Source organism: Grampus griseus, assembly GCF_964374135.1.
Source record: "Grampus griseus genome assembly, chromosome: 6".
NCBI lineage: Eukaryota > Metazoa > Chordata > Mammalia > Artiodactyla > Delphinidae > Grampus > Grampus griseus.
In genome coordinates, this window is record NC_139000.1 from 43,288,080 (window position 1) to 43,432,258 (window position 144,179).

The following is a 144,179-nucleotide window of genomic DNA, read 5'->3' on the forward strand; positions in this document are numbered from 1 at the left end:
TCGTGTTTTACATCTTCAAATATTTGTTTCCATTTTGTCCTTTTCTTATCTCCAAGACCTCCAGCTATGTGTATGTTTCCTCTCCTTATCTCTCTGTGCTTCCTTCTGCGTGAATTCCTGAGTCAGATTATGCGCCTCGTGAGATTCACGATATTAGTAACCATAGTCACCTTCTTCTCCATCACCCCCATTATGAAAACTTACCAAGCACTTGCTATGGGCCAGGCACCATGCACGTCACTCTATATGCTCTATCTTATTTCATCTTCATAAAAACTCCATGAGATAAGTTCCAGTATGACCCCCATTTTAAAGATAAGGATACCAAAAAGCGGAGACAGTTACCTACTCAAAGATACGTGGCTACTAAGTGACACAGCTGGCATTCAAACCTTGTTTCTCTAACCCCAGAGTCTGAGATTAAACCCCTACAGCCCAACGCTCTCCTATGCGTTATTTCACTATATTTGATTTACGTCCCTTGAAGCTTTGAACAATAAGGAAAAGCTGAAGTGACTTCATTCAGTTTCTGTTAGTTAAATCATTCCTTTGGCCCCTTTACTGAATGCTTACTACATGTTGACTATTATGCCATGTGTTAGACATACAAAAGACATATAAAATAGGGTCAGGGCCCTCAAGGCAATTTTAGTTTGGTGCGGTGGGGAAAAAAAAGACAGACTTCTAAACAGATGAACTGCCATCTTCCTTGGTAGGCGGCACAACAGAAGAGTGAACCGATTGCCTTGGGAGCCCAGGGGCTGGAGACGCATGCGAGCTGTCTGGAAGGATGAGAGGAGGTACTCAGATGCGGAAGCAAGTGTCAGGGGAGGGGGGACACGCGAGGCAGAAGCAGGGACACGTGCTGCTGAGCTGAAAGAGGGTATATTCTTATACTCAGGGAATAATGAAAACTTTGAGGCAGATGGAGCATAAGATACAGGGAATAACGTGTAAGACATGAAACTAGAGGGGCAAGTGAGAGTCAAACTACTGCCATTCTGTTCTTAATGATCACTTTAACCCTACAAAAGGGATGATGATGAGTTTCAAAGTTCTTGGAAGACTCATACATACTCAAATCAAACTTTCTAGATATCACTCTCTATCTTATGTCAGTAATTGGTTTTTTTCTGGTTCATCCTTGATATTTCCAGCGGATTATAAGAACATTCTTTGGGACTTCCCTGGTGCTGCAGTGGTTAAGAATCCACCTGCCAATGCAGGGGACACGGGTTCAAGCCCCGGTCCGGGAAGATCCTACATGCCGCAGAGCAACTAAGCCCATGCGCCACAACTACTGAGCCTGCGCTCTAGAGCCCGTGAGCCACAACTACTGAGCCCACGTGCCACAACTACTGAAGCCCGTGCGCCTACAGCCCATGCTCCACAACAAGAGAAGCCACTGCAATGAGAAGCCCACGCACCGCAACGAAGAGTAGCCCCCGCTTGCCACAACTAGAAAAAGCCCGCGCACAGCAACGAAGACCCAACGCAGCCAAAAATAAATGAAATAAAATAATTTTTTAAAAAAAAGAACATTCTTCTACTTTTGGTTTTCTACATTCAACCTGCCTCAGAACTGTGGGTGGGCTAATGTTACCCCTCTCCTAAAGAAACCAATCTTATCCATTTAACCTTTGCCAGTATAACATAAGAAATGCAGAGAGAACAAATACAGAAATCTAAGGAAATAGTTCTTTTCTGAGAGCATCATGGGTTTTTATTTTGTTTCGGTTTTCATCTGAGAGTCAACTTTTTGTTTTTTTTGCGGTACGCGGGCCTCTCACTGTTGTGACCTCTCCCGTTGCGGAGCACAGGCTCCGGATGCGCAGGCTCAGCGGCCATGGCTCACGGGCCCAGCCGCTCGGTGGCATGTGGGATCTTCCCGGACCGGGGCACAAACCCGTGTCCCCTGCATCGGCAGGCGGACTCTCAACCACTGCGCCACCAGGGAAGCCCAAGAGTCAACTTTTTGACAGCACCTTCCCGTCAAGGAGTAGCTAGGACAAGGGGTGGCTCAAGGGCAGGTTGGCGGGAAGGTTAAGTACGTTGACTTGGTTGACTCCGGTGTTTCCTGGATGTCAGAGCCCAAAGAACTGCACTCCCTGGTTCCTGAACCTACGCAAACAACCTGGGTTTGGAATTTAGGAAAAAAAAAAAAAAAAAACTAAAAGTTTTTAGGGCTGATGCACAGGTACCCCATAGAAGACTACAGCTCTCTGCTTTTAAGAAAAACCATTTGGAGTGAATAGTTGGCATATTTTTTCCAAAATAGCAAATCCATTTTAGAAAACAACAAGTTGATAACTTAATGAGTGTGTGTGTTCTTTTTAAACTGAAATAGCTGGCAAATGATTAAACATAGCCAGCTTACAGACAGCTTTCCAGTGTCAGTGAAAAGGCCGATTTGGATAGAGATCAATGAAGTAGTCAGAAGGGGCCATAAGTGAGAGAAGAGGAGAAAGTTGCTGGGAAAAAAAAAAAAAAAACAGAGGAAAGCGGTTACCAGGGACAACGCATCCATTAGTCACAGCCGGCAAAGCGCCTGGGGCACATGATGATTTAGAGACCCACAAAAATGATTTAATTTTTATTTCTTTCAAAATCAAAAGAAAAAAAAGTGACCATATTATAATGAACCCGGTCTGGATTATATTCATCTTTACACTCATGCAGTTGTAAAATGCGATTGTTAATATTTTTTTTATGGAGGAAGGAACCCACGAAGGCATAAGTGCTGAGGGGCCATGAAAGTCTTAATGCAGCACTGGCGGTTACTAATATGTTGGCTCAAAGACCTAAGAAAACATAACCCTAATGTCTTGCATTGCATTAACATGATCGTGCTCACATTTCGCCGGCTGGGTGGGCCCCATCCACAGAGTCATGGGATCGCAGCACACTTACCAAAGTTTCCCCAGCTATTTCTGGACACCCCTTCCACTTGCTCAGGAACAAGGCTAGAGCCCTTTGTGCTGCCCCTTTATTTTTAAATTTTTATTGGAGTATAGTTTCAGGTGTACGGCAAAGTGAATCAGTTATGCATATACATATATCCATTCTTTTTTAGATTCTTTTCCCACATAGGCCATTACATGTACTGAGTAGAGTTGCCTGTGCTACACAGTAGGTCCTTATTAGTTACCTATTTTATACATAGGATATATAGTAGTGTGTATATGTCAATCCCAATCTCCCAATTTATCCCTCATAACCATAAGTTTGTTTTCTACATAAGTTTGTTTCCACATATAAGTGATATCATATGGTATTAGTCTTTCTCTGTCTGAGCTACTTCACTCAGTATGACAATCTCCATCTACATCTCTGCAAATGGCACTATTTTGTTCCTTTTTATGGCTGAGTAATATTCCATTGTATATATGCACCACATCTTTATCCATTCCTCTGTCCATGGACATTTAGGTTGCTTCCATGTCCTGGTTACTATAAATAGTGCTTGTGCTACCCCTCTATTAACTTCCACTGACAGGAAGCCACCCAGGAGATGCCCCACCAATGTTCCTTTAACGGCATCTACTTCAGCTTTTCCGTCTAGGTGCTGTTCCCAAAATCTCAACCCCTCCTGGTGTCCAACAGCACTGTAGTGCCTTCCACCCTAATCCTGCGTTACAGCTGTGCTGCGTCCGCCCAGGATGGGGAGAATCATGAGTCCATAAATCTTTTAGGTTGTTTCTGCTGGAAAATACTAGCCATTAAAGAAGTCTGAGGAAGTGAGATTTACCTACATGCTCATCACCTATCAGGGTACAGGGAAAGCAGCCGCAGGCCAAATTCTGCCACCCATACAGATGTTTGTTACACACATATTCATCAGTGGTCATTGAAGAGTTGGCACTCTCCTGTTAGCTCGACGAGATTTTAGCTCTTCTCAACCCTTCAGGTGATCCAACCACACTGTGGGAAATGTTCACAGGTGGCAGACTCTTCAGAAGCAGGAGTCTATGCTTCCTCATTGGCATCATTCAGAAATCCTCCTACACCAATAGCTGGACAAAGGACCACTCAGGGATCAAGCCAGATCTTAGGTTTCCCTGAAGGCTCACCCACTGTTCACACAAGAGGAAGGAGTCTCTTTAAGGTATTTTTAGCCAGTCCGCATATTTTGAATACCTTTAGCATCACCAATGAGACCTCATCTCTATGAATCATCAATGTTAAGTAATTAAGTTTACTAATAAACTAAGTTACTGGTTTCTCCAATAAAATCCCCTTTCTGACATGCACTGTGCTGATTAACCAACTATCGCTTTGACAAAGCCACCTTCTCTGATTTAATCCTAGCTAATCACTCTTTTGCTTTGACAAAGCCACCTTCTCCGATTTAATCCTAGCTAATCGCTCTTTGACTACACGTTCTGGATTACTTCATAGGTTTTGGCTTAACCTAATAAGCAGATACAAAATATCACAAAATTTATGCTGAGTATTCTTAAATAAATTATAGTCACCGTAAGGCAGTGGCATCTGCGTGGGTCCCAACGCTATAATCCACACATGCAGATCTGCCATGACTTACAACACCCTGGGTATCGCACGAATGCCAAGGAAACACTGGGAGCCAAAGGCCAACAGAGGCCCAAGAGAGAGAAAGACCCAGAAGCAAGGTGATTCCTTCCTCACTCTCAATTACTGGCAATGGCGTAAGAATCCAGGAATTTAGAACCAATTGAGAGGGAAGGAGCTGAGGAAGGAAAACCCTGGAAAAAGGCATCCCCCTAATGGGATAGCTGTTTTTTAACTCTGAAGAATCCAAAAAGTCAAGAGCTTGGGCTCTTCCTCAAGAACGAAGAAATTTATTCACAGAAATGACAAATTTAAATGTTTCTTTCAGATAGAAATGGGAGCCACGATCTTGTACGTAAAACTGACTTATTTCAAATTAAAGTTATATTTTTGTACTCCTGACTTTTGTGGAAGGATGTGACTAGGAGGTTATATCTGTTACAAAGCGATTGCATATTCATGCATATAGAGTCCACGCAAGGTCAAACGCCCAAAATAAAAGTCAGGGTCGTGCATGAAGCATGGGCTCATCAATCATGCCTAACGTGAGTCCTGCCAATCACTTAGGAGGAAATGCAGCCTTCAGATGTGAAGCTGGGACTGTAGCTTCAGAAGAACTCTGGATGAGGAAGTGTTTACGGAGATATCCTGCTCTGACAGCCACAATATAGAAACATCTCGTGCCAAATATGAAATGGAAAAAGGAGCAGGTAGCTGTGCTAGGATCTGAAATTTATGTTTCTCGTATTTCCTGGCTTATTCATCTTCAGTTATCTTTTAGTATGTTTGGCAAGATGTTTTTTAAAATTCCAGCCATATTAAGGAAGTCAGAGCAATTTTGTTTCTGTCTGCTTGAGAGATCTAGAAGAAAATGCTGCTCTCCACATACCAGTCTGCTGATGGCCGCAGAAATAAAGACGCTCCCCAAGTGGAAAGTGAAACTCAGGGGCACAGATGGGTCCCTCTCGTCTGCCAAACCTTTCCACATGGAGAATATTTATTTTGCTCTATCTTAATATTACATAAGTAATTTGTATTCACCGTAAAAATGCTTGAAAGTACAAATAAAATGTTTTAAAAAATGAAATCACTTGTAACCTCCCCACCCAGTGATTACCATTGTCAACATTTTAATGTTCATATCTGTTTCTGTACATTTCATATATACGTATGAATATTTCAAAAGTAGGATCATGCTGTATATACTTTTTGTAATCTGCTTTTATTTAACTCATTCTATGGCGGCCCTCTTTTCATGTCAGTAAATTTCTGTCTACTACAGTGGTTCTCACACTGGATCGTGCACGTGAAGAGCTCCATACAGCACAAGGTGCTTGGTCTTCACCCACCCAGTTGCCCAGTCTCCCCTTTAGCAGTTGGTGGGAGGGGCAAGAATTTGCACTTCTAACAAGTGGATGCTGACGCAACTGATCTGGGGAGCACAATTTGAAGACTGTGGTCTATACCATCACATGAATGACTGCTGAACATTTCATGATACAGATGAATGAATTTATTTAGCTGTTCCCCTTTATTTGAATATTTGGATTATTTCAAACCCAAATGATGCTGGGAGAAACATCGTTACAGCTAAACCTGCACTTGTTTTTATGAAAGACCAGTTTCCTTGCTCTGAAATCCAAGAAAGGTAAAAAACTGGAAAGAATTCTCACTACCAGGAAATGAGAGAGGAAGAATGATTCAAATCCGCCTGGTTTAGGGTTATTTAGAGCCCACGACGGAAGGTGAAGTTCATGGGGGTTAATGGAATTGCAGATAGAGACACCTGCCCAAAGAACACTTCTGGCTAACTTCATTCCATTTCTGATAGTCCCATGACAAGTAGAACATTGGTACATGAGAGGAAACGCTTTATGTATTACTTAATGTTAAATGTGGCATCAATGAGTTGATGAATGAAAAATTTTAAAAGCCAGAAAAGAGAAGAAAGAAAAGATGAAAAGTGATTTGGACAGTGATTATAGAAAAATGAGTGTCAAAAAATTTAGATGACCTTCATGTGACCAAGAGATTTCTATTACATTCAACTTTTTTTTTTAAAAAAAGGGCAAGTGGCTCAAAGTGCATTGTTTTGAGACTTTCAGGTTTTGAACAAGTTTCCATTCTATACCAAATTTAATGAATAGAAATTTAAGTACATCTCAAAGCTAGATCTCATAAATAAAAAAACTGAGTATGAAGCAACCTAATTTTAAAAGGGTCAGAATTTATAACAGTAGAGTTTACAGAAGTAATATAAAGTAAAAGAAACCTAAGTCACACTCATAAAGAAATACAAATCAGGGACTTCCCTGGTGGTGCAGTGGGTAAGACTCCGTGCTCCCAATGCAGGGGACCCGGGTTTGATACCTGGTCAGGGAACTAGATTCCACACGCCGCAACTAAGATCCTACATGCCCAACTAAAGATCACGCATGCTGCAACGAAGATCAAAGATCTCGCAAGCTGCAACTAAGACCCAGTGCAGCCAAATAAATACTAAAAAAAAAAAAAAAAAGAAATCAACACGAGGTTAGCTTCTGACGTACAGCATAGTGATTTGATATTTCCATATATTACAAAATGCTCACCATGATAAGTTTAGTTACCATCTGTCACCATACAAAGGTATTATACTATTATTGACTATATTCCCCATGCTGTATATTTCATCCCCATGACTCATTTATTTCGTAACTGAAAGTGTGTACCTCTTAATGTCTCTCACTTATGTGGCTCATTCCCCCACCTCCTCCCCTCTGGCAACCTCCTGTTTGTTCTCTGTATCTATGATTCTGTTTTATTATCTTTATTTGTTTTGTTTCTTAGATTTCACATATAAATGAAATCATTTAGTATTTGTTTTTCTCTGACTTACTTCACTTAGCATAATACCCTCTAGGTTCATCCATCTTGTTGCAAATGGTAAGATTTCTTTCTTTTTTATGGCTGAGTAATATTCCATTGTATGTGTATGAGTGTGTGTGTATCATACTTTTCTTTTATTTTGTACCTATATAAGATGATGGATGTTCACTAAACTTATTATGGTAATTGCTCCATGAGGTATGTAATTCAAAATCACTATGCTGTACATCTGACACTTGTACGGTGCTGTTTATCAATTATATCTCAATAAAACTGGAAGAAAAAGAATTTTAACTATTATCCTCCAAAAATGCAAATTAAGGCATCATTATGTTTTCCTCTAGCAGACAGCAAATATTTTAAAGTTTGATGATGCTCAGGGTTGGCTAGAATACGAGAAATAGGTACTTTCATATTCTTTTGTTAAGAGGTCCATACAGTACAAATCTTTGGAAAATAATTGGCAATTTTATCAACATTTAAAAAGTAAATATTATTAAACCTATAATAGTATTGCTAGGAATCCTATGGATATGTTTTAAACTGTTTCCCAAAATATACAAAGATATTCCCTGAAAAATTATCTATTACAGAAAAAGACTGGAAACAACCTAAATGTCCTTTAACTGGAGAGTCTCCTTAAATAAACTATAATTCATCCATGTTATATAGCCCTTAAAAACAACAATGCTTTATACTGATATCCAAATACATACAAATTTATCAATAAGTGAAAGGAACAAGGTACAGAAAACTTTGTAGAGTATAATTCCTTTGTATAAACAAACATAAGCACATATATGTTTACAGAGAAGTATATGCAAAAGTTTTTTCTCAAAGGGAACCCCCCAAATTGTTCACTGTCATTTTCTTTTCTTTTCCAGGTGAGGACATGGAGGGATGCCGTACATGGACATGGGAGAGGAGAGGCCCAAATTCCTGATACTCACTGGGGTGGAAGAAGACTTCTTGGTCCAGGGGAGCATATTTGATCCCAATCTTAACAGATGAACCAAATTTCAAAGTCTTCCACAGTGCCTGAGGACATGGTTTCTTTTTTTAACCATCTATTTAAAACTTTTAATGTGTACAAATATGTTCACAGCAGGTTTATTCATAATGGCGCCCAAATGGAAACAAGCCAGATGTCCATCAAAGGGAGAACGGATAAAAGGTTGGGTATTCATTCAATGGATACAAAAATACTATGGTATTCATAGTAATTAAAAAAAAGGAGAAACTACTGCTACCTGCATCCACATGCATATATTCCAGAGATATTGTATTGAGCAAAAGGAAGCAAATACAGAAGAGTTCATACGTCTGTATGTTGAAGAACAGGTGAAGACAAAGCTGTAGTGGCTGCCGTTGGAACAGAGGCTACTAAAGTGGGAGGTTACCGACTGGCAAGGGCGTGAGGGAGACCTCAGAGGTGCTAGGCTGGTTTTGGTATACCGATGTGGGTGTGGCTTTACAAATACACACACGTATGCGAAAATTAACCCAGCTGTACTGAAGGTAGGTGTACTTTATTGTACACTGCACTTCAAAGAAATTTTTAGCTCTTTAGTGTGGTCTTTTTCCAGGCAACAAAATTTTAACAGAAAAACTGTGGAGCTCAACGAGGAGCACCTGACGGGTTATAGGTTTTCAGTGATTTTTCACTAATCTAAAATAAATATCGCTTGATTCATCAATTCTCCTTGATTTATATTGTTAATTTAGTAAAAGGGTGTACTAGGACGAATCAAGAATAACAACCCTCAAAGATATCCTCATCCTAACCCCCAGAATCTGCGAATATGTTACCTTCATGGCAAATGACATTGCAGATGTGATTAAATTAAAGGCCTTGGCGTGGAGGATTGTCTCAGATTACCCAGGGTGGGCCTGATGTGCTCAAAGGGCCCTTAAGGAGGGACACAGGGGAAATCAGTCAGAGAGAAGCAGATCTGACGATGCTACTCTGCTGGTTTTGAAGATGGCCGGGAGCCAATGAATGCAGGGAATACAGCCCAGGCAGAAAAGGGAAGGAAACAAATTCTCCTTTAAGACACTGAAGGAAACAGCCCTGTGGACACCTTGACCTTAGCTAAGTGAAACAGATTTCAGAATTCTAGCTTCCAGAACCATAAGGGAATACACTTGTGTTATTTTAAGCCACTAAGTTTGCAGTAATTTGTTACAACAGCAATACAATACAAAGGGGAAGCTAATATAGAGGGGAAAAAAGGTGAGGTGCAAATATTCTTACTCTTTTGAATTCTTTGGTTTGCTCTTCATTGAGAGAGACAGAAAAGCCTTTTGCTGTTGTCACTTTTTATGTCAAAGATGATCTCCACATCAACAGAGGTATTATTCCCTCCTACGAAAAATTTCAGTGAAGGAAAAGCCAATACTAACATACCTTACTTTAAATTAATACTAAGCATTTTTTCCAACTATAAAATTTATACATGATTCTTGCATAAAGTAGGTAAAGAAACCCAAACTGTCCTTTAAGAACTCAAGATCGAAATTGTCTCTGGCTGTTCTGAGCAATGGCTGGCCGAGATTCTCGCGTCATTATCTGGGCTGATAGATCCACGTGGAAACTGGACTACGCACTTTGTTTCCAGCATGTCACTATTCACCGTATTATTTACTAGTCTGTGAACAAGGAAAGGAAAGTAGGATGGCTTCCTCCCTTCCTTGGCTCTCCTGCATTTGGCACGAGGCCAGGTGAGCTGGGAGATCAGTGTTCCCTGGGATTTTATCACGTTCAGCCTGTGTCCCCAGGGCATCCAAGTTCCTCAGTGATTACTGCCCCCTCTCTTGTTTCCCATGCTGGAGACTGAACAGGCTTGAATGTGCTGTGAGGAAAGGTTGGGGGCTAAATGGTTCAAAAGTGAGAATCCTCAATCCCAAAGCAGGCAGGCAAAGGCATGTTACTGGCGCCGAGGCTGCGTGCTGTCGAGCAGGTTGACATGCGGCATTTGGTACTGTGGAGTTTTCTCCCTGCTACATTCCTTCTGGGGACCCGGGATGGGGGGTGGGCGCGGGGGGTAAAATCCGTGCTATCTGGCAATCATCAAGATCACCATCAAGGGCTGGGAGTAAAAAGTTCCCAACTCTAAAATGTGGGTACAGAAGCTCTTCCCATAGTGTCTGCATGGAGTTCTGAAACTGGGAAAGAGCTTATAAGGGTGCACTCTGTATGTGTGTGTATATGTGTGTTCATTTGTCACCAGTGAGAGACAAGTTTGTGTTCACAAGCTCCCTAGGTATTTATAGTGACTACTATTTACCCAATGCTAACCTAGGAGCCTGGAAGGAAGCCCTGGGAGGATGGGGTAGCTCTTTTCCTTTCTGTCCAGAATTCCTCCCTTTAAGACATCCACCCCTCTGAACACAGGAGTGGACACAGAGCCCAGGGTGAGCCAATGTGACTGGCCCTAGCCACAGTGACTGGCCCAGGAAGGGCCATGGGACATAAGCCCAACCAATCGGGAGGCTTCTCCAGGATGCTTCTGTAGAAGCTGAAGTAGAGTCTTGCCTTTCTCGCGTGTCAGGAGCTGTTTGACTGTGATGTGGAAATGGCCTTACTTGGTTCTCCACCAAGTAAGGAAACGTGAAGGCATAAAGTTCCAGGGAAAACCTTGTGAGCTGCTGAACCCTGATTTGTGTAGAAGTCACAAGCCATCCCTGGGTTCATTCATGCATGAGGCCAGCTCCACCCTTCTTGAGGTTTGGAGCTAGAACTTCATCCTTCACTGTTTGAGTTAATTCACTTTTGTGTTTCTATCCGTTAGAATGAAAAAAGAAACTGACAGACAGAGATTTATGGAAAAACAAGGCATGTGTGCTGCCCTCAGAGAATTCAGGATTCATATGGAAAGACAGGGACAATTACAGAAGAAAATACAAGTTAAAATATACTTAAGCATCACGTTGGACTTACTTCACATGTATCTGTACAGCGAATAATTCTGTCAAGTGTATGAAGAATGTGTTAGAGTGCACAGCTGAATGGTTTAGAACAATGCCCATTATGCAGTTCCCCTTGGGACTCAGAAGTTTCTGGCCCTTGTTTTGAATGATTTCACTTTCTGAAAGATAGTGGAGTAGAGTGGAAAGCACACAGACTACAGAGCCAGATGTAGGAAAAAATCTGGGCTTGCCACTCCCAGGTACCTGATTATGTCAGCTTGGATGTCTTCATCTGGAAATACCACCCTGACTCAAAATGCCTGAAAAAATATAGAAATTTATTTTCTAATCTGACAAGTCCAGGGGTGGGGTAACTTTGAGGTTAGTTAACTCAGAGGCTTACTCATGTCATCACAAACCCTGGTTCTTCAGCTTCTCCACTTTGCTATTTCAGGTCACAAGATGACTGTATTTATTCCAGGCATCATATCCAGGAAACACCAAATCCAGAGATTCTGCCTTTTTCAATGTCCCCTTAGGAATTCTAAATCTTTTTCAGGATATCCAACCCCCAGCATTAGTTAGAACTGAGTCACATGCCAACCCCCAAATTAATCACTTACAAAGGGAACAACTTTACCCCGATTGTCTTAAATTCATCAGGACTTACACTTGGAATGTGGGCTAAGAATGCCTTCCTTTTAAAGCATGGAAGGGTTAGGGGTAAGGGGATGTGCTATATACTCAGCACAATTGAGGCTCTACCAGCAAGGAAGAAGGGGAGATGGAAGGTAAGCTGGCAACTAGTAATGTCTGATGGAGTGACACAGGTTTCCTACAAAGCGTCTCTGAGCCTTGGTTTTTCTCACCTATTGAACAGGAGTCAAAATATCTATCATACAGGCTTGTGAGGAATAAATGGAATAGTAACTTGCTTAGCATAAAGTAAGTGTTCAACAAGTATTTATTCACTTTCCCCTTTCCCTTCTCGTTCAGAAACATGTGTTCAACCACATTTTTTTTGAACATTTACTATGCACCTGGCCCTGTACCAGGTATCAGGGACATGGTGGTGAATTAGAAAAACACAATCCCTAATGTGTTTACATTCTGCAGGAGAGACAAATAATACACGATAATTGGCATTGAAAGTAACTGTGATCATGGTAGTGCTGAAAGGAAGTAAAGGGAGATGTCATATTCAAGGAATCTTTTGATCCTGTTTTCAATTTAGGGAGGAAAAAAATGACGATAGTATCTCATTTCTCCTGATCATCAACTATAAAGAGAAATATTGACCATACACTGATCTTTGCTCCTTTAGTATCAGTTGATTTTCCTAAAGTGAAAGATTATTCCAGTTGTGCTTCCTTTCCTATCTTAATTCTGCAGTGGTAACCTAATTTTTGTACACTTCCATCACAAAAAAGATTCTTTTTAATCTCTCTGTTTACTTAAGGTCGATAGAATAAAAATTATTTCCTCAACAGAAGCTCAACCCATGGTAACAGCCACAGTTGCAGCACAAGGCGTAGGCATAGCTTTAAACTTTTTTTTTTTAATTGGGGCAGGACAGTAAACCTAAATGTCTTTAGAAAATTTTATAATTTTTGCACTGTCACAAATAGAAGCACTACCTCACATTCACAAATTATGTAATTCAGAGTTTCCTCAACTTGGCTGTGTATCACAATACCATAGGGAACTTGTTAAAAATATAGATACCATCAATCCTCATTATTCGTGGATTCTGTATTTGCAAATTCACATACTCACTAAAATGTATTCGTGATCCCAAAAGCATTACTTGTGGCACTTTTACGATCACTCATCAACATGTACAGAGAGGCGAAAAATCTCAGTCATCCAACATGCACATTCCTAGCTGAGGTGGAAAAAAGGTGAGGCTCTGTTTTCTCCTTTCGGCTTTAACACTGTAAACAAGTGTCCTTTTTGTGGTCTAATAGTGCCATGCTTTTTGCATTTTTGTGCGTTTTTCTTCGCCACCACTTCTCCACCCCCCCAGCCCAGGCCATCCCCCCAGCACTGCTGAAGTGCTATCTAATGTCCCTGAGGTGCCAGAAGGCCGGGATGTGCCTTATAGAGAAAACAAGTTAGAGAAGCTTGGTTCAGGCACAAGTTAACAGTGCTGTTGGCCGCGAGTCCACTGTTAATGAATCAACATCCAGGAAAGGAAGAGAAAATCTGCTGATCTCTGGGCGAGGCCACTCGGGAAAGTGCTAAAGTAACACCTGTAGTGCGTGATGAAGCTATGGAAAAGATGGGAAAGCAGCTAAATTTGGGGATTCATGAGACGATGACAGATTTTTTTTTTAAAAGCAGAGTGGGTAGCATTATTGTGAGTGTGAAAGCCAAAGAAATTTGTGGTCACTTTATCCAGAGTCAAGAAATGCTAAGCCCTGTATAAAATAAATCAGCTACGAGGATATACTGTACAACACAGGAAATGTAGCCAATATTTTATAATTACTATAAATAGAGTATAATCTTTAAATAACGTGAATCACTAAGCTGTATACCTGAAGCTTATATGATAGACTCTACCTCAATTTTTTTAAAAAGATAACTTTTTTTTCCCAGGTCATCAGGCTCTGGTTGTCAACTACTTGATCTCCCTTCACACAAGGGTTGCTTTTACCTCCCATGATTGGCTAGAAAGGTAGTAGCCTGGATGACTCTTTTTTTTAAACACTGGATGATTACTAAGAGAAATCACATCTACTTATTGAGTCACCCTACATCCATCCACCCATCTTCTCATCCATCAGATTTAAGCATCACATGGGCAGAAACCATGAATATTTGGTCCACCAGAGTGAATCTAATACCTTAGTCAGTGATTTTTCACATACAAGACACTCTTCCCAGGCACTGTGATGGGAACTGAATTCTTCCTATAAATCGGTGGTTCTCAAGCAACAGCGATTTTGCCTCCTGGGGGACATTTGGCAATACCTAGAGCCATCTTTGGTTGTCACAACCAGGGAGGGGGACTGCTACTGGCATCTAGTGCATAGGGGCCAGGGATGTTGCTAAACATCCTACAATGCACAGAACAGACCCCACCCCCATAACAAAGAATTCTCTGGCCCAAAATGTCAATCATGCCCAGGTTGAGGCAAACCTGCTTACATGGATGGATATAACAATCACAGTAGGCAATTTCTCACCCTCAGACGCTGCACTCCTGCCATATTCCACTGTTGAAATGACACAGCAGTACCGAATCATGTCACCCCCACACACAGTCGGCCTACTGTGCAGGAGGTGTGTGGAAAGATCCCTGGGGAAGGCTTTTCTCTCTCCTGTCCCACTGGTTTGTTGTTACTCATCCGAAGCCAAGAAAGCATGTATTTTTTTCTCCCCAAGTTTTTAGACACCTATTTTTCCTATTTGCATTACCCATCCCTATTTCCTTCTTTGCATCTCATACAAAGTACAGTCCAGCTTCATAGGAAACAGGTGTACCCTGACCCCCTTTGTGAATTTCTATAAAGGGCTTGGGAAAAAATGCATCCCAGGGCCCATGAACATGCACTGCGCCCTCCGCCTCCCTTCTTTTCTCTGGGGAACGAAGGGAAACTTGACCTGCCCAAGACCCCAACTCTGTGACAGCACACGCAGGATTGGTTGGATCTGCTCTCCAGTTTCCTCGGTCACGTGCTCAGCCAGTGAGCAAAGAACACCAGATTCCTAAAAATCGTATTTCCTGAACAAATATTTGTGGGCAGGGACAAAATGACAGAATACTTGAATTCAGGTGCAGCATTTCATTTTCAGTAAGGTTTCATTTCACAGTGAATATAAAGACAAGCCAAATTAAACCAAAGGTGAGATGTTGTGAGTTTTTTCCCCTTCTACTGTTACGGTTTCTATTTGAGAGGAAAAAATATATCTAAAAGAAGATTTTTTTCCTTTAAGAGAGGTTATTCAAGATTAAGCAAATTAGAGACTTCCCCGGTGGTCCAGTGGTTAAGACCCCACACCCCCAATGCAGGAAGCATGGTTTCAATCCCTGGTCAGGGAACTAAGATCTCACAAGCTGCACGGTACGGCCAAAAAAAAAAAAAAAAAATTAAGCAAATTAACTGTCTTTGTTCATTTACCACATATTTAGTGAGAACCAACTGTATGTCACACTCTGCGCTAGGCCTGGAAATACAAAAATGAAGGTACACTGTCCCTGCCCCCGAAAAGCAATATCGGCTATTAATTTAGCATTTTAATATGCATTTTTATGTTAAAAAATGTAGTCACAGACCGAGAGGAAATATTTGCAATAGACACAACTGATAAAGGATTGTCATCCCAAATATACCAAGAAGTCTTAAAGGTCAACAGTAAGAAAATCAACAATCCAATTGTTTAAATGTGCTAAAGACCTGAACAGACACCTCACCAAAGAAGACCTACACATGGCAAACGAGCGTGTGAAAAGGTGCTCCGCACCATACATCATTACGGGGTTGCAAATTGAGAACAATGAAAAATATTACATACCTTTAAGAACGGCCAAAATCCAGACCACTGATAACACCAAATGCTGGTGAGGATGTGGAGCAACAGGAACTCTCAGTCAGTGCTGGTGGGAGTGCAAAAATGGTACAGCCACTTCAGAAAACAGTTTGGAGGCTTCTTGCAAAACTAAACATAGTCTTACCATACAATCCAGCGATCACGCTCCTTGGTGTTTACCCAAAGGAACTGAAAACTTATGTCCACAGAAAACCTGAACACTGATGTTTATAGCAGTTTTATTCAGAATTAACCAAAACTTGGAAGCAACCAAGACATCCTTCAGTAGGCGAATGGATAAATCAACTGTGGTACACCAGACAATGGAATATGATTCAATGCTAAAAAGAAAAGTTTATCAAGCTATAAAAAGACATGGAGGAAACTTAAATGCATATGACTAAATGAAAGAAACCAATCTGAAAAGGCTATATCCTGTACGATTCTAACTATAGGATGTTCTGGAAAAGGCAAAACTCTGGAGACAGTAAAAAGATTAGTGGTTGCTAGGGATGGAGGGGAGGGATGAACAGGCAGAGCACAGAGGACTTTTAGAGCAGTGAAACCATTCTGCATGATACTGAAATGGTGGACACATGTCATTATACACTAGTCAAAACCCAAAGAATATACAACACTGAGAGGGAATCCAAATACAAACTATGGATTTGGGGTGATGGTGATATGTCAATGCAGGTTCATTTGTTATAACAAATGAACCACTCTGGTTCGGGAAGTTGATAGTGGGGAAGGATGGGGGCGGGGGCGGGGGATAAAGGGAAACTCTGTCCTTTCCACTCAGTTTTGCTGTAAACCTAAAATTGCTCTAAAAAATAAAGTCTATTTTTTTTAAATATATGAAACTACACATACAGTTATATGAGTGAGTTCAATAGTTTATTTTAGATGGTGGCGATAAACTCTGTACAGGGTAATATGGAAGCCAGAGATCACAGCGATCATGTACATAAGCGAGAAGGAAAACAGTGACGGTCAGGAAGGACCTTATCATAGGGGAGATGATGCCTGAGTTGAGTGTTAAGAGGTGAGGACGTTCTGGTCTGAAAGCCTGGAGAAACGTGTTCTAGGAGAGTGCACAGTGTGAAAGGACCTTTTCTGAAGTAACTGCTTTCAAAAACCCAGCTCGATCTCTCTCAAGCAATAAAAGTCAGAATCTACTGGGTCCTATGAGTGAACAAGCCTGGGCTCAGGTTGCTCCAGGGCTCAAAGGGCAGCCCTACGACAAAATCTGCAACTCTCCCTTTCTCCACTTGCTTTCTCAACATTGGTGAACCCTCTTGCTTCCTGTAAGGTGGATGTAGAAACCCCAGCACCCTCTTACTCTCAGTCCATTGTAAGTGTGGACAGAGCACACGGGCTGAAAGTGAGAGAAGAGATGGTTCCTTCAGACCACTGTTTAGCAGATGCTTACTGAGATGACACCAGGGGCAAAGACCCCAGAGGAGTCCTATTCAAGGAGACATGAAATAGCATCATGTGTTCAGAAAATCACATGTGGTCCAAATGGATAGAGCATCATGTGCAAAACAGAAGGTATGGAGAGGTGGGCAGAGGCCAGATCAGGGAGGGCCTCAGGCGCCATTTGAAGAAATCAGGATTTTATCTTTGAGGCAATAGGGAGTCATTGAAAGGGCTATGCAAGGGTGTGAAATTAGCAAATTTTCATTTCTGATACATCACTCTGACAGTGCCTCCACTGTCAGAGTGTGTGACTTGGCCAAGTAACTTGCCCGCTCTGAACTGCTTTATTCCTGCATTAGTAGCATGTGAACAACAGTTGTACACGCCATAAGATTACGGTGACGATTAAACGTGCTAATATTTGTAAAATGCTTAGGACAGCGCTTGGCACATAGAGTTAAGTATTTGCTGCTACTGTTATTGCTGTTGTTGTCGTTGCTGTTATCAGAAGAGTGAGAGACCTGAGGGAAGGAGGTGAGAAGCAAATTCATCTGAACCCACATGGTCTTCATCCACACCACTTTACTATTTCAGAAAACTCTTGCCCTGGAAGGTAAAAGTTGCAAATAACTTCATTTTTCACTCCAGGAACATTGTCTAAGGCCCAAGAATGTTGCAATAAGTAAAAAGCATCAAATGTCAGTTTATACCCCAGGACTGTTTGAACCCTTTGCCTCAAAATCCTCACCTTTGCTGTTTCCTCCAATCCTACACCATTTTATACTGTCATTATCCAAGATCCCACACTATCACACCCAACTCAAGCAGAATTGAAAACCTCAGCAATAGCCCGACTTGACCCTCCTCCCTCTGAGATGCTATCAGGAGCCCGGAGATGGAGCTCTCCATCGCTGCCGTCAGCAGTAGACTCTGCTCTTACGACCAGATTGTTTTGGTGACATTTTCAGGAAGCCAGCCTGTGGCTTGGCAAGTGGCAATGCTCCAAGTGAGAGAGGAGGGACTAAACAGGGCTTGATGACAAGAGAGGAGGGTATGAGTAGAAGCACCGTTAAGAAGAGAGACCTTAGGGACTGGCTGTGGGGAGAGAGGACACTCCGGCATGAACACTAGAGTAACCGGGTAGGACGTGGAAGGGTTTTCCAAAGTAGAACCTGCAGAGTTAGGTGGGTGTCATTTGGTGGAACTGGAACCAGCTTTGTCTGCCTTATTCTGATTTCTATCCATCCACAAGCCCTGCCTACAAAGAGCCCCTCAGAAGTGGGAAGGCCTGGATGCAGTCTGGGTGAGGCTTTCCAGGTTCCGTAAGTGGATACCTTCTCCAAGCCTTGCTTATCATTCTCTCCTTAGTGAGGAACTCCGCCTGTATGTGGCTGGGCCTACTTGTGGGCCCCCTGTTCTTTCTTGTGCTTGCCTACAGGTCAATTTCTGAATTGCTAGTGGCCAGAAAGCATAAAATCCACTGTCAAAAGCACTGACGTAGATTTTCCTGAAGATCTGGGGGGAAAGACAAAGGAAGGGAGACCAACTCCTCCTGGCGTTGGCACTCAAGGTCCAGTGTCCCAGGAACCTCCTCCTCAGGGCTGGGCAGATCAGGATGGTGGGTCACCTGACGTCAAGGAGAAGGTTAAGACTCCCTTCGCAATCTCCCCTTGCCCTCAAATTCTCCTCCATAGACTGCAGGCCCACCCACCGCCCTGCCCCAAACAGTCCTTTCTGGTCTTTCCAGCTGGTATCTCCTCCCCTCACATTCCTTAGCAAAACCCATCCATTTGCATAATTCCCTCAGCAACACAAAAAGCAAGCAAATAGGGCTCAGTCAAAGAAAAATTACCTCACATTTCCAGGGCCGCCCTTCTTTGTATGTGTGAAAGTATATTTATTACATTAGTTAGAGAAACAATGCTTGACTACGGGAAAGTAGCACTCAAAGGGAGACTTGTCCCTGGAAATCGGAGGTTGGCACTTGTCATATATTTTATGCCCAAACATTTCCCTGTCAAACCTCCTATGCTTTCAAGTATTTTAAGACTGATGTTGAAACTATTCCCCTTTGTGGCTTCCAGACTCCTCTCTCCTGCACTTAAGACTATTATGGCTAAGGATTTCTGGCCATCTCTCCTTTTCAGTGGCCCTCATCAAATTGATGTTCACCACACTTCCAGGTTTTTATCTCCTCTCCCTCCACACACTCTTTTGGGGAAGATTTCAGCAAGACGCAAGGGTTCATTCTTTTTGTTTCCACCCTTTTTATTTCTCAATACATCTGCTTATTTTTTAAAAAGTGCTACACTCAGAGCAGAGCAGGGTCTGGGGAAAGAGATGGGATGGTTGAAATGGTAGAAAGGAGGTGAACAGATGAGAAGAAAACTTGTCTTTTATTTAATATGTGCCATTTGTTACAGATTCATGTACTTCTTTGCCCCCTTTGTAAATTGGGCCAATAGTAGCCTCTGCTCCTAAGGTTGTTGTGAAGTGAGAGGTGATAAGTGCGAAGTGCTTAGAACATACAGAAAGGAAACACTCAACAAATATTAGCTGTTGTCATTATTCCCTCAATGAGCTTTAAGGAATATATTTGGAGGGGCATTTTTCTTTGGAAAGAGAGGTAGGGAAAGCTTCCCGGAGAGAAAACATGTCTCCTTTGAATTAAGTTAAACGAAGGAACTCTGATTGGGCCAGGAATAGTTTACTAATAAGTCTGACAAAGAAAGTAAATTATAAATATCCTGTAAGTCATGTTTAAGCTAATGATTAGCTCTATAGAAGTAAATCCTTTCCAAAACAAAAAATATTTTTATTTATTTTTTAAAGAAAGCATTGGTTTCACAACTTCCCTGGTGGCGCAGTGGTTAAGACTCCGCTGTCCAATGCAGGGGGGTGCCTGGGTTCAATCTCTGGTCAGGGAACTAGATCCCACATGCGTGCCACAACTAAGAGGTCACATGCCTCAACTAAGACACGGCGCAACCAAATAAATAAATAGATATTTTTCAAAAAGAAAGCATCGGTTTCTGTTTCTTAGCTCATCTTGAAGGTAGTGAAGCCTTCCCATGGAATGCATAAAACTCTTGAGTTAAACAAGATCCTCCTCCTGCACCAGGATTGCTCATCCAAGTGACTCCGCGCCACCCATCTGAATAGCTTCCTGTCCTCTTGCTGAAGAACATCTGTTTTGTACTGGCACGCAGCTGAAAGAACCAGACCATCCTCACCTAGTTAGCAATTAACACTTATCTGGGATCAGAAAATGAAGTTCCATCTGTAGATTCTAAGGAGCTACAAGCCAAATAGCTGTCGATCTGAGCACCCTAGGATCTTGAAGCCGGGTTGACAGTGACCTTTAGGATTGGTTCAGTGATTCTTCTGGCTAGTGCTGCAAAAAGTTCTCTCCAGCCACGGTATACAACTAGAGTATCTTAGAGGGTTACCCAGAGTATAAGGCCTCGGGACACACTGCAAAGCACCAAAGCTTAAATCTAAAAACATTTCTGTGGGTAAAAGAGGAGTGCTCCAGGAAAGCAGGGCTCCTTCCCGCTACAACCCACCAAGTGAAGACTAGGGGTAAGGAGTCTCAGTAATACTCCCTACGGCAAACCATATGTGGAAAATGCTCCAAATAAATATTTGGCAAGCAGCATTTTTTAATTTTTTTTTTGCGGTACGCGGGCCTCTCACCGTTGTGGCCTCTCCCGTTGCGGAGCACAAGCTCCGGATGAGCAGGCTCAGCGGCCACGGCTCACGGGCCCAGCCGCTCTGCGGCATGTGGGATCCTCCCAGACCAGGGCACGAACCCGTGTCCGCTGCATCGGCAGGCGGACTCCCAACCACTGCGCCACCAGGGAAGCCTGCAAGCAGCAATGTTATAGAGCTGGAAGGAATAGTTCTCAAAATACCAAGATGTGATATTTCAGGGAAATTCTGAATGCTCCTTTCTGTTCAGTAGCATTTTTTTAAACATAATTGAGAGCACATTATATATTCTGTTCCAGTCTGTTTACTTCATTTAACCTACAGTGATTTTCCATGGCATTAGGCATACTATAGGAATATTCTGTAATACCCCATCATATATTTTTTAAAGTACATAGTTATTCCTCTATTACTGGAGATTTATGTATTTTTACATTTCACCACAAATAAGCTGACAAACACTGGGTTTAAATGTGGATTCAAATCTCTGGTTATTACCCTAGGATATTTTCCAAGAAGTGAATTATTGATCAAAGAATTTGAGTGTTTTTAAAGACTCTACCTGATAGGTTTTAACACTCCTCCCTGCAGTATGAGCATGCATTCCTCAACAGTCACGTTTTAAAAAAATAAAAATAAATAAATAAAACACCCTAATTTGGTGTGTAAAAATTTTAATTTGGATTCTTTTTATTGAATTCAATTTTTCATATTAGCCATTTGTATTCTCCTTATTTCACTTTCTGTGAATTATTACATCTTTTGTTCATTTTACTCTCGGCATCTTAATGCTTTTAAAAAATATATTAGTATAAGGGGGTTGAGAGGTAATAGAGAGTAACCACTAGAGAGTACAGAGTTTCTTTTGGGAGTGATGGAAATCTTCTAAAACTGACTGTGATGTTATACTAAAAACCACTGAATTGTACATTTTAGATGGGTGAATTGTATGGTATATGAATTATATCTCAAAAAGCTGTTTTTAAAAAAATAACTTCCTTTTTTCCCTCTTTCAAAATCTGTTGGCAAATTTTCCAATTCTGATTGCCTTTTGCTTTCTCATATTCAGGAAATACACACTTTTAGTTAAATCTATTATCTGTTCCTTAATGAATCCTCCCATTGCTTTTATTTAGAAAATTCCATCCCTTGCAAAGATAGTCACTGACATGTTCTTTCAGTTTATTTTCATTCTTACTCCATTTGGATTTTGCTGCACGTTACAAAGCGATAATTTAATGTTCTCCAAACAGGTACTTATTGGAACTTTTACCAACCCCCTTCCTCACTATGTTCTGATAGTTGCTTTGCAATGTTTTATATATACTAGCATCTATTTCTGGGCTATTACTGTTATCACTCTGAGAGTTCAAATATAAACTTACAGTACTCTTAACATTTTTTACCTTTAAAGTATGGCTTCATGGGCTTCCCTGGTGGCGCAGTGGTTGACAGTCCGCCTGCCAATGCAGGGGACACGGGTTCGTTCCCAGGTCCAGGAGGATCCCACATGCCGCGGAGCAGCTGGGCCTGTGAGCCATGGCCGCTGAGCCTGCGCATTCGGAGCCTGTGCTCCGCAACGGGAGACGCCACAACAGTGAGAGGCCCGCGTACCGCAAAAAAAAATATATATATATATATGGCTTCGTATGTAGTATTATATGACTTCATTAATCTCTTTCAAAGCATTCTTCGCTATTCTTGCACATTTTTTCTTTCAGATGAAATTTAGAATAATTTTATCGACCCTTTGAGATTATGACTGGGCTTGTATTTGACTGATGGATTGATCTGGGAAGAAGAGAGATATTTAAAATATTTATCAGATAGGAGCGCCATGTTTTGTTTTGAATCTATAGAAGTATTTTATTCATACAGGTCCCACACATATCTTAAGTTTGTCTACACATTTTACAGAGCTTATTGCCGTGATGAAAGGTAACCTATCCCCATTATATCTTAAAACAATTTTTTTGTTTGAATATGGAAAACTAATTTTTGGATGAGTGGCAGTATTTGCTAAAGTCTTATTAATTTCAAGACAAGATTCCTGGGCTTTCAACTTGGACAATCCCATCACCTGCACTAATGAAAAGTCTTTTCTTTCCCAATAGTTACAACTCAGTTCTAGTTCGGGTTTTATTACACTGAAAAATAGTAAATCAATATTCTGATGACAAGCCCTGAAAACTTTAAGCACATATTAAAAATTAAATCCTTGACAAGGAGGGTTATAAAGGATACATAAAGCTCTCAAGCTTTTGAGAAAGACCTGAGGTTAATCAATTTTGCCACTTTGTAGAGTTTGTTTCATCGAAAATGCAGCTACAGAACATGCAGAGGGGTTTACTAGACCAGCTGAGGAGACAGCTGGAGCAGACACTCAATGCTCTGGGGAGGGAGCTTCCCTTTTCCCTCAGGTGTGCCCTCCACATTCATACCACAAGTCATGGATCCTGTATTTGTGGCCATTGCTCTTCTGCAGACATAAGCTGAAGCCAGTAATGCCCAGAAAGCAATACTAACTAGCTGTTAAATTGCATTCTTCTAAAGTCCCCGGTCTAGCTCTTTTTGCATAACCCGTGTTACACTTTCTGCCATTGCCAAACCCTCTCTCTCAGACATTTCTGCCTAAAGAATTAACCTTTATGTTTTGAATCACTACTCACACAAAACACCTGCTGGTTACAAACTATCAAATCCAAATACTAAATTTAATATTGGGGTGCTGGTAGCTAACAAAATAACTTGTGGAGACAAGGCATTGGTTTCTGAATAGCTGATTTTAATGGTCATATGACTAGTTCCAAACGCATCCAGTCATGCCCGTATTCAAAAGAGTAAATCTTAAGATAACCACACTTGCCATGAAAGTGTTGCATTTACTTATTCATGTTCACCATAATGAGAAATGATTTTTATTTTTCTAAACCAACTGAAAAAGTCCAGGTCAACTGACTCTACAGATGAAATGAAGTAAAACATGGCTTCCTCCTCCCCCAAATGACTGCAAAAGAAAATCCACTTCTGTTCTTTAAGTGAATTGTGCTTGATGAATGACACAAATACATGTTTAGAGACAATAGTGTTTCACATTTTCAAGGCTGTTTACCATGGTCTGGAAAGAGCCTAGGTAATTGCCTATAAAGAAAGAACCATTTTTGTTAACTCTTGTCCTTATTAAGTAATATGTGAATCTTGATCAGTACTTCATTAACTAGAACGCTTCCATTAAAAAATTGCAGTTTATGTTTATTTAAGGATTTGTTTGGGAATACAATTTCTAATAATTCCCTATAAAAGACCTTAAATGACAGTAAAAAGAAATTAGTATTTAATAACTGACATACAGGAAGCAATTTAAATAATTTATCTTTCCCAAAGAACTTACAACATTTTTGCTCCTCCTGAATGTAGTAAGGGTTTCCTTTTGAAACCATCTTCTTGATTCTTCCAATTCCTTGTTCCACTACCATGAATTTCATTTGTTTTAAGTTAGGTTGGATAGTATAAAATTGAGTCCTAATGGCTATATAATCCCTGTAAAGCTATTAGCAATAAGGTAATAGACACATTTCAGCAAGAGCCACTCTAGAGAGATGACGTACCACAGCTATACAAAGGATGGTGGGGGGCTTCCCTGGTGGCGCAGTGCTTGAGAGTCCGCCTGCCGATGCAGGGGACATGGGTTCGTGCCCCGGTCCGGGAAGATCCCACATGCCGCGGAGCGGCTGGGCCCGTGAGCCATGGCCGCTGAGCCTGCGCATCCGGAGCCTGTGCTCCGCGACGGGAGAGGCCACAACAGTGAGAGGCCCGCGTACCGCAAAAAAAAAAAAAAAAAAAAAAAAAAGATGGTGGGTCCACAGTTTTAGTGTGGGACTTGTGGAAATGGATTCTAAAGTCATATTTTTACATATATGGTGGAGAAAAAAAAACCCTCAAAGCTGCCAATTTAAATGTCAATAAGATTCAGTCACGCTATAGTAAGAGCACTGCGATGATATCTGTGATTTTTTTTTTACTTTTCAATTTTGCCAAATTCAAAAATCCATAAAACTGAGCAAATGAGCATGATGCTAACAACCAGTGACTCCAGGTGAAAGTTCTATAATGTTCACTGTACTATTACTTTTAACTTTCCTGTAAATTTGCAAATATTCAAAATAAAAAAATGACATATGTCTATAGTATTCAAGATACAATGAATGAAGTTAAAGAAACACAAGACATAGACACAAAGTATGTCACTGAAAATCACTGGTTTTAGAGTAAAAAAAAAAAACGGCCCAAATTACAGGTAAAATCTTTCTTCTAAAAGAGAGCATGGGAGGGACATGTGACGTGCATTCAAAGAACAAATTGGTTTAGAAGCCAATAGAGACAGAACACCATGCATATAATGTCCTCACCGACATCACCTCTTGAATTTTCAAAGTGGGTATGTTTTTCTTGATTCAACATTGGCTGCCCTGTCAAATCATGCAAATCCACTGACATGCACATTTACAAATGATTAAGTTTCCAAAAGTGTGAAACTTTCATTCAGGAGAGTCAGTATAACGAACCACTCTGTAAAATAAAAACGTTTCCTAACTCTGAGGAATAAAATGTTTTATCAGTTGAACGCCTGAAAACTGGCTGATATTATGTATTTCCCATATACTATTTAAGTTGTCTAAGTTTTAAAGTGCATGGATTTGATTCTTGTTTGAAGTCTCAGCTAAATGATAAAGCTTCTCATTTCCTATTAGATCGATGGCTGAATGGTATCAGCTTAGCAAAAGAGCAAGTTGGTTTTTTTTTTTAATCTTCATTTACTTTGAGATTTGAGACAGCACAATAGCAACCGCAAATCGGTCTTTTAGTGAAAAATAGAGTAAAAACCATATGCTGAGAATAATATCAATACTGAGACAATCCGCCCCAAACCTAATGTTCCCTTTAGGATACCCAGGCCTTCAAGCATGCCAGGTGGTACAACAGCACACCTTTCCTCTCCTCATAGGTTCCGAGAGAGAAGGGAACTTAAAATGCAAGAGCTAACGAATAATGAATGGGCAGGTAACATGAAGAAGCAAGACGACGGGAAGCCAGTTCCTTTCAAAAGGCGACAGAGGTGACAGTCGGATGCAAGAGCCTGGAGGATGCACACAAGCAGACCCAAAGAGCAACAGGCTTAATTTCTGGGGATAGTACCGACTGCTGCATCATAGGCCTCAGAGATTATCGACATATGACTCCTCCTCCCCTCTGCCATACTTACACTTCACCCTTTCTGTCTTAGCTCTCCACACCAATGACTGCCAATCGGATCGCAAAGGAGAACTGAGGCTGTAATATGGGACACTAGGAATATGGGGCACTATGAAAACAAGTTTATGTACAGCTTGATAGCAGGGTCTAGGGAGACTGGAGGAGGAGAAGCAAGACATATTTGAAAAAAAATTGAGTATTACTCTGTAGACACTATAATAATCAAAGATACCTTAACTTTGTAAATAACCTAAGATGATTCATAGAATCAACTATAAGGTCTTTTTTTTGGTGGGGGGGGGGGGGGGGCGGCGGTTAAAAACATATGTACATTGTTAAAAGCATACATGGGAAATATTCACATTCAGTCAAGCCCGTTTTTGCAAGTTCCCTGAGACGGCATATAGAGATACACAACACAATGCAATGTTACAGCAGAAAGTCAATCATTTACAAAGATCATTTAGAATAAAGTCAAATTTCTCTTTCAACAAATGTGGTCTACAAGATAAATTACATCCTGATTGTTGGCTGTTGCTATAAATCTATTCAAATCAGGAAAAACCATCATATTTAAAGCTCTCCAAGTAATTTTGGCACAGGTCAAACCTTCGGGTTTTGTTCAGTCCCTGAGTTCTTTTAACAGGATAACTTCCGTTCAACCTCTTCCCCAGCCACCCGGCCCACTCCCCCGCACAACGCCCTGCAACCTGCCCTACACTCTCACTAACTCTAAGTCAAGCCCGAAGGCTACAACCTCTCTAACCGACCTGCTCTGCAGAAACCATAGAGCTTCTCTGGCTTGAAGAGTTATAGGTGGAAGAATCAAATGGGGTACATCTCATGCCTCCTGATTATTTCTAAAACTGCCTCCAAGGGTCAGTGTTTTAATGTCTCCAGGGCCTTATGCCTCAGATGCTCATCCAAACACTGGATGGCAAAGAGGTCGATGTCCGTGTCGAACTTGTTGGCGAACAAGTGGTGCACGCGCAACATCCAGTTCAAGTCACCCGCTCCGAAAACGCACACGGAGCGCACGTGGACGCCGCTGCACGGCGGGTAGGGGGCGCCCTTGGAAATGTCACCTTCAAAGTACTGCCACTTGACAAACCTGGCAATTGCTTGCATGTCGGACATATCGTACTTATGGCTTAAGGACAGTGACCCTGGGACTTCGGGGATCCTCTGAATAGTGGCCCAGAAATACTCGTCCGGGCTGTATGTGTCTTTTGCCCACTCCATAAACTTTTGTATTTTTTCATTCTCGAGCACATACTCCACATACCTCCTACTGACCACAAAATAGGCACTGCCTGAAAACAGAGGTGTTTCAAGAGGAGGATGTATTTTGTCGGTCCCCATGTTTGTCAACTTTCCATTCACGACTGCATAATGCTTTTTCCACCTTTCTTTTTTATTGGATGGCATTCTCTCCGTTTCTAGGTTATTCTCGCCCATTAACGACTTGAGCTTCCTGACAATTTCCAGGTTGGTTTTAATAGGAAAATCCATACCGCAGAGATTTATCAAGTACTTCCAGCCTGCGTTCATTCGGTAGAGGTCCTGCATGCAGTTGAGGTCAGCCTGGACCCGGCTCCAAGATGCATACACAACGCTCTCCAGCTGACTGGCCACAAAGACATTACTGAAACAGGATGCAATGCCAATCACCGCGGCCAAAAAGGATTCCTCTGATTTTGTATCCACGTGAATGCAATAGAAATTCTGAGGCATATAAATGGCCCTCAGGAGCCTGTCAAGCATTTCAATTTTGTGATGAACCACTACAGAATATGCTATTGGAAACTCTGCCTCTTCCTTACTAAGGGGTTCTACAATATATTTGCGCTTCTTGATGAAAGAAGCACAATCACCGGTCATGTTTATGTAGTCATAGTTTGTCCATCGAGGGCGATTTCTAAATTTCACTGTTAGGATCTCAAGCTTTACCTTTTGGATTTCATCTACGTCACCCTGTAGAACTTTGGTACAATTAATATTACTACTAGGATTCTCTTCAAGCAGCTCCAAATGTCCAACGTTTACAAATTCAGGCTTTTGATGAATTCTTAAAACAGAGAAGGTGACCAGGGAAAAAACAAGAAGGAAGACGTAGTATTTAGTGGGATAAGAAAAAAGTTTCCTCCTCCGCAACTTCCTCAGCATTTCAACAACAATTGGGGACTTGGCTTTATTAAGGACAGTCTTCCAGGCTTCAAGCAGTAATGATTTCCCCTCTGTGGTGGCCTGGAGATTTGTCAGTTTGCATTTATCAGAAATGCAAAGGCATCTTGAAATGGAGGGCAGCACTAAAAGAAAAATAGAAAGGATACATACATATATATATATATATATTTTTTAAAAATACAGTGTTTCATGACATCTTCTCAGGTTCAAAAACTGTTCTCTTTGCTATGAGGTCAGATGTTTAAGACAAAAACAAAGTGGGTCCATCAGAGGAAAGGAAGTAGTGTTATAGGATACCCATCATCTCCAGTATCAATGCCAGATTGTCTTTTTTAAAAAGCTGAGTACAAGGATATGCTAGAATATCCTACAATCAACATTTTACCTCTCAGGTATATTGAGGTGCAAAACACAGTTGAAGACCTAGGCTATAGTTATTGAATTCTCCATAGTTGGTGAGTTTTTGATCCTGTGCCAGTGCTAATTAGCACCCCTTGCCTTGAAATCATTCCTAATCTGGGTTCCTCCTGACACATCCATTAACGTCCATCAGTTGGTGTCAGCAGCCCCAAGTATTTGAAGAGATCAGATCCACTCTGCTCTTTACCAGCTTAGGAGTGGGAGTACACTTAAGGAGACATTCAGAAATGGCTGTGGCTTCTAAGAATCTTTGAAGGAAAAGCGGGTCAACTGAATTTTCAAACTGGAACAGAAAGGCTCAGGTGAAACCAGGTCAGATTTGGAACTGTTTTGGGTTGACCTCACTTTGTTCAGTTCCATACCAGGCACCACAGGAAGAGAAGACATACATAATCCAAAATAGAGAAACAGCCTAGCTGAAAAACAACACTTGTATGCAAATTGTAACTTACGAAAGACCCTTTGTCTATATTCAAAAAAACCCACTTTTATTATGTAAAATGTTTACAAATATACAGATATTGTTTTGTTTTCAAAAGTCAATTTTATTACTCGGCAATTGGTTCTAACAAAGAAAGGCAAAACTATCAATTGTCTCAAAACCAGATTTATAGAGATCTGAAAAGTTTTTAACACCAGAATTAGCACTAGAACTTTTAAATATTTAATTAGGAAACAAATTGTGAATATTAATAATACAAATCAAAATAAATAACTGACCATCATTTGTACAGAGTAATGTTACAAAAAGTAGTTAGATTTTTTACCATTTAAATCAAGAAAAGTCGGGATCATTTAGTGCTCTGATTCCAGGTAACATCCTCTGCCCATGTAGAGTGCTTCTTATGCAGTCAGGTTTCTTAAATGTACCAGGCATCCAGCAATGCTGTTATGTCCCATGAGTCTTTTTTAAACAAAACACGTGAAACAAAAAGAAAAATCTGTGAAGGGATATATATGCCCACGTAAGTATACACACACACTCAGAAAGCATACTGGTAAACTAATTCGACATATTCACTTTTTTCTTCAAAATGATGGCTGGTCATATCCATTTTTTTCTTCAAAATGATGGCTCGTTGATTTCTCTTTTAAAACCTTCTCTCCAGTCTTTTTTTTTTTTTTTTTTTTTTTTAGGCTATGTTTGTGGACTGCTAAAGGTTTGACGACATCCCACAATTTAGGGTGAACTTTTTCAGAGAAAACTCTAGGAGCATTTCCCAACATGTGTGCCAAGGAACAGCTTAATGGTCCTATATGATTGGAAAATCCAACATATCCTATGCGGCTGTGAGGATTCCCAATGCTCACTGGCCCATTAAAGACAATCCTGCAATTGAATTAGCTGCTTATCTCATCTTCCTCCAACTATGTTGTCTACCACCCCACTCCAAACCTCTACTGGAAAGCAAACATTGGAAGATTCTGCTAAAATACTTATACATCTGAACTATTAACACATCAGATCCCTAAACAAAGTTATACCCTTAAGCAATCTCTGCTTAAGGCATTTAAGAAAATCTCTGACTAATCATTATTAGTCAGCTTCTAAGCTAACTGAACAGAGACTTAAGTTGCCTCATGCAATAAAGAACACAGATTTACCCAAGAAGGTCCATAACAACAATAAACCCTGGGCTGGGCAGGAGCAGAGGTCTGATTTCTAAAGTTGATGCATTATAAAATGTCCACTTTCAACAACAACAAAAAATTACAGGGCACGTAGAGAAACACAAGTCTGGCCCATACACAGAAAAAAGGGCTTCAATAAAAACTGTCTCGGGGGCTTCCCTGGTGGCGCAGTGGTTGAGAGTCCGCCTGCCAATGCAGGGGACACGGGTTCGTGCCCCGGTCCGGGAAGATCCCACATGCCACGGAGCGGCTGGGCCCGTGAGCCATGGCTGCTGAGCCTGCGCGCCCGGAGCCTGTGCTCCGCAACGGGAGAGGCCACAACGGTGAGAGGCCCACGTACCTCAAAAAAAAAAAAAAAAAAAAACTGTCCCGGAGGAAACCCAAGCACTGGACTTAACTACACAAAGACTTTCAGTCAGTTATTATAAGTATGTTCAAAGAACTAAAGAACTAAATCAAACCATGAGAAAGATATTTAACCAAATTGAGAATTTCAATAAAGAAACAGAAATTATAAAAAAGAACCAACAGAATTGATTGTATTAAAAGTACAATAACTGAATTGAAAAACTGACTAGAGGGGCTCAACAGCAGGTATGCACTGACAGTAGAAGGAATCAATGGAACTGAGGAAAGGTCAAGAGAGAGTATCCAGTCTGAGGTACAAAAGGAAAAGAGAATTAAGAAAGATGACAGAGGCTCAGAGACCTGTGAGAAACCATTAAGCACATCAACAAATGCATAACAGGAGTGTCAGAAAAAAAGTGGAGGAAAGGGTGGGAGAGAAGGGTGAAAGAGGGGGCTGCAGTCACAAGTATGGGGGAGGGGTGAAGAAAAAAATTGAATAATGGCTGAAAACTTCCCAAATTTGACTTTATTTTGTTTACTGAAGTACAGTTGACGTACGATATTAGTTTCAGGTGTACAACATAGTGATTCAATACTTTATATATTATACTCCATTTAAAGTAATTGCCAAATAATGGCTTTATTTCCCTGTGCTGTATAATATATCTTTGTTGCTTATTTTATATATAATAGTTTGTGTCCCTTAATCCCATACACCTATTTTGCTCCTCCTCCCCTGCCCTCTCCCAACTGGTAATCACTAGTTTGTTCTCTGTATCTGTGAGGCTTGTTATATATATTCATTTGTTTTATTTTTTAGATTCCACATATAACTAATAACAGAGTATTGTCTTTCTCTGTATGACTTATTTCATTAAGCATAGTACTCTCTAGGTCCATCCACACTGTTGCAAATGGCAGGATTTCATTTTTTACGGCTGAGTAATATTCCAGTGACGGGCAATTTAGTTTGTGTCCATATCTTGGCTATTGTAAATAACATTACTATGAACACTGGGGTACATGCATCTTTTCAAATTAGCGTTTTCATTTTCTTCTTATATCCAGCAGAACTGCTGAATCATATGGTAGTTCTATTTTTAGTTTTTTGAGGAACCTCCATACTGTTTTCCATAGTGGCTGCACCAATTTACATTCCCACCAATAGTGTACTAGGGTTCCCTTTTCTCCACATCCTCATCAACATTTGTTATTTGTAGACTTTTGATGACAGCCATCTGACAGGTGTGAGGTGATATCTCATTGTGGTTTTGATTTGCATTTCCCTGATGATTAGAGACAAGCATTTTTTTCATATGGCTGTTGGCCATCTGTATATCTACTTTGGAAAAATGTCTAATCATGTCTTGTGCCCATTTTTTGATTGGGTTGTTTGTTTTTATATTGACTTGTATGAGCTGTTTACATATTTTAGATAATAGCCCCTTATTAGTCATATCATCTGCAAATATTTTCTCCCATTCAGTAGGTTGTCTTTTTGTCTTGTCCAGTGGTTTCCTTTGCTGTGCAAAGAGCTTTTAAGTTTAAAATTAGGTCCCATTGTTTATTTTTGCTTTTATTTCTTTTGCCTTAGGAGACAGTTCCCAAAAACTGTTGCTATAATTTATGTCAAAGAGCATTCTGCCCATGTTCTCTTCTAGGAGTTTTATGGTTTCAGGTCTTATATTTAGGTCTTCAATCTATTTTGAGTTTGTTTTTGTATATGGTGTGAAGAAATGTTCTTCTAATCTTGTTCTTCTACATATAGCTATCCAGTTTTCCCAACAACACTTATTGAAGAGACTCTTTTCTCCACTGTAAATTCTTGCCTCCTTTGTCACAGACTAATTAATCATAAGTGTGTAGGTTTATTTCCAGGCTCTCTATTCTGTTCCATTGATCTATGTGTCTGTTTTTGTGCCTGTACCACACTGTTTTGAATGCTGTAGCTTTATAGTATGTTCTGAAGTCACGAAGGTGATATCTCTAGAAAAAATCTGAATAATGGCTGAAACTTCCCAAATTTGACTTTAAAAAATTAATCTGAATATCCAAGAGACTCAATGAGCTCCAAGTATGCAAAATGGGACAATGACTTTGGCAGACACTTTAGCAGTTTCTTACAAAGCTAAATATAGGCTAATCATTCAACCCAGTAATCACACTCTTAGCTATTTACCCAAACTGAACATGTATGTACACACAAAAACAAGCATATGAATGTTTACAGCAGCTTTATTCATAATTGCCAAAAACTGGAAGCAATCAAGATGTCTTTCAATAGGTGAATGAATAAACAATTTGTGGTACATCTATAAAATGGAATATTATTCAGTGATTTTTCAAAAAATCAGCTACCAATCTATTAAAAGACATGGAGGAAGCTTAAACGCATACTGCAAAGTGACATAAGCCAATGTGAAAAGGCTACTGTATGAGTCCAAAGGCTACTGTATGAGTCCAAAGATATGATAGTCTGGAAAAGGCAAAACTATAAGGACAATAAAAGTTCAGCATTTACTAGGGATTTGAAGGAAAGAAGGAACAGATGAATAGGTACAGAACAGGGCATTTTTAGGGTGATGAAACTATTCTATAGGATACTGTTACAGTGGTTAAAGGATACTATGCATTTGTCCAAACCCAAAGAATTGTACAACACAAAGACTGACCCCTCTTAATTATAATTAATAATGTATCAATATTGTTTCATCACTTGTAACAAATGTACCACACTTGTGCAAGACACTAATAGGGAAAACAATGTGATCAGGTTTATGAGAACTCTGTACTCTCTGTGTAATTTTTCTGTAAACTTAAAACTGCTCTAAAAAATAATCTATTAAAATTGAAAAAAAAATTAATCTGTACATTCAAGAAGCTCAGTGACTTCCAAGGATGATAAACTCAAATAAATTCACATCTAGATACTTCTTAAACTGTTGAAAGACAACTTGAAAATAACAAGAGAAAAGTGATTACACAAGGGGTCCTCAAAATTGAAAGCTTCAAATCAGAAACAATGGAGACCAGAAGGTAATGAATAACATATTCAATGGACAGAAATAAAAAAGATTCAACCAAGAATTCTATAATCAGCAAAATAGTTTTTCAAAAACAATGAGAAATTAAGACATTTCTGGATAAATGAAAACTAAGAGAATTCATCACTAGCAGACCTGCCCAAAAGAAATACTAAATAGAGTCCTTCAGAATGAAAAGAAAGGATACTAGACAGTAACTCAAATCCACATGAAGAAATAAAAAGCATCTATAAAAGTATATACACAGGAAATGTAATTTTCTATGAACAGTTTTCCCATCTGATTTAAAAGATAACTACATAAAGTAGTAATTATAACACTGTATTGATAGGATTATAATGTATAAAGATGTGATTTACATAGTAATAATAGTATAAAGGAGGAAAGGGGAACAGAGCTATATCAAAGTTTTTGAATGCTATTGAAATTAAGTTGGTATTAATCTAAAGTAGAATGTTTTAAGTTAAGAAGGTTCATTTCTTTGTAATTCCAAGGGCAATCACTTTAAAAAAGCTCAAAAGCATACAGTAAAGGAAACATCAAGGGAATTAAAATAGTACACAGGAAAATATCTAATACATAAGAATACAGCAATTGAGAAAGAGAGGAACAAAAAAGACATAAGACACACAAATAACAAAATAGCAAACATAAATCCTACCTTATCTGTAATTATAATAAATATAAATGGACTAAAACCTCCAATCAAAAGGCAGAGATTGGCAAAATAGATTTTTTTCTAAAAATGATCCAACTATATGATGTCTACAAGAGACATGGTTTAGATTGAGAGACACAACTAGGTTTAAGTAAAAGAATGTAAGCAGATATACTACACAAATAAATACAAAAAAAAGAGCTAGAGTAATCATACTAATCGGATGAAACAGACTTAAAGACAAAAATTATTAGACAAAGAAGAACATTTTATAATTATAAAACGAATAAAAAGGAGAAGGTCAACAAGGAAACAGAAGACTTGACCAACATTATAGACCAACTAGACCTAACAGACATCTATAGAACAGCTTCACCGAACAGCAAAACACACATCCTCCTCAAGGACACATGGAACATTCTCCAAGATGGGCCATATGCTAGACTATCAAACAAACCTTATTAAATTTAAAAAGACTGAAATGATGGAACATATGTCCTTCACTACAAAAGAATGAAATTAGAAGTCAACAACAGAAGAAAATTTGAGAAATTCACAAATATGTGAAAATTAAACTATACACTCCTAAATAACCAACGGGTCAAAGAAGAAATCACTAGGCAAATCAGAAACTACTGATATAAATGACATGAAAACAAAAACAAAAAAACTTACAGGATGCAGCAAAAGCAGTGTTCAAGAGGAATGTATATCTATAAACACCTATATTTTTAAAATATCAACCTTACATACCAACCTTACATAAATAGAAAGGATTATAAGGGAATAATATGAAAAGTCACCATCCAATAAAATTAGATAATCTGGATAAATGGCCAAATTCTTAAACAGAGAAACACAAACTACAGAAAGTGATTCAAGAGGAAATAGAAAATCTGAACAGAGCTGTAATGACAATTACCAAAAACCCTCCCACAAAAAAAAGCCCAGGCCCAGATGACTTCACTGGTGAATTTTACATTTAAAGAAGAATTAAATAAAAATCCTTCCAAAACTTTTATTAAAAAAATGGAATAGGAGTGAACATTTCCCAACTCACTCTATGATGCCAGTAATCGATTACCCTGATAACAAAAGCAGATGATGACATCACAAGAAAACTATAGATCAATATCACTTAGAGACACAAAAATTCTCAACACAATACCAGCAAACCAAATCCAGCAACATACAAAGGATTATATGCCAGGACCACATGGGTTTTAATCCAGGAATGTAAAATTGGTTTAACATGGAAAAGTCAATGTAACACACCCTATTAATAGAATAAATGACAATTACTCCATAATCAGAATAGACACAGAAAAAAGCATTTGACAGAATCAACACCACTTCATGATAGAAACAGTAAAATAAACTAGGAATAAAAAGGAATTTCCTCAACCTGATAAGCCATCTATGAAAAATGGACAGCTAACAGCACATCTTAATGGTAAATGACTAGAGTCTCCCCCGCTAAGATCAGGAACAAGAAAAGGATGTCCACTCTTGTTACTTTTATTACATTTTACTGGAGGATCTAGGAAAAGCAATTAGGGAAGAAAAAGAAATAAAAGTCATCAAGTTTAAAATGAAAGAATTAACACTATCTCTATTTGTAAGTGACATAATCTTGTTTATAGAAAACCCTAAGAAAAACACACACAAAAATTAGAATGAATTTAACAAGTTTGCAAGATTCAAGATCATTATACAAAAATGCAGTTGTATTTCCATATATTAGCAATAAAGAATCCAAAAATAAAAAGAAAGTAATTCAATGTATAATAACATCCAAAAGAATAAAATAGCTGAAAGAAACAATTCAACAGAAGTATAAGACTGTTGAAAACATTTCGTTGAAAAAATTTAAGACAATGGAAAGACATTCTACATTCATAACTTAAGACTCAATATTGTAAAGATGGCAATACACCCAATAATTAACCAATAATTTTCCTATCAAACTTCAGTTGCCTTTTTTAGCAAAAATTGACAAGCTGATCCTAAAATTCATGTGGAAATTCAGGGGACGCAGGATAGACAAAACAGTCTTGAAAAAGACCATAGTTGGAAGACTCACATTTCCCAATTCCAAAATTTACTATAAATGCTATGGTAGGAGAAATGGTATGGTACTGGTACAAGAAGACATACAGAACAATGGAATAGAATCCAAGAAATAAACTCTTACATTTACAGTCAACTGATTTTTGATATGGGTACCAAGAAAATTCAATGAGGAAAGAACAGTGTTTTAAGTAAATGGTGTTGGTACAACTGGATATCCGCATCCAAAAGAATGAGGGTGTGTCCCTATCTCACAGCATATACAAAATAGCATATGCCCCCAAAATGGATAAAATATCTAAATACAAGAGCTAAAACTAAAAAGAAAACAGGGGTAAATCTGTATGACCTGGAATTTGGCAATGGATTCTTAGATATGACACCAAAAGCCCAAGCAATAAAAGAAAAAAAAAATTGATGAACTAAACCATCAAAATTTAAAACTTTTGTGGTTCAAAGAACACCATCAAAAAAGTGAAAACAGGGCTTCCCTGGTGGTGCAGTGGTTGAGAGTCCGCCTGCCGATGCAGGGGACACAGGTTTGTGCCCCGGTCCGGGAAGATCCCACATGCCGCGGAGCGGCTGGGCCCGTGAGCCATGGCCGCTGAGCCTGCGCGTCCGGAGCCTGTGCTCCGCAACGGGAGAGGTCACAGCAGTGAGAGGCCCGCGTACCGCAAACAAAAAAAAAGGGAAAACACAACCCACAGGATAAAAGAAAATGTTTTCAAATCATTTATTTGATAAATATCCAGAATATATAAAGAACTCTTACAACTCAACCAAAAAACAAAAGACTAGCACCTGTGGAATTTTTTTTTGTTTCTTTTATTTATTTTTATTTTTGGCCGCGTTGGGTCTTTGTTGCTGCACACGGGCTTTTCTCTAGTTGCGGCGAGCGGGGGCTATTCTTCGCTGTGGTGCACGGGCTTCTCATTGAAGTGGCTTCTCTTGTTGCAGAGCATGGGCTCTAGGCACGTGGGCTTCAGTAGCTGTGGCCTGCGGGCTCAGTAGTTGTGGAGCACAGGCTTAGTTGCTCCGTAGCATGTGGGATCTTCCCGAACCAGGGCTCGAGCCTGTGTGCCCTGCTTTGGCAGGAGGATTCTTAACCACTGCACCACCAGGGAAGCCCATGTGGAGTTTTTTAAACAAGCAGTAGAAGAACTACCCTAAACAGATTTTTTTAAAGAATGTGCGTTCATAGTCACCCCAAAATTCATACGGAAAAGACAAGTTCCTGACCAAAAACTTGGATCTCACCTCAAGAAACTGGCCAGAAACTTAGATCTCACCTCAAAAAAGCCTTGTCTTTACCATTCTCATCCACATCCTAAACATCCATCATGCTTTGAAAAATGCTTTTTAAAATGTAAAATCATGAGTCTCAGGTTTTAACGCGATGGATAAGTGTCTGTAAAGTAGGTAAGCGTGTGAGAAAACAAGTCTATTTTATTAATAATGTTTTTGTGTATTTATCACCATGGAGAATAGAGAAGATACATTTCTTCCAATGATGTATCATTCAAAGTATTTAACTAGCCTAACTTCAAGGTATAGAACATTCCCTTAAACAAAACTTGGCTAAGAGTTAGGAGAAGGTGAAGGGAAAATAAGAGTTCATTAAGAAAGGGATTTCTATGTGGAAGAGTTTAAAGGGAGGCATAAATGTCCGCATACTATATTATTTCAATGGAACTTCAGTCATCAAACATTACTTAGTTTAAGCACACACAAAGAATATTGAAAATATTAAAGAACAAATAACAGGGGACTTCCCTGGTGGCGCAGTGGTTAAAAATCCGCCTGCCAATTCAGGGGATATGGGTTTGAGCCCTGGTCCGGAAAGATCCCACATACGGCAGAGCAACTAAGCCCATGCACCACAACTACTGAGCCTGTGTGTCACAATTACTGAAGCCCACGCACCTAGAGCTTGTGCTCCACAACAAGAGAAGCCACAGCAATGAGAAGCCAGCACCCCACAACAAAGAGTAGTCCCCACTCGCCGCAACTAGAGAAAGCCCGTGCCCAGCAATGAAGACCCAATGCAGCCAAAAATAAATAAATGTATAAAATAAATAAATAATAAAATTAAAAAATAAAAATGAAAAACAAATAACAAAAATATGGCAGAGGTTCATACCGCTGGGCCCAGTGTTCCTTCACCTTCAGATTTCACAAATCACATAGATTTCTTGAAGGATGTGGAGTGGGAATAGTCAATGAGGCCAATGACTGAACAATAAGAACCATTCTAAATAACCAAAGCTCATGAATTCTGAGATAGCAAGAAAAATAAAAGTCCCAGATACATACCAAGGCTTCCTCACCCAGGACCTACTACAGGACTTGGCAACTGTCATGTGATTGCCCTGGAAAAGGTCCTTCACTGGAATACTGATGCCTTTCCTAAAAGAGGAGACAGTCAGACTAAGTGAACCCAAGGACAATAAATATCGAGATCTCATCTCCTTCCCTATTTCCAGCTGTCAGCTCCCAGAACTTTGGGAGCCAAGACAATGCAGGAGTTTATTGTCTACGGAATCCAACCAGGACAAGTGACAAAGACTTAATCATGCTGCTTACATTGGGAATGCCCCCCAAATGTTCAAGGAGACAGACTTGCACAGGGAAAAGAAAACTACTAATAATATCCTCAGAGAGGTAAGAAAAGGTATTGTATACAATTAATCAATATGCAAGACAGACTGTATTATCTAAAAACAGGCAGAAAAATACTACCATACCATATGCTCTTCTGAAATGTGATCTTCCCACCCTTCAATCAGGAAGTGGTCAAAACTCCCTTCCCCTTGAATTTGGACAACCTTATGTTTACCCTGACCAGTGTGGAGTTTGGCAGAAGTGCTACTACGTGACCACCAAGATTAGGTCATATAAAACCACGTAGCTTCTACCTGGTTGTCTTGGAAAATGTGCTCTCCAGAAGCTCCCCGCCAGAGGGAAAGTTCACTTCTCATGTTGCAAGAAGACACAGAGAGGCCACACATTGGTACCCAAGTCAACAGTCCCAGCTGAACCCAGTCTTCAATTCATCCCAGCCCAGGTGCCAGCCACGTGAGTGAAGAAGCCACAGATGACTCCAGCCCCTAGTCAGTCAAGTCTTAACTGAATTCCTGACCCACAGAATGTGTGAGCAAAAAATAAAACAGCAATGTTTTATGTTACTATGTTTGGGGTGGTTTGCCTCACAACAATGATTAGAACAAACAAGAAACCACATAAACAGAACACCTGGCAAATAAAAAGCTCTTAAAACTTAATAACATGACAGCAAAAACTGAAAAACTCAATAGAAGCATTGGAAAATAAAGTTGAGAAAAACTCTCAGGAGGTTAAGCAAATAGGCAAACTACCTGATGGAAAATTAGAGAAAAAAATATAGTACTTTAGAGAACCAGACCAGGAGATCCACCATCCGAATTGTACCTCCAAAAAGAGAAAACAGAAAAAATGGAAGTAAATAATTAAATCAATTAAATAATTCAAGACTGTATTTCAAAACAAAGGGATGGTTTCCAGATTGAAAAGTCCCTTGGAATACCAACATGATGGGTGAAAACAAACCCACACCAAGACATACGTACTAATCATGAAATGTCAGAGCACTGGTAAAAAGGTAAAAAGAGTTATGTAGGTTTCAGGGGGGAGGGGGGCGGATGGTGTAATAATCCACATGAAAAAGATTCAGAAGCAAAATGTCTTCATACTTCATAAAAACCAACCAAAGAAGCCAGATGATAATGGAGCAATGCCTCCAAAGTACTAAAAGAAACTGAATTCCAGATGAGAATTCTTAGAACCAGATGAACTACTAAGTAAATTAAGGGTAAAATAAAAACATTTTACATATTAAGAAAGGCAAGCCTTCAAAATATTTACCATTATGCATCCTTTTTCAGGAAGCTACTGGAGGATGAGCTCCATCAAAACTAAAGTATAAACCAAGAAAGAGGAAAACATTAGAATCAGAAACTGTATCACAATACCAGAAGGAAGGAAAGGAAATACCAGCAGGACAGTAAAGGAACACCCTAGGCTGTGTGTGTAATAGGCCACAGACAAATATAGAAGATGGAAGTGGGTCAGAAGGCCCTGGAAGAGATGTCTTCAAGAAGATGAAATGGAAGGAATAACTGATGGGAATCAGCATATTGAAAGCCAATGTAAGCAACTGGCAGAGTTTGGGGTGAATCTGTAATAACTACATTGAAAAAAAGCAAATGAAGGGGGTTGAGGAAATAATTATCATTGACTTGAAAGAAATCAGAATCATGAGATGATGACAAAATCGATCACAGTGTAATCCGTGGCTTAGCTTGGGAGAGCATCAGTATTAATAACTTAAACACTGTTTTCCACGAGATTCAACAACACTATATTAGGAGCACAGAGCAATGGCAGGGATGGGTGTTGAAACACAGGGGTTGTACACTTTGACCAGCATCACATAACTGGCCATAGGGGGTGTTTAGAATTACATTGCTGTTCCACGCAAAAGGCCTCTTTCTCATTTTATTCTTCCACCAAGTGCTCTTTGCATTCAACAGCTCAATGGTAAGGATCTGATCAAAAACTTACAGTAGAGGTAAAGACTACAACTAATGCAGGCTTGTTTGCACAGTGATAAATAGATGAGGAGATGCACATAAGAGAAGTCCAAAAACCACTGATCATCATCAGATCTAGATTTCAGCTTGGAATAAGTAAGAAACATCAGAAGACCTTACAACGTAAAAAAATAAGTGCTATAGCGGCATTTCAAAATTAAAATCTACTAGATATGACTAGCACGTGCCTCTGTATTTTATTTATTTATTTTTACATCTTTATTGGAGTGTAATTGCTTTACAATGTTGTGTTACTTTCTGCTGTATAACAAAGTGAATCAGCTATACATATACATATATCCCCATATCCCCTCCCTCTTGCGCCTCCCTCCCACCCTCCCTATCCCACCCCTCTAGGTGGTCACAAAGCACCGAGCTGATCTCCCTGTGCTATGAGGCTGCTTCCGACTAGCTATCTATTTTACATTTGGGAGTCTATATATGTCCACGCCACTCTCTCACTTCGTTCCAGCTTAGCCTACCCCCGCCCGACCCCGTGTCTTCAAGTCCATTCTCTACGTCTGCGTCTTTATTCCTGTCCTGCCCCTAGGTTCATGAGAATCATTTTTTTTTAGATTCCATATATATACATTAGCATATGGTATTTGTTTTTCTCATTCTGACTTACTTCACTCTGTATGACAGACTCTAGATCCATCCACCTCACTACAACTAACTTGATTTCGTTTCTTTTTGCCTCTGTATTTTAAAATGAACCAAGTCCAAAATGATGATATTCATCTCAGTCACACACTTACTAGTTTAATTTAGAAAACTATCACCATATAAAGAAGCAAATGAAACAAAATGTTTAAAGAAATGAGCTACATGTGGCTCAGGCTATCTTCTCCTTAATTTCTTTTTTAATAATAGAAAGGCAAAGCAGGAAGAGGGAGAGAGGGGGAATAATATATATTTTATTATAAATTAATATGACATAACATATTCAGAATTTGGAAGGAAAAGGATTTACCATATTTACATGACTATTCACATACATACGTACACACCTCTAAGAACAATCAGGATTTCCTTGTTCAGCCTCTAATTACACCTAAGACTCCTAGACAAAGAGATAGTGTCCATCAACAGATGAATGGATGAAGATGTTGGGGACGGGGGGCGTGTACTACTCAGCCATAAAAACGAATGAAACCCTGCCATCAGCAACAACGTGGATGGACTTGGAGGGCATTATGCTAAGTGAAATAAGTCAGACAAAGAAAGACAAATACTGTATGATATCACTTACATGTGGAATCTAAAAAATACAACAGGGGGTGGGAGGAATTGGGAGATTGGAATTGACATATATACACTATTGATACTATGTATAAAATATAAATAACTAATGAGAACCTACTGATTAGCACAGGGAACTCTACTCGATGCTCTATGGTGACCTAAATGGGAAGGAAATCCAAAAATGAGGGGATATATGTATACGTATAGCTGATTCACTTTGCTATACAGTAGAAACTAACACAACATTGTAAAGCAACTATACTCCAATAAAAAGTAATTTAAAAAATAAACAAAAAATACAACAAACTAGTGAATATAACAAAAAAGAAACAAACTCACAGATATAGACAACAAACGAGTGGTTACCAGTGGGGAGAGGGATGAGGGGAGAGGCATTATAGGGGTAGGGATTAAGAGGTACAAACTATTATGTAAAAAGTAAGCTACAAGGATACATTGTACAACACAAGGAATATAGTCAATATTTTATAATAACTATAAATGGAGCATAACCTTTAAAAACTGTGAATCACTATATTGTATACCTGTAACTTATATCACACCACGTCAACTATACTTCAATTAAAAATTAAATTTTAAAAAGTAAAAAAGGGACTTCCCTGTTGGTGCAGTGGTTAAGAATCCGCCTGCCAATGCAAGGGACACAGGTTCAATCCCTGGTCTGGGAAGATCCCACATGCCGCAGAGCAGCTAAGCCCACGCGCCACAACTACTGAGCCTGAGCTCTAGAGCCCGTGAGCCACAACTACTGAAGCCCCTGTGCCCAGAGCCCGTGCTCTGAAACAAGAGAAGCCACCGCTATGAGAAGCCCACGCACCGCAATGAAGAGTAGCCCCCGCTCACTGCAACTAGAGAAAGCCCACGCACAGCAACAAAAACTGAATGCAGCCAAAAAAATAAATTAAAAAAAAAAAAGAGAGATAGGAAGGGCTCTGCACTGGTTAGCTTTGTTAACCTTTGTTAAGGTTAAAGCTGACAGATATAACTGTCAACTATAATAAAAGAAAGGAGAAGTTAAAAAGGTAAATTCTTTTCTTCAACAATTTCCACCAAAGTAATTCTGGTTTAAATCCAAATAAAACTACTACAGATAAGAATAATTCTACCTATTGCCTATTGTACCATTTTTTAAGTACTGGAAATATTCTTTCTTAAAAAAGTACACACCGGCCTTCCCTGGTGGTGCAGTGGTTAAGAATCCGCCTGCCAATGCAGGGGACACGGGTTCGAGCCCTGGGCCGGGAAGATCCCACATGCCACGGAGCAACTAAGCCTGTGCGCCACGACTACTGAGCCTGAGCTCTAGAGCCCGCAAGCCACAACTACTGAGCCTGAGCTCTAGAGTCCGCAAGCCACAACTACTGAGCCCGCATGCCACAACTACTGAAACCTGTGTGCCTAGAGCCCGTGTTCTGCAACGAGAGAAGCCACCACAGTGGGAAGCCCATGCACCACAATGAGCAGCAGCCCCCACTCGCCACAACTAGAGAAAGCCCACGTGCAAAAACGAAGATCCAATGCAGCCAAAAATAATAAATTAAATAAATAAAAATTGTAAAAGAAAAGTACACACACACACGTGTACACACCATGTATGTGCACACATCTGTGTGCCTGTATAAACAAATAGCTGGATCGATAAATCAGGGTTCACAACCTATTGCCCTTCTGCAGCAGGAAGCATGGTCTAAGTTCAGTCACTCTTTAGTTTCACTGAATACTCCTCCGGGGCTCAATTTCAGACTACAAGGACTACTGTTCTGTGGCCCAGAGGCTGTGACGGGAGGAAAATACTCACTATTATGATTGATGCCAAGGCCATGCAAGTATGGCAAGGCCATGCAAGTAAGGCAGAGGATCGTGACTCAAGCCACGGTGCCCAAATGCCACCCTGAAGCAGGCCAATGGAAGGAGTGGGAAGCAGGTAAGATGCCAAGGCAGAGGCCTTGCCAACCAGGGTGGGGTTCTTTCTGCCACCTGCACCTCCATGGCCTCACGTCATCCAAGGGTACCCGGTCTCTGTCTCCTGACAGCTGTGCCCTGACTGAAGGGTGGTCTCTGCTGCCTAGTGAGTCTGCCTAGTGAGTCTGTGACTCACTGCAGTGAACTCCCTAGCTTCTCTGAGGTCTCATGTTAAAACGAACTCCTGAGACTCCACAATGCCTGCCTCTCCAGACTGGCCAGGAACAGCTCTTGGGGTCCGCATACCTCAGCACCAAACTCCACAGTTTAGGTCGTTGTCTCCCAGAATCCATCCCAGAGTTTCCCTGGGCTCCAGCCAAGGAAACATAGGCAACAGGGGACTTTCTATAACCAAACTGGACCATGTTTCCTATGCTCCCTTGGGAAAGGGCGCTTTCTACACCAACTAAAGCCAGATGGTGTGATGGAGGGAGAAGAGGGCCCATGTCTCACTTCTTCAGACCCCCATGTCCTAGAGCCAGACACAGAATGCAGCACAGAGAATTGCTTGGTTATGTTTGTTGAAAGAAAGAAAGTCTCTCTCAAGTGAAGCCCACGTTCCTCTGCTAAAAATTGAACATCTATCCTCTCTCCCTTTTGAATGTCAGAGAAGGGTTCTGTCACCAGTTCTCTACACTTGCAGCAAGGGCTATCCTATTTTAGAGAGTCTATCAAAAAGAACAGGCTGTTTAAAGATGAAATTATAGTAAATGATTAAACCCCTCAAAGAACTGAGGAAATGGCACCAAACTTTTGAAAGCTAGAGGGACTGAGCGGTAACTGACTTGGAGATCTCAGAAAGCTGAACCTGAAGCAGGCAGAGGAGAAAGCTGAGAGGCAACTCAACTTACAGCACAGCTCCCCCTACCCCGCACCTCCCACCATCAGCCATCTGCTCCTCCTCAGAAGGCTCCGGAACTGGCAACACAACTCCTCTGGAAGCGGTGTGTGAAGTGGAGTTAAACTCCACTGAGTGAAAATCTACTTAAAAGGCTGTTAAGACTCCCAGACCCCTATTCTTCATAACCCAGTAAATACCCTTCCGGGCCTCAGTGAAAAGCTCTGGAAAATGTGAAACAGAGGGTATCTGACCTGGAGGGTACAAGGCACAGCTGAGGGCAGGAGTACCGACCTGAAAACAAGGGAATTAAGTCACAGGTCCTCATTTCCAGAACACTGGCAGGCAGGCATATATATCCCCCAGGCCTCGGCCTCAGATAAGAGAAAACTACCCGATATCCAAGAAAAGCTCATGACACAAAAGAGATCAGAAGAAACAGAAAAAACAGAGGAGAGTATCAGTTAACTATTTCCATATAATCAACCACAATTCCTAATGACTGAGAAGAACAACAATTTATGGTTTCTCACTACTTTTAGAATTGGTTGGGCAGTCCTTCTGGCTTTACCTGGGCTCACCTAGGCGGCTGCATGCATATGGAGGACTGTCTGGGTTGGAGGGTTCCATACAGATCGTTCACATCTGCACATGGTACTGGACGCTAGCTGGGGTGCCTCTCATCATCTGCTAGTCTGGACAAGATTCCTCACTTGGCAGCTGCATGGCAGCATACCAAGAGAACACAGCAGCTCCAAAGCCTCATAAGGGCTAAGCTCCAGAACATACACAACATCACTTCTGTCACCTTCTATTAGTCAGAGAAAGTCACCAGGCCAGCCATGATTGCAGAGGAAGTAAGCTTCTACTTCTGGATAGGAAGACAAGCAAAATCAATTGCAAGGGGGCAGGGATACTGCAATGGGAGGAATCTGTATCCATTAAATATACTGTCACATGGAGAAATTAAGATCAAGAGATGAAAACTGCAACAACAAAATCCTAGTGCTATTGTCGGCAAAGGCATAAGAGAAACTAGTGCAGCCATGAAACAAGAACAAGAGACTATGAAAAAGGAACAGAGAATAAAAATGAGCTCTTAGGGAGAGGGGCAGAGTCAAGAGGGCAGAGTAGGAGGACGTGGAGTTCACGTCTCCTCATAGGTATGACAGGGGTGCGTCGGAGCGCCTGCTGGACACTGGAGGAGGACCTCAGACACAGGGGTACAGGAGGGGTCCCAGCACAGCCAGGTGGGACAAGGGAGGGAAGAGGGGGGAGGACGGGTGGAGACGGGATGGGGACGGTGACCTGGGGTTGGATGGGAGGAGGAGAGGTTCCCACACTCAGGGGGACCCACTCATGGTGGGGGGATCGGCAGGGACAGGAGGGGACCTTTGGGGGACCACCACCCCTGACAGAGCCTCCTCCGGCTGTGTCGCATCCCCAAAGCCTCTTCTGGCTGAGTGGGTCCCGGTGGATCTGAGCACCACACCCCCGCCCCCTGCCACAAAGCCTCCTCCAGCTATGTCGGCCCCTGTGGACATGCCCACGGAAGCCTGCACCCCAGCTGGCCTACACGGGCTCATATACTCCAGGTCAGCTTCAGGAGCAGATGCTGGTGAAAGGAAAACATGCAGAGGTGGGGCTGATACAGTGGATCCAGAGACCTACCTAGAGGTCTTGGAGGCCCTCCTGGGGAGGCGGGGGTTGGATGTGGCTCACGTGAGGGCAAGGACACTGACAGCAGAGCCACCAGTGAGTTTTTATTTTTTTATTTATTTTTTTAATTCTTTCTTTTTTTTTTGCTCTTGCGCTTTGTTTTGTTGTTGTTTAATTTTTATTTTTTCTAATATTTTTTATTTTCCTAATTTTATTCTGTTTTTTAATCTTTGTTATTCTTCTGATCTTTTTCATTTGTTGTCTGTTTTTGGGGGGGGTATCTTTTTTTTCTTTTTTGCCATGCTGCACGGCTTGTGGGGTCTTGGTTCCCAGGCCATGGGTCAGGCCTGAGTCCCTGTGGTGGGAATGCCAAGTCCAAGCCACTGGACTAACAGAGAACTTCAAGCCCTAGGGAATATTAGTCAGTGTCGGCCCTCCCAGAGGTTCCCATCTCGGCACCAAGACATGGCTCCACCCAACTGACTGCAAACTCCAGCGATGGACACCTCAGGCCAAACAACCAGCAAGAGAAGAACACAGCCCAAGCCATCAACAAAAATGAGATGGCAGAGAAATACGTTACAGACAAAGGAGCAAGGTAAAAACCTACAAGAAAGATAAATGAAGAGGACATAGGCAATCTACCTGAAAAATAATTCAGAGTAATGACAGTAAAGATGATCCAAAATCTCGGAAATCGAATGGAGGCACAGATCGAGAAAATACAAGAAATGTTTAATAAGGATCTAGAAGAACTAAAGAACAAACAGTGATGAACAACACAGTAAATGAAATGAAAAATACACTAGAAGGAATCAACAGCAGAACAACTGAGGCAGAATGAATAAGTGAACTGGAAGACAGAATGGTGGAAATAACTTCCAAGGAGCAGAATACAGGAAAAAGAATGAAAAGAACTGAGGAAAATCTCAGAGACCTCTGGGACAACATTAAACACCCAACATTCAAATTATAGGGGTCCCAGAAAAAGAAGAGAAAGAGAAAGGGTCTGAGAAAATATTTGAAGAGATTAGAGTTGAAAACTTCCTTAACATGGAAAAGGAAATAGCCACCCAAGTCCAGGAAGCACAGAAAGTCCCACATAGGATAAACGCAAGGAGAAACACACTGAGACATATTAATCAAACTAACAAAAATTAAACTCAAAGAAAAAGTATTAAAAGCATCAAGGGAAAAGCAACAAATAACATACAAGGGAAACCCCATAAGGTTATCAGCTGATTTTTCAGTAGAAACTCTGCAGGCCAGAAGAGAGTGGCAGGATATATTTAAAGTGATGAAAGGGAAAAACCTACAACCAAGATTACTCTACCCAGCAAGGATCTCATTCAGATTCGACAGAGAAATTAAAACCTTTACAGACAAGCAAAAGCTAAGAGAATTCAGCACCACCAACAAATGCCAAAGAAACTTCTCTAGGAGGGAAACACAAGAGAAGAAAAGACCTACAAAAACAAACCCAAAACAATTAAGAAAATGGTAATAGGTACATACATATCAATAATTACCTTAAATGCAAATGGATTAAATGCTCCAACCAAAAGACACAGACTGGCTGAATGGATACAATAACAAGACCCCTATATATGCTGTCTACAAGAGACCCACTTCAGACCTAAGGATACATACAGACTGAAAGTGAGGAGGTGTAAAAAGATATTCCATGCAAATGGAAATCAAAACAAAGCTGGAGTAGCAATTCTCATATCAGACAAAATAGACTTTAAAATAAAGACTATCACAAGAGGCAAAGAAGGACACTACATAATGATCAAGGGATCAATTCAAGAAGAAGATATAACAATTATAAATATTTATGCACCCAGCGTAGGAGCACCTCAATACATAAGGCAAATGCTAACAGTCATAAAAGGAGAAATCAACAGTAACACAATAATTGTGGGGGACTTTAACACCCCAATTACAGCAATGGAAGCAATGGACAGATCATCCAGACAGAAAATTAATAAGGAAACACAAGCTTTAAATGACACATTAGACCAGATAGACTTACATATTTATTATAAATCACAGTATCAGTCACATACCTAGTAAGTGAGAGAGCTAAGATTCAAACCTACACAATCTGGCCCCCAAGTTTATACTATACAGTTGGCCCTCCGTATCCATGGGCTCTGTATCTGTGGGTTCTATATCTTTGAATTCAAGTAACCTCAAATCAAAAATATTTGGGGGAATTCCCTCGCAATCCAGTGGTTAGGACTCTGCACTTCCACTGCAGGGGGCACGGGTTTGATCCCTGGTCAAGGAACTAAGATCCCACAAGACACACGGCACAGCCAATAAGTAAATAAATAATGGTCTTAAAAAAAAAAAAAACTAGCACTACTGTAAAAAGAAATGTAGACTGAGTTGTCCACTGTATCATTAAAAAAAAAAAAATTGAGGAAAAACATTCTAGAAAGATGCAAAAGCAAAACTTGAATCTGCCATTCTCCAGCAACTATTTACATTGTACTTACAACTATTTACATAGCGTTTACATTGTACCAGGTAATAGTCTAGAGATGACTGAAAGTATACAGGAGTATATGTGTAGGTTACCTGCAAATACTATATCATTTTATATAAGAGACTGGAGCACTGGCAGGTTTTGGTACCCTCGGGGGGTCTGGAACCAATCCCCACCACACCCACACCCACCCGCTGATACTGAGGGACGACTGTACTGCATATCAAGAAAAAGACAGGGGACCTACTAATCAGGGATCCAATATAAAAGAGAGGCAACAGAAATTCCCAGGATTCTGAGGAAAAGCAATCCTAGGATATGCAGGGGTCCTAGGAAAAAACCAGTCTTAACTGAACCAAGTCGAATGGCTACAGAAGATATTTAAGACAAAAGGGAGAAAATACCTGCTGTAAAAGAATGTATTTTGAAGAGATTTTGACAACATAGAGTTCAGAGTTGAATAAGTAAAATGTACGTAGTAAAAAAATATATATATATGAAAAGAAGGCATTATCTCTAAGGAAAACAAAAAAGTGCAATTAAAAAAAATCCATGGTATGCTGCTTAACTCAGTTTATGCTACTATAGCTCAGCTAATACATGGTCATAATAATATAAACACTGAGTCATGGTCTGAAAAAATTATGATAATATACAGAGAATCTTGAAACTATTTTCATAATAATACTAGGATATCACATTCACCCTTTTTACTCCCATATTCTTACTACAAGTATACAGTGCAGTCTTCCAGAGGCTACATAGTATGTGATTTGTCTTCAGAATGAGTTCAGAGGCAAGTATTTTCTCGTTTCTATTAGGCTGTTTTCTATTAAGGCAAACATAAAAGAGATTTGCAAAAATATAAAATGTTATTACTCTTCTCACAAATTTTTATGAAAGGGTTTTCATTAAAAAAATATTACTTATGATAATATGCAAAGGACTTATCATTGTTTTTTTACATAAATATTTAATTTTTTCTCAGTCTTAATTTCTAACAGGCTAAATGCTGATAAACATATCACGCATAAACAAAAGCTCTTCGTGATCTTCAATAATTTTTAAGAGTGTAAAACAAGTTTTCAGAATCACTGATTGGGAGGATGGGAAACTGGGCTGTGAAGTGAACACACAGCAAGAGGGTTTGGAGATAAAAGAGAATTAAATCTTTAACAGTGGAAAGTCAACAGGAAGACTTTACAACTGAAAAATAAAGAAACAGTATAAGCAAGCTATTTAAAGATATGGAAATAGAGACTCAAAGAAATATGTGAAAAGTTGAAAATGGTTACTTCTAGGGCTATGCTGTCCGATATGGAAGCCACTAGTCACATTGGCTATTGAGCAACTGAAATGTAGCTAGCCTAACTAAGGAAAACAATTTATTTTATTTTAATTAATTAAAATTAAATTTTAAAACTTGAAGGAGTGTAAAATGTCTTTACATTAAACATTTTTTCTGGTAGGACTCCATTTAGCTGTGATGGCCGCATTGTGTAAGGTATTCCTGTTTTATTGTAGCACATGTATTAGACAAAGGCATCATTTTAATACCTCATTAGGCATCACACTTCCTGATTTCAAAATATATTACAAAGCAAACAGTTATGCCAACAAATTGGACAACCTAGGAGAAACGGACAAATTTCTAGAAACATACAACCTGCTGAGACTGAATCAGAAAGAAAGACAATCTGAACAGAGCAATCATTAGTAATGAAGTTAAATGTGTAATAAAAATTCTCTCAGCAAACAGAAGTCCAGGATCAATGGCCTCACAGAGGAATGTCAATATAGTCAATAGTTATGTACTATCTTTGTATTCTGACAGATGGTAACCAGACTTATCATGGTGATCATTTTGAAATATACAGAAATATCACTTTGCTGTATTTTAAGAACTAACATAGTGCGGTATGTCAGTTCAAAAGCAAAGAAGCAAAAAATCTCATAGAAAAAGACATCATTTTTGTGGTTACAAACACAAACATCAGAGAAAAAGAGTTCACATTTATGGTTATCGGAGGTGGGGGAATTGGATGAAGGTGGTCAAAAGGAACAAACTTCCAGTTACAAGACAAATAAGGAGCAAACTTCCAGTTACAAGACAAATAAGTCCTGGGGAAGCAATGCACAACATGACAGATATAATGAACACTGCTGCACATCATAGATGAATGCTGTTAAGGAAGGAAATCCTGAGTTCTCATCACAAGGAAAATATATTTTTAATTTAATTTTGTATCCATATGAGATGATGGATGTTCACTAAACCTATGTATTAATCATGTCGTGATGTATGTAAAGGAAAATCATCAGGCCGTGTATCTTTTTTTTTAATTTATTTAATTTATTTATTTATTTTTGGCTGTGTCGGGTCATCATTGCTGCGCGTGGGCTTTCTCTAGTTGCAGTGAGTAGGGGCTACTCTTCGTTGCAGTGCGCGGGCTTCTTCTTGCGGTGGCTTCTCTTGTTGCAGAGCACGGGCTCTAGGCGCGCAGACTTCAGTAGTTGTGGGACGCGGGCTCAGTAGTTGTGGCGCACAGGCTTTAGATGCCCTGCGGCGTGTGGGATATTCCCGGACCGGGGCTGGAACCCGTATTCCCTGCATTGGCAGGCGGATTTTTAACCACTAGACCACCAAGGAAGTCCCCAGGCTGTGTGTCTTATACAGTGATGTAAGTCAACTACATTTCAATAAAACTCAAAGAGGGCTTCCCGGTTGGCACAGTGGTTGAGAGTCCGCCTGCCGATGCAGGGGACACGGGTTCGTGCCCCGGTCCGGGAAGATCCCGCATGCCGCGGAACGGCTGCGCCCGTGAGCCATGGCCGCTGAGCCTGCGCGTCCGGAGCCTGTTGCTCCGCAACGGGAGAGGCCACAACAGTGAGAGGCCCGCGTACCGCAAAAAAAGAAAAATAAAAAAACTCAAAGAAAAAAGCTTTTTAAAAATATCTCATTAAAACGTTTTTATACTGCATAACTATTAAAATGATTAAATTTTGGATATACTGGGTCACATACAATATTAAAATTAATTTTATAAGTTTCTTTTTGCTTTTTTTAATGCAGCTAGTAGAAAATTACATGTGGCTCACATCATATTTCTATTGCACGATGGGGTTCTAGGGAGCAGGAAGTTCTGGGGGGCATTGGTAGAGGACTGCTACCTTTTATAACTACAATTCTTTGTTGGGAGACAATTCTCCATGGGTCCCTCGAACTTCTGCACATCTTGCAGAGTAAGGCACTAACTGCCCTTTTGTTCTGGGCTATTTTTAAGGCTATTCGTATAGCAAACAGCCTTGAAAGATAGAGAGTGCTTTCGTCCCTACCAAAGGGCAAGTGTGCTTACTGTTGAGATAATAAAGATAATATCTCTGGGAACAAAGGGAAGGTAGGCCCACTGCCCACCATAAAAGATTCAGGTTCCCTGAGCTCACGGTTCCTTTCCTGTAATGCAACCCACTGCCTGTGTAGGTACCATATGGCTCTGTTCATATTGCCCTGGGGGAACTGGGGCTCAGGAACCTACATGAAAAATGCCAATACTCTGCTCTGTTATTGCTATAGGTAGTACACTGTCCTTTGTCTGTGGCCCAGGAGTCTCATGCCTTCTGCCAGCACCGATGAAAATTATGACCGATTTTAAATCTAAGACCTTTGATAGTTCTAAGAGCTTTTTGATAGTTCCACTCTTGTGGAAATACCTGCTTTTTTAAAAATGTGCATTTATAGTTATTAAAATAAAGGCTACATTTTTCTAGTCTTAAAGGTAGTGATAAAATTAAGAGCTATAAGGATAATCAGTTTTTAAACATAACTAGCATAAATCAATATTCTCAAGTCTTGGTAAGCAGAATGGTTATTAAAATTTCTTCCATTTTTACCTTTTTACATTTTCATTAACTGTTTAATCTCACATTAAAGCATATTTAATAATTACATAAAATTTTTAAAAACATAGTAAGTATGATTAATTAAAGTCTCAATGACCTGCCCCTAATTTTAAATTAGATGAAACTAAATAAAACTATGTTTCAGGTTTCCCTGGTGGCGCAGTGGTTAAGAATACACCTACCAATGCAGGGGACACGGGTTCGAGCCTACTCCAGGAAGATCCCACATGCCGTGGAGCAACTAAGCCCGTGCGCCGCAACTACTGAGCCTGCACTCTAGAGCCCGCAAGCCACAACTACTGAAGCCAACGCGCCTAGAGCCTATGCTCCGCAACAAGAGAAGCTACCACAATGAGAAGCCTGCGCACCACAACAAAGAGTAGCCCCCCGCTCGCCGCAATTAGAGAAAAAGCCCGCGCGCAGCAACAAAGACCCAACGCAGCCAAAAATAAAATAAATAAATTTATTTAAAAAAAAAAAAAAACTATGTTTCACCCATGTGCTCACCTACGGAAGAAAAACAAATAAAGGTTCTCCATGCCTGAATTAATGGCATGAAAAGTTCTACAGAATTTTCTTTCACTTACTCATTATACTACTGTGGGAGGAAATGTCATTTAAATAACTAACTCTTGGGACTTCCCTGGTGGTGCAGTGGTTAAGAATCTGTCTGCCAATGCAGCGGACACAGGTTCGAGCCCTGGTCCGGGACGATCCCACATGCCATGGAGCAACTAAGCCTGTGCACCACAACCACTGAGCCCACAGGCCACAACTATTGAAGCCCTCACACCTAGAGCCCTCGCTCTGCAACAAGAGGCACCACTGCAGTGAGAATCCATCACACCTCAAAGAAGAGTAGCCCCCACTCGACGCAATTAGAGAAAGCCCGTGTGCAGCAACGAAGACCCAATGTCACCAAAATTAAGTAAATAAAAATAAAATAAAAATAAATAAATAACTCTTGCATTTCATTCATGACTGGAAATAGTATTCATTCAATTGCCATCACTTTCTCCCCTGAGGCACAGCCAAGGACACAGCACCTGATGGCCGGAAAGAGGAGATAAAACCTACCATTTCTGCGTACAGGCTTGGCAGGACCCATGAAATACACCCCAGTCTGCACTACAGAGGGGAAAGCTGTAAGTCCATACAGAGGAAAAGAAAGGATCCAGGAAAGCTTCCTCAGTTAACAACCAACTTGAATCTTGAAAAATGGGTAGGATTTAGATATCAGGAAATAGGAGAGAAAAGCATCCCTACTTTCTATGCATGCTGACCAAGTGAAAGCCTGAAGCAAAGGAAGCCGGAAAGGAAGGCGCAATGGTGATGTGTAACAGAAGCAGTTTTAAAAAGAAAAGGAGGGCTTCCCTGGTGGCGCAGTGGTTGAGAGTCCGCCTGCCGATGCAGGGGACACGGGTTCGTGCCCTGGTCCGGGAGGATCCCACATGCCGCGGAGTGGCTGGGCCCGTGAGCCATGGCCGCTGAGCCTGTGCTCTGCAACGGGAGAGGCCACAACAGTGAGAGGCCCGCGTACCACAAAAAAAAAAAAAAGAAAAGAAAAGAAAAGGAGACCACCAAACGGCAGACAGCAGAAGCAAGAAGAACTACAATCCTGTAGCCTGTGGAACAAAAAACACACCCACAGAAAGACAGATGAAAGAACAAGATAAAACCCCAGAAAAATAACTAAATGAAGTGGAGATAGGCAACCTTCCAGAAAAAGAATTCAGAATAATGATAGTGAAGATGATCCAGGATCTCAGAAAAAGAATGGAGGCAAAGATCGAGAAGATGCAAGAAATGTTTAACAAAGACCTAGAAGAATTAAAGAACAACCAGAGATAAACAATACAATAGCTGAAATGAAAAATACACTAGAAGGAAACAATAGCACAATAACTGAGGCAGAATAACGGATAAGTGACCTGGAACACAGAATGCTGGAATTCACTGCTGCAGAAGAGAATAAACAACAAGGAATGAAAAGAAATGAAGACAGCCTAAGAGACCTCTGGGACAGCATTAAACACAAAAATATTCGCATTACAGGGGTCCCAGAAGGAGAGGAGAGAGAGAAAGGGCCTGAGAAAATATTTGAAGAGACTATAGTTGAAAACTTCCCTAACATGGGAAAGGAACTTCTCTAAGTGGGAAACACAAAGGACCTACAAAAACAAACCCAAAACAATTAAGAAAATGGTAATAGGAACATACATATCGATAATTACCTTCAACATGAATGGATTACATGCTCCAACCAAAAGACGCAGGCTTGCTGAATGGATACAAAAACAAGACCCATATATATGCTGTCTACAAGAGACCCACTTCAGATCTAGGGACATATACAGACTGAAAGTGAGGGGATGGAAAAAGATATTCCATGCAAATGGAAATCAAAAGAAAGCTGGAATAGCAATACACATATCAGATAAAATAGACTTTAAAATAAAGAATGTTACTAAAATAAAGAACGTTACAAGAGACAAGGAAGGTCACTGCATTATGATCAAGGGATCAACCCAAGAAAAAAATATAACAATTATATATATATGCCCCCAACATAGGAGCACCTCAATACATAAGGTGACTACTAACACTTATAAAAGAGGAAATCGACAGTGACACAATAATACTGGGGGACTTTAACACCTCACTTACACCAATTGACAGATCATCCAAACAGAAAATTAATAAGGAAACAGAAGCTTTAAATGACACAATAGACCAGATAGATTTAATTGATATTTATAGGACATTCCATCCAAAAACAGCAGATTACACTTTCTTCTCAACTGCGCATGGAACATTCTCCAGGATAGATCACATCGTGGATCACAAATCAAGCCTCAGTAAACTTAAGAAAATTGAAATCATATCAAGCATCTTTTCTGACCACAACGCTATGAGATTAGACATGAATTACAGGGAAAAAAATGTAAAAAACACAAACACATGGAGGCTAAACAATACGTTACTAAATAACCAAGAGATCACTGAAGAAATCAAAGAGGAAATCAAAAAATACCTAGACAAATGACAGTGAAAACACAATGATCCAAAACCTATGGGATGCAGCAAAAGCAGTTCTAAGAGGGAAGTTTATAGCTATACAAGCCTACCTCAAGAAACAAGAAAAATCTCAAGTAAACAATCTAACCTTACACCTAAAGGAACTAGAGAAAGAAGAACAAACAAAACCCAAAGTTAGCAGAAGGAAAGAAATCATAAAGACCAGAGCAGAAATAACTGAAACAGAAACAAAGAAAACAACAGGAAAGATCAATAAAACTAAAAGCTGGTTCTTTGAGAAGGTAAACAAAATTGATAAACCATTAGCCAGACTCATCAAGAAAAAGAGAGGACTCAAATCAATAAAATTAGAAGTGAAATAGGAGAAGTTACAACAGACACCACAGAAATACAAAGCAACCTAAGAGACTACTATAAGCAACTCTACGCCAAAAAATGGACAACCTGGAAGAAATGGACAAATTCTTAGAAAGGTATAACCTTCCAAGACTGAACCACGAAGAAACAAAATATGAACAGACCAATCACAAGTAATGAAATTGAAACTGTGATTAAAAATCTTCCAACAAACCAAAGTCCAGGACCAGATGTCTTCACAGGTGAATTCTATCAAACATTCAGAGAAGAGCTAACACCCATCCTTCTCAAACTCTTCCAAAAATTGCGGAGGAAGGAACACTCCCAAACTCATTCTATGAGGCCACCATCACCCTGATAACAAAACCAGACAAAAATACTACAATAAAAGAAAATTACAGACCAATACCACTGATGAATATAGAGGCAAAAATCCTCAACAAAATACAGCAAACAGAATCCAACAACACATTAAAAGGATCATACACCATGATCAAGTGGGATTTATCCCAGGGATGCAAGGATTCTTCAATATATGCAAATCAATCAATGTGATACACCATATTAACAAATTGAAGGAGAAAAACCATATGATCAACTCATTAGATGCAGAAAAAGCTTTTGACAAAATTCAACACCCATTTATGATAAAAACTCTCCAGAAAGTGGGCATAGAGGGAACCTACCTAAACATAATAAAGGCCATATATGACAAACCCACAGCAAACATCATTCTCAATGGTGAAAAACTGAAAGCATTTCCTCTAAGATCAGGAACAAGACAAGGATGTCCACTCTCACCACTATTATTCAACATAGTTTTGGAAGTACTAGCCATGGCAATCAGAGAAGAAAAAGAAATAAAAGGAATACAAATTGGGAAAGAAGAAGAAAAACTGTCACTGTTGCAGATGACATGATATTATACATAGAGAATCCTAAAGATGCCACCAGAAAACTACTAGAGCTAATCAATGAATTTGGTAAAGTTGCAGGATACAAAATTAATGCACAGAAATCTCTTGCATTCCTATACACTAATGATGAAAAATCTGAAAGAAAAATTAAGGAAACACTCCCATTTACCACTGCAACAAAAAGAATAAAATACCTAGGAATAAACCTACCTAGGGAGACAAAAGACCTGTATGCAGAAAACTATAAGACACTGATGAAAGAAATTGAAGATGATACCAGCAGATGGAGAGATATACCATGTTCCTGGATTGGAAGAATCAATATTGTGAAAATGACTATACTACCCAAAGCAATCTACAGATTCAATGCAATCCCTATCCAATTACCAATGGCATTTTTTACAGAACTAGAACAAAAAACCTTAAAATTTGTATGGAGACAAAAAAAGACGCCAAATAGCCAAAGCAGTCTTGAGGGGAAAAAATGGAGCTGGAGGAATTGGACTCCCTGACTTCAGACTACACTGCAAAGCTACAGTAATCAAGACAATATGGTACTGGCACAAAACCAGAAATATAGATCAATGGAACAAGATAGAAAGCCCAGAGATAAACCCACGCACCTATGGTCAACTAATCTATGACAAAGAACGCAAGGATATACAATGGAGAAAAGATAGTCTCTTCAGTAAGTAGTGCTGGGAAAACTGGACAGCTACATGTAAAAGAATGAAATTATAACACTCTCTAACATCATACACAAAAATAAACTCAAAATGGATTAGAGACCTAAATATAAGACCAGATACTATAAAGCTCTTAGAGGAAAACATAGGAAGAATACTCTTTGACATAAATTACAGCAAGATCCTTTTTGATCCACCTCATAATGGAAATAAAAACAAAAATAAATGGGACCTAATGAAACTTAGACGCTTTTGCACAGCAAAGGAAACCATAAACACGACGAAAAGACAACCCTCAGAATGGGAGAAAATATTTGCAAACGAATCAATGGACAAAGGATTAATCTCCAAAATATATAAACAGCTCATGCAGCTCAATAATAAAAAAAAACAAACAACCCAATCCAAAAATGGGCAGAAGACCTGAATAGACATTTCTCCAAAGAAGACAAACAGATGGCCAAGAAGCACATGAAAAACTGCTCAACATCACTAATTATTAGAGAAATGCAAATCAAAACTACAGTGAGGTATCACCTCACACCAGTTAAAATGGGCATCATCAGAAAATCTACAAACAACAAATGCTGCAGAGGGTGTGGAGAAAAGGGAACCCTCTTGCACTGTTGGTGGGAATGTAAATTGATACAGCCACTATGGAGAACAGTACGGAGGTTCCTTAAAAAACTAAAAATAGAATTACCATATGACCCAGCAATCTCACTACTGGGCATATACCCAGAGAAAACCATAATTCAAAAAGACATATGAACCCCAATGTTCATTGCAGCACTATTTACAACAGCCAGGTCATGGAGGCAACCTACATGCCCATCGACAGACGAATGGATTAAGACGATGTGGTGCATATATACAAAGGAATATTACTCAGCCATAAAAAGGAACGAAATTGGGTCATTTGTAGAGATGTGGATGGATCTGGAGACTGTCATACACAGTGAAGTAAGTCAGAAAGAGAACAACAAATATCATATATTAACGCATATATGTGGAACCTAGAAAAATGGTACAGATGAACCAGTTTGCAGGGTAGAAACTGAGACACAGATGTAGAGAACAAATGTATGGACACCAAGGGGGGACAGCGGTGGGGGGTGGGGGGATGAATTGGGAGATTGGGATTGACATGTATACACTGATGTGTATAAATGTGATGACTAATAAGAACCTGCTGTATAAAAAAATAAATTAAAAAGAGAAAAAAGAAAAGGAAGGTGAACAAGAGATAACAGCTGTTTCCCACTCATGTTCCATAACCCTAGAGACCTCCTTTATGTTCTATTATGACACAGGTTTGTTTTCTCAGTTACAGGGCACCACAACAATGAATAGATTTTAAAGTACATCTGTGGAAACTAAGTCAAGATTTCAGTAAAGAAATCAAAAGAGTGATGATAAACAGGGGGCACATACATGCCCCAAATGACTACAATTCTCACTCATAATAAAAAGCCCTTCTGAGAAGCAGCTCAGAAGGCTGTAGAAAAGTCCTGCACAGAAGCAGTGGTGGTGGCGGCCTCTCTTCAGGGCCAGCTCTGTGCTCCCCTAGGATGGCTCTTCATCTATCAAATGAGCTTTGCTCAGTAATACTGAAAATGCTCAAACCATCCCCTGAAAGAAGGAAACTTGAGAAGAGCCAAAACACTGTTCTGGAAATTTCCTTTGCAAATGTAAGGCAAACAATAAGTACACAGAGACCAGAGAGTAGACTTGTTTGTTCTCTGAATGCCTTTTCCTTATACACCCCTTACGTGCGCGCGCACGCGCGCACACACACACACACACAGTCTCTCTCTCTCTCTCTCTCACTCTCACTCTCACTCTCACTCTCACTCTCACTCTCACTCTCACTCTCACTCTGAATGTCTGAGAATAAAGACCAGTGCTCTTCATCTGGATCTCTCTTTAAATACTCAATGATAGCTTGAAAGGGTGAAAGAAGACTTAACAACTGGCCTAAGTCCCTTTTCCAGGAACCTAGACATATATATTCATGGAGTCAAAAAAGACAAGTCGGGGAGGGGATAAGGGCACCAGCAGGACCAGACACAATGCATCAGAATAAACGAGTTGAGGGCCTCTCCTTCCCACTATGTTGAGCTGTCTGTGTCCTCTGGCCACCAGAGAGGGGCCCGTGGCTGAAGCAGCAGCAGGGCTTGAAAACACTGGCTCCAGCTCATGAGGAAATAAATGCAGGTGGATGAGGCTGGTCAATTCAAACAGGATTCTACAATTATGTGTCCCCTGTAACTCACTATTTGGGTTGACCCATACAAGTTGTACCCGTTCCCTTAAAAGCCAAAAGAATGCCCATGACTGTACTAAAATATCAGAATTAATGCATTATATTAGTAATTAGGAAAAGCAAATGATAAAATGGTGTGTGTGTGTGTACACACACACACACACACACACACACACAACGGAATATTCTTCAGCCTTCAAAAGGAATGAAATTCTGACACATGCTACATTCATGTACATTAAGTGAGTAAGCCGGTCACAAAAACACAAATACCGTATTATTCCACTTACAGGAGGGAGGTACCTAGAGTAATTAAATTCACAGAGATGTAAAGTGAAATAGAGGTCACCAGGGGCACTGCAAGGAGGAAAGGAGAAGCTACTGCTTAATGAGTACAGAGTTTCTGTCTGGGATGATGAAAAGGTCTGGAAATGGACAGTGCAGACGGGTGCACAACCCTGTGAATATACTTAGTGTCACTGAATTTTCCCTGACTCCATCAGTGATACAGTTTTAAACTTGAGGGTTATTTTTTTTAAGCCATTATGATTTTTAAAAAGATGCTGCTGGCTTACATGTACCTTGACACCTTTAGAGTAGATGAGTACATTTAGGCAAAAACGTTACTTAGAAGAGGCTTTTTAACTTAAGAGAAATTTATCAGGAGTACAGGCAGGAGTGACGCAGGTTGCCTGAACACACAAAGACAGACCTTTTCAAGTTTCATGCCATGAAAATTTGGAGATAAAGAACAAAGATCATCTGTCTGGCTCCCTCTCAAAAACCAGGGTGTTTCTTACGGCTATAGTGTTATCCCAGTTTCCTTAAAGTAGGAGTATCGGCTAAACAAACTTTGAAATGGGAAAAGCCTGTCCTATAAGGCAGTAAGTTTATTCACAGAGGCTGACCTTGATAGATCTGAACAGAAATACATCTATTTATGCGCGCGCGCGCGCGCACACACACACACACACACACACACACAGAGTTTGTTTTTTGAAGAACTCTTCAACCTTATTACTACTACACACCAAAATAAGTATAAAAGATCTCATTGTTCACTTTCAAAATTGCAGACTGAAGAGTAATAAACTTTATTCTTTCTTTCTTTCCTTTTTTTTAAAAAATTGAATACTAGGTAGTTTATAATACTGAATAGAGCACCACAGTTTTTTGGAAACAAATTTTAGATTTCAAAGGTACTTTAAGGTTCATTTTGCTCACTCTTAATGTTAAAGATGAGAAAGCCGGCACTCAGAGCGTACACGGCTGGCAAGGCCAGCCAGCAAGAACAATTCTTAAGCAGAGACATCTTAATAGTGGCCCAGGTTTCTGTCCCACCCACTCCTCATGAAGCCCATAGGTCCCAGATTTTGTTGAACAATCCCAATTTTAAATACTCTAGGGTTTAAATGCTTGCTAGGTTCCAAAAATTCTAGTTATAAAATACTAGATTCCCTCTTGCTTTTAGAAGAATTTCCAAAATTCCAGGTCATACCACCTGTCTGGATTTTTGGCTTGCTAAATGTAATTGTCAGAGCAAACAGTCTCAATCCATACAGAAGAATATACAGCTAACTATTAGCAAGAATGAGAAGTGCTCTCTTTGCCCCATTTCTTCAACAGGTTAAAACCAGCTCAACCTCTTGCACTTGGTCCCTTTTCTGAACCACAATGACTGCCCCCTTATCTGAAATCCAACATCATTCACTGTCAGAAGCCACAGAGCAAAACAGCAGTGTGAAGTCAAACACAAGCAAGTATAAATCTTAACTATGCGATGTCCTGATGACTGGCTTCAGCAAGCTACCTAACCTCTCTGAGCCTTAGTTTCCTCATCTGAAAAATGAAGCTTGGGCTTCCCTGGTGGCGCAGTGGTTAAGAATCCACCTGCCAATGCAGGGCACACAGGTTCGAGCCCTGGTCCAGGAAGATCCCACATGCTGCAGAGCAACTAAGCCCATGCACCACAACTACTGAGCCTGTGCTCTGTAGCCCACAAACCACAACTACTGAGCCCGTGTGACGCAACTACTGAAGCCCGAATGCCTAGAGCCCGTGCTCTGCAACAAAAGAAGCCACCGCAATGAGAAGCCTGCGCACCGCAACTAGAAGCCCGCGCGCAGCAAAGAAGACACAACACAGCCAAAAATAAAAATAAATAAAATTTTAAAAATGAAGCTCATAATAATACCCTCTTTATTTGGTTGGTGATGATTTTTTTAAAAACCTATAAAGCACCTAACAGTGATTAGCATGCATCAGTTCCCCAATAAACAAGGGTTACCACCATCACCGCTCACTTAATTCCACATAACCCCATCTCTGAACTAATCCAGGCACATGCTTGTTCGGCTCCTAGTAATCAGGGTCCAGCCTCAGCCTTCTTTCCTACCCCCTCTACTCACACTGCTCCCTAGGCCTTGCATAGGCTTATTCAACCAGTAACGACCCAAAGAATGAAAAAAACAAGCCTAAATATTGCAAAATCCACTCCCTTCCACCCAAAAAAGGTAGGGCGGTATCTTGGATACTTTTTCTTAAATGTGCTTTCTAACTCAGTCTTTTCCAGATAAAGAAACTAAAGTACAGTACTTAAATGCTCCAAATTATAGTCTGTCGATAAGTGTAACATGAATTCAAAGCACCCTGTGTTGGGTCTTACAGAATGAATATCTACAAAGAAACCCCAAACGACTGGCCTCATGCTGGGTGGCTCTCATCCTGTCTTCAGGATTGACCTACCTTTCTTAACCTTTCTGCACTTCAGTCTCCTCACCTACTCACAAGAGCAGACGAGTTCGGTTAGGGGACTCCTACTTTTGAGTGATAAAGCACTTTGCTGTTCCTCAGAAGATGTATGACGGACAGGGACGAGGGATGGAAAGGCTGAGCACTGACTGAGCTGAGAGTCAAGAGAGCAGAGGATGATAGGGAAGTCCCAATGCAAGACAAAATCTTAATCGGACTGTATTTCCACAAGTCTGAGAACTTATTTTTTCTCACACTGATAGTTTTGAAACTGATAGGCATTTGATGCACTTATATACACTATGTGTTCATTACTATGGTGGTTTCTTTTTTATAATGTCCTTGAAAACTGATATTAAATTGATGGTGCTCTTACAATTGAAGTTACTGCAGAATTAAGGAAAGTTTTAATGTTAAGAGTTAGCAAGTTCTTTTTACATACATTTTCTCTTTAACAGTTAAAGAAACTGAGACTTTAGCTGCTCTGATGAGCATCTGCTATTTATCTACTCTAGGTCACCAGCAGGAAAGAGGTGAGGTGGGGCTCAACCCACAACTGACTCTGGGGAGAGAGAAGAGGGAGCAGAACAGTCTCACTTTCCAGCCAAGAACAACACTGGATCTAGTTATTAAAAGCTTCAAATTATACCTCACCCTACCTCCTAACCTTACAAGGAGCCCCAGAACCTTCCAATTCTTCCCTGGGTGTAACTATGACAAACTCTCCTCCTGAAGGCTTCAGACCAAAGATACATCAGAACAACATCTTCAACCCTCAGATACCCATTTGTGAGCGGAGCTGTGAACGCTCGCTTTACGAAGCTTCATAAACTTGAGGGGCAACCTTTATCTATCCTTTTATCTAAATTACATTTAAGCGCAGTTGTTGAATTTGAAATTATTGCAGAAGTCAAGAATGAAGGTATTCTCTACGTAATAACACAGAAAACAGTTTTTGACATGAACTGGCATTCAGAGATGAGTTGCACTTTAGTCTGTACAAAATAAACCCATTAAAAAAACAAGCCTCCAAACATATCATAAATGTGCACTGGAAAAATATGAGAGGCATATATCCAAAACCATTTAGTGATCATCTTTTAGTCTGGGGAGGCGGGGGAGAGAGGTATTTATTCACTTTTGTAATACTTGAATTTTTAATTTTCACTTCAGGAATTGTTTTTAATTGTAAATTGAGATAAAATGGCCCCAGTGCTCCAACATAAGCTCCAGTTAAATACTGACAGGTCTGCAAAGCATGACGGTAACAATAATCTCTGAACAAACAAAAAGCTGTTTACAGTCTCAGTCCAGCTACACGTCATTTACATGTTCCTTTCTGATGCCTATCCAGGGGCACGACTGTTTTACATTTGTACTCAGATGTGATAGCAGCTGGGATTCAGTTTTCTATTCTGATTTTTTCATTTAAATGGATATCAAAATGTCTTCACTGTTTCTGCCCCAATTAGTGTGTGCCTTGTGGCTGGATAGTAAAGGGTATTTCCAAATTATACCGATATAAACATGAGGTATGGACATGTTTGAATAAACTCGTATCTTTGCTTTTCCTTGGAATTCCAGGAGGACTCTTGGATCAAAATCTATGAATTTCTATGGCTCTTGACTGCCTTTCAAATGGACTATAGTACTTACTTATACTGAGTAAATATCTGAGTACCCTAATATCTCAGTATCATTTTCTGTACATTTACTCTATAATTATCTTAACTATGTGTTACCTATTCATATAGTGTGTAATTATTATTGACCTATTACAACTGTAAAATGATACATCAGAGAGATTTCATCTTCTATTTCTTTGATTACTAGTGGCTCAATATTTTCTCCAGTATGTTTACATGTGAGAGGAAGGAGAGTCTGGTAGCAATGATTTCAACTCTAAAGCCAGACTACCCAGTTCAAAAACTGGACACCATCATCCACCAACTCATGCTTTCATAAGGCCTTAACTCTCCAAGTTTCAGCTTCTTTGCTGGTTAAAATAATAACAATTTGGAGACCTTCAAGACGGTGGAGGAGTAAGACGTGGAGACCACCTTCCTCCCCACAAATATATCAGAAATACATCTACATGTGGAACAACTCCTACAGAACACCTACTGAACGCTGGCTGAAGACCTCAGACCTCCCAAAAGGCAAGTAACTCCCCACATACCTGCGTACCTGCGTAGGGCAAAAGAAAAAAGAACAAACAGAGACAAAAGAATAGGGACGGGACCTGCACGAGGGGAGGGAGCTGTGAAGGAGGAAAAGTTTCCACACACTAGGAAGATCCCTTCACTGGCAGAGACGGGGCGGGAGTGGGGGGCAGGGGGGGAGCTTCGCAGCCACGGAGGAGAGCACAGCAACGGGGACACAGAGGGCAAAGCAGAGAGATTCCCGCACAGAGGATCGGTACCGACCAGCACTCACCAACCCGGGCGGGCGGGGGCTGGGAGTTGAGGCTTGGGCTTCGGAGGTCGGATCGCAGGGAGAGGGCTGGGGTTGGCTGCGTGAACACAGCCTGAAGGGGGCTAGTGCGCCACAGCTAGCCGGGAGGTAGTCTGGGAAAACGTCTGTAACTGCCTAAGAGGCAAGAGAGCATTGTTTCAGGTGCGCGAGGAGAGGGGATTCAGAGCACCGCCTAAACAAGCTCCAGAGACAGGCGCGAGCCCCGGCTATCAGCACAGACCACAGAGATAGGCATGAGATGCTAAGGCTGCTGCTGCAGCCACCAGGAACCCTGTGTGCAAGCCCAGGTCACTATCCAGATCACCCCTCCCAGGAGCCCGTGCAGCCCGCCACTGCCAGGGTCCCGTTATCCAGGGACAACTTCCCCGGGAGAACACACGGTGTGTCTCAGGCTGGTGCAACGTCATGCCAGCCTCTGCCGCCACTGTACCCCTCCCTCCCCCCGGCCTCAGTGAGCCAGAGCCCCATAATCAGCCGCGCCTTTAACTCCATACTGTCTGGGTGAAGAACAGACTCCAGAGGGCGTCCTACATGCAGAGGCGGGTCCAAATCCAAAGCTGAACCCCAGGAGTTGTGCGAACAAAGAAGAGAAAGGGAAATTTCTCCCACCAGCCTCAGGAGCAGTGGATTAAATCTCCTCAGTCAACTTGTACCCTGCATCTGTGGAATACCTGAATAGATAAGGAATCATCCTAAATTGAGTAGGTGGACTTTGGGAGCAACGATATTTTTTTTTTTCACTTTTTCTCTTTTTGTGAGTGTGTATGTGTATGCTTCTGTGTGTGACTTTGTCTGTATAGCTTTGCTTTTACCATTTGTCCTAGGGTTCTGTCCATTTTTTATTTTTTTTAGTATACTTTTTAGTGCTTGTTATCATTGGTGGATGTGTTTTCTCTCTTTTCTTTTTTTATTGCATTTTAATTTTTTTATTTTTAATAATTATTTTCTATTTTAATTATTTTACTTTATTTTTCTTTCTTTCTTTCTTTTTTTCTCCTTTTTCTTCTCAGCCGTGTGGCTGAAAGGGCTTTGGTGCTATGGTCGGATGTCAGGCCTGCGCCTCTGAGGTAGAAGAGCAGAGTTCAGGTCACTAATCCACCAGAGACCTCCCAGCTCCACATAATATCAAACGGCGAAAGCTCTCCCAGAGATCTCCATCTCAATGCCAAGACCCAGCTCCACTCAATGAACAGCAAGCTACAGTGCAGAACACCCCATGTCAAACAAGTAGCAGGAAGACAACCCCACCCATTAGCAGAGAGGCTGCCTAAAATCATAATAAGGTCACAGACACCCCAAAACACACCACCAGACACGGTCCTGCCCACCAGAAAGACAAGATCCAGCCTCATCCACCAGAATACAGGCACCAGTCCCCTCCACCAGGAAGCCTACACAAGCCACTGAACCAACCTTACTCAATGGGGACAGACATCAAAAACAAGGAGAACTATGAACCTGCAGCCTGCAAAAAGGAGCCCCAAACACAGTAAGTAAAGCAAAATGAGAAGACAGAGAAACACACAGCACATGAAGGAGCAAGGTAAAAACCCACCAGACCAAACAAATGAAGAGGAAATAGGCAGTCTACCTGAAAAAGAATTCAGAGTAATGCTAGTAAAGATGATCCAAAATCTTGGAAACAGAATGGAGAAAATACAAGAAATGTTTAACAAGGACCTAGAAGAACTAAAGAGTATACAAACAATGATGAACAACACAATAAGTGAAACTTAAAATTTTCTAGAAGGAATCAATAGCAGAATAACTGAGGCAGAAGAACGGATAAGTGACCTGGAAGATAAAATAGTGGAAATAACTACTGCAGAGCAGAATAAAGAAAAAAGAATGAAAAGAATGGAGAACAGTCTCAGAGACCTCTGGGACAACATTCAACACAACAACATTTGAATTATATGGGTCCCAGAAAAAGAAGAGAAAAAGAAAGGGACTGAGAAAATATTTGAAGAGATTATAGTTGAAAACTTCCTTAATATGGGAAAGGAAATAGTTAATAAACTCCAGGGAGCACAGAGAGTCCTATATAGGATAATCTAAGGAGAAACACGGCAATACACATATTAATCAAACTATCAAAAATTAAATACAAAGAAAAAATATTAAAAGCAGCAAGGGAAAACAACAAATAGCATATAAGGGAATCCCCATAAGGTTAACAGCTGATCTTTCCGCAGAAACTCTGCAAGCCAGAAGGAAGTGGCAGGACATACTTAAAGTGATGAAAGGGAAAAACCTACAACCAAGATTATTGTACCCAGTAAGGACCTCATTCAGATTCGACAGAGAAATTAAAACCTTTACAGACAAGCAAAAGCTAAGAGAATTCAGCACCACCAAACCAGCTTTACAACAAATGCTAAAAGAACTTCTCTAGACAGGAAACACAAAAGAAAGAAAACACCTACAATAACAAACGCAAAACAATTAAGAAAATGGTAACAGGAACATACATATCGATAATTACCTTAAATGTAAATGGATTAAATGCTCCAACCAAAAGACACAGACTGGCTGAATGGATACAAAAACAAGACCCATATATATGCTGTCTACAAGAGACCCACTTCAGACCTAGGGACACATACAGACTGAAAGTGAGGGGATGGAAAAAGACATTTCATGCAAATGGAAATCAAAAGAAAGCTGGAGTAGCAATTCTCATATCAGACAAAATAAACTTTAAAATAAAGACTCCTACAAGAGACAAAGAAGGATACTACATAATGATCAAGGGACCAATCCAAGAAGAAGATATAACAATTGTAAATATTTATGCAGCCAACATAGGAGCACCTCAATACATAAGGCAAATGCTAACAGCCATAAAAGGCAAAACTGACAGGAACACAATCATAGTAGGAGACTTTAACACCCCACTTTCACCCATGGACAGATCATCCAAAATGAAAATAAATAAGGAAACACAAGCTTTAAATGATACATTAAACAAGATGGACTTAATTGATCTTTATAGGACATTCTATCCAAGAACAACTGAATTCACTTTCTTCTCAAGTGCTCACGGAACATCCTCCAGGATAGATCATATCTCGGGTCACAAATCAAGCCTTGGCAAATTTAAGAAAATTGAAAACATATCAACTATCTTTTCTTTTTTTTTTTTTTTGCGGTATGTGGGCCTCTCACTGTTGTGGCCTCTCCCGCTGCGGAGCACAGGCTCCGGACGCGCAGGCCCAGCGGCCATGGCTCACGGGCCCAGCCGCTCCGCGGCATGTGGGATCTTCCCGGACCGGGGCACGAACCCGTGTCCCCTGCATCGGCAGGCGGACGCTCAACCACTGCGCCACCAGGGAAGCCCTCAACTATCTTTTCTAACCACAATTCTATGAGACTAGATATCAATTACAGGAAAATATCGGTAAACAATACAAACACATGGAAGCTAAACAATAGACTACTTCATAACCAAGAGATCACTGAAGAAATCAAAGAGGAAACCAAAAAATACCTAGAAACAAATGACAATGAAAACACAACGACCCAAAACCTATGGGATGCAGCAAAAGCAGTTCTAAGAGGGAACTTTATAGCAATACAATCCTACCTTAAGAAACAAAATATCCCAAATAAACAACCTAACATTACACCTAAAGCAATTAGAGAAAGAAGAATAAAAAACCTCCAAAGTTAGCAGGAGGAAAGGAATCATAAAGATCAGATCAGATATAAACGAAAAAGAAATGAAGGAAACAATAGCAAAGACCAACAGAACAAAAGCTGGTCCTTTGAAAAGATAAACAAAATTGATATACCATTACCCAGACTCATCAAGAAATAAAAAGAAGACTCAAATCAATAGAATTAGAAATGAAAAAGGACAAGTAACAACTGACACAGCATAAATACAAAGGACCCTGAGAGATTACTACAAGCAACTATATGCCAATAAAACAGACAACCTGGAAGAAATGGACAAATTCTTAGAAAAGCACAACCTTCCGAGACTGAAGCAAGAAGAAATAGAAAATGTAAACAGACCAATCAATCACACGCACTGAAATTGAAACTGTGATTAAAAATCTTCCAACAAACAAAAGCCCAGGACCAGATGGCTTCACAGGCAAATTCTATCAAACATTAGCAAAGAGCTAACACCTATCCTTCTTAAACTCTTCCAAAATATAGCAGAGGGAAAACACTCCCAAACTCATTCTACGAGGCCACCATCACCATGATACCAAAACCAGATAAAGATGTCACAAAGAAAGAAAACTACAGGCCAATATCACTGATGAACATAGATGCAAAACTCGTCAAGAAAATACTAGCAAACAGAACCCAACAGCGCATTAAAAGGATCATACACCATGATCAAGCGAGGTTTATCCCAGGAATGCAAGGATTCTTCAATATATGCAAATCAATCAATGTGATACACCACATTAAGAAACTGAAGAATAAAAACCATATGATCATCTCAACAGATGCAGAAAAAGCTTTCGACAAAATTCAACACCCATTTATGATAAAAACCCTACAGAAAATAGGCATAGAGGGAACTCATCTCAACATAATAAAGGCCATATACGACAAACCCACAGCCAACATTGTTCTCAATGGTGAAAAACTGAAACCATATCCTCTAAGATCAAGAACAAGACAAGGTTGCCCACTCTCACCAATATTATTCAACATAGTTTTGGAAGTTTTAGCCACAGCAATCAGAGAAAAAAGGCAAATAAAAGGAATCCAAATCGGAAAAGAAGAAGTAAAGCTGTCACTGTCTGCAGATGACATGATACCATACATAGAGAATCCTAAAGATGCTACCAGAAAACTACTAGAGCTAATCAATGAATTTGGGAAAGTAGCAGGATACAAAATTAAGGCACAGAAATCTCTTGCATTCCTATACACTAATGAAAAATCTGAAACAGAAATTAAGGAAACACTCCCATTTACCATTGCAACAAAAAGAAAAAAATACCTAGGAATAAACCTACCTAAGGAGTCAAAAGACCTGTTCGCAGAAAACTATAAGACACTGATGAGGGCTTCCCTGGTGGCGCAGTGGTTGAGAGTCCGCCTGCCGTTGCAGGGGACACGGGTTCATGCCCCGGTCCAGGAAGATCCCACATGCTGCGGAGCGGCTGGGACCGTTAGCCATGGCCGCTGAGCCTGCGCTCCGTAACGGGAGAGGCCACAGCAGTGAGAGGCCCGCATACGAAAAAAAAAAAAAAAGACACTGATGAAAGAAATTAAAGATGATACCAACAGATGGAGAGATATACCGTGTTCTTGGATTGGAAGAATCAACACTGTGAAAATGACTATACTACCCAAAGCAATCTACAGATTCAGTGCAATCCCTGTCAAACTACCAATGGCATTTTTCACAGAACTGGAACAAAAAATCTTAAAATTTGTATGGAGACACAAAAGACCCTGATTAGCCAAAGCAATCCTGAGAAAGAAAAACGGAGCTGGAGGAATGAGGCTCCCTGACTTCAGACTATACTACAAAGCTACAATAATCAAGACAGTATGGTATGGTACTCGCACAAAAACAGAAATATAGATCAATGGGACAGGATAGAAAGCCCAGAGATAAACCCACGCACATATGGTCACCTTATTTTTGATAAAGGAGGCAAGAATATACAATGGAGAAAAGACAGCCTCTTCAATAAGTGGTGCTGGGAAAACTGGACAACTACATGTAAAAGAATGAAATTAGAACAGTCCCTAACACCATACACAAAAATAAACTCAAAATGTATTAAAGACCTAAATGTAAGGCCAGACACTATCAAACTCTTAGAGGAAAACATAGGCAGAACACTCTGTGACATAAATCACAGCAAGATCCTCTCTGACCCACCTCCCAGAGAAATGGAAATAAAAACAAAAATAAACAAATGGGACCTAATGAAACTTAAAAGCTTTTGCACAGCAAAGGAAACTATAAACAAGACGAAAAGGCAACCCTCAGAATGGTAGAAAATATTTGCAAATGAAGCAACTGACAAAGGATTAATCTCCAAAATTTACAAGCAGCTCATGAGCTCAATATCAAAAAAACAAACAATCCAATCCAAAAATGGGCAGAAGACCTAAATAGACATTTCTCTAAAGAAGATATACAGATTGCCAACAAACACATGAAAGGATGTTCAACGTCACTGATCATTAGAGAAATGCAAATCAAAACTACAATGAGGTATCACCTCACACCAGTCAGAATGGCCACCATCAAAAAATCTACAAACAGGGCTTCCCTGGTGGCACAGTGGTTGAGAGTCCGCCTGCTGATGCAGGGGACACGGGTTCATGCCCCTGTCCGGGAAGATTCCACATGCCACGGAGCGGCTGGGCCCATGAGCCATGGCCGTTGAGCCTGCACATCCGGAGCCTGTGCTCCGCAACAGGAGAGGCCACAACAGTGAGAGGCCCGCGTACCACAAAAAAAAAAAAAAAAAATCTAGAAACAATAAATGCTGCAGAGGGTGTGGAGAAAAGGGAACCCTCTTGCAGTGTTGGTGGGAATGTAAATTGATATAGCCACTATGGAGAACACTATGGAGGTTCCTTAAAAAAGTAAAAATAGGGCTTCCCTGGTGGCGCAGTGGTTGAGAGTCCGCCTGCCGATGCAGGGGACACAGGTTCGTGCTCCAGTCCGGGAAGATCCCACATGCTGCAGAGCGGCTCGGCCCATGAGCCATGGCCGCTGAGCCTGCCCGTCCGGAGCCTCTGCTCCGCAACGGGAGAGGCCCTCGTACCGCAAAAAAAAAAAAAAAAAAGTAAAAATAGAACTACCATACGACCCAGCAATCCCACTACTGGGCATATACCCTGCAAAAAGCATAATTCAAAGAGAGTCATGTACCACAATGTTCACTGCAGCTCTATTTACAATAGCCAGGACATGGAAGCAACCTAAGTGTCCACTGACAGATGAATGGATAAAGAAGATGTGGCACATATATACAATGGAATATTACTCAGCCATAAAAAGAAACGAAACTGAGTTATTTGTAGTGAGGTGAATGGACCTACAGTCTGTCAAACAGAGTGAAGTAAGTCAGAATGAGAAAAACAAATACCATATGCTAATGCATATATATGGAATCTAAAAAAAATGATTCTCATGAACCTAGGGGCAGGACAGGAATAAAGACGCAGACGTAGAGAATGGACTTGAAGACACGGGGTCGGGTGGGGGGAGGCTAAGCTGGGACGAAGTGAGAGAGTGGCATGGACATATATAGACTCCCAAATGTAAAAGAGATAGCTAGTCGGAAGCAGCCTCATAGCACAGGGAGATCAGCTCGGTGCTTTGTGACCACCTAGAGGGGTGGGATAGGGAGGGTGGGAGGGAGGCGCAAGAGGGAGGGGATATGGGGATATATGTATAGCTGATTCACTTTGTTATACAGCAGAAACTAACACACCATTGTAAAGCAATTATACTCCAATAAAGATGTCAAAAAATAACAATAATAATAATTTTAAGCAATTTAATTGGGTTAAGGATCATACATACATTAGGGTTTTTGGGGTTTTTTTTTTTTTTTTGCGGTACGCGGGCCTCTCACTGCTGTGGCCTCTCCAGTTGCGGAGCACAGGCTCCGGATGCGCAGGCTCAGCGGCCATGGCTCACGGGCCCAGCCGCTCCACAGCATTTGGGATCTTCCCGGACCAGGGCAAGAACCCGTGTTCCCTGCATCGGCAGGCGGACTCTCAACCACTGCGCCGCCAGGGAAGCCCCATACATTAGTTTTTATACAGAATAAGTGAGCCAACCTGTAATGTACTTACACTATACTTGATACCTAATGAGCGTTCAATGAACATTAGCAATTAATTCATTATTATTGTTTATATTTTGTCAGCTGGACATTGTTCAAATCTTTAATTCATATCTAAGGGTAACTTTTTTCAGACACCTCCCCCAAATAAGAAACTGTATCTCAATTTTATTGACAAATACCTGAATACACTTAATTCCACACAAGCAGCTATTATACAAAACAGTGTGTTGTACAAAAAGCTATTAAACAAAACCTATCATATAGGTTCTAGGGGAAAAATACAATCACCAATAATGCATCTCCCTGATCTCAAAGAGTTCACAAAAGTTATTTGCTGAGCCTTCTGCGGGAAATTATAGGCTTGGTCAATACAGTAAAAAGCTATTTTGGAAACAATGCATCCATTGTAGAGCTGAAAGAAACTTGAGAATGCATCTAGTCCTGCTAGAAACACCAGCTCTGGTGGGCAGTTACTAGGTTGTGGGGGTCAGGTGGATCCTGTGGTCCAATAAGTTATGAGAAATGTGGTCAGAAACAAAGTTGGACAAGATGCTGTACTCCCGGGCTTCTTCCTTCTAATAGCTCTCAAGATGGTAATGCTCACCATGAATATTTAAAGACAGGTACAAGGGGCATGGTATTCAGAATTTCTCAAATTTGACCAAGAACACATTTTAGAGCAGCAGATTACAACCATAAGGAAAAAAATCCAGCTAGTCCCAAGCCCCTCTCCTCTTTAACTCACGAAGAAGCTGAGGCCCAGGGGCACAAGTGACTTTTCTAAGGGTCAACGGTGAGTGTAAAGGCTGAGGGTTCACCCTGAACTTCACCCTGTCAGAATGTGCGTTTTTACACTCTACTGCTTTGCCTCAACTCAATTTGGTGGGGGAGGGGAATGGGGCCGGGGGAGATTGGAAGGGCCGGGCCCGCAGAAACCCAAATGAGAAATCTGATTCCTGTGTGGTTAATGGCCATCAAACATCGCTTCTTTTCTTTTCTTCCATCCCCTTTCAATACAGGTCAAATTTCATAACCAAAAAAAGAAAGAAAAAAAATCTCTATATGAGTCAAACAAGAAATCTAATGTATTATTTTCTTACACTTACACTTTATTTTTAACCTCCCTACCCCACCTCCCCAAAATGGTATTACTGAGCATGATCAATCTACCTTGTAAGGCTGACTTTTTACCACGTTCCAAAATCACATCTACCATCAAACACTGGTCCTTTTCCTAATGGGTCCAATTTAGCACAGAAGCTAATCCTCAAAATAACCAGACACATCTAAGGATGTTACAGAACCAAACTTCGGTCCACACATCTGTGCACAGTAAAGCCAATCTACTGACACTGGGTTATGGTGAAAGAAAATGCAGCCTTTATTTACAAGGAGTCCGGGGCTGCCAATGCTTAAAAAACCCCTAACTCCTCGACGGTTTTGGGGAAACAGTTTTTTTTAGGCAAACTTTGATGGGGGGAGGTCTGCAGGGTGTGTGCCCTTCCTCTGATTGGTTGGTGGTGAGGCAACAGGGTGGTGTTCCAACAATCTCAATCATCAGCCTTCTGGTTCCAACCAGTCTGGGGCCCAAGCACCTGAAGTTACCACCCTCCACCTGGGTGGGGGGGCCTTAGTTCCCATAAAAGAGATCAGAGATCCCTTCAGGAGAAACCAGGGCCCTGACTGATGGCTGCACTAATCGTTCCTTGACTGCCTTTCCTTTGTTTCTGCATTCCCTCCCCCCTCTAACTAGTAACTATTTAAATCTGACCTTTGGAACTCAGGGAAGGTCTAGGAGGCTAAAATCCTTTCCCTACAGGCAAGAAGTGGTGGGGCATAGAAAGCCTTTGTACTTGGGAGGGCTCCACAGGGTCCTGCTTGGTTTCGTGGATGCTAAACAAGCTGTTCAAACGCACTCATTTTGATTTGTGCATGTGTTTGAAAATCTTGTATTTTTTTTCCCCCTTTTTGGCTGGGCTGTGCGGCATGCAGGATCTTAGTTCCCCAACCAGGGTTCCCCTGCATTGGGAGCGTGGAGTGTTAACCACTGGACCGCCAGGGAAGTCCTGAAAATCTTGTATTTTTATAGCCATGCCTATTTTTTCAGGGAACTTGCAAGTTCTCTGATAAAAGGCAATCAACGCAATATTGTTAGGTTGACTATAGTGTACTTTTAAAATACTTGAGCAGAGCTAGTAAGATGTAAATGTGGTTTTCATCTATATCTGGGAGCTAGAGAGGTCAAAAGCCCTAAACAGGAACACATTCCTGGGACAGCTGCACTCTAGTGGCAGCTACTACAAGTGCTTCAGGTATTTTCACTGCAAACCAGAGGTTTTGTTAATTAGCAGGAGTGTTAGAACTGGATCTTCCTGGGTGAAGCTAATGACTTTGATTAACATGGCATTTGAGAAAAGAGTGGACAAAGATGAGATCAGGATGCTCTGTCTATGTGGATGGATTAGGGATATTCTAGAGGCATGTCCTGCGCTTCCATCCAAAGGACACATAAGCCTGGCAAGTCGAATAGCCTGGGATGGTGCCCTGGGAGCATTCCTGGGTCCAGCTGCTGATTCCAGAAAATTCGTGATTACTTGACTGCAACATGATGGTCAGCTGAATCCTGCTGGAATGTCTGACACCCTGTGCCTCAAGTCAACCTTTTGCTGGAGAGGCAGTCAGAGCCCCAAGACAGGACACAGCTGACCTGGACTGGCTTTCTAACCTTCACCTGCCCAGAGAACTGCAGCCCTCCACCAATCTCTGCTTGCCAAAAATACCCAAACTGGCTTGTCTGGGTGCACGGACAACAGCAATGACGTGGCTAGTGAATGAAAGAAAGGGAAGCCACATGACTTAAAGCATTTACCTGTCTCAGAGCAAAGGGCTGATGACAAGATTTCTTGAAGTTCCGTGACTTTTTGTGCTTGTTTTTTAAAGTGTTCAAAGTGGCTTGTTTAAAGGAAGTTTAATGTACACATTTCAAGGGAAACAAGACACAGCATTCAATTCCTTCAAGAGTATGAGCACTTATTTTTACTCTAATAGCAATTTTATTTTCCACTGAGTGAGCTACAGGAGCATGTCATGGGGAAGAGGCAGTTTTAGATTAAAGTTTACAAGGAAAGCATACGTGTGTGTGTGTGTGTGTGTGTGTGTGTGTGTGTGTGTGTGTGTGTGTGTGGAGAGACAGCAGTTTGACTCACAGTTTTTAATGATAAGCTGGCAAAATTTTTACTACAAACACTAAGAGTAAAAGCTTCAATTACCTTCAATATATGTATATTTCTTTAAAAATTACATGTACTACTGTACATATGTACCTTAAATGATATGCATTACAAAACAAAAAGGTGGAGCAAGAGGAAATAAAACCTATTAGCTTAATCACTTAGGGCACAAAAGTTCTTGCTCACTACAAATTTTTATTAATATTTGTAATGAAAGCAATATATTAAATATGCTTCATTATTTTTGAAAACCCCCAATTACTTTGCAATCCAGCGCTTGAATGACTGCTTCCAAGCTCAGTGTCCTGTAACATTTTGCTTTAATGGCTGTCTGGGGTGGCACGGATACACTGGAAAAACAGCAGAACACACTTAGTTCTGCTTCCCAAATCTTGATACTTTTCTGTCTATTGATTAATTATAAAAAGCTCCTTGATGAGATTCAACTGGTTTCAATCAGTCCTTCTTGCAAATTAGTCTCAGGTGTCACATTTTTATAAATTCAACAAATAGATTCAAAACTTACTGATATTCTTCACCTAAAACATTTTAACAGGTAGACAATTCTGTTTCCAAGTTTTTAAAAGCTTTTTCTGGGACTTCCCTGGAGGTCCAGTGGTTGAGACTCTGTGCTTCCACTGCCGGGGGCACGGGTTCGATCCCTGGTCTGGGAACTAAGATCCCACATGCTGTGTGGTGTGGCCAAAAATGTAAAAATAAAAATAAGGGCTTCCCTGGTTGCGCGGTGGTTAAGAATCCGCCTGCCAATGCAGGGGACACGGGTTCGAGCCCTGGTCCGGGTAGATCCCACATGCGGCAGATCAACTAAGCCCCTGCGAGCCACAGCGGCTGAGCCCATGGGCCTAGAGCCCATGCTCCTCAACAAGAGAAGCCATCGCAATGAGAAGCCCGCGCACCACAACGAAGAGTAGCCCCGCTCGCCACAACTAGAGAAAGCCCGTGCGCGGCACAGCAACAAAGACCCAACTCAGCCAAAAATAAAAATTAATTAATTAATTTTTAAATAAATAAATAAATAAAATAAAAAGTTTTTTCTTTTGGGAAGGGGAGAGTTTTGATAACTCACAAATCTACCATATTTCTTGGCAACATGTTCACATCCTAATGCAAACATTTTCCAAATGGTTATTTCCAAATGCCTCTGTAGCATAAATTTCTTCTGAAAAGCAGTCACTCTCCCTCTCCTTGTGAGCATTTCACACTTATCTTGGATTGTTCCTGCTCTACAAAGTAGCTGCAACTACTGACAGGCACAGCAAAACTGGGAAAGGGCAGCAAATCTGGAAACCTTGTCTTTTGTTAAAAAAAAGATGCAAACACCTGTAAACTCAACCGCTCTTAGGTGGGTGCCGGGAAGAGAACCAGGGATGCTGAGTGGTGCGAAGACGGTCACGCTCCCTCCCCAGAGCATTATAAAGGATGGTAAAGCATCTACCACCTGAAGCTACAATTCTCTCATGCCCTGACACACATCCAACGAGGCGAATGCTCAACTTCAGCTCCCGTGGCTGAGAATCAAATCTCAGGACACCTGTAACCAACTCACGGCTAAGTCTCAGTTCACCGGCTAAGTCTCAGTTCACCGTTTAAGAGATGCTGCAATTTAAAGCCTTTGTGTTGATAAAACAACTACATAACTCAATGATACGCTGTCACTGGCAAATTGCAACACTTCACAATGTGCTTAAGGGTGAGGTGAGGAGGGCCCCACCTGGGCGAGGAATCCCAGCCTCCTCCTTAGGAGATCACACTCCTCGCACAGAATAGCAGATCCAGAAGGCACCACTGGCAACACAGACTTTAACTGGTAAGACAGCTTGGTTTCCTTCTTAAGTATTTACAAAATTATAAATAGAAGGTCTCATACTTTCCTTCAACACCCCGATAGAATCGTCATTCGCCTCCCGCTTTGGATGCCAATCTATTTCGTTCATAATGGTCTCAACCTAATTGTTCATACACAGTAGGCAAATACAGTAAATTCCAGGTAATTGGCTGCAGCTCAAGGGGGCAGAATGGCTTTAAATGGTCTGGTAGCCGAGGGAGTGGCTCTCAACCTTGGCTGTACACATGTTGGAACTATCGGGGAGCTTTCCAAGAATACCGATCCCCCTCCCTGAAATTCGATGGAATTGGTCTGGAGTTTCACCTGAGTGGCAGGAATTTTAAAAGCTCCCAAGTGTTCCTAATGTAGAGTTAACATTGAGAACTTGGACGTGTACCTGTGCATTGAGGAGGGAGCCTGGGAAGACCCTTTCCCTCCAGAAGCCCCACCCCCACCCCGGGGGCCTTGATGTCCATCAAAATAAACTCTCAGGTGAGCATTAATGCCTTTAGTCATCAAGCGTAAGGTGAAAGGTGGGAAATGATTTGAAGAAAAGGTTGTAAGAGGCTATTTCAGGTACGTGGGGCTGAGCTGGTTTTTACAACACTTCTGACACCAAATGCGGGGTTTTTTCCTCCTGACACCCACCAATTCTGACACCAACTGGGTACTCAACCATTCAGTTCAATTCTGTCACAAACTAGCTGGAGTCAGCCCAGACCCCAGAGATTAAGGGCTCAGTCCCACAAGACTGCCCGCACTTCAGTCATCAGCTGCAAATGGGGTGCCCAGGCAAATTATAAATTTGGGGGTTCCGTGAATTCAGCGTTTCTCATGACACCCCAACCCCAGGTTCAAAAATTTGCTAGCACAGCTAGGATTCCAGAAAACACTTTACTTACTACTACAGTTTATTAGAAAGCACACAACTCAGGAACACCCAAAAGGAAGAGATACATAGGGCAAGGTATGGGGGGACGGGCACCGAGCTTCCTGGCTACTCCTCCTGGCAGGCTGCCCCTGCTCAGCACCTTGATCTGTGCAGCTACCTAGAAGCTCTCCAAACGGTGTTGTTCAAGTGTTTTTTTTGTTTTTTGTTTGTTTGTTTGTTTGTTTTGCGGTACGCAGGCCTCTCACTGTTGTGGCCTCTCCCGTTGCGGAGCACAGGCTCCATACGCGCAGGCTCAGCGGCCACGGCTCACGGGCCCAGCCGCTCTGCGGCATGTGGGATCCTCCCAAACCGGGGCACGAACCCGTGTCCCCTGCATCAGCAGATGGACTCTCAACCACTGCGCCACCAGGGAAGCACCCCCCCTACCTTTTATTAAAGTCCGAAGTCCAAAAAATGACCCAAGAGGCCTCATCCCAAGCCACGTTCCTTCCTCGGTCTCAACCATTTCAGCCTGGAACTTTAAACCCTGACTCACCTGACTACTTCCTTCTCGTTTTTAAGGCCTCATTTTAAATGTCTCTTTTTAGGTGGACCTACCCTGAGTAATCCCCTCCCCTAAACTAGTCTAGGTCCCCAGGTTAAATGTTCTCTGGACATCTGTGCTTTTCTCAAGTATCATTTATGACTGTGACTGCCTGTGTGACTACGTGCTAGTCAGCCGCCTGCCCCCCGACAACCCACTAGACTAAATGGTTCATAAAGGCAGGGACCCTCTATCCCATTCACAGCTGTAGCCCCAGAGCTGACAATGCCTGGCATCCAACAGGTGCTCAGTAAATATTTGTTCAGTGAGTAAACAGGTGCAGGTACCCAGGCCCCTTGCAAACTATCTGGCTCCCTCTTTAGCAAAAGAAAAAGTAATCATGGGAGGAAGTTCTTAGTAAATTTAGCGCACTGATTATCAAATACACATAGACTCCCGATTGAAAATATTTGGACAATCCAAGAATCAGAAATTCTGGGTGCTTCATGGCAGCAGGAACACTTCTCTGGATTTGCATTTGTGACCACAATCCTCTTTTGAGCTTCGGACAGAGTTTTACCAAGGCCAGTTTCCTGTGTGCTGTTGCACAGGACCCTGAACTTTGCTTAACGCTCAGCTGTCTGTCGCCACCCTGAAATTCTTCATAATTTTTTTTTTTTTTTTTTTTGCGGTAGGCGGGCCTCTCACTGTTGTGGCCTCTCCCATTGCGGAGCACAGGCTCCGGACGCGCAGGCTCAGCGGCCATGGCTCACGGGCCTAGCCGCACCGTGGCATGTGGGATCTTCCCAGACCGGGGCACGAACCCGTGTCCCCTGCATCGGCAGGCGGACTCTCAACCACTGCGCCACCAGGGAAGCCCTCTTCATAATATTTTAACAAGGGGCCCCACAAATTATGTAGCCAGTCCTGAGTCTTACAAATTAGTCCGATTTCTCTGAAGATGCATCGTTTATAACCAGGGCAATGTTTTCAACCTCCCAAGGTCTAAAAAGAGAGGATTATACTTGCAGGACATTTTTTCTTCTGATAAGCAATATCATATATTACTTAGTGTTCTCTTTCATAAAATTAGGATATTAGACTACAGAAACACATGGTTGTCCTATTTACTGCTGTTAGGCAAAAAGTTTTACATTTCTTTTAAAACTAAATTCTACTCTGAACATGATTTAGACTGAGTCTCTTTTAAAATTTTTGCTTAAAAGTTTTTGTTTTTTGTTCTAAAATTAGGGATTGTGTCAATTTTTTCAAATCAGTAACCATGGTCCACTGATACTCCATCATACCTTAAAAAAATCTGAAAGACAATGAGCACACTGAAAAGAGAAAAATGAAAACTGCTGTATAACTCCTTTTTAGCTTCCACATTTTAAACTTTAGAAATTTAACAGCTGCGTCAAACACTTGAGATTTCTTTGGCGATAAAACCTGGCAGAATACACATGGCCATTCACGAAGAACACTGGTTTAGTCATCTTTATTATAAAAATATTTTAAATGTCAGATGTTTAAACTTTACCAATAGCTTCTCTAGTCATTAGAAGTTTAAAGTTAACTGTGTTTAGTATACAGTTTAGTTAATAAACATCTAGAGCATTTTAACTATTGGTGCATGTTTTTCTCAACTTGGTGACTCTGTTCCCCAGGGGACATTTGGCAATGTCTGGAGACATTTTTGGTTGTTACAACTAGACGGAGGGGGGACTTCCCTGGCGATCCAGTGGTTAAGACTCCGCCTTCCAATGCAGAGGACCCGGGTTTGATCCCTGGTTGGGGAACTAAGATCCCATGTGCCACGGGGGCAACTAAGCCCACACGCCGCAACTACTAAGCCCCTGTGCTCTAGAGCCAGAGCGCCAAAACTAGAGAGAAGCCCACGCACCACAACAAAGAGCTCGCGTGCCGCAACTAAGACCTGTCGCAGCCAAATTAATTAATTAATTAATTTTTTAAAAAAAAACCTAGATGGAGGGGACTGGTGGCATCCAGTGAGTCAAGCCAAGGACACTGCTACACATCTTACAATGCAGAAGACAATCCCAACAGGAAATTATCTGGCCAAAAATGTCAAAAGTACCAAAGTTGAGAAACTCTGGTCTAACCATACATGCGTTTGCTACAGATAGGCAAAAGGACATAGGACAACCTGAAACCATGCCTCCTGTGTCAAAGCCATTGTGGTTAAAAGTACAGACAGGCCCCAGGAGAAAGACCAGATTTATAAAATTAGTCATTTGGGAACTCCCTTTTTAAGGCAGGGAGTAAGGCATCTGACATCCTGAGCTAGAACCATGAATAAACAGTAACAAAATTCCTTGGTTGGCCCCAAAAAGACTACGTTCCTCAATGCAGCTACACTAATGTACACTTCATAGAAAAGAGAAACTGAGATTCGGAAGAGATGATTTTCAATAGTATTAATTTGTTTCCTACCGCCTCATTTCATGAAAAATGTACAATATATATACATCATAGGTCGGAATTTTTCATTCACTTGAGAATGTGATCACCAGGTATAGCAGTTTCTAAGAGATCGGAAAACAGATGATGCAGCATGAACCAAATTTGATTTGATTTCTTGTGTTTTAAAAAAGAAAAAAGAAGAGCCAATATTTAAAATCCCTTTTTACATATTTTTTAATAAAGATTTTTCAGTTATTGGGTGGGGGAGCTCTGGTCACACTGGACCAGAATTCCTGCAGTTATAGGGAGGAAATGGCCAATACCCACCCAGGTGTTGGCAAGTCCTCTGCAGGTCATCTGGGACCAATCAAGGTCCATTTAGCTCTCCCCACACATTACTTGTTTGGTGCCTGTAAATTTGTTGATTTCATTTTGTAGATAGTTGATAGTTCTCAAGAAAAACATTTTCCTTAGTGTTAAGTGACTAAATTGCAAATGGAAAAGAAGTAACTAGTGACTTGAAGCAGTCCTATAATTAATCAAGAATGAACTATAATTAATGAAGAATGGAATCCAGTACATACTCAGCGCCAAGGCTGAGAAGGCTCTTTCCAAGGCCAGGCTGAAGCAAAGGCAGAGGAGCTGACAGGAACCTTTAAACCCTCACCATGAAACGGGGAAAACAAACAAACAAACAAAACTTCTTTCATCTATCAATAAAACTGAGTAAACGTAAATTCGCCGTATATTATATTGTTTTTAAACATAGAGGAGTTAGCCATTTCTGAGAACTCAAAATCTTCCCAGAACGACCATCCTGAAGGCCTGCAAAAAATCCATTAAGCAACAGCAGAGAGCCACAGAGCCTGCATTTCCTTCTTGCCCTAACTGAAATCTGTTACCAAATCCTATGGCGGGTGGGGGTGGGGGGGCTTGTTTGGAACCGCCTGGGTTCCTAGCAGGTAATTTACACTGATCTTTAACAACCATTCAGCCCTCCTCCTCCCCTTTATAAAACAAATCTGCCTTTCAGAACAGCTCTTAAAGAGAGGGGCACGCAAGTCCCTGACCCCACGCCTCACCTACCCCTCACCAAATGCAGACCGTGCTTTCTCTGAACACTGTATATCTTCCCAATTTGCCTCTTGTCCTACTAATTCTAAAATGAAGACTCCCTTCTGTCTAAAAAGAGATAAAGCCAAGGGTGTGCAGGATGCCAGGTGATACAAGACTCACCTCCACCCGGGCAGCCCTAAGGCCGAGGCTGGACGTACAAGTGACCTCATCCAACGGGAAAGATGAGAAGTGTGCAGCAGGCAGGGGTGCCTGTGTTTTGCTCGGCGTCCAGAGAAAGGGCTGCAAGGGGGGAAAAGAGCTGTGAGCGAGAGCTTCTTCCACCTTAAAAGCTAATAAACAAAAATTGGAAATATTTAAATCAGAAATTGGGTGCTAACAACACAAAACCAAAAAGAAACCTAGGAAGGGAGTAGAATGAGTTTAAGAAGAATCACCTGTTTCATCACAGACTCAGCAGCGCGCGTTTCCTAGACTTGGCGTGAAGGATAGAGAGGGAACAGGAAGATGGGGAGACGCGTGAGGGCTTCAGAGCCCTTGAGTAGCGTCTCTTTTCCAGTACTTGGCCCCAGGGTAAGTCACTTATTATCCTGGCTTAGGCTTCTTTATCAGTAGAATGGGGGTAATAAATGCCTCTCCGCAGAGCTACAGTTAGGATTAAATGAAGTTAAAGCCTCTGGCCCGAAGGGACAACAACGATTAGTAATGTTCGCTCCCAGACTATCCAAGCCCGCAGCCGCCAACTCCGATTCCTAAGCTCCAACTCGCTACGTGGACCAGGGGGAAAGAGACCAGAAAAAGTGGCTTCCAGGTGACACTGGGCACCAGAGTCCTAGCCCCAGGCTCCCCTGACCGGACGGAAGAGTAGGGTCGAGGCAGGGCGCCCTGCACCATCCCCGGCCCCGGGCGCACAAGCTCGAAACCGATTCCCACCGCGCGTCCTCTTTCTCCTGCCCCGGCTACGCTTCCTCTTCCCCGGCGGAGCTGACCTGGCTCGAGGCAGCGGGGTCCTGGCTAAGAGCCTGCTCCCTCCCTTCAGCCCATCCTTCCCCTTTCCTCCCCTGCAGCCAGGCAGCCGAGCAGGGACCTGGTAGGGAGTTACTTACCAGCAGCGAGCGCCTGGTCCCGAGGACGCTGGAAGGTGCTGGGCCGCGCGGGTACTCTCCTCGCCTGGCTTTACGCTGCGCTGGGCTGCGCCGGTGGCGCTGGAAGACCTCGCCGCGCGGCTTCGGGCCACCCACCCGCGCGCCACGCCCCTCGGCCCGCCCCTCTAGGCCCCGCCCATGGCCTCGCCCGCCTCGCCCGCCTCGCCCATCTCTGCTCTTGCAGGCGCCGCTGGCCACCCGGCAGAGGTCAGCACATCCTCAGGGCGTTTCCGTGGTCTGGGCGGAGGGCTGGACTCCGCGTGCTTTCTCTCTCTGCTTCCTCAGGTTGGCACGGGTTCTTAGTTGGGAGAACCGCATAAGGACTGGGCACGTGAGTGGAGTCTTTTATACCTCCTTCCTCGGAGGCAGGAAACGCGGGAAGCGCTGTCTTCTCTGATTTTAAAAATAAAAATAGGTTTTATAACGAAAAAGAAAACAAATTAATGCCAAGCCTCTTTACATCATGTTAAAGTTTAGAGGTGACCGTGTAGTTTATTTCCGCTGATGAACTTTGCATACTAAATTTAGCATTTTAAAAAACTCATTACATGCGTGTGTATTTTCACATGAAAACTGAAATTAAATTGTGGAACAATCCTCAATACTATGCAAGGTAGAAAGCACCTCTCCTGCCCTCACTGCCCGTAGCATTGTGTCAATTATAAAAGTCCGCACAATCTCCCTTGCAGCAAGAGGAATATTGTGTACGTGTTTTCTTCCGTTGAATTTTTAACTCCTGGAGCGCAGAACAGGTTCTTACTTATCTTCGTATCACTTATTCATTCAACACATACGTACTGAAAAAAATGAAGGAACTAACTGAATACACAGTCACTTCCCTGCCCACAGGGCCCTGCTGGAACTGTAGGGTAAAGCTGAGACCTTGTTAGTGGATGGGCTTCCCTGTAACAGGAGGCTTGCCTGCTGTCCACCATTCTAAGGAAAGGAGGTCATTGCTCAGGGGAGACGCATGAACACAGAGAGCAGGGCCGGGAAGCACTGAGTATCTGAGGCTCATCTTCTTGGGCTTTGGTCTTGATGAGATTAGATGTCCTAGGGACAGGGTTAGCTGTATAGACATGTCCACACAAAGCAGAGGATGACAGTGCCCAGTAAGTGGAGCATAAATTAGCCACACTTAACAGCACACAGGTTTCAAGTTAACCCACCTGTCTCTTTTATGAACACCTGGCCTTTTCTCTTCTAGACTGGAATATTCTGGGAGGAGTGCTCTGGACTCAGCTCCCACCTCTGTGCCAGAGTGTTGCTGGGCGAACCAGGACCCTGCAGGCCAGCTGTACTGACAATGGCAGAGTCACTAGTGAAATATTCCTGGGGGAAGGTAAATCTTGACTGTTCCCTGAGGAGATTCCTCCTCCAGTGATAATCTTGGAACATCTTGCTTTCATCTTTCTTTTTTTTTTTTTGCGGTACGCGGGCCTTCTCACTGTTGTGGCCTCTCCCATTGCAGAGCACAGGCTCCGGATGCGCAGGCTCAGCGGCCATGGCTCACGGGCCCAGCCGCTCCGCGGCATGTGGGATTTTCCCGGACAGGGGCACGAACCTGTGTCCCCTGCATCGGCAGGCGGACTCTCAACCACTGCGCCACCAGGGAAGCCCCATGAACCTCTTTTAAGCGTGGTTTATATTTTTATCATGGAAACAAAAGTATGAACCCAAAATATCTTCTGCAAATATACACAGAATTTACATTTTGGTCAGAACTAGAAAAAAAGTAATTACAATTTTTTTTTCAATCTATTGCTAATCCAGATGACCTTTTTTACTAAAGGACAGAATTATATTTTTTAATTCCTTAAGTAAAGCCATTGTAAAGTCAATTGTGCTAAAACCTTAATACTGCATTATGAAATTAAATTCATAAATTTTATTAATTCACTGTTTGAAACTAAGCCTGTCACTTCTTTCCACTAGACTAAACATGTTTCCTCCATCGTCACTTGACCAGTTTTTTTCTTACTGTGCTTACATCAAGAATATTTTAAGTTTGTTTTTAATTGTCAATACTTAGTATTCCTATTTAGGGGAGCAGAATATGCTGCCCCAAAATATGCCTCTTGAGCACAGGATCATTTTAAACTGGTTATTTTTAAGAAACTGAGACACAAGAGAAGCTCTGGAAACCAAGTACTGTAAAAGTTACCCTTTTGTAAAGATATTTTTATATATAAGGGAAATCACCCTTTGTGAGGGTATCTTCCTCCCTCTACTAGGAAGAGGGGGGGAAGACCAAACCTCTAAAACTCTTATCAATGCAGCACAATGTTCCTTTTGTTTACTGTGTGTTCTTGTGTTGTTTTTGTTTTTGTTTTTTGATAACTGCTCAAAGTGACTGTCCCCCTACTCCACCCATCTTCTTTTGTCTTTAGCTGAAGATGGTATTTAAGGTGAGGACTTGCACCAGTTGGGGAAATTACTCAATTTTACTGGGCCTTTCCCATGTATACATGTTATAAACTTTTGTTTGTTTTTCTCCTGTTAATGTCTTGTGTCAATTAAATTATTATGCCAGCCAAAGAACCTAGAAGGGGAGAAGGAAAAATTTTCCTCCCGTATGCTTACAATACTACTCTTTAATTTCTAAAGGGCTGATCAAATTTGCTTGCCCTTGAGTTATCTACTCATATCATTAAACATTTGTATCTTAAAAAAAGAGAAATAAAATGTGCAGATCTTATAACCCAGCAATTCTACTCTTTGGCGTAAACTCAACAGTTGTATTGTCTAATGTGGTAGCCACTAGCCACACGTGGCTACTGAGCCCATGAAATGTGTCTGGACTGCGTTGAAACGTGGTAAGCATAAAATACACAATCAATTTTGAAGACTTAATATGAAAAAAAATTTTAATATCTAAATTTATTTTAAAATATTGATTAAATGTCAAAAAGATAATATTTTGGCTATATTATTTTAAATATTATTTTTTTAATTTTAATTAGGAGAAAAATGAAAGGTGAATAAAATTTGTCACTAGTATTACCTAACGGAACTTGGGTTCACTCACGCTCCACACAGCAAAGCCAATCTCCTGACACCCGGTTGTGGTGAAGGAAAGTACAGCACTTATTGCAGTGTGCTAAGCAAGGAGAACTGGCAGCTCCTGCTCGAAAGACCTGAACTCCCTGATGGCTTTCAGGGAAGGGTTTTTAAAGGCAACATTTGGGGTGAGGGCTGCAGCTCCTGGACTTTTCTCTGATTGGTTGGTGGTGATGTTTCCAGCATCTTAATCAACCTGGCTCCAACCAGTCTGGGGTCTACTGTTTGTGGTCAGCATGTAGTCACCATTCCCCACTTGGGTGGGTGGGGTTCTTAGTTTCTGCAGAACAATTCAAAGATATATGCCAGATTGTTATGTATACCCCTCGAAGAGGAACTAGCGCTCTGTTTTCTTGCTGAACTATTGTTTCTTAACTGCTTTTCCTTTGTTTCTGCATTCCCTCACTCCCCTAATTGGTAACTGCTTGAGTCTGCTCTTTGAAACTCAGGAGGCCTAGTAGAATCCACCTGCCGATGCAGGGGACACGGGTTTGTGCCCCGATCCGGGAGGATCCCACGTGCCGCAGAGCGGCTGGGCCCGTGAACCATGGCCACTGAGCCTGCGCGTCCAGAGCCTGTGCTCCGCGATGGGAGAGGCCACAGCAGTGAGAGGCCCGCGTACCGCAAAAAAAAAAAAAATCTCTTAGTTTTGCAAAAGTACCCCAGGGGACTATAAGATGGAACAGAGCTCTGATCACCCATACTTAATTATTCACGGCCGGTGTTATCAGATATCAAGCAAACAGCAATTCAAATCCGTCTCTCAGGGTTAGAGTTCCCAGCTCCAAAAAGGAAGAAAATTCTAACCAACATGCTGCCACAGGCGAAACCAACACAATAGGGAAGGATACCCTGGTGTCATCACACACGAGCCCGTTATTCACCAAAGATGTTTCAGCTGGTCAATGCAAGTGCTAACACACATACAAACAACAAACACATGGTCCCACAAACAAAGAATCAGACGAAGTGTAGTCTAGAAATTCCATCTCCATTCCCAGACGGAGGCTCCAGAGCGGCCTGGCTACCAAAAAAGAATGGACCACAAGTGGCTCACCCCATACACACAAAAACACAAACAACTAAGCTACGGTCACACAGACAGAAAATCAGAAGAGGTGTAGTCTAGAATTCCACCTCCACTCCCCAACGGAGGCCTCCACCAAGCCCAGCTCTCGCAAATGAACTGGTTCCCAAATCGGGTAGAGTCCAATAACAATTCCCCTCTCCGACAGGGCACCCCAGTCAAACAAATTGGCTTGTCCAGTAAAGGAAAAGCCCAAATTGAGGGGGGATATGTTCCCGGTGTGCACACCGGAGCAACTTACCCTCAAGTGGCTCACTTCCCGCAGGGGAAGCAGCCCAAACGGAGTGGAGAGAATTCCCAGCCTGTGCAAACTGAAGCGACTCACCGACGACACTGAATGTGGACTGCAGCTCCAGACGTTTCTCGGCTCCAAACAGCCTCGTGCCATGGGCGGCCAGTGCCTGTCGGGGACAGCCCCTCAGAGATCCCCAAGGGAAATGAGCTCTGGCGGCTGCTGGGGGCTCAGGGAACGGGCTGCCCCAGGCCAGGGTCGACCCGCCGCGGGCACGGACTCCTAGGCTGGCTTCTCCAAAATTGTTAACGCAAGTTCGTGTGCCCGACACACAGTGAGGCCAAACAAACTGAAACGTCGGAGTTTGGGGCAGAAAAAGGTTTATTGCAAGGCCGTGCAAAGAGACAAGGTGGCTCACGCCCTGAAAAGTCTCGAGCTCCCCGACGAGTTTTGGCAAAGCATTTTTAAAGGCCAGGAGAAGGGGGATCGCAGGGTACGTGATCAGCTTGTACACAGTTCTCTGATTGGCTGATGGTGAGGCAGCAGGGTAGCGTCACAGGGGTTAACATCAGTCCTTAGGCTCCAGGAGGCCTGGGCTATGTGCTCATGGTCAGCAAGTAGTTCTTCCATTTGCGGGGGGTGGGGTGGGGATGGGGGGTTCACATCTGCAAAGCAACTCAGGAAATTTGCAGCAAATACTATTATCTAGGTACTTCAGAGAGGAGCTAAAGCAGAGGATATGGGGGAAGGCCTGTCCCGGGAAGGCCCCATAGGGTCCTGCTCAGTTACAGAAACAGGGGCCACGGAGAGGCTTTTGTTCCTGGGAAGGCCCCGCAGGGTCCTGCTTGGTTTCAATCCCCCCTTTTCTTTGATACGCCTAAATCTTGAGGGGAACAGGGGCAGGACAATAAAGAGAATAAAGTTTTGGATAGAGAGGTTAATCATAGACTTGGCAAAGGGAACTCGCTTTTACGTGGCTCGGTTTCACTAGCATAATAATTGGAATTTTGAATATATGTTGCAAAGCGTTGCTAATTCTGTTCCCTAACACAATTTGTATAGCTTGTTCAGTTATATTATGAATATTGCTGGATTTATCTGATCATCTGACTTTAATGTGTAGTATTATTTTGATAGGGAAATTAATTTCAAGATCCAGACAATGAATTTGTAAATTAACCTTTAGAATGTATCTTTTTTGTCAGTTGTGTGTGGCATGTATCCCATGAATATAATCCACTTATTTTTTTTTTTTATAAATTGATTTACTTATTTATTTTTGGCTGCGTTGGGTCTTCGTTGCTGCGCGTGGGCTTTCTCTAGTTGCAGCGAGTGAGGTCTACTCTTCGTTGTGGTGCCCAGGCGTCTCATTGCGGTGGCTTCTCATCTTGCGGAGCACAGGCTCTAGGCACGCAGGCGTCAGTAGTTGTGGTGCACGGGCTTAGTTGCTCGGTGGCATGTGGGATCTTCCCAGACCAGGGATCAAACCTGCGTCCCCCACATTGGCAGGTGGATTCTTAACCACTGCGCCACCAGGGAAGCCCAATCCACCTATTTTTAATTACCACAATAACATATAATCCATCATAAATTTACACAAGAGTGGTTCAGAAGGTATTTCTGGATGTCCTAGGGGTGTGTCAGTCGGAGTCCAGGCAGAAAGCAAAAATCATAGCAGTTATTTTTATAGAGAATTTAAGGAATTGGTTGACCAGGTAAGGAGGATTGAAAAGGCACAAAGAGAAACATTGCAGTAGCAAAGAGATGCCCACTGTGGGAAGCAGGTGCCACTGGTAGAGCTGGAGAGACAAGTGTGGGGTTGTCAGAAACTAAGAGCTGGGAGGAGGCCCCTGGGCAGCTGGGACTCGGACCTCGGAGGTTGGGGAAGGCGAGCACCCAGCTGGTGGTGTTATTTCTGAAGGTAAGTGTTGAGGCTGGAAAAGAGGGTAGATTAAAAACTGGAAATTGGAACCAACTGCTTCAGCCAGGGGAAAGAGCCACTGCTTGGTGACACTGGTGGGAATGATTATCTGAACTGTTTGTCCCCACGGACCAAATTTCAAGGAGCAAATCCCTTCTCCCTCCACCACCTCTCAGCTCTCCTCAAGCCCCCTATTGGCAAAACGTTACAGGAAACATGGTTGGCTATGTCACACCCGCAGCATCACAGAACAGAGCACAGAAGAATGGGCTTGAGCCACAAGATATACCTTCATAACCAGCATGAGGAGTAAACTCATAATTACGAGTATCAACTAATCTAATATTATAAATTCAGGGAAGTACTGATAAACACAGCTTTTACAGTGATGACACTTGTAATGCATTTTTTTAAATATAATAAAACTGTGGTTAAAAGTACAACTCAAATAAGGGGACAATGTTGAACTCGACCCAAACCCTGTGCTCTCGAAAGACAGTGGTTAAAAAAAAAAAAAGAAAGAAAGAAAAACCCATCCCCACACCCTTTTGTGTTCCAGGAAACAGCTCACTGCAAAGAACCACCACCTTTCCTCAAGTGACTTAGATAAAAGCCACATAGAACTCCCTTGATTACCTATGATAAGGCCAGACACAGACCCTCCAAATTCCCTTCTTTGTCTCATAAATGATTAGCTGAACTGTTTGTCCATGCTGACCTATCGTACAAAACGCCTTGCTCACTTGACTTTATTTAGGCATTCTTCCTTCCCCAGGACTTTTATCTTTCATTCGCCCTCAGCCTAAGCTAGCATTGGGAGGCAGAATAAACCCCTAATTTCCCCTACCAAGAAGCCCCTTTCTGGGAATTCCCTGGTGGTCCAGTGGTTAGGACTCCGCACTTCCACTGCAGGAGACAGGTTCCATCCCTGTTGGGGAACTAAGATCCCTCATGCTGTCTGGCTGCGGTGGTGGGGGGGGATCGAGGAGGGAGCTGGAACAGCCCCTTCTCAACTGACCTTAAGGAAAACCTTTCCTGATCAATTGTCTGGTCAAGCCAGCTGCTCATCTCACTCCCTGATACCCATTCTTTCTAGCCCTTTTCTGCCTGATCTTTCAAAAGCTTGCAGATCTTACAAATGGAGCACTCTCCATTTCGATTACCCCTCCCCCTACTGCAATAAGCCCCTTCCCCGAATTGCAATAATCCTTTTGAATGAAGTCTCTTCTTACCAAATCTGGATTTGGTTTTTGTTTGACAGTTTTTCTGGTGCTGTGACTTGGCTGAAGACTGGCCCTCACCTACGGACCTCTACCATCCCTACACTGGTAACGGTTCAGTGCTTTGAGGAAATGTTGGTGAGTTCAGGTCTTGAACCAGTGCTCCGGACGTCTTGTTTGTTGAAGGATCACAGTAAAGAGTTACTTTTATTCTTTCCAACAAAGAGAGAATCTTTGCATGTCATTGTGGCACAAATCCAGTTTAATATCTTCAAGAAATGGCAAACTTTACCCAAAGCAATTTAGAACTTCAGAGGCTTCTTTGGGAAATTTGGGAACTCCCCAAACTGGCTCATGTAGGACCTCTCCCTTCCCATCATCCCCCACTCCTTTTTATCATCTGAACCTTCTCTTCCGCTGCCCTGAATCCTTTGACCTGTCCCCCTTCAACTCCCTTATCTTGTCCAACCCCACCCACCCTGTCAGAACCCTCCCTGCACACCCTAGCTCCTAGTCCCTTGAGATTTGGGTCCCTTCTGTTCTACTCACCTCCTCTTCACTCCCGTTGGTGAAGAAAGGATCTCCTGCTCTAAAGAGAACGAGATAGTCAAAGACACAACACCTGATACTAGACAGATGAGACTGATAGTTTATTATAGTCACATAGGCTCAGCCTGGGGGAGGAGAGCACTCCCTGTCACTCAGGGCCACATGGGGGTTACATTCAACATCAGAGTGAATGAGCAGGGACTGTGGAAGGCAGGCTCTGTGGTAGAGGCACAGGGATGGGTGACCCTGGGTATCCATGGGAATATGTGATGGCTTATTTAAATAATTGTGTGGGCTGGCAGGGAGGTAAGACTCCTTATTGAGAATCAAGAAGCGTGCATCTGGTCTGGCTGATGGGGGTACTAGCTGAGTGGGGAGCCATTTGCATTGTGCGGGGGCAAGAGCAGAGCAAGGGAAGAGAAGCGGAACACATGGTTAGGGCTTTGGGGCCCTGTGAGGATCAAAGGTGTCAAGGCAGCACATGCAACTTCAGGCCTTGCAATGCACCCTTCTCCCATCAGGGGCTCTTGAGGGGCTCAGGGACCCCAACAGCAACCACTTGTGTGAAAAATGTCACTGGAAACAGACTGGATATTTCATCCACTCAGATAGGCTTTGGAGGCACACAGATGGCCGCTTGGTCTTTTCTCAGTCCCTTGACCAAAATTTAGTCCACAGACTCTATAAGATACCCATCAGGGCAGAGGACATCTTAAAGCTCTGCTCTACCAATGTTTGTGGAAATGCTTAAGCCTCATATTGAGCAAGGAATGATTTGCTAGAAACACAATCCTGGTAAAGGATGAGAGCTGCACTTTTATAGGAACTAGTGAGTTGAAATTTTAACGTTGAAGCTATAAACTCTCTGTTTGAGCCTGTCTCATGTTTACGTATATATGTTTACATATCTATATGTATATATGTATTATACACATACTATTTTCCTAAATCCAGATGGTATTACCAGATTAGATGATAAAATCCCTTAAAGGTCCTCAATTCTGATCGACTTAGAAATAAGTTAGAGCCTATGTAAATTAAATACTCCTAAAATTCCCAGAAATTAAGGAAATTGAACTCCTAATATTTTAAGTCCTAATACTTCTAATATGAACATCTAATATTCAATAAGAGTACTTTCAACAGTACTTTTGCAGAAACTATCCAAATATTTAAAGAATTCATGTCCACATAATTTAGGTAAATCTTTGGCAGATGACACTAGTCTGATATTGTTGGTTTAATAAAAACAGCTCTGTCTTCTGAGTTATCAGCATTAAGTATAAAATAAGCATACACTTTTATTCTATTTAGACATGTTCTTCCTAAACTTATACAGATTTGCTTATTAATAAGCTACTGTTACATCTACTACATGTTTAACGTTATAAAAAAGGTAAATTTGTATTTAAACAAATTGAATCATTATTCTGACAATAATTTCAACAATAATTATGTTTTATAAAATGTCAGCTTGAAGATAGTTTCCAATCTCTTTTAGGTATCTTAAAATCTTAAACTTAACGCTAAATTAAATTAACCGATAGATATTCATTAAATGTCTAGATCATTTCTAAGTAAGATAGAATACTGAAACATAATTTTAAGTTTCTATAAACTTAAAAGTTTTTGCCTCTTATTTTTATGACAGAGAAGCTTAAATATATGTCAGTCTATTAATGAACACATTCATTTTTGCCACACTGACTAATTGTATAAGGAAATGTATGACTATAAAAAAAGTTATGAAATGTATATTCTTTAGCTTGGCTAGTCTGCTACAATATGCCAGTATATAATAGCTCACAGTTATCTATGTCACAGTTCTCTCTGTAAGTGTATTAGTATGCTAGGGCTACTCTAACAAAGTATCAGAGACTGGATGGCTTAAACAACAGAATTTTATTTTCTCACAATTCTGGAGGCTAGAGGCCCCTAAACTTGACACAAGTCAAGGTGTCCACAGGGTTGCTTTCTTCTGAGACCTCTCTCCTTGGCTCAAAGATGATTATCTTCTCCCTATGTCTTCATGCAGTTTTCCTTTTGGGTGTATCTGTGTCCTAATCTCCTCTTCTTATGAGGACACTGGTCATATTGGATTAGGATCCACCCTAATGACCTCATTTAACTTAATTACTATTAAAAGACCCTATCTCCAAATACAGTCACATTCAGAGGCACTAGGGGTTAGAACGAAAACATAAGAATTTAAAAAAAAAACACAATTCAGCCCATAACAGCGAGTGAGGCTCTGCTTGGAGAAATGATGTCAGAAAGGAACAGCTGTGTATGCAAGGTATTCAGGATGTATTTTTTTGAAGAAAGGGAGACTAATTTTGTCGTAAAGGTAAATGACTGGTTGTTTCAGGATGAGAAAGAGAAAAATGTAGGGAAAACCAGAAGGGCTGTAGAAAGTTGTAGAAGATTCTCAGAGAGATAATTTTGTTTGTCATTGTCAAAGCTGGCTAAGGTTTGACAGCGTCATTTAGAAGAATTTTTTTTAAGCCTTAGTATCAAAAATATAATGCTGATACAAAACCAGAACTTGGTGTTCTCTCTGTTAACAATGACAAAATTTTCTTACGGTCTGTTCTTCCTAAGAAGTTGTAAAGAGGTTTTAATTCTGAGTAATATACCTAGAAGGCAAAGGTTTTGTACCTTATCATAATAACTTCCTGTGCCTTACGTTGACTTTGTCATGTTCCTGATTATTTAAAAAAAAGCAAAGTTCTCTCACTTTCGAAAGAGCTGTGGTTCTTTACAACCACGTCACCTCCTATGTTTACTTTTAAAATCTTCTTCTGCCACTGTAGGCAGATAGGGTAGAGGTCCCCTGGAGGAAGAGAACCAGACATAGCTTTCTTGACATAAGAGAAGCCATTTTAGGCCTAAGCCTGATCACAATGCTTGACCTTGCAGAAGAATAGATCTCAGGAGTTAATGATTTTAAGGGAACAAAACAATGTAAGAACAAACAGGTATTACCAGGCCAGGGAGATAATGTATCAGGTGTAAATACTCCCAGTTCTTTTTTGAAGGTAAAGATTTGTCTGAAGCACATTCTTGAGCTGTTCTGCGAGATCCAACCCGCCTTGAGCGCTCAACCACCAGACAAGCTGGAACCTAAGAAATGATGATGCTGACCTTGCTGACCCTTGTAGACCTCAGTAAACTGGAGCCTGGACTCTGTCAACCTTTGCCCCAATTCTATGCTGAATTCTCCTCTGCTCAAGCCCCTTCATGAATATGCATGCACCCTCAGCTTAAGACTTTCCCACTTTTACTGTCTGGGGAGACATTGCTTTGGGAAACATACCCGGTTTTCTCCTTACTTGTTGCAAGTAATCAATCCTTCCTTCTGCTCTTTGGCTTGATTGTGTCTTTTGGCTCCACACCCGCCAAGAGGCAAAACCAATTTCCGGGTAAAACCACTCTGATTTTGGACTGACTTCATCTTTGCATGCTACATAAACAAATTTTCTTGCTACTTGCATTATTTTTGTAATGAATTCTCATCAGAGCTTTCACTTTTTGAAAATTGTCAGTAATAAGTTAACTCTGGTCGTTCTAAGTGTTTCATCATCTACAGATAGTGTTTTTGTTTTTCTCTGATGCTTCCCTGAAAGTGCTTGCAAATCAGGCCAGAGTGTTTTGTCTTCAACAAAGAAGGACTATCTCGGAGACCCGTGGAAAAGAACTCTGCCAACCAAGTACTCTTGGACACAGACTTCTGATGGTATCACTTAAATAACTTTGAGGATATATCAGTGGAATGAGTCAAGATTTCCAGAACTCTAGTAGAGAAGCAGATGCATTCATGAGATTTGCAAATCAAGATCAATCAGAACATTAATTACTTAGGACAGAATGAAGATCTGATGAAGATGATTTTGAGTTTTGTATGGAATATTGATTCCTTAATGTTCTATTCTTTCCTGGATATACAGAACCCCTTTCTTTGTCTTTTCCCTTAAGCTATCTGTAACTCATAACGATTTAGTAGACTATACTTTTGTAAAGAGAAATGAAATTTATCTTTCTTCTCCCTGCTTTCCCCTTCAGAATTAAGAATCTCTTATTGAACATCGTTATATTCATGACAATATAATTATTTGCATAGGTTCAGTAAGACTCCATCCTCCTTGTTGATAGGATATGATAAAACCAAGGCCTTGACTGGAATGTCATATTTGAGAATGATGCTCACTTACTAGACACTTTTAAGAAGCGAATGTTGACTTTATTCTAGAGCTAATGCTTACAAAGCCCTTTTAGGAAAACTGGCCTGGTACTTGCCTTACAGGGTTCCAGCCTTACAGGTGAGCAAGAAGGGTCACTTCCTGACAGGTCCAGGAACCTTAGAATAATTTGGGGACATAGAGAAGAGAGGAATTTATCCAATTGCATAGATAACTGCAGGTGAAATGTGATGGCAAGCTCATGGTTTGGCTTCCTAGCCTTTAGAGTTTGTACAAGTCCAGGCTGAGATTCCCTATGAAAAAATTCCAATGAAGCAAACTTTAAAAGGTTTATGTGCTAGATTAGCATTCTTGCTGCAACTGTGTAAATTATCAGGTCAGCCTTAATGAGGTCAGCCTTATTTTGTGATCAAGAATAATCTTTCTTTAAGGCTATCTTTCATCAAAAGAATGTAGAGAGAAATTTTGTGTTTCATAGAAAATAACAGCACATCCTCTGGGGTGATCAGATTCTGGTTCTATTCATTGTTTTTGAGCTATTTTTGTACATCTTTGTAAATTGCAGGTCACAGATGGATGTGCAAACTCATTTGTCAGGTAGCGATTTAATTGGTTTCTTTATCACTATGGAAAAGCCAGTTTCATCACCTACCTATAACTTGGACTAGATCCGTCACCTCGCACAAATTGTCAACCCTTGCAAGTTTTCAATTCTTCCAGTTTCCTGCCACATCTGGCTACAACTTCCAAAGTAATGTTTCCTTTTTTTCTCCCTCCCTCGTGACCAAGAACTGAAACCTGACTGCCCAGATTGTTATCAGGACTAAAGGTTGCCTTGTAGCTGGACTTTTTCTCCAGGATCTGAGGAAACACTGGCAACTTAAGCCCAAAAACTTGATACAACCCTGAAGAACTCATCATCACCACAGACCACACATACATGCACTGGATTCTCCCCACACAAACCACTGGCTGGGCCACCAGGAAGTCTGGCAAGATGTTCAGGTCATACATGCCACTATATGAGAGGGAGTAAAACCATGGACAGCATTGCCAAGGGCACTGACATTTTAGCTTTCAGAAACAACGAGCAGTGCTTGCATAATCCAAAGATCTCTTAGACCTTTAATATTAATGTTTCTTTTTTTTTTCTTCATGGTAGGCATATCTCTTTTAAGACCCTGACCTATGCTACCACCTCTCCACAGATGGTTGAACTGATTTGGCAGGAACAAAGCCAATAAGAGTCCTCGAGAGACTGTTTCTTAATCCCTGACGTGCCCTGCTCAGGACGTTTATGATTGCCTCTGGGTTGCTCAGCAGTGAATAATACTCACTCATCTTAAATCTGCAGGGGAGCAAAATATACCACCCCAACATACGCCTTGTTGACATATTGATTATTTTAAGCTGGTTATTTTTAAGAAAGAGCAGACACAGGTGAAGCTCTGAAAACTGAGTAACAGTTGCCCTTTTGTAAGAAATATTAACATTTATAAGGGAAATCTCCATTTGTAAGGATGTCTCCCTCTCTGTACCAGGAAGAGAAGGATATCTAAATTTCCAGAAACTCTTGTCAATGAGAAGCTGAGGGCTTAAATCTGCATAACAACCTGACACTTGTTTACTGTGCTTTTCCTGGTAACCTCCCGCAACTGACTCCCCACCACCACCACTTTTTGTCTTAGATGAATATGACATTTAAGATGATAGCTTTAGGGCTTCCCTGGTGGCGCAATGGTTGAGAATCCGCCTGCCAATGCAGGGGACACCGGTTCGAGCCCTGATCCCGGAAGATCCCGACATGCCGCGGAGCAGCTAAGCCTGTGCACCACAACTACTGAGCCTGTGCTCTAGAGCCCGCGAGCCACGTCTACGGAGCCCGTGCACCACAACTACTGAGCCCGCGCTCTGCAACTACTGAAGCCTGTGCGCCTAGAGCCTGTGCTCTGCAACAAGAGAAGCCACCACAATGAGAAGCCCATGCACCTCAACAAAGAGTAGCCCCGGCTCGCCGCAACTAGAGAAACCCTGTGTGCAACAATGAAGACCCAATACAACCAAAAATAAAATAAAGAAAATAAATAAATTAAAAAAATAAAGATGATAGCTCTAGCCATTTCAGATAGTTACTCAGTTTTCCTGGGTCTCTCCCATGTATACAGGAGGTATATATATTATTAAACTTTTGTTTCATTTTCTCCTATTAATCTGGCTAATATTAATTTAATTGTTAGACTAGCCAAAGAACCTAGAAAGGAGGAAGGGACAATTTTTCTACCTCTAGAAGTGGCAATGCAGATGGGATTTTCACTGGCTGGACACTGCTCACTTCAGGGCTGCTGCAGCTGAGAGAGATCCTGGGACCTCCGAGAAAAGCCTGCAGAAGATAAGAATTCTTATACGTCCGGAAACACTGTTTTTACTAATTTATCCAGACAGAAATGTGGGTTGCACCCACATCTGCAGATAGATCTTTCTTAGGCTAACTTTGGGAGTTAACTTTCTAGATCTTTTGAGGGCTGCATCTTGTATTCTCTTGTGGAGCACGTCTTGCAGCCTTGGTTAAACCATATAAAGGCTTGTTGGTTTGAGTCACTATTGAGGCTAATATTAGGTGCAATTTGTCCTTGGCCACATGATGGATCCTTTGAATTGGCTGTGTTTGAGAGAGAAAAAAGTTTTTAGAGCACTCTCAACCTACACAATTGTCTTATTGGTACCTATGGAAAGATCAAATTGAAAAAAAGACGGAGAAGTGTAACAGCTAGCCACAGGGACGCCCATAACAAGATGAAGAATAGAAATTTAAAAAAACAAAATTAATGTCCACATCCAATGTAAATTCCCCTTCTCAAAATCCGCCCCCATCTGCATGTTTTAGCTTCTCTTGCCCTCCAGCCTAATCTCTAGGCCCAAAGTATACAGGTTACTCATAAAAATGCTGAAAGCCAGGAAGTGAATTTAGCACAAGAACCTGGTACAGGCAGTAGGACTCCCTTTGCTGTCTCTTGAAATTCCTCCTACTCTCCAGGTCTCTATGAGGCTCTGCCAGCTTCAGGCCTTCCTATGCAATGTCCTGGGCTGATGTCTCCTGGACCTCCAATGCAATGAATTCATGTCCCCTGACCAGCAACAGATCTTCTAATTTATAAAGCCCATTTATCTCCACTTTCAGAAGATCCTACTAAATGTAGAGAAGAATGGAAAGATGAGTGACTGTTTACAACCTCACTCACAGGGACCTAAATTGGCTGGGAAGGGGTATGCTTCTTATCCTTGATTATAATATAGTTGTCAGGCTAAGCAGCCCCAGGGTGTGTGTGTATGTGCTCACAGAGGAAACAGCTGGCCAGAATTTCTTCCAGGCCCTCCTACAAATGACCAAGAAACAGCTCAGCTGAAGGCTGATATTCATGGACAGTTAGGAGCAATAGTAGAACCTTTACCTATTAAAGTGAATTGGTGTAATGTTGAATTGTAAACTCGGGGAAAAAAAAGAACATTTGAAGGCCTTCGCTGAACACTTTATACAGGTTTTTTTCAAGGCATACTGCATTAAACCCTGAAGTTCTAGAACGTAGAAATCTTTTGATTTCCGTCTTAGTTGGAAATCTCCCTCATATAAAGAAGCAAGTTTATTCGGATGGGCAGGTCAGTTCCTTGATACTCAGGCTGTAATCAGCTCTTTGCAGGGAATTGGAAACAACTGTCTTCATCTTGCAAATCTCTACAAACCAGACGTGTGGCTCTAAAATCAATTCAAATCCTGCCTATCTTTATCAGTCCCCAAACCCGCCCTATTCATCTCTAAATGCTTGTAGATATTATAAAAGATCTGGATGTTGGAAACAGAATTGTCTTTCATGTAAAAAAAAAGAGGACATTTAAAAAATTATAAATTACTCTAGACCTTTGATAGCAGGCAAATATGCCCCCAAACTCCATCTTGGAGACTTTCTCGATGCCTTTTTGATGTAGATTTTCTGCCCCCATCTTCTCTGGGACCTAGAAGCCATTCTCCAAAATGCAAACTTTGGGGAGATGTTTCTTATCAGAAGGAAAAAAAGAGGAGGTATTTTGAAATTAAGCTAATGAAAAGTCTTGAATGTCCTCTCCACAAATATTGCTAAAAGGCTTTGGCAATCTGAGTAGGTGAACTTAGCTTGTTCCAACTGACAAAACAAAATTTGGATCCAACTGTTCTTTTATTTTTATTTTTTTTAATTTTTTAAAAAATATCAAGGGTTTTTTTTGTTTGTTTGTTTTGTTTATTTATTTATTTATGGCTGTGTTGGGTCTTCGTTTCTGTGCGAGGGCTTTCTCTAGTTGCGGCAAGCGAGGGCCACTCTTCATCACGGTGCACGGGCCTCTCACTATCGCGGCCCCTCTTGTTGCAGAGCACAGGCTCCAGATGCGCAGGCTCAGTAATTGTGGCTCACGGGCCCAGTTGCTCCGTGGCATGTGGGATCTTCCCAGACCAGGGCTCGAACCCGTGTCCCCTGCATTGGCAGGCAGATTCTCAACCACTGCGCCACCAGGGAAGCCCGCAACTGTTCTTTTATAAACTAGTGAGTTTTATATTGATGTGCCTGACTCACAGCTAAAATTTTAAGGCAATGGTTATGGGGTCTGTGTTTGAGTCTGTACATATGTTTATGTGTGTCCATATGTGTATGTTGTAGATGTGCGATATTTTTCTACCTCTAGATGGTATTGCCAAAACTAATTTTTATAAGAGCTCTGTTTAGTTAGGTTGAAGGCAAGCACTTGTAAGGATTGAGTGTCCTAAAATTCTCAGAAATATAACAGAACTTAAATGCTTTTCAGGGTCTTGTGATCTGGGAAATTATTCAGTATCAAGGCTAGTTTAAGTTTGTTGGTTTAAGTAAAACAGAGTTATCAGCATTTAATATAATACACATAAACAATTTTATTCAACCTGGGATGATTAGTCAAATAAGATCATGTTATCTCTGTTGAAAAATGTGTCCACAAGAATATTAGCTGACTAATTAAATTAGCTGATGGTGACTGACTTTGTCTAATATTTCATGAAGTTTTTATGAGTCATCTAAACATAATTGTTGGGACCAAATGATTTAAATAGATGTAAGTGGGATAAGGGTTTTTAGATGCAGTAATTATGTTTTATTATATATATATATTTAAAAAATAGCTTCCAAATATGTTTTTAGTAACTTGAAACTAGTTTGCTAAGAGAAGTTAAAAGATAGAAATTTATTGAATATATAGTTCATTTCCAAGTAAGGTAAAATAGTGAAACATTAATTACTGAACATAGGTTTTCCTACTTTTGGCTTCCTACTGCATAAAAACTAAAGGTAAATTTAGGTTTCTTAGTAGACATGTTTTGTGCCATATTGAAAGATTGTACTATTAAAAAGGGCACATTTCTAGAAATTATGAAATGCATTTTTTTGCCAGTCTAAAGAATGCTGGCATAACATACAGTTCACAATTGCTTACTTCTTACTTTTCACTAGAAATTAAGTTTTCTACAGGTTAAAAATTCTGATTAATACATGTGATTAAAACTACTAATAATATTAAGGGAAACAACTCTGTATACAAGGAAAGCAGGATGTGGTTTTGGATTAAAAAAGGGTAGGAGATACGAAGTTGCATTTTTGTTAAGGATAAGGGAAGTAAATTTGTTCTAAAGTAAAACTGGTTACTTCAAAATTTAAAAAAAGGAAAATAGAGGACAAACTGGAGAGAGAGAGAGAGAAGGAATGAATCTTACCTTGTCTGGTCAAGTTGGCTTAAAGTGAATGAATTTATTATAAACGTTATAAAATTAAGCCATAAAATCTGTAGTGTACTCATGTAAAACTAAAATTTGATTTTCTTTCATCTGTTAAAAGGAGAAAGTGTTTTGGACTGTTGGTCTGTTGTTGATAAGAGATTGTGAAAGGTTTTTCTTTACCTTTTAAGCAATCTACCTAGAAACACAAATTCTGTATTTTATCAAAATAATTTTCTATGCTTTATGTTGTCCTAATCAGGTCTTTGATTATTTAAGAAAACTGAGTCTTCTCAATATTAAGAGCTAAGTTTTGCTCAGAGCTATGTAAACTTCTATATTTGCCTTTGAAATTTTATTGTTATTTTGGTCAAATAGTTATATGTTGTTTCATAATGATCTGTTATTCTATTTAGTCAAGTGTACAAGTCTTCTGATATTTTTTACAAACTTCCCCAAATTAAATTCGAAATGAAATCTTTTTGACCCTGAACGAACTTCGGGATTTTTCAGAGGGCCCCTGGAACATCTCAAAAGATTTGTTCTCTCTCCTTATAAAGAGAAATTAGGCTTATTTGGTATGTTAAATTATGTGAGAAGCATTGTCAAATAAATGATGATAAACCTTCATAGATTAATTTGTGTGGGTATATGTTATTACTATAAAGTGTTATTGAAATTGTATATAATCTGATACGTCCAGGTATGTTTTCACTTACAATTCTACTTATTATCTCAAAGTGTTGTTTGTCACAAAAATGAGCAAATTTCCTTGTCAATTGTATCATAATGAACTCTCATCAGATCTTTAACCATGGCCATTTTAAAGTCTTTTGTCATTTAAAGTTATTGTTTTACTCTGATGCTTTTTGCAAAAGTGTTTCTGCAGAAATGCTTCTTCATCTTCAAGGAGGCTCATGGAAAGGACTCTGACACACACATGTTTTTGACAACTTTGAGATCATAAAACTGAACCGGGTAAGAATTTCCAGAACTAATGGAAAGACTATATTCAAGCAAAGCAAGAGTGAATAACATGGAACTCAGTGAACTGATGAAGATGATTATAGTTTTTATGAATTTTGGTTGAAACATTGCTGATTTTTTTTAATGTTTTTGTTTTTCCAGATTTAAGAAAACCTTTTCCTCTTTTCTCTTAAGCCGCCAACAATTTGGTAAAATATACCTTTGTGAACAAAGATGAAATGTTTATCTTTTTCTCCTTACCCGATCCATTCAGAAACTCTCCATGAGTATTCTTATTTTCCATGGCAATATAGTTATTTGCATAAATTCAAAAAGAATCTGTTCTCCTTGTAACAGACACAATTAGAAACATTGGTACTTTATCAAAACTTTGACTGGAATGTCAGATTTGAGAATGTGCATAGAATCAAATATACCAGACAGCTTTAACGAACTAAGGTTGGCATTATGGAGCCAATAAAGGCCCTTGGAAGAACAGCCTGGCACTTTGCTTACAGGGTTTCTGACAGCCTAACCAGGTGAGGAAGGAAGGTCACTTCCTGGCAGGTGCAAGAACCTCAGGATATTTTGGAGATCACCAGCAGAGAGGAATCCTTCCAAATCTATAGGTATTGCCTGCAAAGTCTGATGGTAAATCCTTAGCATGGCTTCCTAGCCTTGAGAGGCTTTTAAAAGTCCAATCTGAGATGCCTTATGAAAAGTTCCAGTAAAATAGATTTAAAACAGCCTATATGGTCACTTGCTATTCTTGCTACATTTATGTAAATAATCAGGCCAAGTTTGTTGAAACTAGAGTGATTTTGTAAACAAATTTGTCTTAATTTGGCTGTCTTTGGTAGAAATAAATTTAGGTGATTTTAGAGGGAAAATTATGTTTCAGTAGCACATCTTTGTGGATATTAGATTCTATTTCTGTTCATTGTATTTCAGGTTTTTGGTAAACTGTAAACTGTACTGGATCCTGACATCTTCTAATTTTCTCAACTATATGGTTGCAAATCTCCAAACTAACATTTCCAATTTTCTCCCACCCTTTTGACTTGGAATTACTAAGTTTGAAAACTACCCTTTTACCTGAACCCCTGCAAATTGAATGTGAACAACTTGATATAAACTTCAGTGAGATCACCACAATAGCTCATGCTTAGACAATTTTGTGCCTGTTGGCTGAGCGAGCCACTCAGAAAGTTTACCTAAACACCCAATGACATCATCAGAGACATTCAAACTGCAAAAGATGCTTTGATCTTGACATCTAAAAATCTCTAGCAATCTCAGCTGGCTGCCCTCAGGACTCAGACATTAGATTTATAATTTGCTCCTGCCATTAACTTTTGTTTTTCTTTTCTTTCCATAGAAATGCCTCTTTTTAAATCCCTGATTTATGTAATATAGGCCTAACTTTGGGAGCCCACCTCCTGAAAGTAACATCACCCACCTCCTGAAAATGAGACACAACTCTTTAACTGAATTGACTTATTCTCAAGACAGACTGGTTCAGTAAGATATGGAGCAATCTATCAATTTAGCTTCTGAATTGTGAAACTTCTTTAAAGTTTTGAAAATATTACTAGTGGGAAACAAAAATATACCACCCCTAAATACACCTCTTAGGCATATTGAGTCTTTTTTTTTTTTTTTTTTTTTGCGCGGGCCTCTCACTGTTGCGGCCTCTCTCGTTGCGGAGCACAGGCTCCGGAGGCGCAGGCTCAGCAGCCATGGCTCACGGGCCCAGCCGCTCCGTGGCATGTGGGATCTTCCCAGACCGGGGCACGAACCTGTGTCCCCCGCATCGGCAGGCGGACTCTCAACCACTGCGCCACCAGGGAAGCCCATATTGAGTCTTTGAAGCTGGTTATTTTTAAGGAACAGTAGTTTCTAGAGTTTTAGTCATCCTCCTCTTCCCGGTACAGTGAGGAAGACACCCTTACAAATGGAGATTCCCCTTATAAATATACCTATCCCATACAAAGGGTAACTTCTACTCTGTTTTCAGAGCTTCACCTGTGTCTGTTGTTTCTCAAAAATAACCAACTGAAGATAATCCTTACCCCAAAGAGGCATATAAACTATACCTCAATAAAATAACATTGATCTTTTCTGAAACATCTGTTTAAGAAAACTAGAAGGTATAAGCAGAAAGGAGAGGGCATTTGCTGGGCAAGATCTGGACACACTGAGTTTGCAATGATGATGAGTTCTCCAGGAGCAGAGAATCTCTAGGCTCCTGGAAATATGCCTGGACTCTAGTATTTCCCATCTAGGAGCCACCTGGGAAGGGATGAGAGTGCTTAAGAGAAGATGTGAGGAAGTTTTATGAGTAGGAGGCACGAGCATAGCAAAGGAAGGGGAAAGGGTTGGAAGCAGTGGAGGAAAAACAAAACGCTGTGTCCTGGACACCAGGGAGGGTGGGCTGACATGTTAAAGGAAATAGAAGAGTCAGTTGGGCTCACAGAGTATTTTATTTTATTTATTTATTTTAAAAAATGAATTAATTATTTTGGGCTGCATTGGGTCTTTGTTGCTGCGTGCGGGCTTTAGTTGCGGTGTGCGGGCTTCTCATTGCAGTGACTTCTCTCGTGGAGCACAGGCTCTAGATGCGCGGGCTTCAGTAGTTGTGGCTCACAGGCTCTAGAGTGCAGGCTCAGTAGTTGTAGTGCGTGGGCTTAGCTGCTCCTAGGCATGTGGGATCTTCCCGGACCAGGGCTCAAACCCGTGTCCCCTGCATCGGCAGGCGGATTCTTAACCACTGTGCCACCAGGGAAGCCCCTCACAGAGTATTTTAAGCTGAGCACTAGAATTTTCTTTCTAAATGAGCAAGAACATTCCAGATATGAAATTGTTTAATTCTGACTTGCAAGTGGTTGAAATGTGGCTGAGGTGCCCTCTGCTGGTAGTATCAAGAACCAAATGTATAAACATAAAATAGTTGAGAGATGTGAGGAAAATCAGCTCTAGTTTTTATGTACATTGAATATAAGGAATAAATATAATAAACTTGGAAAATCCACTACACTTAGCTAGTTTTATCTAAACTAAATGGCTCGATAGACTTCCATTTCTAGTCAAGAGAAAGTAACAGGGATCAGATTTACCTGCTGTTAAAAACAAGACAACAGGCCCAAAATGGAGTCACTTATACTAAGCCCCCTGTCACCAAACCAAGACTTAGTTAAAACTTTGACTCTCCCAGAAACAGAACTTTCAACCAAACAGGAATCACCTGATCAGCGTTAGGTAGGTAATCTGCCTGATTGACCCCTGCCATCCCCTATCGGGAAAGCAACCCTGTAGTAACCAATCTGCTTTTTTGCCTCGTATAACTTCCTTTTTCCAGTCTCCTATAAAAGTCTTTCATTTTGTACAGCTCCTTGGAGCACCTTTCTTATCTGCTAGATTGGAATTCTATTCCTGGAACATTGAATAAAGCCAATAAAATGGTTTAAAACTTAGTCAGTTGAATTTTGTATTTTAACACCATCCACCTGAAACAGGAAGTTGTACAAAATATATGAAAATTATTTTTGAAATAATGGTTTTCAGAAATTGAACATCAGGCAGCACAGGACAGTGATTCCCTCCAAAACAGGAAACAAGTCAGGTGAGCTGTAGGATTGCCCTGGAGAATGTTTCCTCACCTGTGTGAGGTTGCACATCTTTTCATAGAATAATAATGAAAGACATATATGTCTCTAATGCTAGCGTGACCAACTCTTTTACTTGGGCAATTGAGGCCCACCCTTCTGTTATACTCGAGAACACCACCCAGCAGTTTTCATTTCTGCAATTTCAATTTTTATTCTTTCTCCTGAATCTTTTCAGCATACACGAATGTTATTTCATTCTTCTTTAAAAGCCTTTTCTTGAACTCTTTCATCCTTTACCACTGCCCTAATTCATTCTCTCTCTCTCCTCTCTATTTACAGCAAAGCTTGGCAAACTTTTCTGGAAAGGGCCAGGGAGTCCGTAAATATTTAAGCACAGTGGGCTCTACTGTCTCTGTCACAATTACTTATCTCTGCCCCTGGAGGGAGGCAGCAACCCCAGACAACACATGAATGAATGCATGTGGCATCATTTGCCTTAGTTTACCCACCCTGCCTTACAGAAAGCTGACCATCAGTTTGCCCTCACAGTGATCACTCAGGAAGAAGCTGCAATTATTCTGTACCTTTCCCTGTGCAGGCTTCTAGCTGGGATCTCTAGAACAGAGCAGAGGGTCCGGGGGCATAAACCTCCCCTTGAAGATGGCAAAGGGAGCTTCTGAAAGAACCTGATTGCTTGTGTCTGTTAAACCCTCTCTAATCCATTGCTTCCTTCTGTGGCCCTAGGGACATTGCTCTTGTCAAATTCAACTACACGTTACTAAATCCAGCAGGCATTTATCAGAACTCATCTAACTCGTCATCTTGGCAGCATTTCAGACAAATAATCACTCTGTCCTTCCTTTATGGCATAAGGATTATTTTAGGCTAATTACTTTTCGATTTTTTTAATTTTTTACTTATTTACTTAGTTACATATTTATTTATTTACTTTGCGGTACGCGGGCCTCTCACTGTTGTGGCCTCTCCCGTTGCAGAGCACAGGCTCCAGACGCGCAGGCTCAACGGCCATGGCTCACGGGCCCAGCCGCTCCGTGGCATGTGGGATCTTCCCAGACCCGGGGCACGAACCTGTGTCCCCTGCATCGGCAGGCGGACTCTCAACCACTGCGCCACCAGGGAAGTCCCCTACTTTTTTATTTTTAATAAATTTATTTTATTTATTTATTTTTGGCTGCGTTGGGTCTTCGTTGCTGCACGGGGGCTTTCTGTAGTTGCAACAAGCGGGGGCTACTCTTCGTTGCGGTGCGCGGGCTTCTCATTGCGGTGGCTTCTCTTGTTGCAGAGCACGGGCTCTAGGAGCGCGGGCTTCAGTAGTTGTGACATGCAGGCTCAGTAGTTGTGGCTCGCGGGCTCTAGAGAGCAGGCTCAGTAGTTGTGGAGCAAGGGCTTAGTTGCTCCGCAGCATGTGGGATCTTTCCAGACCAGGGCTCAAACCCATGTCCCCTGCGTTGGCAGGTGGATTCTTAATCACTGCGCCACCAGGGAAGCCCCTAATTACTTTTAAGAAACAGAAGATTCAGGAAGTCTTTCTTTTTACCTCCCCTTTAACTGCCTAAAAGAGTTTAGATAGAGGGCCTGGTCCAGGAAGAGCGCTATCTCCGGTGCTCTTCCTCTCTGTGCCCCATTGGCTCTGCACGACCCAGCAAACATTTGTTTACCAAACATTTGTTTTTCCCCATTTTCCTGTAAGTTGCCTTCCTCCCCTTTGAAGTCCCAAATCCCTACCTCCCTTCCTCTCTCAGATGGCAGATAAACCTCAATTGCCTAACTTGTCCTTGAATCTTATTTTTCTTATGGGCCCCCCATACGTACGTAATTCAAATTGATTTTCACCTGTTAATTTGTCTCATGTCAATTTGATTCTTAGATCAGCCAGAAGACCCTAAACAAGGGTAGAGGGGAAGTTTTTCCTCCCCCAATTTTTCCTTGCTCCCTCTGAACTACACCAGGCATATTCTCATCTCTGGTGTTTTGCACTTGCCCCTCAGGAATACATCTCCCCCAAGTACCAGACTGGGCTCAAATATGATTTTGCAATGTTACCTTCACTGATCACCCCATTTAATATGGCAACCCTCCCTCCCCAACTCTTCCTGTCCTCTTTCACCGTTTTGTTCTTCCACAATAGCATGTTTACCATCTAAAATACATAATAATATTATATTTCACTTAATATTTTAAAAATCGGGTCCCTTTCCAATAAATAGAAAGATTTTTGTTAGAGCAAAAATCCGTTGTTCTGTTTTCTTCTTGGTATGTCCCCAACATTTACAAAAGTGCTTGACTCAAAGTAGGAGCTCAATAATATTTGAAGAATGAATAAAGGAGCAAATGAATGAATGATTTATCTTTATCATATGTAATGACTTTAAACAACACAAATTTATTACTTTACCGTTCTCCAGGTCTGAAGTCGGAAATGGGTCTGACTGGCCTAAAATCAAGCCATCGGCAGGGCTGTGTTCTTTTCTAGAGGCTCTGGGAAAGAATTTGTTTTCTTGCCTTTTTCAGCTTCTACAGGTCACCCACATTCCTTGGCTTGTGACCCCTTTCTCCATCTTTAAAGCCAGCAATGGTCAGTCGAGTCCTTCTCACATCAAACCACTTTCCCCTCTGCTTCTGTCTTCACGTCTCTTTCTGATTCTCTGTCTCCCTCTCCTGCTTCCAACTTCTACTTTTAAGGACCCTATGATATCATTGGGCTTAGATAATTGAGAATAACCTTCTTGTCTTAAAGTCAGCTGATTAACAACCTTAATTCCATCTGCTACCTTAATTCTCCTTGGCCATGTAATACAACGTATAAACAGGTTCCAGGGGCTAGGATACGGGCATCTTTGGGGGCAGGGCATTATTCCGCCCACTACAGGCAGGGGTCTATGGGAATTCCTCAGGAGCTACAGCTCTAGTCAAATCATCCAAGAATGCCACAGATCCATGTTACTAAGAGGCAGCAGCTCTGTGAAGGAGGCTCTCCTGTCAGGGCAGACTCTCTGCCACTGCCTTCTCTGGGCAATGTCTCTAGCTTGGACCTATGGACCTCTCAGTGGTTAGTCGATCAAAACCCCCTCTTGTCTAGTTCTCAATGGATAAGATACCAATAAGTGACTTCACATCAAGCTATGAATAATAAGGTTTCCTCTCCCAGGGCATCTGCATTTTTTAAGAGGAGTTTTTTAGCTGTAAGCCACAGAAAACCCATGTGGTTTGTACAATTAATGGTTTGTCTTTCTTACAAACAAGACCTCTGGAGGTAGCAGCTGCTGGCATTGGCTGGAGGACTTAAAATCAGCACCAGCGTCTCTCCTGGTGTCTTTGCTTGTCCTCATAATCAGGAGGGGGCTGCTGCATCCCAGCACCATATCCACATTCCAGGCAAGAAGGAGGCACAGAGCAAAGGTAGAACCACTAGTCATATCTCTTTTGCCAGAAAAAAAAATCTTTTCAAACCGCATCCCACACATAGGCATAGACTTCCCTTAAGGGCCAGGACACTATACTCCCAGATGCAAGCAAGTCCGGGGAAATGAGGGACTGTATTATCATGATTGATTTAGACCAGTCGTGATCTAATGTCTGCTGATGGGCATATTGCTGCCACGAACAGAATTTCCATTTGGTTAGCAGAGGGGTGCCAGGCTTAATAAATAAATATACAGGATGCCTTGTTAAATTAGATTTTCTGACAAAAAAAAAATACCACTTTTTTTTTTAGCATAAATATGTAATATTTGGGACAAATTTATACTAAACCTCATCCACTGTTTATTTGAAATTCAAATTTAACTAGGCATCCTCTGTTTTATCTGGCAAGGAAAAGGGGAAGTTAGTGTTCACTTGGGAACTCTCAAGACCTGCCATGAGAGGGATGGCATTTTATTCTAAAATTCGAATCTATGGTGGAAGAATTTCAGGTCTTATCCACAGGCTGGTGGGGGAACTCTTCTGTGACGAAGTCTTTAGGGCACGTTGACCTTCCATTCACATAGTTGTAGGATATTCTATGTAATCTCCAGATGAGATAAGTCTTCAGGGGGGTTGGTGGAGTTTTCCACTCTGATAATCTTAATGATAAAGGAGAATGGCTTCTCCTTTGTAGCAGTGTCTTCTGATCCGCTCATCCCCGTACAGAAATTGCTTGATTCTGGAAAGCAAAACTGGAAAGTGACAGAAGCAGCCAAAATAAAATTCTGCTGAAATTAATCTACGCCCTTCTTTTGACTGATTCAACTACTGGTAATGATGGGGTTAGTAATTTACAACTTCAGCACTCAATCAGAGGTAAGATTAATTAAAAGTATGAAAGTAACTTTAAAACACTGATTTTTAGAATAAAAGCTCTGTCCCTATCAACTCCTTCCCTCTTAGTTTTTCTTTTTCCCACTGTAATTTAAATATTCTGTAACTACCCAAGATATGGGTTCTGTGGCCTGCCAGGGCCTTCGGTTTGAGATTTTTGACATTTGTTTTGAGCCAGAGCTGGCGAACAGCAGTATCTCCAGAATCACAAGGTGTGAGTTGCTATGGAACACGGTTAAAGTATTGAATATTTTGATGTTGATTCTGACCACATGTGAGCATTTCCCACAGCTCTTAGAGCATTTCCCACAGCTCAAAACCATATTATTAAGTTAAAAAATTCATGATCACTTTACTTCTTCAGGTTTCAGGGTTCTCAGACAGAAAACATTAATTCAGAAATTAATGCATGATGATTCCATTCACATTGTCTGCATGCCCCATGGAGATTCTCCAAACTGTTTTTGCTCCCAGGAAACCTCAAACAATAATACAACATTTATCACATCTCAGGCCTTGCTGAGAGCAGTGACACCCTCTCTAACTCCTTTAACAGTTCACCTGTGGCCTTCCTCATAACATTTCCCCTTTGTGCATCAAATTTCCCACGTGTGAAACAGAAAGTGATGACAATATAACTAATTTAGTTATGTGAAGTGCTTTGAACAAAATGGTCATAACGTCTTAGCACAGTGTATGATGGTGTACACAGTCTAGTCCAGAGGCTCTCGAACTTGCTGCATTTTGGAATTACTCAGGGAGCTTTAAAAAATACTGGTACCTAAGTCTGTACCAAGGATTATGATTTAACTAGTGTAGAGTATGGCCTGGGTGTCAATATTTGTAAAAGCTCCCAGATGATTCTAATGTGCAATAAAGTCTGAAACCAGGGAACACTGCACCTTGGAAGCTATGAACAGGTCTCTTTCAGATGTGCCACTTATTAGAGTCCCTCAATGACAACCTGTAGGTGCACCCTTCATTCTGCTCACTGGGCTTGGCTCCCCGTAACCAGGAAGGAGGCGGAACAGCCGGGGGCAAGACCTGAGCCACACTAAGGGGGACTCACTCAGCTTGGAACACCCATGGGAAAGAGACTCTGGACTCTGACTGGAACAAACTGGAAACACGCTACTGATTGTAATTCAGGTTTTCTCTGGCAAGGTGGGGAAATGTAAATTGATGTCACCCTCGCTCAGCACAGCTTTGGTGAAGCCTGGGAGCTGGGGAAACTTTTGTTCACAAGGCAAACAAAGTCTTCAGCCTTAATAGAATTTGTCCAGTTTCCTTGAAGATTATATTAACTTGTAGGTGGGAGTGGGATGAAGACTTTTGAAGCTTTTATGGGCATTGAACTCAACTGCTCTTGGAAAAGGTCAAAGAGAAGGCATGGAATCAGGAGCCGGAAGAGAAAGGCCACCCAAGAGCTGTCAAGCCAAGGAGAGGTTTGGGAGAAGAGCTATCTCAAGGTGGGGAGGGGAGGAGATGGAGGTGAGGTGGGAAGGTGGGCAGAATTAATTTCTTAAAAGAGCAAAAACCTGGGCTTCCCTGGTGGCGCAGTGATTGAGAGTCCGCCTGCCGATGCAGGGGACACAGATTCGTGCCCCGGTCCGGGAAGATCCCACATGCCACGAAGCGGCTGGGCCTGTGAGCCATGGCCGCTGAGCCTGCGCTTCCGGAGCCTGTGCTCCTCAACGAGAGAGGCCGCAACAGTGAGAGGCCCGCAAACCGAAAAAAAAAAAAAAAGCAAAACTCTGAGATCACGCTATCCAGCCCCTCTCCTGGGGCTCCCCTCTAACATCTTGAGTAAATTTTATACTCCTCACTAATGTACTAATCCTAGTGCAAAGACAGTATAGTTTTCAAAGAGCTCAGAAAAGAGAGAATATCAGAGTATGAGTCACAATATAAAGAAAGAGGCTCTCAGCTATTACAAAAAATTGGTTTGCTCCCATCCCAAGGACATGCAGACAAATATGTAAAGCCTGTCTCCTTGAAGGACTACCAGGTATTAGTCCCCTGAGGCACCCGCATGTCTCTGTTCTGCACCGTGCAGAAAAATAAAAAGAAGAGTTATGAGGAGGCTTACAGCACTGGTTCTCAAACTCTGGCAATGCATCGGAGTCACCAGGAGGGTGGATTAAAACACAGATTGCTGACCCCACCCCTGGAGTTTCTGATTTAGTAGATGGGAACATTTCTAACAAGTTCCCAAGTGATACTGACACCACTGGTCTGGGCACCACCCTTTGAGAACCTCTGGTTCCTCATGCTCTCATAGAAATGATTTCCTTGTCTAGTGTTTATTATGGTCCGTTCTTTGAAATTTTAACGGATTTTATGAGAGAAGCGTGTTATGGTCAAATCAGTTGGGAACACACTGGACTGAAAGAAGTTAAAAGAGTTTTCTTTTGAAAATCAAAATAACTTCCTGTCTACACATACGCAGCTGTCTACCTTTATTTGACTTCCTGTTCCAGGAAATTCTTACCCAGAAAGATGAAATGGCAAATAATTTTATTGTTTGTTCTAGGAACTTCCTGAAAATCCATTAATCCGAACTCTAGACTATTCAATTTACCGTCATGAAAGTAAATATATTTTCGCAGGAAAGTATATACGCTGAGGAAGTACCACGTGAGAACACAGCAAGAAAATAGCTGATTACAAGCCAGAAAAAGAGATCTCACCAGAAACCAGCCCTGCCATTAGCTTGATCTTGGACACCTAGCCTCCAGAACTGTGAGGTATAAATTTCTAAGTCACCTAGTTGGTGGTATTTTGCTGTGGCAGCCAAAGCTAATATAGTTTCCTTAAGGCTGGACTCTGAACCAATGAGTCATGGCCATGACCCCTGACCTGTGACTCAGAAAACTCCTTCTTGCCCAGCTTATCCCCTGACATTATAGTTGTTTTATTTATTTATTTGTGGCGTGTGGAACTTCCTCGACCAGGGATTGAACCCATGCCCGCTGCATTGGAAGCGTGGAGTCTTAACCACTGGACCATACGTGATGATAATCATATTATTACTTTTATATTATATACTTTGCATTTTACAGAGTTCTTTTATAGGCATGAGCTCAGTGGCCCTAAACAACAGTTGAGGGATGTAAGGAGTTTTACTGAAGGGTTGGAAAGTGAAGACTTACTTAAGAGTCACAGCCACTAGAAAAAGGAAGGGCCAGAAACCTGTGGGGTTTTTTTTGTTTTTTGTTGTTAATATTTTTTTATTTATTTGGCTGCATTGGGTCTTAGTCGCAGCATGTGGGATCTTTGTTGCTGTGTGCACGGTCTTTGTCGTGATATGCGGGATCTTTTAGTTGTGGCATGTGGGATCTAGTTCCCTGACCAGGGATCGAACCCAGGCCCCCTGCATTGGGAGCGTGGAGTCGTAGCCACTGGACCACCAGGGAAGTCCCTAGAACCCTGTGTCGTTCCAAATTTATCACACATCATCCTATCTGGTAAGATTAAACTAGATACTAAATATTTCTAAATTCAATTGCTGGTATTTTCACTAGACCATTTTAATTTTTTTTTTTTTTTTGCAGTACACAGGCCTCTCACTGTTGTGGCCTCTCCCGTTGCGGAGCACAGGCTCTGGACGCGCAGGCTCAGCATCCATGGCTCACAGGCCTAGCCGCTCCGCGGCATGTGGGATCTTCCCGAACTGGGGCACGAACCTGCGTCCCCTGCATCGGCAGGCGGACTCTCAACCACTGTGCCACCAGGGAAGCCCAACCATTTTAATTTTGATTGTCCACATATGTTTTGGACTGATGTAATATATTTTATGTTGCATAATAAAGAATTTGTCTGGTCTTCATCCCAGGTTTCTGGCACAGAACTTCTAAAAACTTTGAAATTTTCTGAGTGAGAGAAGTGTCTTGGTTATGCTAATGAGATGACTCATATTGATATCAGCCCAACCTTCTGAAATCTGGATAAGAATGCAGATTTAGTTCACTTATGTGGCCAGTGATTAAACCAGTCATGCCTCCATATTGAAATCCCAATAAAAACTCTGGACATGAAAGTTGATTGGAGCTTCCTGTTTGGTGAACACATTGATGGGCAGAAAGGGTGACATGCCCTGATTCTACAAGGAGAGGACAAGGAGCTCTGTGTTCCCTTCCAGACCTCACTCTATGTGTATCCTTTTTAATAAAACTATAAAAACAAGTATAGCATTTTCCTGAGTTTATGAGTCAATCTAGTGAATTATTGAACCTAGGTGGGTCATGGGAACTTCTAAATCTACAGGCAGTAGGTCAGACATGCAGATGGCCTGGGAGCCCTACTCTGGGCTGGCACCTGAAATGGGGGGCAGTCTTGTGAACCACAAAGCCTTTAATGTGTGGAGTCTCATGCTACTCGGGGTGGTTAGTGTCAGAACTAAATTGTAGTACAGCCAGTTGGTGTTGGTCCAGTTCGGGGTTTTACCGAAATATTTTAACATGCAAAATTACTTTCCTAACTTCTTTCCAACAGTAATAGGTGTTCCTTTTGGAAAATATGGATAAATAAAAATAATCTATAATTCCCCTACCCCAACTGAACTATTCCACTATATATTCTTCCACTCTTTTTTCTGTGTATGTATCTTATTTTACAACTATGCTATGCCAATAATTTTATGAAAAGAAATACAACCTTACTAACAATTAGAGAAATACAAATTAAAATGGAAACAATAATAAGATGTTGCTTTATACTTCTCAGATTGGCAAAAATTTAAAAAGTCATAAAACACCAAGCGTTGTCAAGAATGCAGGAAATGAGACCTTTCATCAACTGTCCGTGTATATTAGATTGCAAAAAAATAGGCACATATTTATTTCTCTCATTTCTGTACGCTTGACCCTTTGCCATGTAACTTTGCCACTCCACTGTCAAGTGGTGGAGTATATTTCTCCAGTCTTTGAATCTGGGCTTCGTCATATGACTTGTTTTGGCCAATGGCACTTTTATAAACATGATGAAAGCAAAGGCTTGAAATTCTTCTGTTCATTAGAATTTGTCCTTTCTTATTGCCAAGATTTGTCCTTTCTGCCTCCATGTGAAGAAGCTGGAGCTGGCCTACTGAACGATGCGAGGCCATGTAGAGAAAGGCTCCAGCTTTTCCAGCTGTCCAACTATCACAGCTGAGAAGCTGGACATCTGAGTAAAGCCATCCTAGAAAATCCAGCCCCAGCCAAGCTCACCAGCCTAGAATAATTGGCTGTCAATCCAAAGAATTATGAGAAATAATAAATAATAAACTTATAAGCCAATGAGTTAAAGAATGGTTTATTACACAGCAAAAACTAACTGATACACAATGGGAGTGTAACTTATATACCACCACTTTGGAAAATACTGAGGCAATATATAATGAAGTTAAAGATGCATATATTCAGTGACCCTGCAATTCAAATCTTAAGTATGCACCTTGGAGAAAACCTCACAAATATGTCCAAGGAAATATGTACAAGAATGTTCATTGCATCCTTGTACATGTCATGGGAAAAATATTGGAAAAACGCAAGTGACTCATCAAAAGCAGACAAATTTATTATTTATAACGTATTCATATAATGGAATATACGTCACAATTGGAAGGACTAAGCTAGAACTACATGATTCAAAATGAATGAATCTTGAAAATAAAATGTTGAGTGAAATTAATTTTGAGGGAATGGTTACATTTCAGGAGATGAGGGTGATGGTGGGAGGAAAATACTGTTGAAGAGGGGCACAAAGATTCTTCAACTGGATCTGTAATATTTTAGTTCTTAAAGAAATATATTAAGGGCTTCTCTGGTGGCGCAGTGGTTGAGAGTCTGCCTGCCGTTGCAGGGGACGTGGGTTCGTGCCCCGGTCTGGGAAGATCCCACGTGCCATGGAGCAGCTGGGCCCGCTGAACCTGTGCGTCCGGAGCCTGTGCTCCGCAGCAGGAGAGGCCACAGTGGTGAGAGGCCCGCATACCACACACACACACACACACACACACACACAAAAAAAATATATATATATATATATATGAGAGGGATAGTTAGGGAGTTTGGGATTGACATGGACACACTGTTATATTTAAAATAAATAACCAACAAGGACCTACTGTATAGCACAGGGAACTCTGCTCAGTATTATGTAACAACCTCAATGGGAAAAGAATTTGAAAAAGAATAGATACATGTACATGTATAAATGAATCACTTTGCTGTACACGTGAAACTAACACTGCGTTGTTAATCAACTATACTCCGATAGAAAATAAAATGTTAAAAAAAAAACAGAAGCAAGTGTGGCAAAATATTAAAAATTGCAAAATCAGGGCGGTAACCACATACATTACTCTCTTTATTGTTTGTATATTTGAATTGGCTCATTAAACAACAAAAAATAACTTTACAGGTACCTACTTCATTTGCAAAAATAGCATTTGTAATGACTGCTTAATATTCTAGTTAAGGAGCTAATATTTCTAAAATTAATCCTTTAATTTTTGTTACGTAGGTGATTTGCAATTTTTCACATGCATAAATTAGGCTGTGATGAACATCTCTGTATGACACTGATTGTTTCCATATGAGTCATTCTCAGAAGTATAATTGATGGGTCAAAGTCTATTCAGTTTTTTAAGATTTCTAATATTTATATTCAAATTGTCTTTCAGAAGGTAATAATTTATACTACTGCTAGCAGTGTATGACCACTTTATCAACACTGAATAATATAGCTATTCATTTTCTCTTTGCCACTTTGAGAGTTATAATTGCCATTTGAATTTGTATCCTTTTGATTATGGTATGGTGTATTAATTTGCTAGGGCTGCCACAACAAAGTACCACAGACTGGGTGGCTCACACAACAGAAATGTATTTTCTCACAATTCTGGAGGCTGGAGGTCTGAGACGGCAGTGTTAGCAGAGTTGGTTTCTTCTGAGGCCTCCCTCCTCGCCTTGTAGATGTCTGTCTTCTCCCTATGTCTTCACGTGGTCTTCCTTCTGTGTGTGTCGGTGTTCAAATTTTGTCACATTAGGATATGGTCTTATTGGATGAGGGCCTACTCTAACGATATCATTTTAACTTAATTATCTCTTTAAACATCTTATCGCCGAAGAGTCACATTCTGAGGTATTGAGGATTAGATCATCAACACATGAATTTGGGAGTGACACAATTCAGTCCGTAACAGATAATGAACATTTTTTCATAAATTTATTATCCAATGGAATTGTTCTACTGTAAATTTTTTATACTTGTGTCCTTTGCCGTTTTATTGCATCCTCTTATTGGAAATTTTGCTTATTGATTTGTAAAATTTTATTATATATTAAACTACTTGTCACAAAAGTTGCATGTTGTTAAAAAAAATGATTAGAGAAGACCATTTAGGTGATACAAACAACCTGTATCTAATACTTCTTGAAGTGGATGGTCTCCATTTCGAGAACTGCAAGATGAGGCAGAAGGCAGGAGGCTTTTTTTTTTTTTTTCATGATGTGTGATCACATCCCCTAGACTGGGGTAATACTTACTATTTTTTTCAGGAGGCTTTTATAGGATAAAGAATTAAGAACAAGGGAGAGAAAACTAGAAAATATCTGATTGGCAGTGGCCACATAGTCAATCTTGTTTGGAGTGAGAAGGAACAAGGAAGTTACTGTAGAGCCTTAGTGGTAGGCTATTAGCCTATTAGTATACTTGTCAGTATAGGCTGACGAGATATACTGCATTTCAAGCAGAGCATTTACAAGGACAGGAAAGTTATTTAGGTTTCAGTTTGCTGACAGGGCACCCCAGGCAGGAGCAGCTCCATCTTGGGCCTAGAAAGTTCTCTCAACAATATATTTTTTTTCCCAGTCTGTTGTCGGTTATTTGATAGGATTTTGTTTCCATGTAGAAGAATTTTGCTCCCGTTCAGAAGTTTTATGTCAAATGAAGGTCTTTCCCTTTATAGTTTTCTGCATTGAGAATCCCACAATCTTCATATTTATCTATACAGTTGTCCCTTGGTATTCACTTGGAATACCATCCTTTAGAACAGTTGTGCTGGAGGAGATCTCAGAATCCAAGGACCGCCCAAAGCTCTTATATAAAATACCATAATATTTGCATATAACCTATGCACATCCGCCCATATATTTTAAGTCATCTCTAGATTACTTATAATATCTAATAAAATGTAAATAGTTGTAAATACAATGTAAATGCATACAACTTCCAGCAAAGGGTAACTCAAGTTTTGTTTTTTAGAACTTCCTGGAATTTTTTTTTCCTGAATATTTTCAATCCGCGTTTGGTTAACTCTTTGGATGCAGAAACTGCAGCTATGAAGAGACAATTGTATATTTAATACACTAATAAGTTTTACTTATAATTTTTTAAAAAATATTTATTATTCATTTATTTATTTTGGCTGCACTGGGTCTTAGCTGTGGCACGGGGGATCTTCGTTGAGGCATGCGGACTTCTTAGCTGCAGCATGCATATGGGATCTAGTTCCCCAACCAGGGATCGACCCTGGACCCCCTGCATTTGGAGCATGGAGTCTTACCCACTGGACCACCAGGGAAGTCCCATTACTTATAATTTACAGATAAATTTTACCTATAATTTACATTACTTTCATGCTTTGTTTTTTACATGTAAACATTCAAGCATTCTTTTTTTCTTTTTAAACTTTATTTTATTTATTTATTTATTTATTATTGGCTGCTTTGGGTCTTCGTTGTGGTGTGCAGGCTTCTCATTGCGGTGGCTTCTCTTGTTGCAGAGCACGGGCTCTAGGCACGCTGGCTCAGTGGTTGTGGCGCACAGGCTTAGCTGCTCCGCAACATGTGGGATCTTCCCGGACCAGGGATCTAGCCATGTTCCCCTGCACTGGCAGGTGAATTCTTAACAACTGCACCACCAGGGAAATTAAGCATTCTTTACATTTAAGTAGTTAATCCAGATGGAATTCATCTAATTTATGTTATGAAGTATAGAACTAACTTAATGTTTTCCTAAAATATTTAGCCATTTGCCTGAACTTGGTAGCCTATATTTTGGGTAGGTACATATTAAATATTTTAAAAATAAAAATAAAACTACTGTCCCTTATTGGCCTTTTGGTAGTGTTTACATGTAAACTTTTGTGATGGTTCAATGTCCTTTTTTTACTGTAAGTTCTGGGAGAAGTATATCTGTTGATTTTAGTTGTAGGTTGGTTAATTTCATTTTTACCATTGTCTGAGGTGGGGTAAATGAATCATGTTTGCCTTAATGTCAATATGTAACTTCTGACCTTTTCATTCTGAACAGGGTACAAGAAGAGATTTAGCTACTGCTCATCACCCAGTTCTGTGTTACTCAGAGCAGCATACAAATGCTTCCTTTTGTAAGTTCTGTTTAGCTTTTGAAAAGAAGAAGGACTTTTAAGTATTGAATTAATGAATACTTTTCATAACACTCAACAAGAGAATAAAGGCCAATTTTTTTCTGTCAATGAGGCTGAATACCCATTTCATTAGGAGGGGAAAACATCCTCTTCAGTTCTTCCCCCAGCCCTGGCGGCTCCTTAGAAACCATCACAGTTCAGAAAATGTTTAAACAGTCAACTGCTATCTCCTTTCATTCAAAGGTAAACCGCTCTTTGGAATCTCTACCACCTAGTGCTGAATGTAAGGTAGAAAATGTCAACACATAGTTTAATAAGGTAAAGTTCACTATGAAATAACTGCCCGATTTGAGCAAAAGCAAAACTTTGATCAAATTGTTTCAGAAATCAAAAAAATATTCTATCTCAATAAACTCCTTGCCATCCTACACTGGAAAGCTTAACAATAGCATCACATTGACTCACTTCTACGGATGTGAGTGTATATTATGTTATACACTGTATATTATAGTGTTATATGTTATAGTGTATATTATTCTTAGAATTCTGAGTCGTAGAATCCTCACCTCATGGAGGCATGAAAAAAATCGGTGATTCTATCCATTCCTTTCTGGTTGCAGAACTGCAAGGGACATGTCATTTGGGGGAACAAATCTAGTAATTCTTTTATCCATTAAGGTCTTTTGAAACCGGATACTGTGATGACCTGGAAAGGGGAAAACTTTGTGGCTAGAGGCAAGACGGGGAGGGGTGGCAGTAGTGGGAACTTACTTTTCATTCTATATTATTTGTACATTTTCAATCCTATACCAAGTTCATGTATAATATATTCAAACTAATTAGTTCTCTTTAAAGTTATTTTTATTGTATTTATTTTTTATAAATTTATTTATTTTATTTTTGGCTGCGTTTGGGTCTTCGTTGCTGCACTTGGGCTTTCTCTAGTTGTGGCGAGCGAGGCCTACTCTTCTTTGCGGTGCGCAGTCTTCTCATTGTTGTGGCTTCTCTTGTTGTGGAGCACGGGCCCTAGGTGCACAGGCTTCAGTAGTCATGGCACGCAGGCTCAGTAGTCGTGGCTCATGGGCTTAGTTGCTCCGCAGCATGTGGGATCTTCCCGGACCAGGGCTCGAACCCATGTCCCCTGCATTGGCAGGAGGATTCTTAGCCACTGTGCCACTAGGGAAGTCCTAAAGTTATTTTTAAACAGTAATTTTTATGCTAGGGCCCAGTTACATTTGGAATAAATGCAAGTCAGAGTGTAACAGTAGGCTCTGTACCACTGCTCCAGGTAGAAACAATTGATTTACATTTTAAACAATTTATTTTTTCTTTCTTTCATTCATTCATTCATTCAACAAATATCTAGGTAACAACTCTGTGCCAATAATCATGTACATAGGATGGTGAAGATCGTGGTGGGGCTATAAGGGATTATGCACGGAGAATGGAGAGGGGGATTATTGAGATTATACAGATTGTGCAGCAATTCATAAAGCAATCATACAGGTGAATAATGAGTGAGATTTGCCATAACCTTGATGGGATGCGATTAGTTGATGGAAAAGTACACTCTGATAAACACTGAAATGGGTAAAAAATATGATGACATTTTATCGAATATCTGTCACGCTTCTTTATCTGCTGCCGTGATGACATTTTTCATCCATATGCTTCTTGTGCTGTCTTCCTAAATCATAATCCTTGTCTTAGAGTTTGAAGGGGGAGCCAAGGGAGGATTCCTTTTATTTTACCAGTATTTATTGAGGCAGTTAATTTCATGAACTTCATAAATAACTTTATAAATGATTCCAAAGAAAATTGTTTATTTCATTGTTTAGATTTAAGGCAGATAAGGGACAAATTCATGACCATACGTGGTTCATAGCTTCTAAACTGTTAAGTATCATAAAGGAAGCATTCTCATTGTCTTCAACACTTAAGAAAAAGTTCTACCTTCCAATGCAAGCAGACAGAAAGCAAGTCCTGTGAGACTTCCTTCAATTAAATATGAAGTAGTTGATATTGCTCCAATCCCTGTTATTACCAGGATGCAGAGGCTAAGCTTGGCAATGGAGCTCAAAACACTGAATAACATTGACTTGAGGGCAGAACATAGGAAATCACAATGAAAAGACAAACATGAAATCTTAGGGTTTTTTTTTTTTTCCTGTTTGTCTTTTCTCTTGAGGAGGATGGAGAAAAATACTTCTCTAAAGCACAATTATTAAATTGTCATTCTATATCTGTTTTCCCTACTCAAAAACTGTTAGTTACCTTCTACTATTTCTTTTCAAAACCAAGAGGTATTTCTATTTCATTAAAAACTGCTCAATCTCCTAAGCAAAGCTCAAAGGCTATGACTGAAATTTAACCACATTCTTCTCACATTCGTAATAGACTTCATAAATTTAGAGAAGTAAACTTTTTAGAATGTAAGTAAATTTTACAACAAAAGGATTTTTTTTTAATTTTTATTTATGTATTTATTTATTATTTTTGGCTGTGTTGGGTCTTCGTTTCTGTGTGAGGGCTTTCTCTAGTTGCGGCGAGTGGGGGCCACTCTTCATTGCGGTGCGCAGGACTCTCACTGTCGCGGCCTCTCTTGTTGCAGAGCACAGGCTCCAGACGCGCAGGCTCAGTAGTTGTGGCTCACGGGTCTAGTTGCTCCGCAGCATGTGGGATCTTCCCAGACCAGGGCTCGAACCCGTGTCCTCTGCATTGGCAGGCAGATTCTCAACCACTGCGCCACCAGGGAAGCCCAACAAAAGGATTTTTTGATATCATGATATAACATATTTTTTAAGATAACAGATTTAATAGGGAGCTCTTATTCATCCCACTAATACAAGGAAGCTAATGTGATTTCCCTATGGATTAGAGTTTATGTTTTGGAACCGATGAGTCACGTTATATTGCCAAAAGAGGAATCAGAACAGCTTGGTGAACTATAGGAACCAAACAAGATAAGAAGGATCAAGTTCTCAACTAAGCATCTAATATTAATGTAATGAGTATTTTCAAGTCAGAGCCTTTCTAACTATAAAGTAGAAAAACATCGGAATTGGTACACTGATTTGCACAGTATTGTTTTGCTAAATATAGTAGGTATTCCAATTTCATTCAAAAAGAAGCTTAGCTTACTTCTGTCAAATGACAAAAACAACACAATTTAGTAATGAGCTTGATGTCTTTTATTCAAGGAAAAATAATCTATGGCTTGCGGGCTTGGGTGAGGGGTGCAGTACCTCATAAGCAGTGGAACACTCTTCTGGAGGGATTTGGGGCAAGAGCGAGTTTTATAGGGTATTAGTAGAGGCAACACAGCAATGGGGCATGAATGGCTAGGAGGTCTGGGATTTCCTTGTAAGGTCGGCAGGTCTTATTTTTTTTAATTTATTTATTTTTTTTGGTAAAATTTATTTATATTTTTCGCTGCGCACAGGCTTTCTCTAGTTGCAGTGAGCAGGTGCTACTCTTCGTTTCGGTGCCCGGGCTTCTCATTGCGGTGGCTTCTCTTGTTGCGGAGCACGGGCTCTAGGCACGTGGGCTTCAGTAGTTGTGGCATGTGGGCTCAGTAGTTGTGGCTCATGGGCTCTGGAGTGCAGGCTCAGTAGTTGTGGTGCACGGGCTTAGTTGCTCCGTGACATGTGGGATCTTCCCAGACCAGGGCTCGAACCCGTGTCTCCTGCATTGGCAGGCGGATTCTTAACCAGGGAAGTCCCCTTATTTTCTAGAATAAGCTGAGCTTGAGGATTGTGACTGGTGTGTGTCAGGTCTCCTTGACTGGAGTTTCCCATAAAGTGCAGGCTGACTTAGGTTTAGATTTGTGATGTGGGCCAGGCCACTGGGGCGACCTCCATTTTGTGGGTCCTGATGTATGAATTAACTGTCACTTCACTGTTTACCTGGTAACAACTTACCTTGTGGTATTAGCTGTAACATAAAGAGCAAACAATTTTGGGGACTCACATAAAACTCCATGACAGTGGCTACAACTCTATATTATAGAATGTTTACTTTCCTGCATTACATATTTAAATCCATTTTTAATATCACTTATTTTGAAGAATATATTTTCAAAAATAATCGGTTTTTTAAATTAGCTTTTTTAAAAATAAATTTATTTATTCATTTATTTAATTTTTGGCTGCATTGGGTCTTCACTGCTGCGTGCAGGTTTTCTCTAGTTGTGGCGAGCTGGGGCTACTCTGTTGCGGTGCGAGGGCTTCTCTTGTTGCAGAGCACAGGCTCTAGGCACGTGGGCTCAGTAGTTGTGGCTCGCGGGCTTAGTTGCTCCGCGACATGTGGGATCTTTCTGGACCAGGGCTCGAACTCGTGTCCCCTGCATTGGCAGGTGGATTCTTAGCCACTGTGCCACCAGGGAAGCCCTAAAATTAGCTTTGATAAGAAACACACGCATAGTGAAAATTCTCTTTTCCACCTCTGTTGACTCCTCCCCTCCACAACCCCCACTTCAGGCTCTCAGTACAATCAGCTTCTTGTGTAAGAAGTTCTACACACATCTAACCATTATATATGTATGCGACACCTTGGGTACACAGGATTCTGGGGCTGTGATTAAACTTTATATTTGCCTCCTCTTGCCCATTTAAAGTTTATTCCACAGGGTTCACTTTCCTGCTCCAGGATGAATACTCAGCTCATGTACAGTTAACAGAGGACACATTGTTAGTTCAGTAATTTGATTGTTCAGTCATATGCATTAACCGAACTCCAAAACTAATTTAAGGCTTCTTACAGCCACTCGCCATTTTTCTCTTCCTAAATCCTCTCTCCTTTACATACTCTATTTTTAAACCAGGGTTTGGATAAGGGATCAAGGGTTGTGAAATTGTCAACAGTTTCCTTTGTTAATTCTACATAGTGATGGAGGTACCAGGAAAAGCCACCCTCTTTGACATATGCCTTATTTTGAGCTAATGGCCTATGAGAACCAGCAGATATAGGAAAAGCTTTAAAAGGAACAAGTTTTCCTTTTACAGAGGAAATTTACATGTATGAAAGGTATTTCCATTTGCAGAGAGGTCTCCCTCTCCCTTACAAGGAAGGAGAGAAGTCTGAATAACTCTCATCAGCACAGAAGGCATCTGAATAACAAACCTTTCTAAAGAACCCTTGTTTGGTCACTTTCCCATAAACTGCCTCCCCCACCCCCACCACCTCCAGCCAGAAACCCCAAACTCCTTTTCCTTTGTTTTAGCCTAAGATGGTGTATAAGCTGGAGTTCTAACCACACTTTGAGTTATTCTTTGCTGGCTACTCCCACATGGACCTGTAAACTTCTGTTTATTTTCTTTTGTTTATCTGTGTCTTTGGCTAGTCTCATTGACAGGGCCCCAGATGGAGAACGTGAGATGGACAGAGGAAAAGATTTTTCTTCCATCCCTACAACCTGGAATGTCTATTTCACCTGTGCTTTGGTACTGAATAGTTTATTGGTGCTTCATTAAAACAGAGAAAGAGGTCTGTATTTAAATAGCGTTACATGTATAGAAAACGCTACATATTGTCCTGTATCTTACTTTGTTCACTTAATGATAAAGCATTTGAAATTATTTGGAGGTTAGGAACACTTAGGGTATTTTAGTTCTAAGCATTAAACAATACATCTCTTCTTTGTGAACTACAAATTGGCATTTTCCATTGGCACTTGTCATCTACCTCTATAAGGGTTAAATCATGCGCGGCTGCAGCTGCTGACTTTCAACACCCCCTGAAAGGAGTTCAGGTGGAGATCAGGAATGAGGCACTCTGTGCTCTGGGAAAAACTGGCAGAACAGGTCTTCAGATAGTTAGGTATTTTCAGGAGCCAATTTTATGAGCCCAATTCTTATATCTCCTCATATCTAGAAAAACACTAAAGTCCTTCATGGTGACGTCTGCTCCTCGTGACTAGCAGAAACCTTCTACAAAAAAATGTGCTTGACTGCATGTATTCCCTCTTCACCAAAATCACATATATAAAAATAATGATAATAATAATAAAAAAAATAAAAAAATAAAAAAAAAATCACATATATACTGACCTTCTCCCCTGCCTCTTTGGAAGAGTTTCTCAGAGCTATGTGGGATGCTGTCTCCTCATTTTGCCCCAAATAAAACTTAACTCAGAACTCTCACGTTGTGCTTTTTTTTTTTTTTTTATTGGAAGAATCATACACCATGATGCAGTGAGATTTATTCCAGGGATGCAAAGACAATTCAATACACAAGTATCAATTAACGTGATGTATCATATTAACAGAGCAGGGGTTAAAAATCACATGATCATTTCAATAAGTTGTGCATTTTTTTAAGTCAACATCTTTAAACTCTTAAAAGCCATAGCAAATTTTTACATGGTACACTGTGGAGAAAATCCCCATATGCCCTCCTCCCTATAGCCCCCAAATTTGGTCCTTTTAAAGTACTGAGTTTATGTATCTATGGTCAGAAGGCTACATTTTAAACACATGTGTTGTCATTCACAGACCCATGCAGGGGCATTTTTCTTACCTGATCATCTTTGGTTCCATCTACTACGGTAGACTGCTCTGTGTTTTGGAATGAAAGATGGGGCGAGGAGAACTAGACAATGCATCGATAAACAATTTTTTTTTCACATCAGCATCACAATTATACTGGTGGAGTTGGAGGAAAACTAGATGATGAGGTCTTTAAGAGATACATTCTATCATGTATATTTAGTACTCTCTCTCCTGCACTGCCCTTGCACAGTGATGTTAGCACTCAACAAAATCTTATTATCTGACTAACACTACTTTAGCCATCAAAGTGATAGGAACAGAGTAAAGGGACAAAGTGGGTGATTAGATAGTTAATCCCACTAGGGGATCATAAATAAAGTAGGAGAGACTTTTTTTTTTTTTTTTGCGATACGCGGGCCTCTCACTGCTGTGGCCTCTCCCGTTGCGGAGCACAGGCTCCGGACGCGCAGGCTTAGCGGCCACGGCTCACGGGCCCAGCCGCTCCGCGGCATGTGGGATCTTCCCGGACCAGGGCACGAGCCCGTGTCCCCTGCATCGGAAGGTGGACTCTCAACCACTGCGCCACCAGGGAAGCCCTGAGAGACCTTTTAAGTTAATGATCACTCAAGAACGTAGGCTTGCTTAACAACAAATCCATGCCACAGAAACACAAGACATTCCCCCAAACAATAAAAAGATGGCGGAATGAGACCTACATCCTGCCCATTGAAGTTAGCACATTAATGATCCTTGAGAAGGGGCTTTTCCTGCATATATCTAAGCAGATATATAGGGGAAAGGTGACATTATACTGAAACCTGAGATGATTGACCATATTCTAGTATATGTTACTGCCTTTTTGATCATTTCCATAGTGCCATGACAGTCCCAGTTGGGCCATAGAGGGTCGAAAACTCCTTCGCCCAGTGTGGAGGAGGAACTGATGATGGAAGCTTGATGTCTACGCAAGAACGAGGAGGAAGGTGGTCTTCTTTCTCCCCACTTTTCCTTTGATTATAAAAATGTAGCCCACTAGTTCTCAGCGTGGCACTCCCTTGCCTGTCCGCTTGCATCTCTCACAAGCATCCAAACCTAATAAACTCTTTCCATGCCTGTCACTCTGCCTCTCATTGAATGCTTTTTGTGCTGAGACAGAAGAACCTATGCTCTACTGAGTCGTGAGACGCGTTCTGCAGTTTGAAAATCGGATTTCCCTTCTGTTTAAAGAAATATTGGATCATCAAAGAGAATTTAGTTACTGGTCTGGCACGCAAACAGATTAGAAGTCACCACTACATCTTACCAACAAGTAAAAATGCGAACAAACTGAAAAATAAACAAGTCTTCTTAGGTCTGTCAGGGAAGTGAGGTCACAGGGCAAATGACTGCTCCTGAATCTGGAAAGACAAATTAGGTGGATACAGGTAATCACAACTTAGTGGAGCAGAAACCTCCATGGAACCATTACCGGGATAGGAAAACGTGAGCTGTAAATGATGAATTGCTGGGGGCTCATTGTGGACAAGTCTGACAGATAAAATCTCTAGTGGGAGCCCTGCACTTCTGTGAGTTTTACTTCCTGGAGCTCTACCAGAAAGGTGCTCACAGCAAATATCAGAGAAAAATACCCTTGGGCTTTCAGCAGGGTAAGGGGAAAAGTATCCACTTCAAATACAGCAGAGCATTTCGTTCTTCTTAAGAAAGTCTGTCCTTCAGAGCAACTATCTTACCAAAGGCCTAACCTATTCAGATTTTATCAGAGCCTAACTGACCTGAGTGAAGAGAAATACCCAGCTCCATCCCCCTGCAGCCAACCTGTCCCACCTAGGCGGGGAAAAATCTAAGAGGCACCTGTGAAGGTCACATCCCATGGGTACAGGCTCACCAAAAGACCAGAGACCTAATCATGGGACTACAGAATGCTTCCCCTCCCCACATTTTACCATCATATTATTAAAGGCCCATGTATGGTAGTTTTTTAAACTCAGTGTATCATGCTTGACTTTCAACAAAAGATTGCAAGGCATACTAAAAGGTAAAACACACAGTTTGAAGAACTAGAACAAGCATCAGAACCAGACCCAGATAAGACAGGGATGTTGGAATTCTCAGATTGTGAATCTTAAACAACTATCTTTAATATGCTAGGGGCTCTAATAGAAAAAGTAGACAGCATGCAAGAATAGGTGGGCAACGTAAGCAGACGGATGGAAATTCTAAGAATAAAAAGAAATGCTAGAGTTCAACAAAACCATAACAGAAATAGAGAATGCCTTTGATGGTCTGAGGAAAGAATCTCTGTGCTTGAGGATATGTAGAAGCTTCCAAAACTGAAAAGCAAAAAGAAAAAAGCCTGAAAAAAATTGGAACAGAACAGCCAAGAGAAGTGACACAACTAAAAAGGTGTAACTTACACCTAATGAGGCTACCAGGAGGAGAAGAAAGAAAGGAACAGAAGAAATATTTGAAGCAATAATAATTGACAATTTCCCCCAAATTAATGTTAGACACCAAACCACAGATCCAGGAAGTTCAGAGAACATGAGGTAAGATAAATGTCAAAAGAACTAGGTCATGTTCAAGTTGCAGAAAGACAAAGAAAAAATTTTAAAAGAAACCAGAGGGAAGAACACCTTACCTATAGAGGAGAAAAAATTAAAATTACATCCAACTTCTCCTCAGAAGCAAACAAACTTGAAGGGAGTGAAGTGAAATATTTAAAGTGTTCAGAGAAAAAAACCCCACCAACCTAGAAACTAATAAGCGATTAAAACGAGGTTGCAGGATACGTGGTGAGCATACAAACATTAATCACTTTCCTATCACCAGCAAAAACAAATGGAATTTGAAATTAAAAACACATTACCATTTATATTAGCATCACCAAAAATAAAAGACTTAGGTATAAATCTAACAAAATATGTTAACTCAGAATGAATTATAGACCTAAGTGTAACAAAGCAAAACTATAAAATTCCTATAAGATAACGTAAGAGAAAATCTAGATGACCTTGGGTATGGTGATGACTTTAACACAGCACCAAAGGCATGATTCATGGAAGATATAATTGATAAGCTGGACTTCAGTAAAATTAAAAACTTGGGTTCTGTGAAAGACATTGTCAAGAGAAAGAGAAGACAAGCCACAGACTTGTGGAGAAATATTTGCTAAAGAAAATATTTGCTAAAGACATAACTGATAAAGGACTGTTATGTAAAATATACAAAGAATTCAAGCTTAACAGTAAGAAAATGAACATAGTCATTAAAAATGGGCAAAAGACCTAAATAGATACCTTATCAAAGATATATATACGTGGCCGGAGCAACTAAGCCCGTGCACCACAACTACTGAGCCTGTTCTCTGGAGCCCGGGAGACACAACTACTGAGCCCGCATGCCACAACTACTGAAGCTCACGCGCCTAGAGCCTGTGCTCTGCAGCAAGAGAAGCCACCGCAGTGAGAAGCCCGCGCACCACAACGAAGAGTAGTCCCCGCTCACGGCAACTAGAGAAAGCCTGCACGCAGCAATGAAGGTCCAATGCAGCCAAAAATAAAATACATAAATAAATAAAAATTTTTTAAATGTGAAAAAAAAGATATATACATGTGGCAAATAAGCATATGAAAAGATGCTCCACATCATATGTCATCAGGGAAATGCAAATTAAAATAAAAATAAGATACCACCACACACCTATTAGTATGGCCAAACTCCAAAACACTGACAACATCAAATGCTGCTGAGGATGGGGAGCAATAGGACTTCTCATTCATCGCTGGTGGGAATGTAAAATGGTACAGCCACTTTGAGAGACAGTTTGGCAGTATCTTAAAAAACTAAATATACTCCTCCCATGTGATTCAGCAATCACACTCCTTGGTATTTCCTCCAAAGGAGTTGAAAACTTGTTTCCACACAAAAACCAGCACATGGATGTTCACAGCAGCTTTATTCATAATTGCCAAAATTTAGTAGCAACCAAGACGTCCTTCAGTACGTAAATGGATAAATTAACCATGGTACTTCCAGACAAGGAATATTGTTCAGCGTTTAAAAAGAAAAAAAAGCTATCAGGCCATGAAAAGACATGGAGGAAACTTAAACGCATATTGCTAAATGAAAGAAACTAATCTAAAAAGACTGCATACAGGGCTTCCCTGGTGGCGCAGTGGTTAAGAATCCACCTGCCAATGCAGGGGACACGGGTTTGATCCCTTGTCCAGGAAGATCCCACATGCTGCAGAGCAGCTAAGGCTGTGTGCCACAACTATTGAGCCTGCGCTCTAGAGCCCGCGAGCCGCAACTACTGAAGCTCATGCACTTAGACCCCGGGCTCTGCAACAAGAGAAGCTACCGCAATGAGAAGGCCGCACACCGCAACAAAGAGTAGCCCCCGCTCACCGCAGCTAGAAAAAACCCGGTCGCAGCAACAGACCCAGCGCAGCCAAAAATAACTAACTAAATAAATAAATTTATTAAAAAAAAAAAAGACGGCATCCAATATAATTGCAACTATATGACATCTGGAGAAGGCAAGCTATAGAGACTGTAAAAAAGATCAGTTACCAGGAAGCAGGGGATAGGGAAGAATGAATAGGCAGAGCACAGGGGATTTTTAGGGCAGTGAAACTATTCTGTATGATAATAAAATGGTGGATAAGATATTATTACACATTTGTCAGAAAGCACAGAATGTAAAATACCAAGAGTGAACCCGAAGGTAACATGGGCTTTGGGTGAAAATGATGTCAGTGCAGGTTCATCCATTGTAAGGAATGTACCACTCTGGTGAGGGATATTGATAGTGCGGGGAAGCTGTGCATGTAGGGAAGCAAGGGATACATGAGAACTCGCTATTTCCTGCTCACTTTTTTTTTTTTTTTTTTTTTTTTGCGGTACTCAGGCCTTTCACTGTTGTGGCCTCTCCCGTTGCGGAGCACAGGCTCCGGACGCGCAGGCTCCGGACGCGCAGGCTCAGCAGCCATGGCTCACGGGCCCAGCCGCTCCACGGCATGTGGGATCTTTCCGGACCGGGGCACGAACCCGTGTCCCCTGCATCGTCAGGCGGACTCTCAACCACTGCGCCACCAGGGAAGCCCTCCTGCTCAGTTTTGCTATGAAACTAAAACTAAGAAATCGAGACTTCCCTGGAGGTCCAGTGATTAAGACTCCCGGCTTCCACTGCAGGGGGCATGGGTTTGATCCCTGGGCGGGGAACTAAGATCCTGCATGCCAGGCCGTGTGGCCTAAATAAATAAATAAAACTAAAAAATAAAATCTTAAAAATGAAGTCTATTTAAATGAAAAAACAATATTGGTAAAACAGAGCTCGCTGGCTGGTTTGGTTATCTATTCTGAATCACCCTGCCTGTAATTTTTTTCCTCTTCCAAGTATAGCTATAGTTCATGCTGAAAACAATTTGGTGGATTAGGGAAATTTTCTGTGTAGTCATTTTACATATTGGGAAGAAAAAATGGCAGATTTAGGAATTTCATACCTTAACTGTGAAAAAGGAGAAAGGAAACACCAGTAATTCTGGAGACAAACGGAAATAATTAAATGTGTAATTAGTTTTGGTAACATTGATATTTTTACCATGGTTGTCACATGGCAAAGCTATCATGAAGTTAAGAGAAATCAGGATAGGAGGCTCTCACTGAAGCTAGAATGGCCATTTTTATTATGAGTAAATCCCGCCTTAAAAAAGGAAATTTTCTGGAAATTCCCTGGCAGTCCAGTGGTTAGAACTCTGTGCGCTTCCACTGAAGGGGTTCAGGGAAGTAAGACCCCACAAGTTGTGCAGCCTAAAAAAAAAAAGGTTTTCTGAAAAGAAGTGGAAGTTTAATCGGATAAGTATTTACTAATTGTTATGAAAATATTCCAGTGCCCCAGAAATTTCTTCTTACCTTTCTTTTCAGAAATTTTAGCATATTTTTTTCTCCTATACTATAGTCACACCAAATATTTATATAATTTAAAACATTTTTTTAAATGGGAAAGAAGCCTGTATTCTTCCCTTTATAATTCTGGCTTCAATTCTCCTCTGCCTTATCCTTCTTAATGAAACATATATTCACAAGAAGCTTGGGACTTCCCTGGAGGCGCAGAGAGCCCTGGTCCGGGAAGATCCCACATGCTGCTGAGCAACTAAGCTCATGCGCCACAGCTATTGAGCCTGCGCTCTAGAGCCCATGAACCACAACTACTGAGCTGCATGCTGCAACTACTGAAGCCCGCACACCTAGAGCCCATGTTCCACAACAAGAGAAGCCATCACAATGAGAAGCCTGCGCACCACAACGAAGAGTAGCCCTGATGTGCTGCAACTAGAGAAAGCCCGTGCAGCAACGAAGACCCAACGCAGCCAAAAATAAAATCAATTAATTAAAAAAATATATAAAAAAGACAAAAGAAGCTTCAAAACTTTTGAAATTAGAACAATCAATTTTCAAACACTCTGGTGATTGAGGGAAGAGGTAGTGTACAATGGTCCTTTACCAAATCCAAGTGCATGAGGCAGTAAGTCAAACTCTTCAACTGAGGATAGAATTCTCCTGTGCCTAGAAGTACCTGAAGTGAACATCATTACTTAACTTTGATTTTCCGTTTGCATTTCTAATTCCAAGCATCAGTGAAATAGAAAACAAAGTGGTAATGTGCCACCTTGTGGAAGCACGAGGAATAGAACTATTGTAGGATTTTTTTTTTCCATGATGAGAATTTAACGTTGTATTTTTATGTTTTTTCCAATTATACAAGCAATAATTGTCCAGCGTAAAAAAAAAGTAAATAAAGTGGCTACTCAAATATTAGTTGAGTATATGAAGAAAACAGTAACCACCCCAGTCTTGATTTGGGCTGTGCCCTGTTGAAGCCGCACAATGAATAAATGAATGAATGAAATTTTAAAAGTCTGATTTTTCAGGTCAGTTATTGCCTCCAGGCCTGGCCTTACATTAGGATCTTATCTTCCAAAAATATTGTTAATGTTCCATTTGGGGAGAAAGTGATAAAACTTTATTTACATTCGTATACGTATTAAAAATGATCTGTTAGTACTATTGGCAACTCTCCATTTCCCTGTGTGGGGTGTATCACCATCAACCAAAATACACATTTCACTATGGGTTATTATGGGATAGTTGAATACAGAAGACCTGGAGATCAGTGGACTCTCCCAGAAAGGGTGATCCTAGGCCCACTGTTGAAGACAGAGCTGGATGGCTCCTCAGGAATTCCATAGGTTCTCCATGTTCTTCTGGATTTAACAAAGTCCCAGGCTCTAGGTCTGTTTCATTTTCTGCAAAATAATAGTGTTAGAACAGATTAGTAATTTTCAAACTGTGTGTTTTAAGAGGCTCCGAAAATATTTGATCCAAATTTTATTATAAATATATTTTTTTGAATTTATTTCATACACTACTATTTTATAATATATATTTCCTGAATGTAGTATGTTATAAAAGTCTATACAGTAATATGAACCAAATTTGGAGGTATTAGAGACTGTCAACATATTAGTGTGCCTTCAATGAATAAGCATATTATACAAAGTAAATTTTCTACATTTAAACAACAAAATACACTTGTGGTAACAAATTATTCTTCTTCTTTGTTTCTCTTTTATATTGAGGTTTTATGTGAGATCTCACATGTCTGTTTTCAAGAATGGCATTCTGAAGACCTTTACACCTCAGCCAGCCCCTTTGTGTTATAGCCTGGTGTATGGTCAGGCCACTCAGGATGGCTGTTCTCTTGCTGTCTGTTCATTCCCTGCTCAACCAGTGCCTGCTTCACCTACACCCTACTCACATGACTGACTTTCCTGCAGCCAGGCTCCAGCTAACGACTGGTTTAGCTTTAGATCAGAACATCTCCACTAGGACAGCTTATCACAGAGGCAGTAAGGGGCAGGCCCGGCTGCTGGTTTCCCTGGTAACCAACTAGCCACCTGTCGTCAATTTCCCCTATAACTGGTAACCTCCCTCTCCCCCTGGAGTGAAGACTGTCGCCTCTGCTGCACACAGTGGAGTGTCGTTCCAGGACCTTGCTTCATCCATGTAAGCTCCTCCCATCCATTAAACCATTGAGTGGTTCCTCTTTCTTCTGTCTTGAAGCCGGGCAAGTACAGGGCTTGCAGGCCTGAAGGATGCAGCCCCAAACCTGGTTATAATAAATTCTCTATAACACATCAACAGGTGTAGGGGAGGAATAATAATTTTCTGTTTACCCTTTTAGGTTCTTGGCAGAAACCCCTCTGTAATAAAACTCAGATTAAAATGAAAAACAAAAATCAAAAATCCCCCCAGAAGTTTAATAACATGTATAACTCCTGTATATATGGGAGAGAACCAGGAGAACAAGTAGCTTTAAGGAGTGGCCCAAGCCACCACCTCAAATATCATCTCCAGCTAAAGACAAAAAAAAAAAAAAAAAATTGGGGGAAGTGAGGGAGAGCCAGTTATGGGAGGTCACCAGGAAAAGCACAGTAAACAAGGGCAAGGTTATCACACAGATTAAGGTCCTTACCTTCTCCATTGATAAGAGTTTCTAGAGATTTGGTCCTCCTCCTCTTGGGTACAGAGAGGGAAACACCCTTACAAATGTAGATGTCTCTTACAAAAGGGTAATTTCTATTCTGTTTTCAGAGCTTCTTAAAAATAACCAGTTCGGGGGCTTCCCTGGTGGCGCAGTGGTTGAGAGTCCGCCTGCCGATGCAGGGGACACGGGTTCGTGCCCCGGTCCGGGAGGATCCCACATGCCGCGGAGCGGCTAGGCCCGTGAGCCATGGCCACTGAGCCTGCGCGACCGGAGCCTGTGCTCCGCAACGGGAGAGGCCACAACAGTGAGAGGCCCGTACCGCAAAAACAAACAAACAAACAAACAAACAAAAACGAGTTCGGGAATTCCTTGGTGGTTAGGGCTCTGCACTTCCACTGCAGGGGACACGGTTCGATCCCTGGTCGGGGGAACTAAGATCCTGCAAGTCACGGAGCGTGGCCAAAAAAAAAAAAAGCAAAAACGAAAAACAGTTCTTATGCTAAAGAGGCATATTTTGGGGTGGGAAATTCTGCTCCCTTTCTCAGGTAATCATCATAATAATAGCTGATACTGAGAGCTCACGCTGCATAAGTCACAGATTTAGTTGCTTTACCTTGTGTTAGCTCTTAAATCTTTCCAATGCTTTATGAGATGGCGAACATTATTATTCCCATCTCACAGCCAGGAAACTGAGGCACAAGGAGGCCAATTAGTGGGTCTAAAGAAGTGGCAAAGTCAGGGTCCCCTCTTATTATCTCCTTGCAGTAGAGTCTTCTTGTTCTGGTCCGTATATTGACATTCCTGCCTCAGAAATGAGACTAATGGAATCCACCCCAGTTTGATACTTTTCCCTCCCTCCTCTTTGTTCAGCTGTCTCACACCCATCCTGAGGGTCCAGCCCAAGTCCCACCTCTTCTGGAAAGTGTCTGGTGTACCTGACTCCCAGGGCTCCCCTGTCTCTCTGATCCACTGTGGCACTGGCTCATGCTAGGAAGCCTGATCATGCAAAGGCCCAGGAGTGAGTTAGAAAAACTGCAGAAATTCAGGAGAGGTCCTGGATAAAGTATGGAGGCAGCATTACCCGAAAACTGGGTTCGCCTCTTGGTGGATGTCAAGCCAGAAGGCAAAATCAAGCCAAAGAGCAGGTGAAGGAAGGATTCATTCCTTGAAGCAAGTAAGGAGAACACCAGGGATATTTCCCAAAGCAGCGTATCCTCGAATAACAAAATTGATGAAGTTTTAAGCCAAGGGTGCATGCATATTCATGAAGGGGCTTGAGCAGGGGAGAATTCAGCATAGAATTGGGACAAAGGTTGACAGAGTCCAGGCTCCAGTTGATTGAAGTCTACAAGGGTCAGCAAGGTCAGCATCGTCATTTCTTAGGTTCCAGTTAGCCTGGTGGTTGAGTGCTCCAGGGGGGTTTGATCCCACAGATCAAGTCAAAAATGTGCTTCAGACTGATCTTTACCTTCAAAAAAGACACAAAAAAACAAAAAAACCCACAGCAAACATCATTCTCAATGGTGAAAAACTGAAAGCATTTCCTCTAAGATCAGGAAAAATACAAGGATGTCCACTCTCGGCACTCTTATTCAATATACTTTTGGAAGTCATAGCCATGGCAATCAGAGAAGAAAAAGAAAAGGAATCAAAATTGGAAAAAAAGAAGTAAAACTGTCACTGTTTACAGATGACATGATTCCATACATGGAAAATCCTAAAGGTGCCATCAGAAAACTACTAGAGCTAATCAATAAATTTGGTAAAGTTGCAGGATACAAAATTGATGCACAGAAATCTCTTGCATTCCTATACACTAACAACAAAAGATCAGAAAGAGAAATTAAGGAAGCAATCTCATTCACCATTGCAACAAAAAGAATAAAATACCTAGGAATAAACCTACCTAAGGAGGTAAAAGACCTGTACTCAGAAAACTATAAGACACTGATGAAAGAAATCAAAGATGACACAAACAGATGGAGAGATAGACCATGTTCTTGGACAAGAAAAATCAATATTGTGAAAATGACTATACTACCCAAAGGAATCTACAGATTCAATGCAATCGCCATCAAATTACCAATGGCATTTTTCACAGAATTAGAACAAATTTTTATAATTTGTATGGAAACACAAAAGACCCCGAATAGCCAAAGCTATCTTGAGAAAGAAAAACAGAGCTGGAGGAATCAGGCTCCTTGACTTCAGACTGTACTACAAAGCTACAGTAATCAAGACAGTATGGTACTGGCACAAAAATAGAAATATAGATCAACGGAACAGGATAGAAAGCCCCGAGATAAACCCACACACCTATGGTCACCTAAACTGTGACAAAAGAGACAAGAATTTAGAATGGAGAAAAGACAGTCTCTTCAATAACTGATGCTGGGGAAACTGGACAGCTACATGTAAAAGAATAAAATTAGAACACTCCCTAACACCATACACAAAAATAAACTCAAAATGGACTAAAGACCTAAATGTAAGACCAGACACTATAAAATTCGTAGAGGAAAATACAGGAAGAACACTCTTTGACATAAATCACAGCAAGATGTTTTTTGACCCACCTCCTAGAGTAATGAAAAAAACAAAAATAAACAAATGGGACCTAATTAAACTTAAAAGCTTTTGCACAGCAAAGAAAACCATAACAAGACAAAAAGACAACCATCAGAATGGGAGAAAATATTTGCAAATGAAGCAACTGACAAGGGATTAATCTCTAAAATATGCAAATAGCTCATGCAGCTCAATGTCAAAGAAACAAACAACCAAATCCAAAAATGGACAGAAGACCTAAATAGACATTTCTCCAAGGAAGACATACGGATGGAAAGAGGCACATGAAAAGATGCTCAACTTCATGAATTATTAGAGAAATGCAAATCCAAACTATAATGAGGTATCACCTCACACCAGTCAGAATGGCAATAATCAAAAATTCTACAAACAATTAATGCTGGAGAGGGTGTGGAGAAAAGGGAATCCTCTTGCACTGTTGGTGGGAATGTACACTGATACAGCCACTATGGAGAACAGTATGGAGGTTCCTTAAAAACTAAAAATAGAACTACCATATGACCCAGCAATCCCACTACTGAGCATATACCCTGAGAAAAACATAATTCAGAAAGACACATGCACCCCAATGTTCATTGCAGCACTATTTGCAATAAGGACATGAAAGCAACCTAAATATCCATCGGTAGATGAATGGATAAAGAAGTTGTGGTACATATATACAATGGAATATTACTCAGACAGTAAAAGGAACAAAATTGGGTCATTTGTAGAGATGTGGAAAAACAAAAACCAAAACAAAACCAAAAACAACCAAAAAACAAAAAATCTCACTACTGTCAGTTATAAATTTATATGGAAAATTTAAAAATAATAAACTGATTTGATACACTGAAATTTAAAACATTAGAAACATTGAAAAAAAAAAAGAACTGGGAATCTTTACAACTTATACATTGTCTTCCATATGGTTAAGTTATCTCCCTAGCCTGGTAATACCTGTTTGTCCTTACATTGTTTTGTTCCCTTAAAATCATTAACTACTGAGACCTCTGCAAGGGCATGCATTGTGGCCAGGCTTAGGTCACAAAATGGCTTAGGTATAAAACGGCTTCTCTAATTGTAACAGTGAAGAGCAAACCTGACTCCATATTGAATTTATCTCTTTAGCTCTAAGCTTTGTGTTCTGTTGCTAGTTGCCCTTGCTTAGAGAAGCTAGCTCTGCACCTGAACTCACAGACACAATAATCATGGAAGGAATTCTGCCCATGGCTTAAGGTGTATGTGAGAGCCCCTTTCTAGAGAGTGGTCCTCCCCCCAACAAAGATAAGGAAACCTGAACAGGAAAGATAACATTTGTCTTATCGAGTCCTGCAGGCACACCATGAGGAGACCTGATTAACAAATTTTCATAGCATCCCACGTGGCAGATGCCCTGCTGCTTGAGGCTATGCAACACCTCCTGACCTCACCCTTCCCACATTCCTCTTTTCTTAGCATAAAAGAAGCTTGAATTCTAACCTGAAAATGACAGTCCTTTAGGGTACTAGTCTGCCATCTTCTTGGTTTGCGGGCTTTCTGAATAAAGTCACTATTCCCTGCCCCAACATCTTGTCTCTCGATTTATTGGCCTGTCATGTGCGGAGTGGAAAGAGCTTGGATTCAGTAACTTTATGTCAAGTAATATATGTTTGGTTCTCTTCCTCCAGGGACCACACCCGCCCCTACACACATGCTATTGGCCTACAACAGGAGTCAAGGGGTGTCATAGGGAGGACCCTAAGAATAGTAGTTCAGTATAGACTTAGCCTAAGAGGATGGGAAGCATGGAAAAGCTTTTGGTGTACTTTGATCAGATTGGCATTTGAGAAAGGTCACTGCTGTGCAAAAACATTGATTGGGATTGACTGGAATCAAATCTAAGGTTTGAAAGAATTGAAAGGAGACTGCTGCCACTAGGCAGGTAAAAGGTGGTGTCTTGCATAGTATGAGTGTGTTTTGTGTTTGGTAATTGAAATCATTGTTGCTTTTGTTGTGGTCATCCATTTACAATGCTTGGTGTCAGTTTATTTATCTCTTATAAAAATAAAATACAGTGTGTGTGTGTGTGTGTGTGTGTGTGTGTGTGTGTGTGTGGAAAAAATTAATTAATTAATTAAGAAAAAAAGAAAAGGTGGTGTCTTGGATTTGGTTGGGGCAGAGGGAGGAAGACAGATTGGGAGAGACTTGGTGATTGTTCAGATATGGACAGTGTGGACCCTGCTGTCAGATTTAAAGGTTAGCCCTTTTTAAGTTTTATTTTAAAAAGATATAGACTTTATTTTTTAGATCAGTTATAGAGTTTTAGGTTGACAAAAAAATTGAGTAGAAAGTTCAGAGAGTGCCCTTATATCATCCCCTGAATCCCACCCCCACAACCCCCCCACTTTCCCCTGTGGACTGAAAAAAAGAAGCACAACATGAGAGTTGTGAGTTAAGTTTTATTTGGGGCAAAATGAGGACTATAATCCGGGAGACAGCTTCTCAGATAGCTCTGCGGAACTGCTCCAAAGATGTAAGGGTCAGCATATATGTGACCTTAGTGAAGGGGGATATGTGCGATCAAACACACGTTTTGTCAGAAGTTTGCTGCTAGTCACAAGGAGCAGATGGTTCCGTTAGTGATTTTAGTGCTTTTCTAGATATGAGAAGATGCAAGAAATTGGGCTCATAAAATATTCTCTTAAAAATATCGAACTCTCTGAAAGCCTGTTCTGCCACTTTTTCCCAGAGCACAGAGAGTCTCATTCCTGATCTCTGCCCTGAATTCCTTTCACAGTGTGTTGAAGGTCAGTGACTGCAGTGGCTGGTGACTTCATCCTGGTAGAGGCAGATGGTGAGTGACAATTTTTTGTCTGCACCCCTATTATTAACCTCTTGCATTAGTGTGATACAGTTGTTATCATTGATCAGCCAATATTGATAGTGAAGGGGAACAGCCTATAGGACCCAAAGTGTGCCTCTTTGGAATAAGGATTATTTTATCCTCATTATCTTTAAGAAACAGGAGAAGCTCTGAAAACCTATTAGAAGTCATTCTTTTGTAAGAGACATTTACATTATATAAGGGAAATTTCCATTTGTAAGTGTGTCTCCCTTTTTGTACCAGAACGAGGAGCAGGACTCTAAGTCTCTAGAAACTCTTATCAATAGAGAAGGCAAAGACTTTTATCTGCATTAACAACAAATTATTTTTCCTCCCCCACAGTAGTTTATATTTGAGTTCATTCACTCTTTGTGCTATACAGTACTATGGGTTTGACACATGCGTAATGTCGTATGTCCATCATTACAGTATTATATAGAATAGTTTCAATGCCCTAAAAACCTCTGTGTTCCACCTATTCCTCCCCAACTCTGGGTAGCCACTGAACTTTCTACTGTCTCCACAGTTTTGCCTTTTCCAGGATGACAAATAATTAGAATCATGTAGTATGTAACCTTTTGAGATTGGCTTCTTTCCCTTAGCAATATGAAGGTCCTATCATGTCTTTTCCTGACTTGATAGTTCATTTATTGTTTTGCTGAATAATGTGGCATTATACGGACCTGCCACAGTTTATTCATTCACCTACTGAAGGGCATCCTTGTTGCTTCTGCTGACCTGAAACAAATAGATTGCTAGATATTTCTCGAGCAAAGATGAGTTTATTTGGGGTCAGCAGAGAATTGCAATTCATCTGCTACCAAGGGGAGCCATTTGCAAGTCCCCTCATGGCAAGTGAAGGAAAATGCTTTTATAGAGAGAAAAAGAAGTTGGAAGTGCTATAGTAAACAAAGAATCCAGGCTTTTTATTGGCTGACTCCTTGCCAGGGAAAAAAAAGGACTCTTTATTCTTTCTGATGTGCACTGTTATCCATCCCAGGGTGAGAGAGGTCCCCTTCTGGTCTCCTAATTCTGTTTGAGATTTCTGTTTATTAATTTTTTTTCTTACATTTCTCCCTTTTGTTCAAGATCTTTCTCTGAAAGCATCACTGATCAAGAGTCATCTTGTCTAGTTTCAGCAGACTTTTGTTCCTCAATGTCAGGAAGAACCTTTCCTGGGTGTAGAGTCCCATGTCAGAGGGAAAGTGCACAGATTATAAATCTATTAAGGTTACATTTGAGTAAAAAGAAGGGGTAGGAGGGAGAACTCTCAGGCACTTTTTATCTAAAATCTATATATTATCAAGATCATAGACACTGGAGATCATCTGAAGCATTATGACATCATCAAAGTTTTGGTGACAAGCTTCCAATAGCGAGGTCCTGATATCTTGGAAACCTGTCTTATCAGATGTCATCTGCTTCAATTCTGGGAAATCTTTACTTTCAGGTCACCAGATGATATGCAGGTCCAGTCAGCGTTCAGTGCTTTCTTTACATGTGTGCACCGAATCCAAGAATCTGTTCCTTGGAGTTTGGCAGCACAAAAGTTGTTTAGCAGTACCTGATGGGGCCTTTTCAGCAAGGCTGAAGAGAGTTCTTCTAGAGATATCTTCTCCAGTAGAAAAAAGTCTCCAGGTTGCAAGACGTGATGCTTAAGGTTTTCATGTCTGGAGGGCTCACTGAGAAAAAATTGCTCTACCAAAGAATGGTTATTTTTTTTTTAATTTTTTTTTTTTGCGGTACGCGGGCCTCTCACTGTTGTGGCCTCTCCCGTTGCAGAGCACAGCCTCCGGACGCGCAGGCTCAGCGGCCATGGCTCACGGGTCCAGCCACTCCGCGGCATGTGGGATCTTCTCAGACCAGGGCACAAACCCGCGTCCCCTGCATGGGCAGGCGGACTCTCAACCACTGCGCAACCAGGGAAGCCCAAGAATGGTTATTTTTAATAGAAGCAATTAAGCCTTTGCAATATTGGAGTATCACTCCTTTCGTCAGCTGTGGGTCAAAAGAAGCAGGAGCCATGTGCTCTCAGTGTCCTGTGACTATCTTAAAGTGTGAGAGTTTATGAGTTCCAAAAGGGGTGGATCTGAGATTTAGAAGGAAAAACAGCAATGCTTTTGGCCAAGGTATTTAGAGAACCTCTACACATTTTGCCAACGGAGTCTTAATAATGCCATTAGTGCGCTCGACTAAAGAGGTTTGAGGGTGGTAAGTACAGTGAAACTATAAAACTGGCCAAACGGCACAGACTTGTCAAAGCATCTGGCCAGAAAAATGGGTTCCTTGATCACTATGAAGTTTGAGAGGAGTTCCCGAGGTAGGGACAATTTTTTCTAAAAGGACATTAGCCCAAGAAGAGGCAGTAGCCTATCTGCAAGGGAAGGCTTCAGTCCAGCATGAAAACATACAGACAATGACCAAAACATATTTATGTCCACTTGACAAAGGGAGTTGTATGAATCCATTTGCCAGACCTTGAATGGCCCATTAAGCAGTTTAAAAAGTCCAAGAGCTGCATGAATAAGCTTCCCTGGGTTGTATTCTGGACAAGTGGGACAAGTGAGGTAGGCACCTTTGTGGCCTTGTTAATTTTCCCCACCAATATTGATTCATGAAGGCTATCATTTTGTCATAGACCAATTGTTTAATGCATG

At 41.0% G+C, this 144,179-nt stretch overlaps 1 protein-coding gene and 1 long non-coding RNA gene across 2 annotated transcripts; both read right to left on the reverse strand.

Moving 5' to 3' along the window:
* Window positions 1-27,108: 27,108 nt before the first annotated feature.
* GCNT1 (glucosaminyl (N-acetyl) transferase 1) lies at window positions 27,109-28,410 on the reverse strand (the record flags this gene model as incomplete). The annotated part of the gene is made up of 1 exon (XM_082655962.1): window positions 27,109-28,410. The coding sequence occupies exon 1, from the start codon at window positions 28,393-28,395 to the stop codon at window positions 27,109-27,111; it is 1,287 nt and encodes a 428-aa protein (XP_082512088.1). The 5' UTR covers window positions 28,396-28,410.
* A 1,294-nt stretch (window positions 28,411-29,704) lies between these two features.
* LOC309823573 lies at window positions 29,705-84,839 on the reverse strand. Its single transcript, XR_014296841.1, has 3 exons — window positions 84,715-84,839; window positions 83,771-83,890; window positions 29,705-29,777 (listed from the first exon to the last, which is right to left on the reverse strand). It is a non-coding gene; the product is annotated as an uncharacterized lncRNA (long non-coding RNA).
* Between the last annotated feature and the right edge of the window lie 59,340 nt (window positions 84,840-144,179).